At 44.6% G+C, this 121,896-nt stretch overlaps 3 protein-coding genes across 4 annotated transcripts; 1 reads left to right on the top strand and 2 right to left on the bottom strand.

The window, feature by feature from the left end:
* Positions 1 to 308: 308 nt before the first annotated feature.
* Positions 309 to 31,803, bottom strand: UTP4 (UTP4 small subunit processome component). The gene is made up of 17 exons (XM_073605578.1): positions 31,708 to 31,803; positions 29,287 to 29,447; positions 26,630 to 26,821; positions 23,108 to 23,192; positions 22,936 to 23,025; positions 19,752 to 19,963; positions 18,204 to 18,375; positions 18,025 to 18,116; positions 15,699 to 15,795; positions 12,501 to 12,565; positions 11,800 to 11,922; positions 9,770 to 9,926; positions 8,388 to 8,494; positions 8,200 to 8,295; positions 7,180 to 7,365; positions 4,877 to 4,987; positions 309 to 773 (listed from the first exon to the last, which is right to left on the bottom strand). The coding sequence occupies exons 2-17, from the start codon at positions 29,443 to 29,445 to the stop codon at positions 657 to 659; spliced, it is 2,061 nt and encodes a 686-aa protein (XP_073461679.1). The 5' UTR covers positions 29,446 to 29,447; positions 31,708 to 31,803; the 3' UTR covers positions 309 to 656.
* CHTF8 (chromosome transmission fidelity factor 8) lies at positions 31,756 to 37,609 on the top strand. The gene is made up of 3 exons (XM_073605580.1): positions 31,756 to 31,853; positions 32,123 to 32,237; positions 36,796 to 37,609. The coding sequence occupies exons 1-3, from the start codon at positions 31,831 to 31,833 to the stop codon at positions 37,015 to 37,017; spliced, it is 360 nt and encodes a 119-aa protein (XP_073461681.1). The 5' UTR covers positions 31,756 to 31,830; the 3' UTR covers positions 37,018 to 37,609.
* Positions 37,610 to 46,013: 8,404 nt separating this feature from the next.
* Positions 46,014 to 80,020, bottom strand: HAS3 (hyaluronan synthase 3). 2 transcript variants are annotated; one of them, XM_073605577.1, is made up of 4 exons: positions 79,837 to 80,020; positions 69,444 to 70,052; positions 55,453 to 55,554; positions 46,014 to 52,974 (listed from the first exon to the last, which is right to left on the bottom strand). In XM_073605577.1, exons 2-4 carry the CDS (start codon positions 70,050 to 70,052, stop codon positions 52,045 to 52,047), a joined length of 1,641 nt encoding a protein of 546 aa, XP_073461678.1. In that variant the 5' UTR covers positions 79,837 to 80,020; the 3' UTR covers positions 46,014 to 52,044. The 2 variants fall into 2 exon arrangements, with proteins under 2 accessions (XP_073461678.1, XP_073461677.1); XM_073605576.1 differs by lacking the exon at positions 79,837 to 80,020 and having other exon boundaries at positions 69,444 to 70,176.
* Positions 80,021 to 121,896: the final 41,876 nt, after the last annotated feature.

The raw sequence follows: 121,896 nt of genomic DNA, 5'->3' as shown, positions 1-121,896 counted from the left end.
GTCCTAATATAGACTTCCTGTGGTCCTTTGTGTCCAACAAGGCCAGGAGGGAGAGGGTCACAGGCTGAACTAACCAAGTCTCTACAGCTTTGCCTTATGTATTCAATGTAATATGGTGAACATGCTTATAGGAGGGGTCAGGCACAGCGATGGCTTCATGAGCCTACTACTTCTCCTTCACCGTCCAATCAGCAGGTCCTTAGCTGCACTGGAGGTCACGGAATTGGCTATGATGTCTGGATTTGGGTCACATGACTGGCTAAACAGAATTTAAAATCTTTTTGCAGACAAACCAGTTCACACATCTATGTATTTCAACTGTGTATTTAGCCGTATGCCTAAATTCAGCTTTAAAACAATAAGAACACTTGAAAAGTAACAAACAGTCATTTCCTTATAGTTGGATCCACTATAAGTTGGATTTGTCATTTTATATAAAAAATAATAAACAAGCACTGTTCAATTCACTGTCCATCCCATGTCAGCGTTTTCTTCTCTGGACAGGCGAGGTCCACAATCCACATAAAGCCTTTTAAACCACAAAGTGTCATGATAGGAACTATGCACCACAGTCAAAGTCACGCAGTTTAACTGCAGTGATAATAAACCATGAAGACAAAAAAAAAATATAGATTTGTAGAAAAAAATAATAATAATTATGTTCCAAATTTCTTCTGTTTCATGGGAGGTGGCAGCTGTGCCTGAATGTCACTGAGCGTTCTCTCCACCAGAACCAACTCGCCGTTATCCAACAAGTCCATAAACAGCAATGGCTGCGAGGAGTCCAACAATTCACAAGGAGGACGGAGCGTCACCGAGAAAGAAGGAAAAAGGGAAATGATTATATTGGCATTTTCATTTCTGTATTTTAGGAATAGGCAGTAATCACATTTACTAAAAATTATTCAGAATGCAGTGCGCAGTTCTTGTGACCGAAAAAAAATAAGATAAGGTTATAATGGAACGAGTCCTGAGACCGGCAAATATCAGGAGAGAGACTGGAGGAACTTAAAAAGGAACTGCAGTCTGCTCACATAATTTGTAATAAAAACATCTTTGCCATTCTGAAGCTTCCCTCCAATCACTTTGCATATTATTTTATATATACTGTGATTCTGTACTTGCCAAAAATGCTGCAGAAATCTCCCTCCACTGAGTCTGGCTGCATCCATTTTAACTGTGGGCAGCTGAAGCTGCTGCCTGTTCACTTCCTGGATTTACACAGAGGCACACCTCCAGCTCTCATTGGCCCTCTTATGACTCACCCCCCCCCTCCCTTCCTGGCAAACTCTCACAAAAGTGAGAGAGAGAGAGCTGTGCATGGTGTTATAAGCTATCCAAATAACCAGTTACCAAATAACTATCCAAAAAGTTAAAACAACAACAAGGGCAGAAGATTTAATAGATGGAAAGTTGAAAAAATGAATGAAGGTCCACTTTAAACCCTTGATGACACAGTAACACATACTGAACTTGGTGTTGAGTTCTTCACTTTCAGGTCATCATAGGACAAGGGGGCGCTCTTTACGTCTGGAGGAAAGGAGATTAAACCACTTGCCTACCGGGCACTTTCACCCCCTTCCTGCCCAGGCCACTTTTCAGCTTTCAGCGTTGTTGCACTTTGAATGACAATTGCGCGGACATGCAAACGCTGTACCCAAACTACATTTATATCATTATTTTGAGACAGTATGGAGGGGAATGTGGACTGAGGCTACTGTGGACCTTCATGGTACTGCACAAAGCCTTGACATACAAAGGGTAAGTATACATTTTTTATTCCAAAAACATCTTAAAAACATACATATATCATAAAAAAGGCAAAAAGGGAATTTGCCTTTAACATTAGGTTCTATAAAACCACAGATGGGGTGGCACTAGGGAATAATCATTGTCAGTAGATATATACCATCTGCGTAGCATAGAAGATGACAAGCACCGGTGTAGAGAATGTGACACCACAGATTGAAGCAGTATGGCACATGTGGCCACCTCTTCACCCAAAAGCAGTGCATATATCTCCTCTTCCACGACAACTCACAGTGCCACTAAGCAGACACAACAAGTGCTTTAAGAAGAGATCTCCTTTTATTTACAGCTATCCAAGACTTCATTAAAGCGGTTGTAAAGCAATTTTGTGTACTTTATAGATTCCCCTTTGTTCCATGATGTTATGTGCCCCAGTGTATGTTCTATATAAAAAATATGTTGCTGTATAACTTATTGCAGAGCTCCCCTCGGCGCTCACGTGACTGCCCACCGCTCTCCTCTCCCAATCTGAGAAGTACAGTGGGATTGGCTGCAGTGGCGTCTCCAGCTTTCATATTTAGGGGGGGGGGGGCAGAGGCAAAAATAGGGGGGCAATATAAAATGCAAATATATATCTATCTATCCTGGGGCCCTTTACTACGCTCCCACAATGGCCCTTTCACATGTTCTGCAGTGAGCTCCCTTCCTACTGTATTGGGGCCCCTCAGGGTGGCAGAAAACAAGAGATATGTCACCAGCATACCAAGAAAATATAAGGGGCCAAAGCAGTGGGAGAACTATCAGGGTTGCAAAGGTTGTCTTGCCACGGGGCCCTGGTGTTCTGCCACTGTGGGGTTCCCCAGCCTCCTCTTGCTGTCCTGCCCCTGCTATTGACAGCGCTGGTCTGGCATCTCTTAGAATTTACAGGCTGGTCCTCCTGTCCTAAGGATGGGAGAAATCAGTCTGTTTTTTCAGTAACTGAGAGTCCTGGTGGAGTCCTTCCTGTAACTCGCTCTTCCCCCTGCCAATGAGGATGCAGGGGAAGGAGCAGATCGGGCGGCCATGGTTGTGTGAATGCTCGCATTATACAGTGTCAGCGAGCAGAGGGAGGGGGGAGGAATCACCCGTAGGAGCTGACTGGGGATGCTCTCCCTCTCAAGGGACTGTGTTACTCCAGCGGTGGCCCGAGTAAGATGCGGCGCATCCAATATGAATGCAAACAAAAAGACATTGCCTTTTTGTAAAAAAAAAAAAAAAAATTAAATGGGGGGGGGGGGGGGGGGGGGGGAGACGACATTTTTTTTGGGGGGGGGGGGCGGACATGGTGGGGCCCAGCATAATGTTGGGGGGGTCAGGGCCCCCCTCTGCCCCCCCCAGGGACGCCATTGATTGGCTGAGAATCCCTTGCTGACCTCTAAAATAAGGTATACAGCAACATATTTTTTTATATAGAACATACGCTTGGACACAAAACATCATTGAACAGAGGGGAATCTATAAAGTACACAAAGTTAATTTATCAGCAGGAGGGAAGGACACTACTCTGGCTGTGTGTGTGTGTGTGTGGGGGGGGGGGAATGATGTGAATTGGGTTGCCACCTCATCCCTTTAAATCTAAACACATATTATTAATTACACAGCTTCTGTGGCTGATTAGGGTGGTAATTGAACTCACTTGGTGCCTTATCTGCATTAGCCTCAGAAACTGTGTAGTTAATAGGTGCTTGGTATTAAAGGGATGAGGTAGCAACCGTAGATGTGAAGGAGGGCAGTGTTGGGGGGTTCAGTGGATGTCAAGAGGACAGAGCACACCGCTCTCATCTATACACACAAGCTATGGATTCTCCTCATTATACCTTGGTCTGTCCTTCATTTGTCCTCGAGGTCTACGCGGGTTACTTCGCCACAGCCGCAAGGACAGACATTTCCCAGTGTACCCCACACCCACAGAACTGCTAAGTTCCTTTTCCCCCTCATTTTAAGCTGAACTACACATTTTTTGCATCTACCCCTGAGGAAGTGGAGACCAATCCACGAAACGCGTAGAGTTATAGGATGTCAAGATTTTTGTGGATCACTTTGAATTTTACACTTCTGTATTTCCATCTGCTAAAATCATGTATTTGTATAAAAACATCATGTATATGAACACCAACAATGTTTTATGAATTTACGTTTATTATGACAACTTACTATGGATCATCTCATAATATCTTTTCTTGTTGGTATTTTTAAAAATTGATGTGAAAACATATTCTAAATAAATAAAATAGTGGCGCTGTAAACACCATAAAAGATCAAATAATGGTGAATAAAATACTTATTAGTGATGACTATTTTATTATTTTATTCACCAGTATTTTATTCACCATTATTTGATCTTTTATGGTGTTTATAGCGCCACTATTTTATTTATTTAGAATACGTTTTCACATCATCTTTTTTAAGTTGGCAGCTACCGGTATCACAGTTTAATTTATACCATAGCGCAGTGGTGGCTCATCAAGTTTATTCTGCGCAACACTTGATCACCGTTTTTTAAATATTTTTAAAAATTGTCAAGATGAATTCTGATATCGTGCAATAAATTTGTAAACATGTATTCTTATTGAAAGTGACTAGCCTCATTTAAAGTCCCGTGAGGAATGTTCTCGTTTTTATATAGAGCACACAGCTGTGTGTATGATATAAAGGTGGGGAAGGGGTGGGGGGGTATGTAAGGGGAGCAGTGCTAGGGAATTGACTCTTCTGGAGTAGTCACATTTTCTAGCAAATTCAAAGGCCCAATGCAAGTACCTAAAAATATCCTTTACGTAAAGGAAAACTGCTGCAAATAACCATTTTTTTCCCCGTGCAATTTTAACCTGCCGACAGGATGTCTAAGCTGAAGCACAACCAAAAGCTTTTAGCAGCAGTTTACCAACATGAGTTCCATTGCTGGCTAGCAGACTTTTACAAAGTGCTTGCAATGGCCCTCCCTCTTTATTGCTAGTTATTTGCCTTTTAGCTCCATACCCTCATAGATCTGAATGCTAAAGCTCAATGTGTATTAATTCTCACCAGTGTGAGCTGCTGTGCTGAGATACTATGCATGCATGGCATTAGTGTAAATTAAAGGAGGTCCTACCTGATATTTTCTGGTTATTTTAAAAGCATGTGCATGGCTCATCCGCGCATTCACCGAGAGCTGCTTCAGCGTCCTCTGGTTGACCAGAACGGTCTTGTCATCTGGAAGAGGCTGTGAAAAGAACAAAAACCTTGTACATAAACCAGAAGACAATAAATGGTACCACTATAAAGGCTGGACATAAAAATATAACATTCCGGTACATATGTTAAATGTTATGACAAGCGCATAACATTCAACATAATATGTACTGGAATTTATATTTTTAATTCCTTACATAATTATGTTTTTTATATCACTTATAAATAGCAAGTCCTTGCCTATGACCTTAAGGAGAGCCTATACATATGCTCTTCACCTACTTTACATTCTCATCGCGATTCTGCCTTTACTCACTCTCTTATGACACTACTAACCTTAGCAGAGGTCGGTAATTATTGTAATCACTGGCCTGGCTCTTAAACCACTTTTTACTATGCATGTAGCAACAGCAGGTGGTTCGGTGACGCTGCCCCTTGTTTCTCTTATACTATCTATACAACACGTCTATGTGGAGTTCCGCTTAAAAAAAAATTAAAAATCAGCGGCTACAAATACTGCAGCGGCTGACTTTTAATAATCGGACGCTTACCTGTCCCAGGGTCCAGCGATGCGGGGGAGTGAAGCCCCGCTCGTCTCCCCCTCCTCTCTGCGGCGCCGGCATTGTCACTGTGGGTGCCCAGCTGTGGCTTCACAGCCAGGCACCCACTGCGCATGCACGAGCCGCGCTGTGACTGGCCAGGAATGATTGCAGAGAGGGAGGGGGGAGAGGTGAACTGACTTCTGGCTCCGCGGAGACCTGGGAGGAAGTGGAAGCTGGAAACCTCTTTTTAGAGGGTTTACGCCCCCCCCCCCCTCCAAACAAATAACATGCCAAATGTGGCACGTCAGGGGGTCACCTTCCCTTAAAGCGGAATTTCCATTTTTGGGTGGAACTCCGCCTTAAGTTTATTGTGTTCTCTAGGCTTATACTTATTGGTATCAGGCATGTCCCCGCATTCTGCCCACAGCTCATTATGCATGCACCCACCTTGGTCTGCTGGTTCTCAGACACAGTCATGCTATATTGTTCATAAAACATTGAATCCTCATATATGTATACTTTACTCACTTGATGTCTCTTTCTAGAAATTGTATATAATCTCCTAAAGAAGCGGTTTCAACGAAACATGTAGAGCTTGTTCCATTGTTACTTATTACTGTACATCTCCTGCCGTGTCTCATATATCAGGTTTGTCTTGGATCGGTATCTCTGAGACCAACAGGTACCACAGGAGATATCAAGTTTTTCACTGCATAGTGCTACAGTATTGCTTTTATATGTCATTTTAAAACTTATGTATAAATTGTTATAAATTGTTTCATTGTTTTTTTTTATCAGTGGTGCCTATAAAAGTCCATTTTCCACTCTCAACCTATATTGTTCTATGATTAGGATGTGGCACTGTATTACCTTATGCACCCACTGTACCATCCTGTGATGGTGTATGTAGCTCTCTGATTCAGTTTTTTTTACATTACCTGTTTTCCTTGAAGAGGCACTGTCAGTTATGGAAAGTGATGACAGTGTCTGGGCTCTCCGGGGAGTCCCCAATGAGCCAATCAGGAGACGGAGGGGGCGGGGCTGAGTCACGGCTCCGTGTGTGAATGGACACACAGAACTGTGGGGTCGAGAGCGCGCCTGCTTGGGTGCCTCCACAATAAACTGCATGCTGTGGGGGCACCCGGCAGGAGGGAGGGGCCAGGAGCGTCTGCATGGGACCCTAAAAGAGGAGGATTTGGGCTGCTCTGTCCAAAACTATTGCTCAGAGCAGGCAAGTATGACATGTTTGTTATTTTAAGGAAAAAAACAAGACATTAATAGCCCTTTAAGAAGTCATTCAAGACAAAAAGGTACATTTTTGGGGTACTACTTAGCCACAATAAGAGCTTCTCGATGTTCCCTATGACGGCCAGGGCAAGTGGAGTAATTTATCTGCAGTAGCAATAACTTTCATTTTCTAAATTGCTTAAGGCAAATATTAACCAAAGGGGTTAATTTACTAAAATCAGATTGCTAAATCTACTGCAGCTCCGCATTGAAACCAATCAGCTTAATTGAACAAGTTATAAGCTGATTGGCTACCATGCACAGCTGCACCAGATTCTGCACTCTCCAGTTTTGGTAAATTTCCCCCAAGTCTGAACAAGCGACGCCAAACTGTTTTCTTGCTCCATTTCACATAAACAAAGCCTGTTTAAAGACTATTCTGAAATGCACTTACTAGAGACTTGTCAATGACGCAAAACATATAATTATCATGCATAAGGATGTCCTTTGATCTTGAGGGGTTAAATGCGATTCCCATGATAGGTGTGTCCCGTTCCAGCCAGTCGCGATGAAGACCATGTTGGAGGACATTCCTGCCCCAGTCTGTGTACTTATTTTGAGAAATACTGAACTCAAGCACCTTTGAAGAAAAAAAAAAAAGTGACAGGTGAAAACACTATAGCTACAATTCGGGAGATTTACTAAAACTAGAGAGTTCAAAATCTGGTACAGCTATGCATGGTAGCCAATCAGCTTCTAAACTTCAGCTTGTTCAGTTAACCCCTTGGTGCTGGCGCCTCGTGGACCTTTAAGGGGTTTAAAATGCCAGGAGGCAGGGTGGGTGTATGATCATGTGACCGCCGTGATTGGCTGTCACATGATTGGAATGAAGCGATCAGGAGATTTGTTAGCCGGTGGTAGCTGTGTCGGGAGCGCACGCGCTCTCGGCACAGTTTGTGTTTGCAATCTGGTACACAAATAAGTGGGCTCTCGGTGCAGAGAGGCCCCATATTTGCATATAGTCAGTGCCAAGAGGTTAAGCTTTAACAATAAAACCTGAATGTCGATTCGTTTCTCTGCAGAGTTGCACCCGATTTTGCACGCTCCTGTTTTAGTAAATCAATCCCAATACATGTGCTTTTTTAATAAACTGATACAGCCATGATAATAGGCAAGGCATAGACAAACAAATGCCACCTGGTCCAAGTTCACTGCTGTTTGATCAGCAAATGGTGATTTTAGTGTTCAATTCATTGTCCAGTTTTCACACTTTTCAATAAAACATTGTTTTCAACATATATGCCATATTACCAGGTTTTGTTCGAGGATAATAAAATGACTATTTATTAGCCAATTTAGGACAAAATAACAGGTCCACCTAAAAGGATGTTAAAGAACACTAATAATAATTTGGTTTACGTACAATAATTTAAACCTGTAAAAACAGAATATATAGTTTCAGGAAAAAACCTACCTGCTGGTCGGCATAGGCAATCACTAGGTTATTGGTGGATGGGTGGATACTTATTGCAGTTGTGGGAGAGTTGTACTGGGGAACAGAGCACATATACTGCAGAAAAGAAGGAATTTATTAGGAACAACCTTAGTTCTAATACTTACGTAAAATCAAAATACAAAATTTTAACTTCCGTCCACGTTTACCTTTTGGTCTTTCACATCATAGATGTCAACCTGAGAATTAGAAGATGCTACCGCTAGTAGGGACCCATCTGAGCTGGCAGCCAGAAGGTGAACAGGATGTGAAGAAGCTGTGAACACAGCAATTGTCTGATAAATGCATTGCCATCTAAAACTTTTATTTACAATACCATCTTAGTGGCTATTTCTAATATTTTTAATACAAACGTAATACCATGCTCTCCCTTCTACAAAACCATCTCAATATCTAGTTCACCAGCCTGTAGGACCATCTCAACATCTAGTTCTCCCAGCTGTAGAAGAATCTCAACATCTAGTTCTCCCGGCTGTAGAAGAATCTCAACATCTAGTTCTCCCGGCTGTAGAAGAATCTCAACATCTAGTTCTCCCGGCTGTAGAAGAATCTCAACATCTAGTTCTCCCGGCTGTAGAAGAATCTCAACATCTAGTTCTCCCGGCTGTAGAAGAATCTCAACATCTAGTTCTCCCGGCTGTAGAAGAATCTCAACATCTAGTTCTCCCGGCTGTAGAAGAATCTCAACATCTAGTTCTCCCGGCTGTAGAAGAATCTCAACATCTAGTTCTCCCGGCTGTAGAAGAATCTCAACATCTAGTTCTCCTGGCTGTAGAAAAATCTCAACATCTAGTTCTCCTGGCTGTAGAAAAATCTCAACAACTAGTTCTCCTGGCTGTAGAAGAATCTCAACATCTAGTTCTCATGGCTGTAAAAGAATGTCAACATCTAGTTCTCCCGCCTGTAGAAGAATCTCAACATCTAGTTCTCCAGCCTGTAGAAGAATCTCAACATCTAGTTCTCCTGGCTGTAGAAGAATCTCAACATCTAGTTCTCTTGCCTGTAGAACCATCTCAACATCTAGTTCTCCTGCTTGTAGAACCATCTTAACATCAGTGTTAGTTTTGTCGACTAAATTAACACTATTTTTGAATACTAAAACAGAAACAAGATAAAATGGAAGAAGCACGCACCTAGTGCATTACCACAAAACATTTATTCAATAAAGAAAAAAAAAAATCAATAAAAAAAATGGATACCCACAAGATGGCAAAAAAATTGTAGACCAAAAAAAAAAAAAAACCAAAAAAAACACACAATGCTGGACAGTGGGGACACACTGAGACAGGTGCCAGTCCAGGCTTCTGGGCTGATCCCAACCACATGGTCAGGATTTTTCCCGAGCCTTGACCGGCTAAGTGACATCAGCTGACAGCGGGCTTTAGCTGTCGGCTGAAAACGCGTTACAGGAGTGCAGAATGAACTGCACTCCTGTGATCCACAGGAGAAGTATGGTCAAAAAAGCGTTTGCCATACTTCTCCCTTAACCCACAGCGCACCAGAAGATTACAAGATTTCACAGCCACATTACCTGATGGTGGTTGTAGAGTGTGACTGTGCTGGCAGGTGCCTTTGGACAGGTCCATAATATGAACGCATCCTCTTTCTGCTCCCACATACAGCCGTTTGGAGTCAGGAGAAAATTTAAGATGCAGAGCTGCGCTTGGTGGTTGGGCGAACTTTGGAACCTGTATATGGAGATAAAAAAAAAAAAAAAAACTTAATGGCTTGGCAGCTATCCAACTGTATCAAAAGGTGGTAAGATGAACACACCAGTGTGTACAAACATAACATTTTATGCTGGAGATAAAAAAATATATATATACTTTTTTTTTTTATTTATATTTATTTTATGCGGGCTTAAAAAAAAAAAAAAAATTTGAAGTGATGCCGATATCCTTGTCTAATTTTACTCAAAATGAAAAGTAAAAGTTATTACAACACACGAATGGGCCTCCTAAAAGTGTCTAAAATATAACATTTCTGTCTTTAGCAACAAATACATGACAGATGGAATAAGACTCGTCAGCCGAAGCAACACATTTTCATTTCACAGGCCTATAGATAGGTGATGATGTGACTGTTGCAATATTTATGGCTGGATCAGGCCTCCTTAAATGAAATATTACATGGCAGGGACTTATTACTCTCTTCTAAACTTGAAACAACAAAACAAATTTCCCCTTAGAATTGGACTTTTAAAAGGCACTCATAAAACAATTGTAAAATAAAGAAGAAAAATTATTTATTAATGACACATAATTAACTTCTTCAGACACGCGCTATAGCCGAATGACGGCTACAGTGCGGACCTACTTCTCCGGGAGGACGTCAATAGACTTCCTCCTGTGCCCAAGCGGCCTGCGCACCCCCTGCAGGGCGCGCTCTGTGATTAGTGAGTCTATGAGACTCAGCTGATCACAGATCGGAGTAAGGGGTCGATCCTGACCCCTTACCACATGATCAGCTATCAGCCAATGACAACTGATCATGTGATGTAAACAGAGCTGGTAAACGGCTATTTTTTCTCCTCGCTCTGACAGCGTGAGGAGGAAAAAAAAAAAAAGGGTCACCGGCAGCTCTCAGAGGGACATCGGTCCCGATCAAGGAGAGCCCCCGCAAGCTCATCTGTGCCACCTACCAGTGCACAACAGTGCTGCCTACCAGTGCCCACCGCCACCCATCAGTGCCCACAGTGCCACCAATCAGTGCCTCATAAACAGTGCTGTCCATCAGTGTCACCTACCAGTGCTACCTACCAGTGGCGATCAGTGTCACCTACCAGTGCCACCCATCAGTGCCGCCTTATCTGTGCCCATCAGTACCGCCTTATCTGTCCCCATCAGTGCCGCCTTATCTGTCCCCATCAGTGCCGCCTTATCTGTCCCCATCAGTGCCACCTTATCTGTCCCCATCAGTGCCGCCTTATCTGTGCCTATCAGTGCAGCCTTATCTGTGCCTATCAGTGCAGCCTTATCTGTGCCTATCAGTGCAGCCTATCAGTGCCGCCACCTCAGTGCATATCAATGAAGGAGAAAAATTACCTGTTTGCCAAATTATATAACAAACTATGAAACATGATTTTTTTTTTTTTAACATTTTCCATCTTTTTTTGTTTATTTAGCAAAAAATAAAAACCCCAGCTGTGATTAAATACCACCAAATAAAGTTCTATTTGTGTGAAAAAAAATTATAAAAATTTCATTTGGGCACAGCGTTGTATAACCGCGCAATTGTCATTCAAAATTTGTGACAGCACTGAAAGCTGAAAATTGGTCTGGGAAGGAGGGGGGTTTAAGTGCCCGGTAAGCAAGTGGTTAAAATGGTAACATGGAATGTACATAGCAATAAGCAACTGAAAAAGCACCGACTGTAACATGATTGACAGTATAGAAGAGATATCCTTCACCCAGAAGGTGTCATTAATAAAATTATTTTTCTACTTTATTTTACGATTGTTATATGAGTCGAAGTGCCTTATAAGTCCAATTCCCAAAGGGGAAATTTGTTCCCTGATGATATAGTACTATACATCTATTTTACATACATCACACTTCTCACCTTACTGATACTGAAATTATTATTGTCGTAGTGCAGCCGATGGAGGAAGAGGCGAGAGGCGGTGGTGTAGGACAGCCATGACCCACAGCGGGAGATACAGCTACATCGTATACTCTCAGATCCCTAAACAGAGATAGCAAATAATGGGTTAGTCCATCATCTTCACCCAGTTTCAATCATTACATAAAAAAAAACAAAAAAACGGTGAAAGTAAAATATAAGAGGTTCGCCAACAGAGAAACTGTACGCATGAAGGAGCTGTCTGAAGGTTACACCCCTCAAAACTGACCCCTTAAAGCTGACCTCCAGACAAAAAATACACAAAATGAATGCAATTCTGTATTCATTAATATATCAATAAATGTATTTTTTTTTTTAAATGTTAAGCAATGTCTGAATTAAACTTGGTATCAGCCTCTTAAAGTCCCTGACAGAGAGGTAAAAGCAGGACAGATAGCCAATCAGTTGAGCTGCAGTGGTCAAGTGCTAAGAAGTGACATGCTGACAGGAGGAGAAAGCAAAAGTGGCAGAGATGAGCTCACCAGTCTGCTGCTCCTCTTTTCACTATCCAATCATGCATTGTCACCGGGAACAAAAAGGTGATGGAAATGGTTTGCAGTTTTGTGTACTGCTCTGCATGTAACGACTCCATTGTGGTGTGAACAGGACACATAGAACAGTCCCTTAATGAGATCACTTACCTTTCGCTTCAGTTGTAGAAGGAGCTCCTGTTCATGTTTCACAGGAAGGATATCACCGTCTTTACCTAACGGGCACAGAATAGAATGCTTACAATACTAAAAACTATATTAAGAAGTATTCCACTTTTAGAGCACTTTACTTCCCACCCGCCGCATAGACAAATGACGGTGGGTGGGGTCATTTAACGTCGCCCCAGTCTCACCGCGCTGGAGCGGAGCACGGCGATCGCAGGCGCACTGTGTCGCTGGAACACGGCACAATCCTGATCTCGGTAAAGAGCATATGACGCGGCTCTTTACCCATATAATTAGCTGTGTCCAATCACAGCTGATCACATCATGTAAACAAGGAAATTCCGGTTATCGGCTCTCCTCGCCTCACACTGACAGCGTGTGAGAAGAGACGATCAGCGGCATTTCCTCACAGCGGAGACCTGTACAGATGATCACGGCACTGATCATCATTGCAGCCCCAACAGTGCCCCTCAGTGATGCAAGTCAGTGCTGCTTATCAGTGTCCATCAGTGCAGCCTATTCGTACCCATTAGTGCTGCATATTAGTGCCGCCTCACCAGCGAAGGAGAAAAATTACTTATTTTCAGACAGAAACAAAGAAAAACTTTTTTTTTTTTTTTTATTTCCAGTCTTTAGTTTTTTTTTAGCAAAAAAATTAAAAATACAGCGGTTATTAAATATCACCAAAAGAAAGCACTGTTTGTGTGAAAAAAAAAAAGGATAAAAATTTAATTTGGGTACAGTGTTGCATGACCGCGCAATTGTCATTCAAAGTGAGAGAGCGCTGAAAGCTGAAAATTGGCCTGAGCAGCAAGGGGGTAAAAGTGCCTTGTATTGAAGCAGTTAAAATAATGCCTTGACTACAATACTCTATTAACTATTACCTGTCTGGGCCATTTTCACCCCCTTTCTGCCCAGGCCAATTTTCAGCGTTGTCACATTTTAAATAACAATTGCGCGGTCATGCAACACTGTACCTAAATTACCTTTTTTATTTTTTTGAGAGACAGTGGTGGAATTTAATCACCACTTGGCTTTTTTTTTTTTGCAATTTTGACCGAAAATGTAAAAAAAAAAAAAAAAAAAATGTCAGAAAATGTTTCTCCTTCACTGATTTGTGCCGATAAGGCTGCACTAATGGGTACATATGAAACAGCACTGATGAGGAAACACTGATTGGCACTGAACAGATAATCAGGATACTGATCTGTGCGGGTCTACCCCCCTATGAGGAAACGGCGCTGATCAGCTCTCCTCTCCTTACACTCTATCAGGCTGAGGAGAGGAGCGCCGATAACCAGCATTTCCTTGTTTACATGTGATCAGCTCTGATTGGACACAGCTGATTACATGGGTAAAGGCTCTTTACCAAGATTGGGGATGCGCCATGTCCCAGGGATACAGCTTGCCGCCGAACACTGCGCAGCGAGAGTGGGACAACGTCATTGGACGTCGCCCCAGAACAAGAGAGCCACCTCCCTGATGCCGTCATTTGCCTATACGGCAGGCCGGAGGTGGTTAAAGTGAACCTGTTCTTTGCCTATACTAGGAAAAAATAACAGATTACCTGGAGAGGAGGTATGAGGTTTCATTTCATAAAGCTTGAACACAAGGATCATTCAAATCTGTACATTTCAAATCTCACTAATACACCTGAAAACAAGTCACTTTTTTTGAGACTAAGGACACTAAAGGCTGCCATACATTAAACTATTTTCCTTTAGATTTACCAAAATCATATATTATGGAGGTCAAACCTAAACACTTTGAATTTGTATGCAGTCAGGCAGGCCCTTGCTCTACATAGTTGATGGTAAATCTAAACAAAATTGAATAAAAAAAATTGTATAATATACAGTGGATATAAAAAGTCTACACACCCCTGTTAAAATGTCAGGTTTCTGTGATTTTAAAAAAAATGAGACAAATAACTTTTCCCACCTTTAATGTGACCCATAAACTGTACAACTCAGTTGAACAACAAACTGAAATCTTTTAGATGGAGGAAAGTAAAAAAAAAAAACTAAAATAATATGGATTGCATAAGTGTGCGCGCCCTTACACTAATACTTTGTTGAAGCACCTTTTGTTATTTTATTACAGCACTCAGTCTTTTTGGGTATGAGTCTATCAGCATGGCACATCTTGACTTGGCAATATTTGCCCACTCTTCTTTGCAAAAACACTCCAAATCTGTCAGATTGCGAGGGCATCTCCTGTGCACAGCCCCTTTCAGATCACCCCACAGATTTTCAATGGGATTCAGGTCTGGGCCATTCCAAAAACTTTAATCTTCTTCTGGTGAAGCCATTCCTTTGTTGATTTGGATGTATGCTTTGGTTCGTTGTCATGCTGAAAGATGAAGTTCCTCTTCATGTTCAGCTTTCTAGCAGAAGCCTGAAGGTTTTGGGCCAATATTGACTGGTATTTGAAACGGTTCAGAAGTCACTCTACCTTGACTAAGGCCCCTCCCTGTTGCAGCTGAAGAAAAACACCCCCAAAGCATGATGCTGCCACCACCATGCTTCACAGTGGGTATGGTGTTCTTTTGGTGATGTGCAGTGTTTTTTGCGCCAAACATTCAACCTTGGTTTCATCAGACCATAACACATTTTCCCCACATGCTTTTGGGAGACTTCAGATGTGTTTTTGCAAAATTTAGCTGGGGCTTGGATGTTTTTCTTGGTAAGAAAAGGCTTCCATCTTGCCACTCTACCCCATAGCCCAGACATATGAAGAATACAGGAGATTGTTGTCAAATGTACCACACAGTCAGTACTTTCCAGATATTCCTGCAGCTCCTTTAAATGTTGCTGTAGGCCTCTTGGCAGCCTCCCTGACCAGATATCTTCTCATCTTTTCATCAATTTTGGAGGGACGTCCAGTTCTTTGTAATGTCACTGTTGTGCCATACTTTCTCCACTTGATGATGACTGTCTTCACGGTGTTCCATGGTATATCTAATGCCTTGAAAAATTCTTTTGTACCCTTCTCCTGACTGATACCTTTTAACAATAAGATCCCTCTGATGCTTTGGAAGCTCTCTGAGGACCATGGCTTTTGCTTTAGGATGCAACTAAGAAAATGTCAGGAAAGACCTACTAGAACAGCTAAAGTACTGTCACAGTACTTTTTGTGTTATCTCTGCCTTCCAGCTATCACATTATCCAAAATTATCCAAACCTGATTGATCAGTCTGACCCAGACGCCACAACTCCAGATGATCGGGGAACTGGAAGAGCAGCAAGCGGGAAGCCTGAGCGCAAGACACAAGATGGCGCTGTGAAGGGAAAGACATGCTTATTAATATGCACTTTCATAGAGTTTAAACTGTTTTCTTCAAACATAAATTCGTATTTGGTCTAGCTGAAGTCATGTCTGGAAGAATATTCTTCAAGTGTGTTTAAATCGCAGAGCAAAAAATGTAATATTATTCATTTCATGTCCTGTCAGATCCTGATCTACAATTAAATGTAGATAAAATTAAAATGAACCTCATAACGGCACGCTAGCTGTGCAGACCATTAAGTGCAGAGATCTCAGCCATAAAGTCTGCAAGAGATAAGAACCTGTCAAGTGGTTTTACTCCCCATCATCTTCCAAACACAAATATCAGTTTCAAATCAGAACGATGGCCTCCCTTAACATATTTCTGCTGTAGTTCCTTATTATATCTGCAAAGATTTCTCTTTTACAAAACAGAATTGCAGCACTTCCAACAATAGAAAAAATAGTCCATACATAAAAGTCCATAAAAAGTGTGGTGCTCCTTTAAATGTGCAAATAAGCGAAATGACAACTCAACGGAGACAGGTGCTGTATCATTCAAGAGAACAGCCAACACACTTTATGCAGTTCAATGCAGATGTACTTCCCAGCGTTTATCCCTGTCTGGTATCAAATGTTGTCATGTGTAGTGGTATCCAGCCATACAAAAAGAAAAGTGTAGTAATTGATGGGATTCAATGCAATAGTGAGAGCGATCACCCGTGAAAATGACAGACGTTAAATACAACCGTGCTCCACTTCTGCCTTCCCCACATGCAATGCAAACTCACCAAAGGGAGCATACAGCCATACAGTATGCAGCCAGCACGCTCAACAGGGATGGATACAGACAAGACCACCTGTGTCCTCTATTCTGGGTCTCTCATTCAGTTAACCTTAGGGGACATATAGCCGCTCGCAACACCAAAATGATACATCAAAACCGCCGCCACAGCAAGCAGTAGTGTGGCAGCGTGACATCACATGGACAGCTCCGCCCAATGCGTTTCCCAACCAATGTGCCTCCTCAGCAAGCTACCGCTTGCTGTTGTGGCAGTTTTGATGCAACATTTGGTGTTGCATGCGGCTAGATATCCCCTAAGGATATCTGGATGGGAGACCCAGAATAGAGGACACAGGTGGTTTTGTCTGGATCCATCTATCCATCCCTGTTGAGCGTGCTGGCTGCATACTGTATGGCTATATACTCTCTTTGGCGAGTTTGCATTGAGTTTGGTTGTATTAATGTCTGTCATTTTCACGGGTGATCACTCTCACTATTGCATTGAATCCCATCAATTACTACACTTTTCTTTTGAATGGCTGGATACCACTACACATGATTCTGAGGAGGTGACAACAATTGATACCAGACGTGGATAAACACTGGGAAGTACATCTGCATTGAACTGCATAAAGTGTGTTGGCTGTTCTCCGAATGAGACAGCACCTGTCTCCGGGGAGTTGCCAATTCGCTTATTTGCACATTTAAAGGAGCACCACACTTTTTATGGACTATTTTTTCTATTGTTGGAAGTGCTGCAATTTTGTTTTGTATGTTTGATTAAGCATTGTGTATTTTTTCTTTATTGCTAGCAGATAAAATTTTCTCTTTTGTGGTGTAGCGCTGAATTTGCTTTCTTTCTAAAGTTTTCCCTTAGTCCCCATGCATTCCACAAATACCTTTTGATCCTACCAGTGAAGTCCATCGATTCCAGCCATGCTCATTTAGGCTTATGCCTGTTGCACAGCTTGGAATGAGATCATATTGCAGGGTGTGTGGTTATTAGCATTGTCCCTGCCGATTCACAAGCCTATAGCTTCTGCCGTTTTACAGGCTTTTTTTCCTTACATTTCTGAGCGTTTGTACGGGGTGGTTTCGCGTCTAAGGCTTGAGCGTTTTTTGAAAGCTAGTTATTAGATGAAAAAAATGTGCAATATGTGTGTTTTGTGCCCTTTTTAGGCACACATACTGAAGTCTACTGGGGCTGAAAATGCTTGAATTTTAAAAATTAGCTAGTGTTCGTTTTAAAAGGTACAAGCGACAATACACTCAGGCGTGAACAGGCACAGTTGAAAAATCATGGGGATTTTCGCAGTTGAGCATTTTGAAGCTTCATTCAGGTGTAAATGGGACCTAAGTGTACCATATAAGCTGACACAACAACAAAAAAAAAAAAAGCTAAAGTTCCATTTAAAATAGCCCAAAAAAATATCTGCAGACACAATGAATGAGACTCACATGTGGGAAGGTGATTTTTCTCAGTGCAGCCTCATAGGATTTCACTTTTATCCTCTCCAACAACGGTCGTGCGACAATATTGCCATCCAAGCCTGTGAAAAGACAGGAAATGTTTAGATTAGGAACAAAAAGAAAAATACCTATAAAAATACAATACAATAAAAAAAAAAGTTCTGTACCTCCAGAAATCAGAGACGTGCTGCTGTGAGCCACCGCCCGGACGTCACGGCTGTGATGCTGGAATGGTTTGGTGGCAACCCACTGCTTCTCATCCTTCCCAGCCTGCAGTGCCAAGTGCTGGAACTGTAAAACGGATCCCTGTGCAGTGCCCACCACCAGACTGTCTTCTTTCTGAAATGATAGAGAAAAACCACACCAATCAGCCAGAACTTGACCACCCACTGAATTATCAGACCAGGCCACCTTCTTCCGTTGCTCCGTGGTCCAGTTCTAAAGCTTGCATGCCCATCGTAGGCACTTTTGGCTGTGGACACGGATCAGCATGGGCACCCTAAGCAGTCTGCAACTACACAGCCCTATACACAGCAAACTACAATGCCCTTTTTCTTTATTTTTTTAACTTTCAAAAGATCAACGTCAGGGACAACATGTTTACTTGCTGCATTATATATCTAATGACTTTCAGATGCCATTGTAACAAGATAATCAATGTTATTCACTTAAAGAAGAAGTACAGTCAAAGCTCGTTTGGCTGTACTTCTCCTGTGGATCACAGGGGTGCAGTTCCTTCTGCACTCCTGTGACCCATTTTCAGCTGAAGCCCGCTGTCTGCTGAAGTCACAGAACCAGTCCAGGCTCGGATAAGATCGTGACAATGGAGTCGGGATCCACCCACATGCCTGGACTGGCACCCGGCTGAGCAAGCCGCTCCCAACCCCTCCAAATCCCAGCACTCTAGTGAGCGGGGGGGGGGGGGGGGCAGTCACCATCTCTCCGAGAACTGAGCGATCTGGGGTGTTAGATTGTTCAGTTCTCGGCATTCAAGGCGCCAGGGGAACGATGCAGCATCCACCTAGGTAAGTATGATTGAAAAAAAAAAAATAAAAACCATAGCTCACTACCCACTGACACCAACGAAGGGGCATAATTCCCTCCACTGACACCAACGAAGGGGCACAATTCCTTCCAGTAACACCAATAGGGCACAGTTCCTCCCAGCGACACCAACAATGGGGCATGATTCTTCCCACCAAATGACAACAATGAGGCACAATTCTTCTCACTGAGAGATGGGGCATGGTTTACTCCCACTAATGCTTGGACATTTACTACTTCCAATGGCCACAATATGGCACCCCTAAAGTGTAAAGGACAACAAACTGGCTCTTTGTTTAGAAAGTTTGGAGACCCCTGTTCTAGATTATACATGCCCCCCCAATATTTCTAGAAATATCTTTGTGAAGTTCTCCTTCAAATAGATTTCTGTATAAGCAATCTTTTTCATAGTGTTATCTGTACTAGTTACAATATATAGACATTGATGCATATAATTGTTGGTGAGATCTAAAATCTTTCCCGGCCACTGCTAAAAATCTGCCCATACACATTGCAGCATAGCAGGAACAATGTTTAAAAATGCATGTAAGAAGCCTTCTGGATAGAAGTGCAAATTAATACAGCTTCAGGGTATTTGTGTTCACTGAACGATTTTACCATTTGCCTGAAAATTAAAAAAAAAAAAAAGGGAAAAGGAGCAGCGGATGTACCTGAGACACCGCTATGCACAGGATATCACTGGTGGCGGCAGTGTATGAGCGGATAAGTGTCCCCATCTCTAAATTCCAGAACTGGAGCTTCCCAGAAGAATCCACGCTGACAATTTCTCCGCAGGACAGAACAGACACACCCCAGACTATACATTCTCGTTTCCGGCCGACCAGCCCACGGCGGTCCATCTTTAGAACTTGCAGCAGGCGACCTGCGGCAAAATATTGCAAAATATATGTTACACTGATAAGCCAAGCATCGGATATATGAATATGATAACAACAGAAACTTCTACAGCATTGCTTCCCGAAGGGTTTGTATCCCTGGCGGTATGTGTCATCCTGGCAGGTGGGACACTGTGTACACTGGCACGTACTGGAGAGCTTGTTGTCAACACACAGAAAATACGATGGCAACACTACCAAAAATATGTAGCAGAATACATATTGACCTAAATTAATGAAGAAACTTGACTTTTTTACATTCGTTATGGGACGTTTTAGAGTAGAAAGTAAAAAAATATATTTTTTTGTTTTTTAAATAAACTCAGAGGTGATCAAATACCACCAAAAGAAAGCTCTATTTGTGGGGGGGGGGGGGGCATACATTTAATTTTTGGACAGTGTTGCATGACCGTGCAATTGTCAGTTAACCTCTAGCCTACAAGCCGCTGTCGTTATACGGCGGCAGGTTGGCTCTCCTGGGCAAATCGCCGTAGCTGTACAGTGGCCCTTTAAATAGGCTTAGCAGGCGAGCGCCACATGACGAAGGAGCCGATGCGCGTCGCCGGCGATGTCCGCCGGGCACCCGCGATCGCTCCAGAGAGAGACAGAAAGGATGATCTATCAATGTAAACAGACAGATCCTCGTTCTGTCAGGGAAAGGAAAGATTGGCTGTTCTTAGTGATCAGGAACAGAGATGTCTCTCTACTTGTCAGTTCCCTCCCCACACAGTTAGAAACACCTCCCTAGGACACACTTAACCCCTTGATCGCCCCCTAGTGTTAACCCCTTCCCTGCCAGTGACATTTATACAGTAATCAGTGGCTATTTTTAACTCTGATCGCTGTATAAATGTCAGTGGTCCCAAAAAAAAGTGCCAAAATGTCCGATCTGTCCGCCGCAATGTTGCAGTCCCACTGGAAAACAGATTGCCGCCATTAGTAGTAAAAAAAATTAAAATAATAAAATAGAAATGCCATAAAAATATCCCCTATTTTGTAGACGCTATAACTTTTGCGATTTTTTTTTTCACCAAAAATATGTAGACAAATACATATTGGCCTAAACTGATGAAAAAATGTGTTTTGTTTTTTTTTTTGGATACACATTACAGCAAAAAGTAAAAAATATTGTTTTTTTTTTTTTTTTTCAAAATTGTCGGTCTTTTTATGTTTATAGCACAAACAATAAAAACCGCAGGGGTGATCAAATACCACCGAAAGAAAGCTCTATTTGTCGGAAAAAAAAAAAAGGGACATACATTTTTTGTTTGGGTACAATGTCGCACGACCACGCAATTGTCAGTCAAAGCGACACAGTGCCGTATTGCAAAAAATGGCCTGGTCATTAAGGGGGTAAATCCTTCCGGGGCTGAAGTGGTTAAAGTAAAGCAGTGCTGTATCGTAAAAAATGGCCTGGTCATGAAAGGGAGTAAATCTTCTGGTGTTCAAGTGGATATGCTAAATGGATGCTGGTGGTTTAAGTAGACCTGGCAAATATTACATGCATTCTACAAAGGTTGTGATAACTTGACATGACTTAGGCAAGCCATACATGATGTATTTTTTCATTCATCCACATACATGGCTAAAAATAGGCTGGTCTGCAGAACTGGCCTAATTTTGATCCACGTATGGCCGACTTTACCAAATGTCTATGGGATACCAGAGTAGCCTAGAACAGGCTGTTCTTTACCTTTGTATACCATTATCGTACTTCACCAACAATAAGAGCCCATGTAATAAGTCTAAGAGGAGAGAGAAGCCTTCATAAAGTGTCAAAACTTTTCAATTATAGTTTTGGAAAGAGTAGGAAGTGGTAAAACCCCAATCCAGGTTGTTTTTTTTAAGTCTTCGTTCCGCTGGAGAGATTTTCCTTCACTTCCAGTTTGGTAGGCTTTTGTCACCGATGATTTACCATCACCTCTTGTTCTGGTGACAACGCTAAAATTTTGGATTATCCCTCACTTGGTGACCAGGACAAACAGAGGGGTGAATCTCCCCAGCTGGGACTCAAAGACAGCAAAGAAAAAATTACATTATGATTTAACCCTTCCACGTTCAGTCCAAAATTAAAAAAAGATAAAAAACAAATATTATCTTAACCACTTGACCTCTGGAAGATTTACTTCATGACCAGGCCATTTCCTGCAATACGACACTGCGTTACTTTAACGGACAATTGTGCGGTCATGCAATACTGTACCCAAATAACGTAAATATCATTTATTTTTCCCACAAATAGGACTTTCTTTTGGTGGCATTTGATCACCTCTGTGGTTTTTATTTTTTGTTCTATACACAAAAAAAGACTGACAATTTTGAAAAGAAAAAAACATTTTTTTTTTACTTTTCGGTATAAAACCTATCCAATAAAAAATTCTATGTTTTTCATAAATTTAGGACAATATGTATTCTGCTACTTTTTTTTTTAAATATCACAATAAGCATATATTGATTGGTTTACTGGAAATTTGAATTATTTATTTTTATACTAGTAATAGTAGCGATAGTGTCAGGCTTATTTTGTTTATAGAGCAAAAAAAATAAATAAAAAAAATGCATAAGTGATCAAATACCACCAAAAGAAAGCTCTATTTGTGGGAAATAAAGGACATCAATTTTATTTGGGTACAGTGTGGCATGACCGCGCAACTTTCAGCTAAAATAACGCAGTGCCGTAGCGCAAAAAAAATGGCCTGGTCGTGAAGGGGGTAAATCTTCCGTAGGTCAAGTGGTTAAAAGAGTCAACTGCCAGGACATGCAAGGCAGCAGACAGAACAGGTATGCTGAAAGTTTGGAAAAGCCATTATCCGCTGACATGAGTGAAGGAGCCATTATGGACCCCAGGAAGCTCCAAAAGAAGCACTGACCACAGCAAACAATCAGCACTTCCCTAGAATGGTAATAGACCAGATTAGAAAACCAAAAAGCTAATAGAATTGGCTCCTGGGTTCCCCACCTGATGAGACGCTGAACACTTTAATCATGTTGATGGAACCAGCAACAATATGGGAACCTGAAGGATGCCAAGCGAGGCACAGAATACGCTCTGTGGGAAGAAATAAAAGACGTTAGATCACAAGTCAGTCTAAATCCAGCTCCATCATGAAGAACATCCATCTGTCAATCACCTTTCTGTCGATCCAAGCTCTTCTCAAACACAATGTGTTCTGGTGTAATGGTGAACAGCTTCACGGAGCCGTCATCACATCCCACCTGACATAAGAAGAGGAACAGATCATTGATGGCTCTCAGAGGAATGAATTAATGACTTTAAGAGGAATATTGACCCAAAAACATGAAACTATCTAGTCTGGGCTTTAAACTTAGAGATGACCCATCTATAGGGTCATTGTTGCTGTGAACCAGTTGAAGGAAGGTGCAATTATATCCCACTCAAGCCCGATGTTGCAGACGTGGATGTTCCAATCCATTGGTGTGTTTTCACCACAAGCATTGACCACTCATCGGGCGTATGCCCTTTTGAGTCCAATCATTTTGGTAAGCCTTCTCATTGCTGGTGGTGGTTATCTCCCATACTTATTCTCCTCACCTGTCCTAAGGATGCTATTCAACTGCCGGGACTAATTTACCACTTGCCGCCCGCCATATAGCAGAATGACGGCGGCAAAGTGGTTTCAATGTCCTGACTGGGCATCATATGAAATTCCCTGGGGGCGCGCAATGCGACGATTGTTGTTGCGGGGTGTCAGTCTGACACCCCGCAACACCGATCTAGGTAAAGAGTCTCTGACGGAGACTCTTTACCACGTGATCAGCCGTGTCCAATCACAGCTGATCATGATGTCAATAGAAAAAGCCGGTGATGGGCTTTTCCTCACTCGCGTCTGACAGACACGAGTAGAGGAGAGCCGATCGGCTGCTCTCCTGACAGGGGGGGGGTCTGTGCTGATTGTTTATCAGCACAGCCCCCCCTCGGGATCCCGCCCAGGACCACCAGGGAAGCCGCCCAGGACCACCAGGGAAGCCGCCCAGGACCACCAGGGAAGCCATCCACACTTTACCACCAGGTATGCCCCCTAGACCCCCAGGGGAATACTAATCTGTGCCCAGGCAGCTGCCAATCAATGGCTGGGCAGCTGCCAATCAGTGCCCACTCACAATGCCTACCACTGCCAGTGCCACCAGGGATGCTTATCAGTGCCTCATATCAGTGCCGCGTGTCAGTGCCCATCAGTGCCACGTATCAGTGCCCAGCAGTGCCGCCTATCAGTGCCCATCAGTGCTACCCATAAGAACCCATCTTTGCAGCCTTTCAATGCCCATCAGTGTCGTCTATCAGTGTCGTCTATCAGTGCCACCCATGAGTGCCCAGTGCCGCCTATCAATGCCCATCATCAGTGCCCGCTCATTGGTGCCACCTCATCGGTGCCGCCATATCAGTGCCTGTCAATGCCGCCTTATTAGTGCCCATCAGTGAAAGAGAAAACTTACTTATTTACAAAATGTTTTAACAGAAACAAAAGCAAAACTTTTATTTTTTTCAAAATTTTCGGTCTTTTTTTATTTGTTTAGCAAAAAAATAAAAACCGCAGAGGTGATCAAATACCACCAAAAGAAAGCTCTATTTGTGGGAACAAAATGATAAAAATTTAGTTTGGGTACAGTATTGGATGACCGCGCAATTGTCATTCAAACTGCGACAGCACTGAAAGCTGAACATTGGTCTGGGCAGGAAGGTGTATAAGTGCCTGGTATTGAAGTGGTTAAACACCTAGTCTTCACCTGTGGACTTATTTATGTTATAAAAAATGTTATATATATTTTTATATATTTACTCTTTTTACACTTCACTGTATATTCATATTTTCACATGTGTTAATATATGTGTATATAACCTATTTAGTTATCACCTATACGGTCTCTTATTATTTAGTGACTGTTCTTATTAGCGCTGCACATTTAAAGAGGAAGTAAGCCCTGATGGGTTTTACTTCCTCTTTATTTCCCTGGAAAGGTAAAGCATAATGGGCTACTATGCATCGGGGACTGGCCGGAGTCGCGGGAGCCATCAGTCACGGCATGACCCCTATTAGAAACGGCACGATCTGCCCTTTCTAAAGTGCGCATGTGCCGTAGACATCGGCGCACGGCTTTATTGTAAATATCTCCTAAACCGCGGCGGTTTAGGAGATATTTCCAGCACCTACAGGTAAGCCTTAATATAGGCTTACCTGTAGGTAAAAGTGGTTTACAGGGTGTACAACCACTTTAAATCTGTTATCATTTGTTTGCAATCGTCTTTTGCTGTACTGGCTGCTATTTAGTATTCAGAGCCACAGCGAGGTATTTCCCTTTTTCACTTTGGGCTTTAAACTTTAGCAAAGAGATATGCAACGACCATAAATGAACTTTGTGTGCTGCTGATCTACCTCGTCCGCTATCCCTCAGCATGTGGGGGCCAGAACTAAACACTTTAGATATATTCAGTGTTTATTTGTTCATTTTGTTCTCATACGGAAACAATCATCAAGAAGATAAAAAAACAATATGATCCAAATTAGGGATGCGCCGATAGCGAGTATTTTCACGAGTACTCATACTTGTGAAAATGCTCCGATACCCGAAACCAATATTTTGCAGTGAGATTTGAAACCATACAATAGGCTCAAATCGCAATGTAAAGAATCGCATGTGACTTGAACAGGTAGGCGGTGCGATTCCTGTCCGAAATCACATGCAGTTTTCCGCACTGCTCCTGTGTGAATCCAGGCTGAAATCACTAGAACAAAGCCTGGATTCACACATGAGCGGTCGTCGAAACCACATGAAACTCAAGACAGGAATAGCACCGCCTACCTATACAAATCGCATGCGATTCTTTACAGTGCAATTTGAGTCCGTTCATTTTGTATGGGCTCAAATCACACCATAAAGTATCGGTACTTGTACTCACCAATAATAAAAAAAAAAAGGGGGGTATCAGTGCAACCCTAGTCTAAATACTTTAGCTACTTAAATACCGGGCATTTTCACCCCAAGGCCAGTTTCCAGCTTTCAGTGCTGTGGCACTTTGAATGACAATTGCGCAGTCATGCTAAACAAAAGGAAAAAAGACAAAAAACTTTGAAAAAAATAAATAAAATAAAAGTTTTCTTCGTTTCGGTTATGAAATTTTGCAAATAAGTAATACTTCTCCTTCACGGATGTGCGCTGATGAGGCTTCACTGATTTTCAGGATACTGATAATCAGTGCCCTGGTTATCAGTGTAAACGTCCCGTCACGCTTGCCGGTTACTGGCTCTTCAATAACCGGCAAGTTTGTTTACATGTGATCAGCTGTGATTGGACGCAGCTGATCACATGGTAAAGGGCAACTGATCAGCTGTGTCCGAAGGTGGCAAAGATGCCAAACTGCACCCCCCCCTCCCCCGTTAGAGTCAGGTCGCCCCAATCCCTGAAATAAACCATTGCGTCCAGGGCAGCAGCCCCTCCTACCCACCCCTTATCCTGGCTCTGATCACTATTCCCTGAATGAGCAAGGTGACAAAATAAAATTTTTGAAATCTGCTGTATTCTTTTTAAAATATCTTCATTACTCAAGGAGCAGTGCATCGCAGCTTCTAAGGGAACATACGGCTCCTGCAAAGGATTACGGGTATGTACTAAGAAAGGCAAGTCCCGGGACTTACGGCAAGCTGAGATCCACAAGGACTTGGTACGATGCTCCATAAGGGGCCTCCAAATCCATTCACAGAATATTTGACGCACAGTCTCTCCAGATCGTATTCGATGATCTCTCCATTCAGACCCACAGAGAAGAGTCGATCGCCGGACACCCAACATATAGACTCTGTGGATCTCTTCTCATCACCAGGAATGACCTGTATAGCAAGGAAGAAAAAAAAAATGTGACATAAACACCAAGATCACAATAGCACTCGATTAAAGACGAATGGCAGCCTCCATGGTGTATCGGTGAAGGTTTCTTTTAAATCGTGGTTTTTAAAGATGTGTCTGGGGTCTTTCATTAAATAAGACGCCTACAGTTATACCAGCACTATGAAGTTAATCTAGAGCGCTAGCTCCTGTTTACCAACATCCAAGAAATCACTATAAATACTTCACTCTGAACTGGTGATTTATATTTTATTTAGAAATTGCAGAGAACACTTGGTAGGATGACAGCGCTGTCACTCATTGTGGGTCAAGTGGAAGGTTTTCCGCTCCTCTATTCACTAGAGTAATTGGCCAGTGTCAGTACAACACTTTTGCTCCCTATGTTTCTATCACATCAATCCACCATGTAATTGAGATGAACAATAACATGCGTGTTTAAAGTTCAGCCTGTGCAAAAACCATGATTACCTCCACAGATGCAGTGGTTAAATAAGTGTAGCCGCCCCTAGCACAGGAAGTGCATTCTTCAAAGGATCACAAAGTGAAAGAAAAGTGGAAAAATAGCCACCACATCGAAAGATTGGTAAGCTGCAATGCTGCGTTTACATTTACACTTCTACAGACTTTGCCATTTTTGCCTGCATACAGTATACACTTTTTTTTCCTTTCTGTGTTTTTCAAACAATTGTGCACCATGTATGCAAGTTCCTGGGTGGGAGGAGAGCAAAGGAGAACTGCTGTTCAGACACAAAAACATATGCAAAAAAACTCTTGTGTTGCATTTTTAATGGTACTTCCATTGAAGTCTTATACTGAGCCCAATCTCGTTTCAGCGATGTGTACAACATCACTGCTCTCTCTCTCCTCACTGGCTCAGGAGCAGCAGCAAGAGCCATTGGCTCCTGCTGCTGTCAATAACAGTCAGTGGGAAGTGAGCAGGGGCGGGGCAGAGCCACACTGTGTGTCCATGGACACACACAGCGTGGCTTGGGAGTGAGCCTGCATAAGTGCCCCCATAGGAAGTGGCTTACTATGGGGGCACTCAGCAGTAGGGGGGGAACCAGGAGCGCCAGCAAGGGAATCCAAGAAGAGGAGGATTGGGCTGCTCTGTGCAAACCCATTACACAGAGCAGGTATGATATGTTTGTTTTGTTTTGTTTTTTATTTCCCTTTACAGTCCCTTTAATGTATCTTACTGAGATTCACACGACTGAGCGCAGGACTGTGACCAGTCTGTATTGAAAAGAATGGGATTCCCATCACCGAGCATTGTCACGTGTAGGTTTAGGTGCAAAAAGCTCAGGTATGAAGGGAGGCTAATATATTACATTTTCGGTTTTGGATTTAGATACACTTTAACTACTTCCTGCTGGCCGTATGAATATAGTTAGTCTGGTTAAAAATAAAACAATAAAAAGGGAGACAAAAAAAAAAAAAAAATCATACAAATCCCATATACACAATCCTATACCCACAGTTGATCAAGAGGAAGCAAAAAAACCCAGCAAAAAAATAAAACAATTGATGTGCTAAATAAATAATATAATAGTTCATATGGTGATCAAAAAGTGTGAATAGTGAGGAGCCAATAAGAAGAGTCCTTGAAACAGTGTCCAAAGAAAGTGGATGTTTGGATGAAATTCCTCCAAGTACACCTCCACCGTGATAATAAGTAAGGTGTATGTTTACCAGATCCTTAGACTCCACATTATAAGAGTCTAGACAGGCATTAGGTTATAACCCAGAACTCAGATCACATCCATCAGTGGTTGGACCAGAAAAGGTGGTGTCATGGCTGACCAAGCAAATCTCTAATAATCCTCAAAACGTGACCAATAAGGGAGAGAAAGGGATCCACATAGTGTAAAACTCTATTAACCATTATTTTGAAAACAAGCTGCTAAACACTTACATCAATCCAGTTAAAAGTCAGCATTTAAAACAATGGTTCCCAGGATAAAGTCCACTTGTATACAATCTCAGATAGTGTGGTAACTTCAGACTAACTCTGCCCTACATGTTTCGTCAAATATGATGTCATCGAGGGCATGCCCCTCATGCTCCTGCTGCAGTAAATTGAATCATGCTTTGCTGGGTTTTTTTTTCCCTCCTTCCTCTGGATCAACTGTGAGTATAGGATTGCGTATATAAGATTGTATGATTTTTTTTTTCCCTTTTATTGGTTGAACTACATGGACTTTTTTCAACCTAACTATGTAACTACACTACTGTGTTGAGAGTGTGCTTCCAGTACAGTAACCAGTAGGTACCAGATAGCTCATGATGAATACTTATGATGGGGAGCTTTCCGATAATAAGACAGCTGTGACTGCCAATCAGAGCAGTTACATGATCAGAATGTCCACCTCCACCTCCTGGCATTTAAAACCTCTTAAAGATTCGGAAAGAGGCGGCAGGAAGGAATTAAATATAATTAGTAAATCCATACCTTTTCCTGGTAGTAGTTGGCAGGAAAGTTGTACACTTCCACAGACCCGTCATTGCGAGCCACAGCGAGCCGACCTGTCTGTTCAGAGTATGAAATGCATCGCACACCGGATGGAACATAGTCGAAGAACCGCACGCGGTGAACCGTAAACTCCCCCATTCCTAAATAGCAAACAAATATCAAGATTAGTAATCTGTGCAGATTTGGCTCTCTGTATAAGGCGTAGTGGGAATGTAGCATGTAGGTTGTTGTACAGAGCAACCTGTCAGAAGGTTCACTTTCAGATATTCTCTTGATAGGGCACCCCATCACCTCCTCTGCCCTCCGTCCCCCTCCTCTGTACCCCATCACCTCCTCTGTACTCCGTCCCCCTCCTCTGTACCCCATCACCTCCTCTGCCCTCCGTCCCCCTCCTCTGTACCCAATCACCTCCTCTGCCCTCTGTCCCCCTCCTCTGCCCTCCATCCCCCTCCTCTGTACCCAATCACCTCCTCTGCCCTCCGTCCCCCTCCTCTGTACCCCATCACCTCCTCTGCCCTCCGTCCCCCTCCTCTGTACCCCATCACCTCCTCTGTACTCCGTCCCCCTCCTCTGTACCCCATCACCTCCTCTGCCCTCCGTCCCCCTCCTCTGTACCCCATCACCTCCTCCTTTTTTATATTTATATAAAGACCTGGAAACACAATGAGTGAAATCTGCCTGATAAAAGTATAATTTCCATCTTTCTCAATATCAAAAATGTCATGGCTGAAAGTGATGTCCACAACATCCAATCAGCATCATGTTTCAGCACAGAGAGAGACAGTGATTGACTGCAAACAGTAACATAAACAGGCACTTGTGGTCATAATGCTTCACAAATCAGGTCCAGAAATCTACTTTGTTTTACCTAAACCCACACCAAGTACCTCTGCATCTGTCTGCAGCCTGATCTCAGTGCTGGACATGTATGACACCAATGCAGCCTGATCTCAGTGCTGGACATGTATGACACCAATGCAGCCTGATCTCAGTGCTGGACATGTATGACACCAATGCAGCCTGATCTCAGTGCTGGACATGCCTGACACCAATGCAGCCTGATCTCAGTGCTGGACATGCCTGACACCAATGCAGCCTGATCTCAGTGCTGGATATGTATGACACCAATGCAGCCTGATCTCAGTGCTGGATATGTATGACACCAATGCAGCCTGATCTCAGTGCTGGACATGCCTGACACCAATGCAGCCTGATCTCAGTGCTGGACATGCCTGACACCAATGCAGCCTGATCTCAGTGCTGGATATGTATGACACCAATGCAGCCTGATCTCAGTGCTGGACATGTATGACACCAATGCAGCCTGATCTCAGTGCTGGACATGTATGACACCAATGCAGCCTGATCTCAGTGCTGGACATGCCTGACACCAATGCAGCCTGATCTCAGTGCTGGATATGTATGACACCAATGCAGCCTGATCTCAGTGCTGGATATGTATGACACCAATGCAGCCTGATCTCAGTGCTGGATATGTATGACACCAATGCAGCCTGATCTCAGTGCTGGATATGTATGACACCAATGCAGCCCGATCTCAGTGCTGGATATGTATGACACCAATGCAGCCTGATCTCAGTGCTGGATATGTATGACACCAATGCAGCCTGATCTCAGTGCTGGACATGCCTGACACCAATGCAGCCTGATCTCAGTGCTGGACATGCCTGACACCAATGCAGCCTGATCTCAGTGCTGGATATGTATGACACCAATGCAGCCTGATCTCAGTGCTGGACATGTATGACACCAATGCAGCCTGATCTCAGTGCTGGACATGCCTGACACCAATGCAGCCTGATCTCAGTGCTGGATGTGTATGACAACAATGCAGCCTGATCTCAGTGCTGGACATGCCTGACACCAATGCAGCCTGATCTCAGTGCTGGACATGTATGACACCAATGCAGGCTGATCTCAGTGCTGGATATGTATGACACCAATGCAGGCTGATCTCAGTGCTGGATATGTATGACACCAATGCAGCCTGATCTCAGTGCTGGACATGCCTGACACCAATGCAGCCTGATCTCAGTACTGGACATGCCTGACACCAATGCAGCCTCTCAGTACTGGACATGCCTGACACCAATGCAGCCTGATCTCAGTACTGGACATGCCTGACACCAATGCAGCCTCTCAGTACTGGACATGCCTGACACCAATGCAGACTGATCTCAGTGCTGGACATGCCTGACACCAATGGAGGCTGATCTCAGTGCTGGACATGTATGACACCAATGCAGACTGATCTCAGTGCTGGACATGTATGACACCAATGGAGGCTGATCTCAGTGCTGGATATGTCTGGTTGCTGTCGGTGATCGGTAACACACAGTCCAGTCCCCCCCCCCCGGTCCCTCTCTTTTGTACACTAACCGGTTCTCACGTTGCTCCTCTTCTTTCACGTGGAGGCTCCCTGAACCCGGAAGCGGAAAGACGTCATGAGAAGCCCCGCCCCCGGAGCGGAGAAGCGGCGGATTCGGATCCGGAGGTGGCGGGATGGTGCAGATTGTGGTGTCCAGGTGAGAAGAAGAGCTGAACATGGATACAGCCCGGGATTCTCTCCGGTCACAGCACTCAAGGGGGAGGGGAGGGGGTTCTGTGACATTTCCTCCTATAACACAACATAGAGCACACTGATAGAGGAATTGGGGTCTGACCGGAGGGGGGCGCTGTGTGTGAGAGCAGAACAGGGACAGAATGGTCCCCAATGAGGTGCTGAGACTGGAGGAGAGTCCAGAGGAGGTCATTGTAGATGGGACGGTGTGTGATCTGTGTCCTTCTCCTCCAGAGACGGCGGAGATCCGGGGGAGTGGATGCTGATGGAGCTCCAGGGGGAGATCGAGTCCCGGAGAGAAGATGGACTGACCGGGAAACTGATGGGGGACCTTCACTTCACCAAGGAGGTGAGCGACCTGAACCCTGACCTCTGCGACCTGAACCCTGACCTCTGAGACCTGAACCCTGACCTCTGACCTTCCAACCACCGCACCCTGACCCCCCGACCACCGCACCCTGACCACTGCCCCCCACCCCCTGACCTCTGCTCTCCCGAGCACCGCCTCCTGACCTCCTGAACCCCGACCACTGCCCCCTGACCACTGCACTCCGAACCCCGACTTCTGCATCCCGGCCACCGTACCCTGACCTCTGAACCCCGACCACCGAACCCTGACCTCTGCACCCCGACCTCCGCACCACCTGCAGGGCCGGACTGGGAATAACATCCAGCCCTGGAAAAAATTTCATACCAGCCCCACAGCATTATTATACCACCGCAACAGCATAACGTCATTGATTTCTTGTTCATGAAAGGGAAAACCATAAAATGCACATTTGAAGAGTGTATTATATATAGATAAGACAGATATGAAATCACATAGGGCTTTATATATATATATATATATATATATATATATATAAATAAAAGCAAATTCCAGTTAAAAGTGGTAAGTGATCAATCATCAAGGGGGACCCCAGGAACTCAGAACGTGGGGGGGAGCCACCTTTCCACAGAAAGAATACACTAAGGTAAGGGGGGGTGGGTTACTGATATAAGGCTGTGCTTTATATCGGTGCCCCTTACATTATCATATTCACTCCCCCCTTACATCAGTGACCCCCCCCTTCAGACTGGCCTAGCGGTGCTGTCACTGACCTCCTCTCAGGTGCACCGTCCCGGCGGTGCTCCCACTCTTGAGTCCTCTGCAGACTCCCTCAGAGACTGCAGACATGATACAGGAGATGGTCAGAGACTGCAGACATGATACAGGAGATGGTCAGAGACTGCAGACATGATACAGGAGCTCAATGCAGCCTCACCAGTGCCCATCAAATGCAGCCTCACCAGAGCCCATCAAATGCAGCCTCATCAGTACCAATCAAATGCAGCCTCACTGTGCCCATCAATGCAGCCTCACTGTGCCCATCAATGCAGCCTCACTGTGCCCATCAATGCAGCCTCACTGTGCCCATCAATGCAGCCTCACTGTGCCCATCAATGCAGCCTCACTGTGCCCATCAATGCAGCCTCACTGTGCCCATCAAATGCAGTCTCACTGTGCCAGTGAATGCAGTCTCACTGTGCCCAGGAATGCAGCTTCACTGTGCCCATCATTGCAGCCCCTCCTGTGCCCCATGGCCCAGTCAGCAGTCCCTGTCTGTGGGAAGGTGTGTTGTTGATGCTCGGTACGGTAACTTGCATGCCAGCAGGATATCCATGATGGCCAACAGCAGGCAGGGTCTGTTCTCGTTTTGGATGGGGACAGTCCTCCTTCCAGAGGATCTGTTTGCTGTGAGATGGAGTGGTCCCTGGCCACCTGCACCTTTAGCCATCCTCATTTTCCGGCCCCAGTCAGCCTGTCCCCTGGTCCTGGGGAAGTGGAGAGCACTGGGTGGGAGCTGGAAAGAAGGGGGAGCAGAGAGTACTGGCGGGGTTGGAGAGCACATGGGTGGGGGCAAAGAGCAGGGGGGAGTGGAGATCACAGGGATGGGGAGCGGAGGGCGCTGGGGGGGAGACACTTGAGAGCACTGGGGGTCCAAAAAGAACAGAGGTGGAGAGCACTGTGGGGGCTAAGAGTGTGGGGTGGCGAAGAGCACTGGGGGAGGGGCAGAAAAACAGGGGTGGAGAGCACTGGGGGATACAAAGAGCAGGGGGGAGTGGAGAGCAATGGGGGGAGCTTGAAAGCACCAGTGGGGGAGGGGCAGGAAAACAGGGGTGGAGAGCACTGGGGGGTACAAAGAGCAGGGGGGAGTGGATAGCAATGGGGGGGAGCTTGAAAGCACCAGTGGGGTCCAGAAAGAACAGGGGTGGAAAGCACGGGGGACTGGAGAGCACTGGCGGGGGTTGGAGAGCACATGGGTGGGGGCAAAATGCAGGGGGGAGTGGAGAGTACAGGGGTGGGGAGAGGAGAGTGCTGGGGGGGAAGCTTGAGAGCACTGGAGGGGGAGCCAAAAAAAACAGGGGTGGAGAGCACGGGGGGCAAAGAGCACGGGGGGGGGGGCTGGAGAGCGATGGGTGGAGCTTGAGAGCACCAGGGGGGACCGAAAACAGGGGTGCGGAGAATGGGTGGCTGGAGAGCACTGGGGTGGGGGCTGGAGAGTGATGGGGAGAGCTGAAGAGCACTGGGGGGGGAAGAAAGAACATGGGTGGAGAGCACTGGGGGAGTGAAGAGCACTGAGATAGTGGCTAGAGTAGGATGGGGAGAGCTGGAGAGCAGGGGGGGCAGAAAAAACACGGGTGGAGAGAACTGTGAGGGGGGGGCTGGAGAGTGTGGTGAGGGGAGGAGAGCATGGGGGGGAGCCAGGGAGCACAAAGAGAACTGGGGGGGTCAGTAAAAGAAGTTGGATAGGAGGATCGGCGGGGGGGCGCATATAGAGGAAATGAGCTTTCTATATTCCTCCATGCAGCCGCTGAATACTTGATTCTCCTCCTCTCCCTCCTGCAAGTATTCAGCGGCTGCATGGAGGAATATAGAAAGCTCATTTCCTCTATATGCGCCCCCCCGCCGATCCTCCTATACAGGCACACAGGGCGGACTGTACGGGCGGGCATCTACTGGATCCCTCTCTCCTGCTCCTGTGTGTCACGGAGCTGGCTGGATCTGTGTTCGGCGGCCGCGCTGTAACATGGTCCCGCCCCCCTAGACCGGCTCGTGTGATAGGCGGAACACTGATTCTATCCACTATCACACAAGCCGGTCTAGGGGGGCGGGACCGTGTTACAGCGCGGCCGCCGAACACAGATCCAGCCAGCTCCGTGACACACAGGAGCAGGAGGGGAGCACTGCAGCCGCAACTCAGGCAGCCTACCGGGAAATCTCCCGGTATCCCGGTAGGCCAGTCCGGCCCTGTCTGGTTTTATGGGAAAAATATAAAAAATACATTTGTATGTGCAAAATGACTTTTCCTGCCAGTTCTTGTTTCTTTCAGTGTTCACAATGTAAAATAGCTTTGCTTTGATTTCCTCCCTTTTGTTGAGCCTACAATTTTATAATAGAGTCTTACCTCTACCTCGCAACACATGCATTAATAATCTGTGAACTCTAATGCCCCGTACACACGAGCGGACTTTTCGACCGGATTGGTCCAACGGACTTTCAGCGGACTTCCAAAGGACTTTCCCAACGAACGGACTTGCCTACACACGATCACACCAAAGTCAGACGGATTTGTACGTGATGATATACACCGGACTAAAACAAAGAAGTTCATAGCCAGTAACCAATAGCTGCCCTAGCGTCGGTTTTCGTTGGTCGGACTAGCATACAGACAAGCGGATTTTTTGATAGGAACTGGGTCCGGCGGAGTTCCGACACAAAGATTTGAAACATGTTCCAAATCTAAAGTCCGTCAGATTTTCAACCGAAAAAGTCCGCTGCAGGTCCGATGAAACCCACGACGAAGCCGGTGGAAAAGTCAGCTTGTGTGTACGCGGCATGAAGCTGCCTCAATGGAATATGATCTGTCAGTGTCATGTAAAATTGAATGCAATATGGCAACCTGAAAACCTTCTGTGCACAGTTGGGGGATGTAACGCCCCCCCCCCCCAGAAATGTCATTTCTTGCTTGTGTGATTGGCTCACTGATTTTCCCAGAAGTCTACACTAAGATACAATTCAGATTTTGGGCATCCCCTGCAACGAAAATGTCATTTTTGGTGAGATACTCCCAAAGGTAAAACATGTCTAAAGGGATGCAGACCCTGCAACATTCCTCGCTAGAACCCTGCAAGTGCAGCAGCTGATTCATAATTCTAAAACCACTCCTCACATGGACATAGAGAAACAAAGAGCTATTTATTCAGAATAACAAAAGGTAGGAATCTGCAACAAAGTTTGTTAAAATTACTGCAATGTACATAGATCTCCCGGGGGGGTGAATGTTTTTTTTCCTCAACAAATGTGGAGTTACTCTTTAATGTTTGCGTCTGTTATACAGATGCAAAATTTCGGTGGCCGAAACATATCAGCCTAAAATGCGCACGATTTTGTCTCAATTTTACTGTGCTTATGGTGTGTTTTTCATCGGTTATGTGACTCAAAAACCGCATCAAAAAGGTAACACGGGTGCGTTATCAATGCGTTTTTTTGCTGCATTTTCAATGCATTTCAACAGGGAGGTGCATTTTTGATGCACAAAAAATGCAGCAAGCAAGGTTTTTAACACCACAACAGAAGCACAACGGACCAGTGTGAAGACATACATAGAATCTAAAGGGATGCATTTTTCTTGTGCTAAAGGTGCTAATAATGGCCGACAATAAATTCACATTATTAATTAAAAAGTCGAATATAATACAATTATATATAAAAATATATATTAAAAAAAAAAACTCCAGTTTTGGTTTCGGCACCACATTTTCCATTCGGTGCATCTCTAGATTGCTATTATTGGTTGATTTAAATCACTGATTGGGTTGCATATCTTGGGGAATAATTGTGGCTTTGTGTGCTTTGTCACCAGGGTGTCCCCCTTCTCATTATTGGACATCACATCCTCTATGGGAAGATCGCACGTTTAGAGAAGCCCTTTGCTGTTCTAGTGAAGAGTAACAACGTCTCAGAGGAGGAAGCTGAACATGCTGCTGTGGAGACCAAATACACCGTGACCGCACTTATTAAGAAAAAGATTATTTTTAAGACGAGGCCAAAGCCTATCATCACTAATGTTCCCAAGAAGGTGTGAGAAAAAAAAATGGTCTCTACAGAAGCAGCCAAACCTTATCAGATCACCCAGTCTGATGTCACCTATCCAGAATCTGCAGCTTATCTGCAGAGTCCCGTTGTGTTCCAATGAAACCTTTAGCCTATGTTCCTATAGGTAACTTTATGGAAGAATATCTGGTGTCTGTCTGCTCATCCAGTGTTAGATGTGCAAACTACACCCAGTGAAGTTAGGTCATCGATGGTTTGGGACGGCATTGTCTGGCGTAATGTTTCTCAACTCCAGTCCTCAAGGTACCCCAACGGGTCATGTTTTCAGGCTTCCCATTATTTTGCACGGGTGATTTGATCAGTTTCACTGCCTTAGTAATTCCCACAGCCGTTTCATCTGAGGGAAATCCTGAAAACATGACCTGTTTGGGGGTACTTGAGGACTGCAGTTGAGAAACATTGGTCTGGAGCATTTCATCATCAAGCCCAGTTTGGAGGACACTTGGCGAGAGTTGGAAAAGTTCAGCAAGCCACCCGTTTGGACAATTTCTCTATTATATTTTTTTTTTTTTTTTTGTATCTTAAAATTGTTTTTTTTTTTTTTTTTCTCTCTATGTCTGTAAGATGTCATTTTTTTTTTTTTATTTATATAAAGAACATTATTACATTCAGTTGTCATTTACACCTTTCCCTGTATTCCATGAAGTTGGGGGTTGGAAATCACACTGGACTGACTCGATCGTTCATTGGTTGTTGGGTGTTATCGTGAGCAGGTTAGAAGAATTCCCTTCCCATTAAAGGAAGTGGCTGTGAGCCCTTTATGGGGGGGTCTGGGCTGCTGCCTCTAGGAACAGCCTTAAGGTTATTTCTGCATGTGAACTTGGAAAGGTAGGTAGAAAGGCGGCTCGGTATCCAGTAAATGCAAGTTGGCAGGTGAGTTTGAAATCAAGCCAATGCATTTCGGGTGGGAACAGACTCTCCCTTTTGTTTTGTTTTTGCAATTCCTTTATTTAACCATAAGTTGCATTATGCAGACCAAGACAATAGTAATGCAAGATACAATTATGTAGGAATGCTGGTAACACAATATCAGAGCACATAGAAGACAACAGGTTCTAATTTGGGCAAGTATAGACATAACAGAGAGCGCAGGGAAGACATCTCCAAGACTGCCAATATAAAAAGAAAAGCCCCCAACTTAGTAATGCAACCTTGTGGGATATAGAGTGTAAGGCTAGGTTTCCACTATTGCATTGCACAGTCGCATAACAGCTTGCAGTAGTGGAAACAGAGCCTAAAAGTACCAGGGTTGGGGGGGATTGCCTGGTGGCCAGTAGACTCCCCCTTCTTCAGGGCTGTTGCTGCATGCTAGTAAATTGGGAAGGGCCCCAAACGGGTGTGTCTGTAATCAAAGATCAGAACGATCTCCGGCTGTAAAAATAAACAAAAAAGGGTTAATGGCGCTACCTGTGTGCCAAAGAGTGATCTAACAAGTCACTCTTTAGTGGCTAAACCAAATCCAGGAGTGGTTAAATCACGGTGATGTAATAAACCACCTTTACCCTACCTGTAGGGGTAAGCGAATATAAAGATCCACCTATATGCAGACACAGCTCTCACCCCAACCTTGAGAGGTTATGCCCGCACGGGGGTCTAATTCCCACCAGCAAGGTGAGTAATTTATATTAAACCAGTGATTGCAAAATATACCAGTGATAATGTGAAATACAACTAAATAATAAATCCAAACATGATTATATAAATCCAGAATTAATCATAAATGAACCTCTATGTGTACACAGTATATAAAGTCCAGGCACCAGAAGCTAATTAAGCATATACGTTTTCCAAGAGCAATGGTGTACCAAAATCGTTAAATTGAGCGTACCAGAAAAATTTACCCCAAAAAAATCGCACCAAAAAACAGCAAAAAAAATCGTATCAGTTGCAAAAAATGCATAAATGCATCTAAATAATTGTTCGTGCTTTAATAGATTGTTGCTGGTGACTTTTAGTGCTCACAATTCTTGACAGGTGACTTGCGTGCTCCCCCTCATAGGTCCCCACTCACCAGCTCCTATAACCCCTGCAGGGGTAATACGCATGTAATTCTTCAGTATAGACCGGTGTTCACAGGTTCCAGCATCTGCAGTCACTCAGGCAACCTTTGGATTTCCAGACAGTGGCAGGTATAGATAATTATGTTCCTCATGGAAAAGAGAGATTGGCTCCCATAGTGTAGTATCCAAAAAAATCCATTTATTAAAAGTTTAAAAATTAATAAAAAAAAAAAAAATATATAATATAGTAAAAAACAGACAGAAGACAGAGTCCATACAGCATAGGTGCTTTTTCACACAAAGACAACTATCTGATGGCTAGTGCGAGGAGCCCGAGCTATGGGTAAGCAGCATGAGCTCCAGCTGCGTTCCACCTCTAGCTCTAGTTCCCGAAAGTCACGTTTGCGTAGCGATGCCGTACGCGTTTCGTCATAGACGTCTTCAGCGGCGATGTTTTTGCAGAGGCAGCGTAGAGTAAGGCAATTGGCGCCACAGAAATTTCATAAAAGCAGACATGACTACTTTTAGCGTCTTTCAAGAATTGACCTTCTGTGTACAGTTTTATTTCTGCATAACCGTTGTCTAAGGCTGGGTACATGTGGTAAGTCCTTTTTTCGTCAACCCGAAAAAAAAACTTGCAGCTTATCGTACTAACACATCTGTTGTTAGTGCGGTGATCTCCCCCGCTGAGCTGTTGCTATTACAGATTGCTGTACAAACACATCTGTGTGTTGTGCCATTGACTGATTGGTTGCTTTGTTTTCAAGCATGCTCGTTCGACTGGATGAGGAGCTGTACACATGGGCCCAAAAGTCGGCTGGTTCTTGGCGAACCGACCATTTTCGGCCCATGTGTACCCAGCTTATGGTTTTGTGGCATTGTTTGTCAGTGTCTTACTTATAATTAATTATAAAGACAAAATTAAAGGATTTGGCCTAGACTGCAAAACGAGTTTGTTGTATGATCAGTGTCCATTGGCCGAGATCACAAATTAGCAGCCATCCTTAATCCACTTTGGAAAGTGCTACATGCACCACTTCCTGGAATAGATTGTTCTATCTGAACAATAATGTAATGTACAATTTATCAGCTTAGGCAGCCCATACACGGTGAAAATTTCTTTCCTGCAACCACGGGTTGCAGGAAAGAAATTTGCATGATTTCCCCCATCAACACAGAAAGTGCTGACAGGGAAATCCCTCCGGCTGGGCCATTGTCTTCTCCCGGCGGGGGTGGGCGGGTCAAGCTGTTCCCGCCAGGAGAAGACCGTGATTATAATTACAAGAGGATCTGGCAGGCTGGTTGTACCCAAGTTGATTGGTACATTCAGCCTGCCCATTAACGGTTCGAATCTCGGCCGGTTCAGATTTGAACCGTGTATGGCTGGCCTTAGTATAGAGAAATGCATTTAGCAAGTACAGAATCAGTCTCCATAATGAGATAATTAATGAGCGCTATGTGTATAAGAAATGAGGTCTACCTTTTTAGATCTAAGACTTCAGCTCTTTCCTCAGAGATTGAAACTTGTTCCGGAGTAGAGGCGGTTGATCCAGACGCCATGAAACTAGGGATTAGATTCCTGTAGATGAGACTAAGCTTCCTAAAGCTATTCACACCTCAGAACAGATTGAGGCTCATCAGCCATCTTTTCCTGTCCATCAATTACTTAAAGTGGTGGTAAACCCTTACATATACCCAGTGAAGGTACTGGCATCAGGTGATATCCAGAGATTAAACAAATCCTCCTATATAAATTGTACCTGTCTATCTAAAGTCTTCTCTTCTCTACAGCCATTCATAGTCCAGAGTTTATACAGTTTATCTGAGCTTTCAGAAAGCAGAGGGTAGGGAGCTGATTAAAGGGAAGGGACACACCCCCTTCGAACAGCACACTGGAACAGAGCTAAGACTGTCAATCACAGGCTGTGTGCTAGAGCTCCCTCCTCTGTCACCTTATTGTTGTCAGGAAAACACATCAGAAGTGACTCCTAAAGATAACAGGAGAAAGAGGCAGGAGACAATAATGACACTTAGTGCTCTGGATTGAGACAAGTAAAGCACTATAGAGGGATATGCTTTGTTCATATTTCACGTCAGAGGTTTCCAACCACTTTAAAGATTTCATTCTTAAATCATGGAATTAAAGCTTTTTATGTCAAGGATTTGGAAACCATGTTCTCTCTTTAATTTTGAGGAAAAACGACTGTATAAATGTCCTTAGTTGGATGCCTGTTCTGGGGACAACCCAAAATTTGGGATTTTCTTTTACTTTCAATGAAAATAGTAAACGGTGAATCTCCCTAAAGGGAACAACACAGACAGCAATAAAATCTGACAGGTGTTCTTAGCCTTCCCCACTTTATCCAAAACTAAAATTTAAAAAAAATTGCCTTTAGTTACACTGTAAATTTACTGCTGGAGCTTCATCCCTTTTTTATTTGGCTAATAGGTTGTTATGGATTAAGACATGAGATGGCGATATAATCTCCAAAATGAAGCTTTTTGGAATCCCTTTGATAGGAAACTCACTTTTTGTTACAGGCCTGGAGCCTGTTCTAACCCATTCTTCTGAAAAGGGTAAGAAGTTTCCACCTAGACTTAAGAGGTTTTGTGGAAAGAAGCCTTTTCGTGCGCAACAGAACATCTCAGGCCGGTATCAATAATGGCCAAGGAACAAAGATGAGAGGGTCCTTTGAAATAAATAAAGGAAAGGAAGGCATTTTGTTCAATACTCCTGAACCCCTTATGAAAATAAAGTGACGCCAGGGGTGGGAGGAAGGCTCTCTTTTTTTCACAGTCAGTGAGAAAAGATTTCCAGCAGCCCATTTGTACTGCAGAATACAAGAGAAGGCTAGAATTTGTAGGTCCTCCATCCCATCATTTAGAAAGACATTTCTGTTCAGCTAAAAGAAAGTTCCAAGGGACCAGGACATTGAGGTTTTACTCCCATGCCTCTCTAGTCAGGAAACCTTCAGGGAAGTTTAGAATGATTACAAAAGTGCTAAAGATTATTTCCTCTGTGAAAGAGATCAGTCAGCTCTTACGAGTCTTTCTCAGGCAACTCATGAGAACATTGGGCCTGATGACAGCTTCCATCCCAGGCATGCTATGGGCCCAGCTGCATCCTCGTACAGTATAGTATTTTTTGTTAGAATGGAGGAACTGGAGTCAGCACTCCCTACCAGACAGGGGTTCCTCAGGATCTCATCTAGTGGGAGAATCCTTTAAACCTGATGAGGGGGCTTGTCTGGGCTCAGACTTCTTTATGCAGGATAATCTCGGATGACAAAACCTGGGGATGGGGGGCCCATAGAGATGGTTTGCAGTCTCAGGGAACTTGAGGTCCAGAATTTGTAGACCAATCCTCCAATTTCAAAGAGCATTTAGCAGTAGGAAAGGCATTGCCTTCAAAGGAAAAGATGCGCAAGTGCTGTCAGACAATGCAATTACAGGCTCTTATATCCACAAGTCAAGAGGGTAACAAGGTCCCACTCCTCCTTAACACTAGCTAAGGAGCTTCTCTCAAGGGGGAAATTGCATGTGAATTCTCTATTGGCGGTACACATCACAGGCTCTCTCATTGTTCTAGCAGACTGTCTCAGCCAAGCTTAGACTGAAAATGAAGTAATATAGGAAATAGTAGACAGATGGGGAGCCCCGGGTGTGGATGTTTTTGTTTTCACCAAGAACAAAAAAGTTGACAGATGCTTTTCTGTAGAAAGGGAACCCACAGCTCTTGAAACAGATGCCCTGATGCAGAGGTGGGACTTCAAACTAGTTTATGCTTTTCCCCCATTCTCAATCATCCCACTGGTGGAGGAGTTCATTTTCAACTCTCATGTCTCTCTGTCTGTCCTTGGATTCTGCCAGACCATCTGGCTCTATTAGATAGTTTAGAGCAGAGGTGTCAAACTCATATTCAGCAGAGGCCAAATCAGCAGTATGGTTGCTCTCAAAGGTCTGGTTGTGTGCAGGGTTCAGAAGTGCATTATCTACAGAATGCGGGGTTCAGGGGTGCGCAATGTGCAGAGTTCAAGAGTGCGCTGGATGGAATGGAGCACACCAACGACCGGAGCTGTCATGTACCGCTACATGCACTCCGCTACACAGAAAGGCCGCGCCAAGACAATATGTTCTGTGACAGGGGAAACAGAGGATGAAAGCAGGACAAGGCGGCCGGAAGCTGCTGCGAGGGTCATATGACAAGGCCTGGCGGGCCCGATTCGGGTTGCCACATGTGATTTATAGGCTCAAAGGTGTATTCTTAGAAACGTAGGGTGTTCTAATAAAGTGCTTGAAACTATCCTCGGTAGCCATAAATTCACCACAAGGAACATTTATTCTAGTTTGGATGATTTTTTTTTACCTGATGAAAGAAATGTAACGGGCTCAACTGTTCTATTCCTGATGTGTGATTTCCCCCAGGAACCAGTTGATAAACGTTTATCTCTTAGCACCCAAAGTGCAGGTGGCAGCCTTGTCAATGTATGTTGAATTCAAGTTGGCAGAGGATCTTTTAAAAGGTTCCAGATGGCTAGAGAACGTTATATCCCAAGAATCACTAAAACGATTGCACCATGGGACTACATGCTGGTTCTGAATGCTCTCACTGAGAGACTTTTTTAACCCCATTGCTTGCTTGATTCCTTGCTTGCTTATCTATTTTCAACATACTTTCCTGCTGGCTATCACTTCAGCTCTATTTTGTAAGGAGCCCTTTTTTTGTTGATACTATATATATCTAAAATGACTTCAACTTTTCATAGTCCTCAGAGGGTGATACTTCCAACCTTCTGTAATTCTCCAGGAAAGAAATAAGCGATTAGTTCAATTGTCTAGCTGTCAGAAGGTGATGTGTGAGCTATTTAGAATTAACTAAGTACTTTAGAATATCTGGTCATCTACTTGTTCTGTTCAGCATCCCAAATAGTGGAATAAAGCTCCTAAAAGTTCCATTCCCAGATGGATTAGAGGGGCAATACTTTTGACTTACGTATACACAGGGCAGAAAACACCTTTTAAGACCACCGCACATTCTACAAGGTCAGTGGCTACTTCTTGGGCATAAAGGGCAGGAGCCACTTGGGAAGAGATCTGCAGAGCAATGGTGTGATCCACAAACCATGCTTTCATGAAGCATTACTGGGTGCAGTTTTTGTCCAGCCAAGATTTTACTTTGGCCAGAAAGGTTCTACACACCGTTGTCCCTCCCTATGGTATAATAACTTCTTTTTTAGCCTCTCAGATAGCTGTCCTGAAAGACAACCAGGTATAACTACAGCTAGACTAGCCAATAACAGTAGGTCCTGGAGTCTTACATCACTCTGTCTACATTTTCACCCATCTTTGTTTTGGATTGATTGGAGTGGGATTTTTTTCATGGTTTCTCCTCGTGCATATTTGTGCCACTTCTTACTTTAATAACATTGAGGACAAGGGAGCTGGGAGGGGCTTTTAACCATATGTTTTTGGCTTGTGTTTCCTATTAAATGTGAAGTCAATTATCTCTTCCGGAGATGTCCTGGAGGACTCCTGGAAATACTGTTATTGATAAGTTTAACTAGTTTAAAAAAAAATCCTATCTACAGGAAAATTCCATAGCCGCTATTGGAATTTTCCCACTGTTGTTAACTTCAGTCAGAATAGAGGTGGACCCGATTGGGAACTAGTCTGATCATTCTCCACCCACCCCACAACAAAACTCCTTGGTTGATGCACCTGTCTGTTTGTTCAGGCGCATTGGCTAAGGGAACTCAATAACACTGATCCTGTAGGCCTCATCCTGAGACAAATTCATGTAATTGTTCCTGACAGGTGTTGTAAGCACTGAAAAGTTTGGTGGATGCAGAAGCGCGATGGAATACTAAAGAGTGTCTACAATGTTAATATATATATATAGTATTTAATGTCGATACTATATGTACAGAATATCTTACAAAAATCTGCCTACATACAACACTTTTTATGAATTCCACTGTTTGAACCTACAAGCATTTTCAAAAAGAAACCACTGCAAGGACAGTCTGCGTATTCCTTCTGTACAGGCAGAGGGCTCATTTTTTGTTTTACTTTTGTATTTCAAAGACTTCAGGTTGGATCATGTAGTGTTACAAGATTTTCTTCTTTGGGTTGGGTAGTCCTCAATGCAAAGAGTGGGAATGAAGTTATGGTGTCAGTGCCCCTCTCTGCACCATTACATGGAGAAAGCAGGGTTCTGTAATGATGCTCCCTGAGGAGATGGGCCCATAACACCCTGAACTCACAGCTAAAGTTTAATGCCAGGCAACATTTCGTTGCTTCCCCCTTGCAGAGGAAGGTTTTAACAGCTATTTTTTTTTAGAAGGTCAGTAATTGGGAGAAATACCTAACTTATTCCTTGCTTCTACAAGCTTCCCACCCCCCATGTGACTGGTCCCAGAAGTTGCTCCTCCTCCCCACTTGTCAGGTCACAGCCTCCCTGATGTCATCTAGCACAATGCAGGACCAGCATTGTACGTGAGTATGTGAAGGACCCATTCATAGAGGAGAGCATAGGAGCCGGACTCCTGGGGGGAACGATGAACAAGGTAAGTATTCTTATTCCATACCCCACAGACTAAACAAGCAGGTAACTCTGAGTAAGGGGGCAACAAATGAATAGCAGAGTTTTAACACTAAATGGAGATCAGATTTAAGTCCTTTGGGTTGATTGAAGACATCTTGTGAGAAGAGGTACTGTGTGGGACAGCTCTGGACTGAAGGCAAGCATTACAGCCAGGGCTATTTTTTATTTTTAAGCACGCTGAGGAACATTTATAAAAAAAAATATATATATATATATATATAGATGGGGTTGGGCTTTAAGACTGGACGTTTGAAAAAAATTTAAATAAAATACCCCGTAGCACAGATGTATATTATTCTAAATAACCAAACAAATCTTTCAGGTTTCATGCAATGTAATGATGCAAGCAAAACGCCAGACAGGTTAGATTTGTATCAGCCTCTTTATTTTAAGAACATTTGAAAAAAAAAAAAATCCTAAAAGGCATATCACAAAATAAATAAACATTTGTAAATTGTAAAAACTGTACAAAACAAATTCAGCATTAAGAACATTCAGGCCAGGGACTGGCTCATATCATGCTCCGTGCAGAGGCCATGCTAACACCCTGCATTGTCGCATATAGCAGTGCCAAGTATCGCTCGCTGTGCCCTGGAGGTTTGTGATATGGAGGACGATCAAACCTGAGCGAAAGAAGAGGAGAGTGTTGGTCACAGCCACCAATCAAGTGCCTTGTTTTGTTAAAGCTGAACTCCAGGTATGATGATAACTGCATACTTTGCATTGGTCCAGCTTGGAGCGCCGATCACTGTAGTAGTGCGGCTACTACATTAATTGGCAGCTTTACCAGCAGCCGCTCAGGTATAATATATGCATACCTACATTGGTCCACGCTGGACCAATGAAAGTATGCAATTAAGATAAAATCTGAAGTTCAGCTTTATAAATTCCTTTCAGGTGTAAATTTTCTTAGGGGTAGACATAGGAATATACAGTGCCTTGAAAAAGTTATCACACCATTGGAAAGTTTCCACATTTTGTCATGTTACAACCAAAAACGTAAATGTATTTTATTGGGATTTTATGTGATAGACCAACACAAAGTGGCACATAATTGTGAAATGGAAGGAAAATGATAAATGGTTTTCACTTTTTTTTTTTCAAATAAATATGTGAAAAGTGTGGCATGCATTTGTATTTGTAGAACCACCTTTCGCTGCAATTATAGCTGCAAGTCTTTTTGGGGATGTCTCTACCAGCTTTGCACATCTAGAGAGTGACATTTGTGCCCATTCTTCTTTGCAAAATAGCTCAAGCTCTGTCAGATTGGATGGAGAGCATCTGGAAACAGCAATTTTGCCGTTTGCTCACTAAGGTTCTCTAACAAACCTCTGAGGGCGTCACAGAACAGCTGTATTTTTATTGAGATTACATTACACACAGGTGGACTCTATTTACTAATCAGGTGACTTCTGAAGGCAATTGGTTCCACTAGATTTTAGTTAGGGGTATCAGAGTAAAGGGGGCTGAATAAATGCACAAATGAACAAATGCAAGCCAGACTTTTCAGCTATGTATTTGGAAAAAAAATTGAAAACTATTTATGATTGTCCTTCCACTTCACAATTATGTGCCACTTTGTGTTGGTCTATCCCATAAAATACATTTATGTTTTTGGTTGTAACATGACAAAATGTGGAAAATGTCAAGGGGTATGAATACTTTTTCAAGGCACTGTAGATGTCTTTCTATGAGCCACAGACAGACAACTGCCCGCCAGAGTGCCTGGACCCACAGCAATCTTCTCTGTGACTTCAGTAATAATACAATGTAGCTAAAGCAAAGGAAGAGGCTGAAGATCTCTGTGTGATGAAAAGGATATCCTTTAGAATTTTTGCAACCTCTAGGTTTAAACCCCTAATGCCTCGTACACACGAGCGGACTTTTCGACAGACTTTGCAGCGTAGGTCTGCTGGACTTTCAAATGAACGGACTTGGACACACACGATCACACCAAAGTCCGACGGATTCATACGTGATGACGTACGACCGGACTAAAATAAGGAAGTTGATAGCCAGTAGCCAATAGCTGCCCTAGCGTCGGTTTTAGTCCGTCGGACTAGCATACAGACGAGCGGATTTTTCGACCGGACTCGAGTCCGTCGGAAAGATTTGAAATATGTTTTATTTCTAGGTCCGTCGGACTTTTGGAAAAAAAAAAAAAGTCAGCTGGAGCCCACACACGATCAAATTGTCCGACAGAGTCCGGTCCGCCGGACCAAGTCTGCCGGAAAGTCCGCTTGTGTGTACACGGCATAAGGTTTAGAGTCCCTTGATCATCACTATTGCATTGGAATCTGTTGCGTTGCTTGCAACTTTTGCATCACATATGGTTACTTTAATACCCTTATGCCCCGTACACACGATCGGATTTTCCAACAACAAATGTTGGATGTGAGCTTGTTGGCGGAAAGTCCGACCGGACTTTCCGCCAACAAATGTTGGCTAGCAGGTTCTCAAATTTGCCGCCAACAAATGTTTGTTGTCTTACTTTCCGATCATCTGTACACAAGTCCGTCGGACAAAATTCCGCGCATGCTCGGAATCAAGTACGAGCCGGAAGCGCTCAGTCTTGTAAAATTAGCGTTCGTAATGGAGATTTCACGTGCGTCTTGTACGTCACTACGTTCGTAATTGTTGGCCAACATTTGTGTTAACCATGTGTATGCAAGACAAGTTGAAGCCAACATCCTTCGAACAAAAATCCACGGTTTTGTTGTCGGAAAGTCCGATTGTACGGGGCATTAGTGACTGGCACAGGTACAGACTGCCACCAATCTTTCAAAGCCAATAAAGACCTGTATGAGTGAAGAAAAGCAAAGAATGATCATACATTTGTATAAGGAGAGTGTTGGTGAACTGTGCCATTGTTGTATGACATCTTCTATTGTTCCCTGCACAATATGGACAACTATGTTCAAGAGAGTATTTATCCATGGAAGATTTGTCCATCCACGCTGTCTAGCAGGGATGGGGGGATTGAATGATTACTCATGTCAACAAGAGAAATCTTATTATATATGGCCAGCATAACTAAAGGCAAAACATTTCTTGTAGTTTTGGATAGAATGTAGAGTGATTAGACTGCTTGTCAGTTATTATTGTTTTCTATGCACCTATTAAGGAGATTCACCCTCTCTATTTGTCCTGTTTTTCATTATCAATGAAAGTGAAAGTAAAAGAAAATCCCAAATTTTGGGTTGTCCCCAGAAAAGTAATAGAGGGGAAATCTTCCAATGGGGACACTAGTTCTGGTGACCTGGGGGTCCCCAAGGAATTCCCTTAAATAACAGGGATTTCCCCTCACTTCCTGTTTGACTATGGGACAGGAAGTGAAGGGAAATCTCTTCAATGGGACACAAATAGCAAAAACAAATCTGACAGGGGTTATAGGCATCCCTTACTGTATCCAAAATGAAAAAAAAAAGTTTTGCCTATAGTTCTACTTTAACCACTTGCCGACCGCCGCACACACATATACGTCGGCAGAATGGCTCGTACAGGCAAATGGGCGTACCTGTATGTCCCTTCGAATCTGCCGCTTCGCGGGTCCCGCAAACTCGATGTTCACTGGCGGCCCGCAATCATGAGACGGAGAGCAGGAACGGGCATTTCCCTGTTCTGCCTAGTGACATGACAGGGATCTACTGCTCCAGCTGACTCCAGCCTCGGGAGCAGTGATCGCTGTCATGTCAGTGGTAGCCCCTCCCCCCACCACAGTTAGAATCACTCCCTAGGGTACACTTAACCCCTTGCTCGCCCCCTAGTGTTTAACCCCTTCCCTGCCTGTGTCATTTATACAGTAATCAGTGGCTATTTATAGCCCTGATCGCTGTATAAATGACAATGGTCCCAAAATAGTGTCCGATGTGTCCACCATAATGTCGCAGTCCCGATAAAAATCGCAGATCGCCGCCATTACTAGTAAAAAAAAAAAAAAATGGATAATAAAAATGCCATAAATCTATCCCCTATTTTGTAGACGCTATAAATTTTGCACAAACCAATCAATATACGCTTATTACGATTTTTTTCCCCAAAAATATGTAGAAGAATACATACTGGCCTAAACTGAGGAAAAAATTTGTTTTTTTATATATTTTTTGGGGATATTTATTATAGCAAAATGTAAAAAAATATTGCCTTTTTTTCAAAATTGATGCTCTTTTTTTGTTTATAGCGCAAAAAATAAAGACCGCAGAGGTGATCAAATACCACCAAAAGAAAGCTCTATTTGTGGGAAAAAAAAAGTACATCAATTTTGTTTCGGTACAACGTCGCACAACCGCGCAATTGTCAGCTAAAGCGACGCAGTGCCGAATCGCAAAAAATGCTCTGGTCAGGAAGGGGGTAAATCCTCCGGGGGGCTGAAGTGGTTAAGTTCAATTGCAGAATTTCGATCTCTTCCACAAATGAATGATTGTAGGGTGCCATAGATAGTTGCACAAACCTGTTCATCAATCACTTTGATTTCTGACATTGTTGATTTGCAGCATTGTGCAATCCATCACAGATAATTGGGTTGATCAGAAATCCCAACACAATGCAATGGGGTGGACACTTGTGAAATCCTATTAAATCCTCCCACGTGTTTTTAAGCTTCATAGAACGCATTCCCAAACGCAGCCAGAGCAAAGCAGGGATAAGATGTGAGGATGAGATGGATATGTCGCAACCCTGAACATTGTTCTCCTGTATTGATAAATTCTGCGGGAACTTTTTAATTCATTACATGCAATTTATTCCACTGAATCATACAACAAGGCGTTTTGCTGTTCACACCTCTCACAAGCACTTCATATTGCACAGTGCAGTTTCTTTTAACACTTTGGAGCAGTGTGGGAGTCAGGAATGGTATATAGGGAGAGATGGAGCTAAGTGACCTTTTTTGCTTTGTCCTGCATGAAATAAGGAAAGGGTCACTAATGCCTCGTTTCCACTAAGCGGATTGGTTCGGTTCGGTACGGTACGCTATTTTGGGTGTTTCCATTATGAAAGCGGCCCATACAACCAAACCGAAACGTTCCATTCAGGGTCCTGCTTCAGATGTGGGGCCATAGAAAATGGAACGGTTCGGTTAGGGCGGAGCTACGATACATTACACTGATTGGTGGACGTGTGACGCCATGACGGCATTTTTTCTAAACCCACACATGGCCCCTGTCGGTCCGACTTGCAGTGGAAACGCTCACCTGAATAGGCCGGACCATTCTAGGCCTTCCAAACCAATCCGACCCTGAACCGATCTGCTCGGTGGAAACGAGGCATTTGTGTCAAGCTGGTTCACACCAAGATGCACTGCGCCCAGAACGCACGCATTTACGTGGCTTGAGAAACATTACATTAGGCAGCCCATTCAAAATGAATTAGCTGTAACGTAAACCAGTGCATGAAAATTTTGTGCATGCAGCATTTATTTATTTTTTATTTTTTTGTAGCACAATGGAGAAGTGCCCGAGACAAGTTCCATCTTAAATGGTGCCATTGCCCATAACATAAAGTAGTGCAATGGACTTTGACAGAATGACGGTCCAGGCTTCCATGTCCATTGTAAGAAAGTTTGATTATACTTTTTAGCCCTCCCCGTTTAGCTCATTACTTATCATATTTATGCTGACATGTTGGCACCTTGAAAAACGTATCAAATACTTACCGTGATTTTCCTTTCCTGATGTCAATCCATGGTAGCATCCCCTTTTTTTGATCTTGTTATTTTTACGGAGAATGGGAGAGGTTGCTCTAGCTTTCCTTTTATAGATTCAAACAGGTCATGTAGGTGGAGATAGGGGCGGAGCTATATCACATGTATGCTGCCATGGATTGGCATCCAGAAAGGAAAATTACGGTAAGTATTTGATACAATTTTCCGTTTTTTGTCTGTGAACCTGTTGGAGAGATTTCCATCATTTCCTGTCTTGGGAAATCTCCCAAGCAGGGACACAGTGATAAATACCTCCTAGAGGTCCTAACCCTTCCTACTCTGCCCAAAACAGAAACGTACACACAAACTCAAACTTTGTTGCTTGAGTTGACCTTCAAGAGAAGATTGGTTTAAGAACCCCATTTCTGTCGATGTCGTTGTGCAATGCCCTTCAGAGCTTGCTCACAGTGATTGCTTTTTCGGTGGCACCAAACCGATAATATGGAGTATGTTAAGGCTGTGCCAGGTATGGCTCATATTGCTTTGGCAACTTGCTCTTCTTCTGATCTGCCTGAGGTATATGTATGCATAGTGTAGTCTTGTCTCTGTTAGACTTTGCTGGTGATAAAATTGTCCCTGGTGACTTCAATCTTCCACTGTCTTTGACCCTGGTAGGTCGTGCAAGGTAAACTTTTGGCTGGTCCTGTCGTTGTAACACTCTTGCGGTGTCACCTGAAACAAGACCTCATCCGTTCACACTTCTGCTAATGCCAGGTTATAAAGCTCCTGTTTCTTGCCACAGCGCCGGGCAACAATCGCCACGTACAAGCTTAGAAGCGCTAGCCAATAACAGCCGTACAGTATTGCTCCCGTTATCAGGAACAGCAGTTCCGTGTCAGTGAAGGGGTCCTGACTTTGGCAGTAGGCTGTGTACACTAGACCACCCAAAAGGACACAGAACCAGACGGATACTGGTACTACCCCCATGAAGTTAACTACAAGCTTTTTGCGTCCTGAGGTACCCCAGCCAGACTTGTTGATGGTGATCACGGCAAACATTTTGGCAGGTAGCAGGCTTGTCATATAGAGAAGAGAATACAAAGACATGAAGATCATTTCAACATTGCCACGGAGGAAGCACGCATAGGTGGCCTTCACAATGCCGACAAGCTGAACGGTTAGGAGGAAAAGCATGATGTTCCAAATGCGGCCACGGTAAAAAAGTTGCACCACCGTGGCCACCAGAAAGAACGGGAAGAAACCGGTCACCACCGATTCGTAGGTCATCCAGAGGTGATGCTTGTGGAACCACAGAGCGTTGTACAACCACTCCCGAAAATAAGATTTGCTCCACCGTGTCTGCTGGTTAAGCCAACGCAGGTACTTGGTAGGGGTCTCTGTCAGGCACTTGGAACGCGCTGTGTACTTAGTCCGAAAACCCATGCTAAGCACGCGATTGGTGAGATGTCGGTCATCTCCAAAGCTGCATTTCTGTCCCAAGAAGGTCTGGTGGTACCAATCCTCCAGGAAATATTGCAAAAGGCTGTTCCGATACATCCCCAGCGGGCCGCTAATGCACTGCACACAGCCAAAGTAGGACTGGCAAGCTCGCTCCACATTAAATGCCATCCAATAACGCACACTGCTCAAGAAGGAGATCCATGAATCATATTTGTTTAAGATCTGGAAGGAAATCAAATGAGACGTCAATGGCAGTTAGAGTTGAGTCAATGAAACAAAATAATCCTAAAGTTCCTGGGTTAGCCAATCACATTCCTGTGATTCAGGTTGCTATGAAAATACTTAATTTTCTTCAATTTTCATACATGTGATGTGCTATAGTCTTCAAAGTTAGAGCACATATATAATAATGGATATATTGAGAGCAGGTATGCCTGGAGGGAGCCCACCCCTCCTTAAAAGTATAGGGGCGCACAGGACACCCAGCAATAGCACAACGGCAGCGAAGGTATCCAGTGCGTCCCCTCACCAATTCTCCAACAGTACAAACAAACGACAACCGCCCCAACCTATAAAACACGAACAAAAGAGGGCGCACCAGCCTAGCGCATAATCCGACATTTATTGAAAAGCAATCGTTTAACGTTATACTTGTATATAGAATTTTAAACGCTTGCCTTTCAATGTATGTGAGATAATGCACTAGGCTGGTGTGCCCTCTTTTGTTCATGTTTTGTAGTGGTTTCAGGACATCCCCAGTCCGAGAAGGCAGCAAGGCTTGTCCCTAGTGTACCTTTAGGCCCCTTTCACACTGGGGCGGTTTGCAGGCGGTATTGCGCTAAAAATACCGCCTGCAAACCGCCCCTGAACAGCCTCCGCTGTTTGTTCAGTGTGAAAGCCCGAGGGCTTTCACACTGAAGCAGTGCGCTGGCAGGACAGTAAAAAAAGTCCTGCCAACCGCTTCTTAGGAGCGGTGTATTCACTGCTCCTAAACCGCTCCTGCCCATTGAAATCAATGGGACAGCGCGGCTATACCGCGGTAATACCGCAGCTATAGCCCCGCTGTACGAGCGGATTTAACCATTTTTCGGCCGCCAGCGGGGGTTAAAACCGCACCGCTAGCAGCCGAATACAGCCGCAAAAACAACGGTAAAACAGCGCTAAAAATAGCGCTGTTTTACCGCCGACGCCCCCACCGCCCCAGTGTGAAAGGGGCCTTAATGAAGGGGTGGTCTCCCTCCAAGCATACCTGCCCTTAATCTATCCATCATGATATATGTGCCCCAACTTTGGAGACTCTCAAAATGTATGGAGTTAGGACTGCAGTATACCAGGATGCCATGAAGTGGCCATGCAGCTTACGCATATATTTGCAAATGTGTGAAAACCAAACCCCTGGTTTTAAAGTGAACTGTTAGACAGAACAATTCAGTTTGCTGCAGACTGGCTGGTAAGTGTGCTGGGTGGGAATTTTTCTTTGTTATTTTTTGACTGCTATATTCTTCAATGTAGATACCAGTCTTATTAAATCTAGTTATAATGGAACCTCAATGTATTTTGTAAGGTCAGCCCACCCAAAATGTTATGTTTTGAATAAATGCTGGTGGGTCAGAGCATCCTGTTGTGTCTCACATCTCTCCAGGACACCAGAGATTACATCTTCTTCTCAGGGTTTTCCTCTGCCAACCCCTTTGGCATAAGTCTTACTCCTTTAGTTGAAATTCTTTAAAATAAATTCAAGTGTTTGTTACCCCAACATTTCATATTCCTAATACGTGCCTAATGTACCATGTACTTGTATGAGAAAGTATCCTGTTTTCTTTGTATTGCGTCCTTCCTGTGAAATCCCTGGTCTATTTCCTATTAAAAACTGACCACACTAAGCAGGAGAGCACACCATGGTCAGTTCTCTAGCTGTGCTGGGAACTCTGCCTGCTCTCCTCCAATGATCAGACTTGTCCTAAGACACCCCTCCTGCACAGCCTTTCACTGGGAAGCTCAGTGTGCTGCTGCTGCTTCCCCACCTCTTATGCTCTTATGCCGCTGAGAACAGAGGGAGCAGAGGGAAGGTGATCACTTATTAAAAAGGGATAAAAAAGGTATTTATATATATATTTTTTCAATATATACACAATTGTTTTGCCTTTCATTTCTATTTCAAACTAAGTGGGTCGTTTTACAAGGTGATCGTTTACAACCACTTTAAGCTTGGAGATCCCATTATGTTGGTCTCAGCAAGTGAGCTGACTTGGGAAGTCAGATACATATACCTTACAATTGGAATGCCACTAAAATTGAATGTACACTTTACCTGCACTCAGGGCTTTTTTTTCTCAAACAATAGGTGCTGGAACTCAACCACGACCCCCCAAAACCCCTCCTCCCACACACACACCCTCCAAATCACATCAAATAGTGGGTGTGGTCATATTTCACAAACAGTAGGAGGGTCTTAAAGGGGCATTAAATATCAGGATTGCATCACATACAGAGTGCAGAGTTCATGGGGGTTACACACAGAGTGCAGAGCTGTCACTTGTAAACACAGAAACCAGACTTCTGTGTTTACAAGTGATTGTGGTGAGCAGGCACCAAAGGGTCTGAGCCAGAGGTGGTGGAACTGAGTTCCACCAAGTTCCCCCTGAAAAAAAGCCTTGCCTCCACTAGCCATTCAATCGAAAAAAAGGTTGTGACATTTACCTGTACATCTCCTCCAACTCCACCCACTTTTGGGTCTTCCTCCAAAATCCGCAGCATTTCTGCAGTGCATGCTGGGTCCAACACAGTGTCAGAATCACAGACCTACAAAGAAGTTAAAATGGTAAAATAAATCACGTAGAGCTGTTCTGTTTTTACGTATTCTGAAATCAAATGCATACAGTATCAAACATGCAGGAAAAAAAATACTACATTGATTTGCAGATGTACCTCATATACCATGTACAGTGGAGATCTGTCAGGTACTCCTAACCTGTCCACATTCTTTGCTTTAATCCACCAGTTCAGCCTTCCCAAAGTCCTGTGCAAGATTCAACCTTCTGAAAGGTGATTCCCTGCCCCCCCCCCCTTTATTACAGCATTTAGGCCTGGTGATTGGCTCCTCGGGTACCACGTGAGCCACTGTTTGGTGGCAGAGTGGAGGATCACATGTTCCTTCTTCTCTGGACCCATGGGGATTTCCATGGTGGATGAAAAAAATTGATCAGAATGGCAAACAAGGTGGGAGCCGGCATCTTATGGTTCTCCAACTTCTGCTGTTGGAAGAAACATGATGCATATACGGTACTTTAGGTTTGATAACAGAAAATAAACCCTCCCGCGCACGAGTGGACTACTAGACAGTCTGTATATCGTGATGGTGCATGTCACTGGCCTTGCTGCCCTCAGGGATAGGGGTATCCTAACGATAAACGAGAAAAAGAAAGAGAGGGCGCACCAGCCTAATGCATTATCCTTTGGATAGATTTTATTAGAAATGAATATAAAAAAAAAACTACTCACAAACGTAGCTGAATGGCTCACAATGTAAATGGTTTCCACAAGTAGCAGCAATAAGTCACAACCAGATACACTCCAAATGGTCACAGAGGAAATGAGGAAGGCAATTGCCGGCTGACGTGTTTCGAAGGATCACCTTCTTCCTCAGAGCCCCAATGAGTGGACTACTTAATCAAAAGCAGTCAAACACGCTTGAAAATCCTCCACTCAGATTTCACCATACACGCTGGGAGATAGATTGCATGAAAACCAATAGGATCCTCCTTAGACAGACTCTCATCACATCTTAACGGAGTCTCTCCGGTGCCTCACCGGCAGAGTACACAAAGGCAGCTCAGGCCTCCGTACAGGATGACGAGAGCGACCCCGTCATCCTGTACGGAGGCCGTACAGATGTGAAAGGGGGTACAGTGGTGGGGCAGATGTGCAGGGGGGGGTACAGTGGTGGGGCAGATGTGCAGGGGGGGGTACAGTGGTGGGGCAGATGTGCAGGGGGGGGTACAGTGGTGGGGCAGATGTGCAGGGGGGGGTACAGTGGTGGGGCAGATTTTCAGGGGGAACAGTGATCTGAGGTGCAATTGGGGCTGATCTGAGGCCTGAGAGTGCAGGATGTTAATTTTTCACTACTGCTCAAATAGTTTACAGCATTTACTTTATAAAAAATCCTTTTCGTGATTGAGTGTGAAGTTGACCTTTTTTTGTTATAAAATCGGCACGCTCAATTTCTTTGAAAACATTTTTCGACACACTGTGCTCAAAAGATTGCCTGCCCCTGGTCTAAAGTATGGATTACAGCACACCACACCTACCTGGCCTTTCCCCGTTCCCAATCATCCCTACTTTATCATCTCTAGTTAGCATCACTCCTCCATAAATTAGATCCTTAACACCATCCCCGGCCTAATATGTTCGATATTGGACACTCAATGACATATCCCTCATTCTACTTGGCAACTGGCCACCTAGGGGGTCCAAGCGATGCAACATGGAGAGAAGGTAGGTCACACGTTTCCCCATACCTGGAAGTACCAGGGTTGGAGATCAGGGGTATAGGTAAATATTGCCAATGGGGTCTACTTTGTAAAAATTTGAATGGTGGGTTTGAAGCTTTGAAGCAGAACTCCAAACAGGTCAAAAGACAAATTAATGCAGCTCCGTATTGTTAACACATCATTACAATAAGATTTTTTTGGCCTAATGTAAAATCTTTTTCTTGAAGCCTTTTGAGTGACACAAGGATATAGTAATTATAGATATGTGGGTTATGCTGCTGCCTTCAGGAGGTTGGAAACTGACAAAAAAAAAAAAACACCTTAAAGAGAGGCATCAGCCTGCGAATAAAAATGTAAACTTCAAATACTGTAACTGCTGATTTAAAAAACACACACTTACCTTTCCCAGAATCCAGCGATGTTCTCACCTGACCTGGATTTTTTCCAGTGTTCGGGTGCAGGTGCCGGCATCTTAACTGTGGGCAGCCGACTGTGACTCTATGCAGCTTCATAGCCAGCTGCCCACTGTGCATGCGCAAGCCACGCTACACCCCATGATTGGTCCTCCCAGCCTCCTGGGACCTGTGATGTGTCCCAAGAGGCTGCGGGGGAAAGAGGGAAGGAACAATCTTCTGCTCAGATCGGACCTGAGGATCGGACTGCTGCGATCTGATCTGAAGTGGGAGCAGGTACCTGTCAAAATCACATACCTGCCCCCCCCCCAAAAAAAAAACATTCCAAATGTGGTGGTGGGGAGGAAAAGCTGAACTTCCCCTTGTGAGTGAATTTCGGCTTGAAGCCAGCCTAACCCGGCCTACAACCGTCATGCCTTAGTTTTGTAAGCCATCCACTCTTAAAGTGGTTGTAAATCCTTAAATATACCCAGGGAAGTGACTGGCGTCAGGTGATACACAGAGATTAAACAAATCCCCCTACATAAGTTGTACCAGTTTATCTGCAGTCTTCTCTCCATCCCTTCAAAGTCTTTTTTTTAAAGCTTGTGTGAAACTTCAGAAAAAAGGAGGTAGAGAGTTGAAGTTACACTCTGCAAAACTCAGTAAGGAGAGCTCCGAGAGCTGAATGGAGGGAAATCACACACCCCACCCTTCACACAGCACACAGGAACAGAGCTGAGGCTGTCAATCTTCTGCAGTTCCCTCCCATGTCACTTTTTTTCTCTTGGTGTCAGGAAAACTTGTCAGAAGTGACTCATGCTGATAGCAGAGGAACCAAGCTTCAGACATAAATGTCACCCAAGTGCACTTAAATCCTGTTTCAAATTGATGCGATTTGGCATGCGATTTGACTTGTCAAATCGCATGCCAAATCGGCAGCTATTGCCCGCAATGGAACCGTCCGAATTGGTGCAGCGCCGACTTTGCGTCGCTGTACCGATTCCCAAAAGTAGTTTCTGTACTGCTTTTGCCGATTTCAGGTGCGATTTCAATAGACATCTGTGCAGGAAACCGCACAGATGTCTCTGAAATCGTCGGACTGACATGCGGAATTAAATTGCGCAAGTTCAGCTGAACTCGCACGATTTCAATCCTGCATCAATGTGAACCAGGGCTAATTGAGACAAGTACACACCAGTGGCGGCTGGTGCCTAATATTTTTTGGGGGCGGCACAACCAACACAACTACCACAGACAAAGACACAGACACGGCCAGCAGCGATCACCCCACAGCACCCCCCATGTGCGGGAGACACAGACACGGCCAGCGGCGATCATCCTGCACCCGCAGCATTCCTTCCCCAGACATGACACATCCAGCAGCGTTCACCCCGCAGCATCTCCCCCCCTCCAGCGGGAGACACAGCCAGCACCAATCACCTTACCTAGTGGAGGCATGGAGGAGACACGGGAGACATGGAGGCAGGGAGAAGGAGGAGCTGGGCCGCTCCAGCAAGGACACAGGCATTCTCCTTTCCGGCCGACTGGAACCCAGAAGTGTGTCCTGAGACACAATTGGCCAGGAAGTCATAAGACTCCCTGCCCATTAGGTGCTTCCTGATTGGCTGGGAGGAGAATGTGGCAAAATAGCGAATACTCATTTGCTAGTGTCACATAACTGGGTGGGATCAGGGCGCACTCTCTGAGCCCAGAGCCCACCATATTTTGAAACCTATTAGAGCCTCTGGTTCTAATCAGGTGCTTCAAAATACACCCCCTCCCACCCCTGCCTATCCCTGCAATTGTAATTTGTGTGTCCGGCGTCCTGAAAGAGGCCGGGCACATGAATAGGGAGGGCGGTGGCGGTGGTAGGAGGGGCGACCCACAATGCACGGGCCGCCAATGGTACACACTATAGAGGGATATGCTTTGTTCATATTTCATGTCTGAGCTTTACAACCACTTTAAGGCCAATAACAGAGTATGTCCCAACAATGGACGTTATGAAAAATATTTTACAGTAAGTACAAAAATCCTATTTTCCTTATGTTCTATTAAGGGACACAGGCATATAATAAATTACTGACCTGTAAGACATTTAATATAAAAAAAAAAAAAAACATTGTAAAGAGGGGTGGGCAAAAGCCACTGAGAGATCCAATAAATATGGAAATCTTTTGAGAAAAGTATCCAAAGGAAGAACTGGCAAAAGGACTCGTAAAAAAATGGGACAGTATGGAAATTGTTACTGTAAAAAAGGCACCAAAAATGAATCAGAACAGGACAAGTAGCACCACTAGGGGGAGACTGCTATCTGAAAGGTTACTAGATCTCAGCAATGGAGTGGAGGAGAACCCAGCAACCACCATAAGGAGATAACAGGTAGGAGAAAACCTACAACTCCAAAAGTGGTCAACAAAAAATAAGATTATTTGTAAAGTAAGGCAGGAGCCAAGGGTACAAAATCCTTGACCTTAGTGAAGGAATGACAGATAAGTTATGTCTCAACCAAGGATCAAACAGCTGGGGGTTGAAGCAGAATACTCTTAATACTTGGATTCAAAATAAAATAGCCCTTTAAACCCGGCCATACATGGATCGAAATTCAGCCGGATCAGCATGTATGGGCTAGCATGACCGGTATTTGGACATAAGTAAGGAATGTTTCTCTTTATGGAAAACTCATTCTGAATATCCGATTTTTTTTACCCCCTGCATCTACCTGCTGGTTCATGATTTTAATAATAATAATAATCATTTTTGCCAACACACATTATTTTTAACTGTGAATGAATAAAATATATATTTTAGGGCTTAGTGGGTTCTGTATGGAGGGAGATCGACGCACATTTCTTATGTTGATGATTTATCAGTCACAAAAAATCATTCCAGCACACGTTCCATTCCAGCGTCTCCCCTCTATCTCTTTAAATGGGACCTTATATATATATATATATATATATATATATATATATATATATATATAGTGCTGCAAAGCAGTACTTTAGCATTTCTTTTCCAGGCGAAAACAACGTCCGGGAGCCCCCCCTCCCCCCTCAGATTTTGCACTTACACAGATGTGCTGCAGGGCTTCAGATCCTGAAAGCTCTGTGGCACATCTGGGCATGTACCGGTTTCCCCTCGTGCATGCGCAGACAGGTAGCACAGAGATCTGAAAGAGCCCCCATCCTCGCGCATGGGCGGAAAATATTCTGCACGTGCACAAAAGTTCCGAAGAGCTCTCCCATGACCTGACGGCCAGGCAGAACCCTTTAGGACGTCTGTGTATTCTCCATAATGGCAGCACCTGAGAGGGGCACAGAGCAAACAGACAGAGGGCTAAAGTCCCTCTTTAACAGCTAGCCAGCAAAGAAAACAAATGACACTGTTTAACAAGTTGCGTTAAAAAAAAAACGAAGGATTTAGTTGCACTACATTTGCAAATATGTGGAAGCCACCCTGCCTCAAGGCCTCTCTGTGTAGTGTGGTTCCTAACACTACTAATCTATGAGGACCTCCATGTTTGAGCACATGTATGAAAAACAAAAAACAGCACAAAAAATACTAACATGAAAACAGCAGCTGAACACTGAGGGTCAAAATATCCCAAAATGCCAATATAATAAAAGGCAGTGCAGAGCATAAACAAACAAAAGACGTAATGAATCTAAAATAATGATAGCAAAGTCCATAAGATTGGTATTCAGGGAAAAACACCATCAAGTGTCCAAAACGGTGATCCTATGGATGACAGACAAGGTGATCGTGTAATAGCTTCCACCAACAGTGAGTCCTAGCAGCTCACCTCAGGGTGTGGACCCCGGAGTATATCAGTCAGGTCACACAGGCAGTCCCTTCACAAGGGTATATATGCTGATCTACTGGATGAGAAGGATCGCTGGAGATGGGTGCATGCTAGTATTATGAGATCCCTGGTATCCTGACCATATGCTCCGATACGTTCATACGTGGAATGACAGCAATACAATATAGTGCTCTCCGTATGATATGTAAAAAAGCATTTAATATAAAAAAGGGCAATTACACTTACAAGTGTGGCACTGTACCTCAGTGCTAAGGTAATCAGGCGAACAACAGTTTACCACGAGGATCATCGCGAGACGCGGTTGACGTCACGCTAGTCACGTGGTTCCGTACGCGTTACGTCCCAGGGGGCAGGACTTCATCAGCGGTGACGGAATGACATGTGGCACCCGCTATATATACCATGGCCTGACACCTCCGGCCCTTAAAGGTATTGCACATGGGAATATTACTAACAGCTCACACTAACACCTCAGGTCGTCAAAGGTATTACGCACGGTCGATAACCTAATATACAACCAGGCAAAACCCGGAAGTAATGGAACTCCCGGAGACAGACTGAGAATACTGAGCTTATAGAATGTGTATCACCAAGTGTATCCGTATAGCAAAAACTAACCACCCCAAATAGTTCTAAGAACCAAGTGAAGGATAGTACTATAATTTTGTCATAAGACGGACATAAAAATGCATTAATAGACATAATCTATTATGCAATAAATAACCATTTTAAAATGAATCATATAAAACTAATAATAATAATGATTAACCCGCATCTCCATTGATCCTCATACATAACGTATATACAAACAGAGACATAAACATAATTCGCATAAACTTAACAATTAGAAATGAAACAATTTACGTCAAACTCAACGTTAAGGCCTGCTGGTACTAAGACCTTGGTCTCATGTATCCAGTGAGATTCCCTACGGCTGTCGGAAAGTCCGATCGTGTGTACACAAGTCCGTCGCACAAAAGTTCGCGCATGCTCTGAATCAAGCAGAAGGAGCTGCACTGGCTATTGAACTTCCTTTTTCTCGGCTCGTCGTACATCTTGTACGTCACCGCGTTCCCACATTCGGAATTGTTGGCCAACATTTGTGTGACCGTGTGTATGCAAGACAAGTTTGAGCCAACAGCCTTCGAACAAAAAATCCACGGTTTTGTTGTCGGAGAGTCCGATCGTGTGTACGCGGCATTAGAATGCCTCTAAAAGAACGGTCAAGGAAATTCAATTGAACTGCGAAGTGAGTCAATGTAAAGACTGACTTCCATATTCAGATAGAAAATGGTTCAAAATTAAGGAAAGGGAAGGAGAGAATTATCATTCCATCAAGAAACCAGAATAAGAAAATAGGTTTCCTTAGCAAAGCTAAGGAGCAATCATCCAACCTCATAGGACACTAGCAAAAAACAGAGACATGACCGTTGGAGGCGAGGTTATAAGCAGCCTGGCTTAACCTTTTTTTTGTTTTGCCATTGTCCAGATCTCATAAAGGAATCAGCATAACCCACACATCTATGATTTACTTTATCCCTGTGTCAGTCAATGGATGATAAAGAAATTTATTTTTTAAATACAAGCAATGTAAGTACCTGAATTTGATTTGGTATTAGCCCCTGTTTAGCAGAGCTTAGAATATAAACTGAAAAGCAGCACAAGAAGCCAATAAGCTGTGCTGCATTGCAAGAAGGATGTTGAAAGAAGGAGACAGCAGAGTGACTGCGATATACGCTCACCTATCTGCTGCTTCTCCTTTCACTGTCCAGTCATAGGTTGGGGGCTAGGAGCTGACCTGTTATTGTTACTGAACTGCAGCAGAGACAAATCAGGTCTTCTGACATCTCAGAACCAGATGGAGAGGAATAATTCCTATTATTCAATTAATTGTTTGCCTGGGGTTCAGCTTTAAAGGAGCTAAAGTGTCTTGGATGAGCGCTTACTCTTTGAAGCGTTTGTTAACCTAAAAAACAAAAACATATTGATCCTGTTCCCTTAAAGCATGTTATACAGGACAGTGCTTGTGCTGTGTAATTTGGCCCTCTGTAATACCTAAAATATCTGGCTGATCCTGCCTGTTTCTGCCCTCACCTCTGTAAACTGACCATGGTTAATCATGGCTGCTGAGCCCTGACACCATGGCCAGTTTACATGCCTCCGTCATCTACAGGTCTCCTGTCCTCCTCTGTCCTCCCCCCCCCCCCCCCCCGCCTGTCTGCTCCTGTGTCAGTGCCGCCCCCCTCCCCTCTTGCTGTGGAAGTTTTACTTAAACTTTATACCATTCTGTCTAACAGTCCTATGTGCACCTGTGTCTGTGTTTTATAAAAATAAACCGTTGTACCATTTTTCAGAGCGCTGGTTGCCGCTCATGTGACCCATCGCCTCTCTCCTCCTTCTCCCCTCCCGTTAATGAATCCTCGGCCCGGCCCACTGTCGCTGTCAGACGGGAAGAGGAGAGAGCTGGCGGGTCACGTGAGTGCCAATCGGCGCTCTGAAAACTGGTAAAGAACGGCTCACTTTTATAAAACACAAACCCAGGGGCACATAGGATTATTAAACAGACAGTATGGTATAGAGTGCATTAAGTGGCTTAACAACCACTTTAAGGCAGAACTGGTTTATTATTTGCTGCATCTCATAAAATTAGAATATCATCAAAAAGTTTATTTCAGTAATTCAATCCAAAAAGTGAAACTCATATATTTTATATAGACACACACAGTGATATAAGAAAAAAGGGGGAGTTGAATCGCGCTAAAACAAATTGGTGATCATACACATCATCACCAAACCAAATATTTAGAACTAAGTGAAGAGTTCCCCTTTAGTGTATACATAATATACAAAACACATGTCAAATGAATACTCCATCCAAAAAAATATTCAAAGTGGTAATAAAAAGTCCATATATAAAAAATAAATCACCCAAGTGATATGAAAGTATCTTAAAAAAGTCCCAAAAAACATAAATTCTTGCTGTGAGAAGAAAAAAGCGTGCTTGCTCCACCACCGTGAAATCAGACTAGCCGCTTACCAGAAACTCATGATCCCCCGTTACAAAGGATCAGAGAAATCTGTTTGTTAATACTGCTTTGAACCACGACCAATGGATCAGACACCTTATACCGAGATGGGACATCAAAGACTGGAGGGTCAGGCTAAAGATGTTCACACTGACAGGTACTCAGACATCAGCCCACAGCATTGCAGATGTGGTCATAAAAGGAAAAAAGGCTCCATATAGTGTAAAATCATTGACTTTATTGGATAAATAAAAGGTTAAACTCACATGTTAGTAGACAATAGTAGGCATGTAGTGTAGTCTGGAGCGCTGGCCGGAAGCTCACAGACAGCCCCTCCTACTGAAAACAACAGCAGCGATGGGAGGTGACGAGAACACGTCGCTCTGCCCTACGCGGCGTTTCGTGATAGAGTCACATCATCCAGGGGCCCCTGGATGATGTGACTCTATCACGAAACGCCGCGTAGGGCTACACTACATGCCTACTATTGTCTACTAACATGTGAGTTTAACCTTTTATTTATCCGATAAAGTCAATAACGGGGGATCATGAGTTTCTGGTAAGCGGCTAGTCTGATTTCACAGTGGTGGGGCAAGCACGCTTTTTTCTTCTCACAGCAAGAATTTATGTTTTTTGAGACTTTTTTAAGATATTTTCATATCACTTGGTTGATTTATTTCTTATATATGGACTTTTTATTACCACTTTGAATATTTTTTTGGATGGATTATTCATTTGACATGTGTTTTGTATATTATGTATACACTAAAGGGGAACTCTTCACTTAGTTCTAAATATTTGGTTTGGTGATGATGTGTATGATCACTAGGGATGAGCCGAACACCCCCCTGTTCGGTTCGCACCAGAACATGCGAACAGGAAAAAAGTTCGTTCGAACATGCGAACACCGTTAAAGTCTATGGGACACGAACATGAATAATCAAAAGTGCTAATTTTAAAGGCTTATATGCAAGTTATTGTCATAAAAAGTGTTTGGGGACCTGGGTCCTGCCCCAGGGGACATGGATCAATGCAAAAAAAAAGTTTTAAAAACGGCCGTTTTTTCAGGAGCAGTGATTTTAATAATGCTTAAAGTCAAACAATAAAAGTGTAATATCCCTTTAAATTTCGTACCTGGGGGGTGTCTATAGTATGCCTGTAAAGGGGCGCATGTTTCCTGTGTTTAGAACAGTCTGACAGCAAAATGACATTTTGAAGGAAAAAACTCATTTAAAACTACTCGCGGCTATTGCATTGCCGACAATACACATAGAAGTTCATTGATAAAAACGGCATGGGAATTCCCCAAAGGGGGACCCCGAACCAAAATTAAAAAAAAAAAATGACGTGGGAGTCCTCCTAAATTCCATACCAGGCCCTTCAGGTCTGGTATGGATTTTAAGGGGAACCCCGCGCCAAAAAAAAAAAAAAAAAACGGCGTGGGGTCCCCCCAAAAATCCATACCAGACCCTTATCCGAGCACGCAACCTGGCAGGCCGCAGGAAAAGAGGGGGGACGAGAGTGCGGCCCCCCCTCCCTCCTGAACCGTACCAGGCCACATGCCCTCAACATTGGGAGGGTGCTTTGGGGTAGCCCCCCAAAACACCTTGTCCCCATGTTGATGAGGACAAGGGCCTCATCCCCACAACCCTGGCCGGTGGTTGTGGGGGTCTGCGGGCGGGGGGCTTATCGGAATCTGGAAGCCCCTTTTAACAAGGTGACCCCCAGATCCCGGCCCCCCCCCTGTGTGAAATGGTAAGGGGGTACATAAGTACCCCTACCATTTCACGAAAAAAGTGTCAAAAATGTTAAAAATGACAAGAGACAGTTTTTGACAATTCCTTTATTTAAATGCTTCTTCTTTCTTCTATCTTCCTTCATCTTCTGGTTCTTCTGGCTCTTCTGGTTCTTCTGGTTCTTCCTCCGGCGTTCTCGTCCAGCATCTCCTCCGCGGCGTCTTCTGTCTTCTTCTCCTCGGGCCGCTCCGCACCCATAGCATGGGGGGGAGGCTCCCGCTCTTCTCTTCTTCTTTTCTTCTCTTCTTCTCTTCTTCTCTTCTTCATTTTCTTCTCCGGGCCGCTCCGCAATCCATGCTGGCATGGAGGGAGGCTCCCGCTGTGTGACGGCGCTCCTCGTCTGACAGTTCTTAAATAACGGGGGGCGGGGCCACCCGGTGACCCCGCCCCCCTCTGACGCACGGTGACTTGACGGGACTTCCCTGTGGCATTCCCCGTGACGTCACAGGGAAGTCCCGTCAAGTCACCGTGCGTCAGAGGGGGGCGGGGTCACCGGGGGGCCCCGCCCCCCCCGTTATTTAAGAACTGTCAGACGAGGAGCGCCGTCACACAGCGGGAGCCTCCCTCCATGCCAGCATGGATTGCGGAGCGGCCCGGAGAAGAAAATGAAGAAGAGAAGAAGAGAAGAAAAGAAGAAGAGAAGAAGAGAAGAGCGGGAGCCTCCCCCCCATGCCATGGGTGCGGAGCGGCCCGAGGAGAAGAAGATAGAAGACGCCGCGGAGGAGATGCTGGACGAGAACGCCGGAGGAAGAACCAGAAGAGCCAGAAGAGCCAGAAGAGCCAGAAGAACCAGAAGATGAAGGAAGATAGAAGAAGCATTTAAATAAAGGAATTGTCAAAAACTGTCTCTTGTCATTTTTAACATTTTTGACACTTTTTTCGTGAAATGGTAGGGGTACTTATGTACCCCCTTACAATTTCACACAGGGGGGGGGGCGGGATCTGGGGGTCACCTTGTTAAAGGGGGCTTCCAGATTCCGATAAGCCCCCCGCCCGCAGACCCCCACAACCACCGGCCAGGGTTGTGGGGATGAGGCCCTTGTCCTCATCAACATGGGGACAAGGTGTTTTGGGGGGCTACCCCAAAGCACCCTCCCCATGTTGAGGGCATGTGGCCTGGTATGGTTCAGGAGGGAGGGGGGGCCGCACTTTTCCCCCTCTTTTCCCCCTCTTTTCCTGCGGCCTGCCAGGTTGCGTGCTCAGATAAGGGTCTGGTATGGATTTTTGGGGGGACCCCCACGCCGTTTTTTTTTTTTTTTTTTGGCGCGGGGTTCCCCTTAAAATCCATACCAGACCTGAAGGGTCTGGTATGGAATTTAAGGGGGAACCCAACGTCATTTTTTTTTTTTAATTTTGGCCGGGGTTCCCCTTAATATCCATACCAGACCTGAAGGGCCTGGTATGGAATTTAGGGGGACCCCCACGTCATTTTTTTTTTTTAATTTTGGTTCGGGGTTCCCCTTTGGGGAATTCCCATGCCGTTTTTATCAATGAACTTCTATGTGTATTGTCGGCAATGCAATAGCCGCGGGTAGTTTTAAATGAGTTTTTTCCTTCAAAATGTCATTTTGCTGTCAGACTGTTCTAAACACAGGAAACATGCGCCCCTTTACAGGCACACTATAGACACCCCCCAGGTACGAAATTTAAAGGGATATTACACTTTTATTGATTGACTTTAAGCATTATTAAAATCACTGCTCCTGAAAAAACGGACGTTTTTAAAACTTTTTTTTGCATTGATCCATGTCCCCTGGGGCAGGACCCAGGTCCCCAAACACTTTTTATGACAATAACTTGCATATTAGCCTTTAAAATTAGCACTTTTGATTTCTCCCATAGACTTTTAAAGGGTGTTCCGCGGCATTCGAATTTGCCGCGAACACCCCAAATTGTTCGCTGTTCGGTGAACTTGCGAACAGCCAATGTTCGAGTCGAACATGAGTTCGACTCGAACTCGAAGCTCATCCCTAATGATCACCAATTTGTTTTAGTGCGATTCAACCCCCCCCTTTTTTCTTATTTAATTTCACTGTGTTTGTGTTACATAGAGGAATCGCAGCTATAATTGTTATTGTTTATGTATTTCACCGTAGCGCAGTTATTCCCCTCATTTTTCTTACACACAGTGATATATTTCAAGCATTTCTTTCTTTTAATTTTGATGATTATGGCTTACAGCTAGTGAAAACCCAAGATTCAGTATCTCAGAATATTATACAAAACAAATAAAAAAAAGGATTAATACAGAAATGTTGGCCTACTGAAAAGTATGTCCATGTACAGTATAGTATGCACTCAATACTAGGCCGGGGCTCGTTTTGCATGAATTCCTGCATCAATGCAGCGTGGCATGAAGGTGATCAGCCTGTGGCACTGCTGAGGTGTTATGGAAGCCTCTATCAAATAAACCTGGGCTTCCATAACACCTCAGCAGTGCCACAGGATAATCGCCTCCATGCCACGCCCCATTGATGCAGTAATTTACTGCAAAAGGAGCCCTGACCAAGTATTGAGTGCATACTATACTGTACATGGACATATTTTTCAGTAAGCCAACATTTCTGTAAAAAAAATCCTTTTTTTTTATTGGTCTTATGTAACATTCTAATTTTCTGAGACACTGAATTTTGGGTTTTCACTAGCTGTAAGCCATAACCATCAAAATTAAAAGAAAGAAATGCTTGAAATATACCACTCTGTGTGTAACGCCTCTATATAAAATATATGAGTTTCACTTTTTGAATTGAATTACTGAAATAAAATTTTTGATGAAATTCTCATTTTTGATTTTTTCATGCCACCATGGAACCCCACTCTAACTTACACAAATGCCATGTGCCACAGCCCAGGCTGGGTGGCCCATGATTCCCACGCTAGCCCCAATGAACACAAAGGGGGTTATTTACTAAAACTGGAGAGTGCAAAATCTGGTGCAGCTCTGCAAAGGAACCAATCAGCTTCGATGTTTTATTGTCAAAGCGTAATTGAACAAGCTGAAGCTAGAAGCTGATTGGCTACCATGAACAGCTGCACCAGATTCTGAGTGCACCAGGTTTAGTAAATCCCCCCCAAAGCCCTATATCCTTGACATTTTACAACTGAAATACATACATTTAATTACCAACCATATAGCAATGCCACATCATAGCCCTTACCTGCACGTAGTCCACACTGTCCCCAAGGGCTCGGAAGGCTGTGTACATCACTTCTCTCTTTCCTCCCCATTTCTGCATTATACAGGTATATGGAAACTTCTGTACCAGTTCCTCTACGCCCCTTTCACCTTCCTGACCCCCTTCTTCTGTGACATGGTAGTTATTGTCCCACATGTAGCAGCAAGTGCCCTCCGATCCCATCACCTCCCTGAAGATGTCCATCATGTATCTGTCCTCTTCTGTATTTCCATCTACCACCATCACCACCCGCAGGTGAGGGTAGGAGAGCCGCCGTACCGACTGCAGGCACTTTCTAAGGTACTCCGGGTCTTCTTGATAGGCTGCAATGCATAGCGCCACTCTAGAGTTTCCCGTCGGGAACTTCTGCCTTCCTTTCCGCATCCGTCTGTGCTCCAGGTAAGCAAAAAGGCTCTGGGTGAGCAGATGCAGTCCCAGGATGGCCCCGTACAGTCCAAAGGAGAGGTGGTGCCGGTCAGTGTGTATGAACTGGTATCCGGTGACATAGGCAGCAAGAATGCCCCCCAGCACCAGCAGGGCAAAGAGACTTGTGCCCAGGACCTTCAGAGCCGTCAGCAGCCGACCTGGCATCTGCCCCAAGACAAAAACAGACAAGGTAGAATTAAGCACAGTGAAGCACGCACCCATAGATACATCCAAGTCACCACATGTATAGCTGACAGTTTACATGCCGTGTCTGCCAGTTGTGTCAGCTAAGTACGTCCTTCCACGTGATAACTGTCATAATTATACAGTTAGTTATGAAAAGTTCTGACTATGAAAAGTTTACTTAAAGGGGAAGAGAAAAGAGAAAAAGTTCCTAAATCACTACTCACCTACTCCATGCTCCAGCACTGACTTTCAAGTCCACCGCCATTGTCCAGCATTGCCCCTCTTCTGGGTTAAAAGATGCCCAGCGTCATTTAACCCATTTCACGTGAGCCCCTGGGGGCGCGTCATTACATGACCTGGGCTCATAATAGAAAAAAAATGGCCCTCACAGGGGATAACTTTAGTGCTGGCCTGTACAGAAGACTACCCACCGCCCCCAAAAGACTGACCCTGGCATCATCTCATGACCATATTGAAGATTCCTGGATTTTAGGTATGTATCCTGGGACTTTTTTTCTTTCAGTCGTTTTTGTTTAAGATTTTAAAAAGGTACAGAACATAATCCCATGTAGATATATACGCAAGATCAATATATCAGCGAATTAAAAAAACAATATCCATCACACATCAAATGAAAGAGAAGTACCTGAAAGACAGAACAATAAGTATACTGAAGTACATGCGAAAATATGGATTGGGCGCCAACAACAAAGTAAGGGACCCTCATGAGTTTGATGAGGATGTTAAGTCCGCCATGTACAAAGCAAAAAAAAAAAAAAATATATATATATATATATATATATATATATATATATATATATAGACATTAATCTCCACAGCAGGAGAGCCAGGAGAGCCAGGGAGAATAAGAGGAGAAAAAGTGTAGAAGGAGGAGAAGAAGAAAAGGAGGGAAGGACATCGGAGACTCCCTAGCTGAAAGTATCCTGGGACTTTTTTTTTTTTTCTTGTTCAAATATTTTATTGAGTATATTTCAATGTAAAAAAAAAGCAATACACATGACAAGACGGTCAGATCAGAAAAGATCGGATAACAAGTTATTATATCCTTGGACTTTTTCAAAAATGGGTACAATAGGGGGAGCACTGGCGATATGCCTTAAAGTGATTGTAAACCTCAGTGATGAAAATGAAATATGAACAAAGCATATCCCTCTATAGTGTGTACTTGTCTCAGTCCAGAGCACTAAGTGTAATTTAATGTCTGTTGCTTCGTTCCTCTGCTATCAGAATGAGTCACTTCTGACAAATTTTCCTGACACAAAATTAAAAAGTGACAGGGGAGGATCTCCAGCTGATTGACAGCCTCAATTCATTGACAGGTGCATTTGCTCTACAGTTGACCTCCTTCTGACCTGCATTTGGCCTGCTTTTCAGGTGCTTCGAGCATGTTCTTCATTCCCATTGACTGGTATAGGAATACAAAACCCAACTGAAGCAAACAAAAGCCCATTACACAGGCATACCAGCAAGTCCTGCAGGAAGCAACATGGTTGGCTCAGTAGAATGCCACTACTTCGCCCACAAGGAGTGCTGGCTGCATTGCAGAATGGAACAGCATGGATTTTCAGATCAGCAGAGGTAGTCCTTACATTTGAAGGTTTACTTCAAAATACAGGGCAATGGAAGGAAGTGGAAACATAACAGATCTAATGGCAGGATCAAATATGTTATGGGAATGTCACCTAAATGCAGAAAAACAGGACAGACCTTTACAGTTAATAGCAAGAAAACCCTTTTCCTGGAGGACACTGCACTTTAATCTTTGAATTATCAAAAGGGGAACTAGATAAACCATCAAGTAGACTGGAAACCCTCTTTTCAATGTCCTTTTGGCAAGATATTAAATGCCTCTTCTGCCCATAAACAGCATTGCTGGGAAGAAAACGCCAGTCGCTTGCTTGGCTCATAATTAGGGCTTTCAGAGCTGCATGTGAAGAAAAAAAAGTCCCAAAGGCTGATATAAAGGTTGTATATAAAGCCGGCTTCTCAAATGACTGAGCTGAGCACAATTGCAGCTTGAAACCCTAACATTATCCATCAGGCTGGGGCCTGTCATCCTGCAGCCATCCCTTCAATTTTGTGTTATTATCAGGCGATTTAGGTCAAATTAACTTTTGGAAGTGTTCATTTTCAGAAAACGCTGATCCGACCGAGACGCAATCTACGGCTCTTGTAATGCCGGGCACTGTCAGAACAACATTGAGGCCTCTGCAAAGAGGGACTATAACCCCCAAGAGTTAGTTGGAACCGTCACTACGCCAAACTAAAAGAAGTTCAGACAACAAGAGGCTTCAATGTGGAATAAAACACAAAACACATCTAGATGTATTTATTCAATTACCCTTTCTCTCACCCCAATTCCCCCTACTCCTCCATGCTCTACCCATTCCGTTCTAGGGTGAATTTAATGGTCACACTGCTAGCCATCTAGGTATGCTATAGCAACTTTTTGCCCTTGCTGGCATTTCATATACCAGTGGTCTCCAAACTGCAGCCCAGGGGCCAGATCTGGCCCTTTGCTTGCTTTTATCTGGCCATTTGGGGCACTATTTCTTTCACTGACACCAAGGAAGGACACAATTCCTCTCAATGACACCAACATTGGGGCACAGGTCTTCCCAATGACACCAATGATAGGGAACAATTCCTCCCAATGACACCAATGATGAGGGACACTTCCTCCCAATGACACCAATGATAGGGAACAATTCCTCCCAATGACACCAATGATGGGGGACACTTCCTCCCAATGACACCAATGATGGGGCACAATTCCTCCCAATGACAACAATGATGGGGCACAATTCCTCCAAATCACACCAATGGTGGGGCACAATTCCTCCCAATGACACCAATGATGGGGAACAATTCCTCCCAATGACACCAATGATGGGTAACAATTCCTCCCAATGACACTAATGACAGGCACAGTTCCTCCCAATGACACCAATGATGGGGAACAATTCCTCCCAATCACACCAATGATGGGGGATTGTTTAATCCCACTAATGTTGGGACATTTTGTACTCCCGATGGACACAGTCCAGACCCCCTAAAGTCTGAAGGACAGTAAACTGGCCCTTTGTTTAGAAATTTTGGAGACCCCTAACCCATACTAACCATCACTTCGCTGAACTCTTACTGCCATTTAGCACTGGATGTGTGTATGTTTATTTGGTGTCATTGGGTAAAATAATCAATATAATTCAAACTGCCACTTTTCTGCTGCCCAAACCCCAGTGAGCAGATCCCCCATTCTCTGGTGAAATACTATATTAGAGGAGACAATGACTATTCCCTGAGAACCACTATGAACTATCTATAAGGATATATGGAGAACTCATTCCAGTGAGAACACTAGCTGAACTATGAAGAGGACCTTTATAGGAGGATCATTTCAAAGTAAGAGTGATGCTGTATAGAAAGTACCATAAAGTCACCGCAATAAAAACCTCATTGCACGAAGAGAGATGACTTCTGCCTTTGCTCAACCAGGCACCTTCTTCCCCTATCCTCCCATTTTTTTTGCACCTATTCCCCCTTTTTTCTTTTCTGACTCAATCATTTTCTTCTTACACTGGAACAGAGCAGGGAAAGCTCCTCTCCCTCAGAGAAGCAATAGCCCTCTTCTCATGATGGGACCAGATGGTCGTCTCTGTCCTCTTCTTCTCTTAGAGAACTTGTTGGTATATCAACAAGCTGTACAGTGCCACCATGCAGGGACATAACACGATTGAGCCGACCCTTCGTCTGACTCTTACATCTACATACAATTGAGATGACCACTATACCACCGCTTACTTGTTTTGCACCCAGTGTGGAGAGGCGACCCTGTGTCACCCTGTGGATTGGCAATATACTCCTGATTATGTCAGAAGTAGGCATGCTAATTACACACCTGTGGGCTGGGTTCATATGCATCCCAGGGATAGAGCTCAGGGCTCCCACTTGGAGACAGCTCCACCTAGGCAGACAGGAAGTCTGGCCGAGGAGTCAGGAGGACTCCGCCCTACAGACACGACATCTGTGTATGAGTGTCAGGAGGACACCCATGTTCTTCAGGAGAGAGACTGCAGGTGGCAGTTTGAACCCCGGGAAAGCTAGGAGAGAGCTTGACCCAAGCATACAGGTCTGAGGAACAGACCTAAGGCCTAGGCATGAGGTCTGAAATTTTTCGATTGAGTAGGAAAGACCCTCTCATGTTTTTACTGCCATCTGTTTCCCCTATTGGTTCTTATGACCATTTGTCCCTAGGAAACAAATTTAGGTAAAATCCAAAATTTTCACCAGAATGGGAATAAAGGGTATAGAAGGGAAACCTTCCAGCTTGACAATGGATCTACACCAGGGGGGGACATTGTTTTTTATTTTTGTCAAAAACTTGTGTAGTGTCTTTAATCACGTTTTACACTTTTTTGGTGAATGGGTAGGGGTACTATATACCCCATACTCATGCACATGGGGCAGGATCTGGGGGACCCTTTGTTAAGGGGGACTTTCAGACTCCGATAAGCCCCCCCCACCCACAGACCCCCACAACCACTGCCAGGGCGGGGAAGCCGTCCCCCTGTCAGAACACAATAGCACAGCAGGGGAGATCGCTGTACTAACATCGGACTGTTAGTTGAACCTGCTGGGTTGAATGAAAAAAAACTAGTAGTGTGTAATAGGCTTAAGACACAGTTAAAATAGCATGAAAAACACATGCATACTAGCGCATTATGACATTGGCTTGCAGGGGACTGGATTTTTGTTTACTATCACTACCAAACAATGAAGCCAGAAAGCTGACCTAATTGGGTGATGAACCTAACAATAAAGTTTATGGACATGCCAGAAAGTGATATATTACTGCAGGAAAGTGAAATGAACCACGACCATCTCTCAATGGGGCAAATGTGTCTGCCCAATAAGTATAGAATTTACAAAAAGTGTAGTTATTCCAATCTTTAACTAAGAGTGGTGCAAATCAGTAGTGAGTCTTATGCCCTGTACACACGGTCAGATTGGAAAAAGTGCGATCACATTGTGTTGTCGGAAATTCCGATCGTGTGTGTGGGCTCCATCGGACTTTTTCCGTCGGAATTTCTGGCACACAAAGTTTGAGAGCAGGATATAAAATTTTCCGACAACAAAATCCGATCGTTTAAATCCCGATCGTGTGTACACAAATCCGACGCACAAAGTGCCATGCATGCTCAGAATAAATTAAGAGACGAAAGCTATTGGCTACTGCCCCGTTTATGGTCCCGACGTACGTGTTTTACGTCACCGCGTTCAGAACGATCGGATTTTCCGACAACTTTGTGCGACCGTGTGTATGCAAGACAAGTTTGTCCCAAAATCCGTCGGAAAAAATCCGATGGATTTTGTTGTCGGAATGTCCGATCAATGTCCGATCGTGTGTACAGGGCATTACAGTAACAAATGATTGTATACCTTTACAATGTCCCATGCGCTCTGCTTATTTCATAAACAGGAATAATTAATTGTTCCTGAGCCCCGGGGAGGAAATCGGAAAAGACACCTGTATATCGGATACGGTGACTGAACATCCTGGGAACCGAAGGAACATCAAAGGGACAGAATGATGAGGAGGGGGACAAGGAGCACTTCTAATGATAGGTTACATCTCACAGAGACTAAAGCTCCTCTTTTAACTTCTAAATGTAGGATGAGCAACTACAAAGCTTAAATAAACTGAAACGAATGCCCCAGCTGTTCCACAAAGGCTACAGCAGACTGAGGGTACGGCCCTATACTTGCTGCAAATCCAGACAAGTGAAACCGCTACCGATAAAATTAGTGCAATCAGAAAGCACACACGCAGTATACCTTAATCAATGTCATGCGTAATTCACTGCAGCAGGATTTCACAGAGCACCTCACAGGGTCACAGGGAGTATACTTCCTGAGCTCTGTAACTTCCTTCCTCTCAGTGATCACATTTCCAAGTCAGGCTTGATTCTGGATTTTAATTCCTTACATGGCTCTCTGTCAGCAGGTTTCTCTAATTGTATTGTTAAACATAAAAGGTCGTCCCAGCAATCAGAGCGTGTTTACTGAGGCTGCTATCACATACACTGTGCATAACTTGGAGTTAAAGTGGGAGTAAACTCCCATACATGAATATTACCTATAGGTAAGCAGTGCAGGTTCCAGTACAGGAAACTGTGCTGTGGTTACAAGTTTGTGTGAGTGCTATTTGGATTAATGTTACCCCCATTCATCTCCTAAGCAGCAGCCCCTTTTTCTCTGCGGTAGGCTCGCAATCACACACCTTCCCGCGCCTGAACAGATATGAACCTTCCCTAATACTGCTTTGAGGAATGTATTTAAGTGAAAGTTTTTATACTCAAGAGTTCAGCCTTAGACTCCTTCCACACTGGGGCCGCTGCCGCGCTAAGGTGCCGCTCGTCTTATCGCTGTTTAAGCAGTGCTTTTCGGCCGCTAGCGGGGCCCTTTTATTCCCAAAGAAGCAGTTAAAAGTGGTTGTAAACCCTTACAGTCCACTTTTACCTACAGGTAAGCCTAGATTAAGGCTTACCTGTAGGTGTAAGAAATGTCTCCTAAACCTACATGGTTTAGGAGATATTTGCAAAAGAGAGGCACCGATGTCTACGGCGCGTGCGCTGGAGTGACGTCACTGCGGCTCCGACCAATCACAGCGCTGGAGCTGCAAAACCTGGAAGGAAGATGGACACCTCGTGAAAGGAGGGACAGCGGTGACATTGCAGGTTCCTGCGTCAGGTAAGTGACACATAATGGGCTACTATGGGATGCATAGTAGCCCATTATGCTTTACCTTTGCAGTGAAACAAAGAGGAAGTAAAACCCATCAGGGTTTACTTCCTCTTTAGAAGCGCCCGTGTTTCAGCGCTTCGAATCACTGCCCATTCATTTCAATGGGCAGGGCATTTTGGGATCTCTAAATACATTGCTACCTAACCGCCCCAAAAATGCTGCTTGCAGGACTCTTCCTAACATCCCGCAAGCGCACCGCCCCAGTGTGAAAAGTCACACTGAAATGAATGGGAGGTGGTTTTTGGGCGCTTTACAGGCGATATTTCTAGTACTAAACTGGCTGAAAACCGCCTCAGTGTGAAAGGAGTCTTAAAGTGGTTGTACCCTCTTACATATGCCCAGTGAAGTGACTGGCCTCAGGTGATACACAGAGGTGAATCAAAACCTCCTAAATATGTTGTACATGTTTATCTGCCGTCCTCTCTTCTCTACATCCTTTCAAAGTCCAGAATTTATACAGCCTATTGGAGCTGTTAAAAAAAAGGGGGCGGAGAGCTAAAGTTACACTCTGCAGGGCTCAGAGAGGAGATCTCTGAGAGCTGATTGGAGGGAAGGGACACACCCCTCTCCACACAGCACACAGGAACAGATCTGAGGCTGTCAATCAGGAGGAGCTCCTCCTCTGTCACCATTTTTCTCCTGGTGTCAGGAAAAATTAACGCTGATAGCAGAGGAACGAAACAGCAGACACAGAAATGAAACTGAGTGCTCTGGAGTGAGAAAAGTACACACTATAGAGGGATATGCTTTGTTCATATTTCATGTCTGAGGTTTACAATCACTTTAAAGAAGAAGGGAAGAACCCAGAGCTGTGCAACCACGTGACTATTAGAAAAACGATTAAAAAAACGGTATTTACAATGCTGTTTATTACAAACGGTTTGCAGAATTACTAAAGGCAATGGGCAGGCAACATATAAAGCTTAGTTAGCAGAAAACCATAAATCAATAAAGGATCGGGATGTTTTAACATGGTCCTAGTACAGTCTATTTGAACCTAGAGGATGCTGCTCCATGTGATGGTTGTCAATGGACAGACCTAACAGGAAAGATGACTTGTAGAGGCAGGCGGCTTACATAAAAGGTAGGGGCGAGGTGAATGTTCCCAACTCCCAGCTGGAATTTGCCTTTCTTGCAGTAGCAGGAAAATTAAAAGGGCTTTTGATGTGTCACCAGGAAAATTGCGATTCACCTCCAAGTTCTTTGTCAGCCTGAGAGCTTCTGAAAAGCCTCGGAAGCAAGTGAAAGGCGATGATACGAGGACGGCAACTCCCACTCGCTGGCACAAGTCGCAGAACAAAAGGAAAGCTCACAGCCAAAGTGGAAAAGCCCTTAAACTTGAACTTTCTATCTTTATTAAACAGATAGGAGCTTATCCCCCATACGTTCCCATCGTCTTCCCAGGGCTTGCCCTTTCTCGATGTTTTCCTGCAGTACAGATCTATTGCATTTTCAATGAATTCTCCTTTGCTAAGAACGTCTCTGGCTGTGCTGCAGTGCAGGTGACACCACATAACCCTTCACTGGTGTCACAAAGAGACCACAGGCTGACCCAACAGTCTACTGGACATCTACAATATATCAGCTCACCCATGCTGCTGTTGTGCCACACCACATAGGCAGGGCGCACTCCAGTTTTTTGGGCAGAAAGAACAAATGAATACACAATCCTGGCATATGTACTTCCTTTTTTCTTTTTTTTTTTTAACTGTCAATATTCAGCAGTCGGAAGATGCAGGAATGGAATCATGTGACACAATATACAAAATACGGTTTCTTACAGTACAAGGTTATAATATGGGCAGAAGTGAGATTCTTCAGCTTTTTTTATAAACAATTTTGTCTGCAAACAGTCATAAGCCACTGGCTGCCAAAAATAGCAACTTTTTCTAGGCATTATGTTTATAGCTGGGGTGCAAAAATTATTCAGGTGCTCCTTAGTCCAATCTGCAAGCCACAAGGCAATCAAACGACATCTGTCATAGGATAACATGTAGGTTGCCATTGGTGAGATCTCTTACCAGGGCTGGGACAAGGGGTGGGCAGGAGGGACAGCTGCCCTGGGCACAGCAGAGCAAGAGGACAAAGAATGGACACAGGGCAGCATGCATTAACAGTGGGGGAGGGGTGCAGTTCCGTATCCTTGCCCTGGGCACTAGACAAACCTGCTTCGGTACTGTCTCTTACTGAAAATGCTAGTTACCTGGCTGTCACGCTGATCCTCTGAAATTAATATTCTAAGCCGCTGACCCTGAATAAATATACCAATAAGGGCTTTCTGTGATTTGCATGCTTGTTCCAGTTTTGTGGCTTGGAAAATTATTAGGACAGTGGGTCAGAACAGCCAGAGGGACGTTTTACAAAGGACAATGAGAACACATTTCCCATAACAATCAAGGAGCAGGCTATGACTATATTGGCTGCTTGCACTTTCCAAAAATAAGGTAGCCTTAACCAAGGTCAAAATAACAGCTGATCGCTTATTTAAAGCAGCATGTCCCTTTAAATGTGGCTGCAGCCTACAAAAACCCCTCCAAAGTTTCTAAACTTCTGTGATCTGCACAGTCCAAAAACTTTTTTTCTAGGCAGGTGATGTATACAGCTCTCCAGCAAGTGTAGGACTACAGGAACCAGCAGAGAAGCTGTCATCCCACCATATTATCACCCACCTCCTCTGTAGGGGGTGTCAAGAAAGGATAACTGCAATAGAGGAGGAAGGAGGGGACATGAGAAAGCCTTGCTACTATGATGACAAGGACAGGAGGGTGACACTAATGATTTACTATGGGATTGCAGAATAAAATGACCACAATAGCAGACATCTATGGTATGGTTCTATGGTAGGGGGGTGGGTCAGTGCATGGTATTCCCTTGGATCTGTAGAGTGATCCTCAGATCTGCATGCAGCACAGCCCACAGTGTACAGCCCAGGACTCACCGTGTCAGATCACTGCACCATCAGATCATTGGCAGCTCCTTCTCCAGGGATCATCTCTCCTTCCAGTGCCCGGATTCCATTCACTCAGCATTGCATCTCCCTTCCTGCAGCATCTCAGTCCACACTGCACTCACCTCTCCCTGCCTCACTCCCCCCTCCATCAGCAGGTTGCTTTAACTTCTCCCCTCCCACCCTTTCCACCAGCCCACCACCTACAGAGAACTCACAGACCTCCTTCTCTGGGTCCCCCCTCTTCTCCTGTCACCCCCCCCCCACCTATGGCACCTCCTCTCCTGACCTGCCAGGGAGCTCCCCCCTATGTGCCCTGACTGCTCCATACACACCCCACCATGTGCTGCCTGCAGGGAGAGCAATCATACACTGAACACCCATACTTCTGCCTGCTTCTCTCTTCTAATGCCCTGCCAGGGTGCCACCTCCTATGCCATGATTGCCCCTTACACACCCCACCATGCGCTGCCTGCAGGGAGAGCAATCATACACTGAACATGAACACCCATACTTCTGCCTGCTGCTTCTCTCTTCTAATGCCCTGCCAGGGTGCCCCCTCCTGTGCCATGATTGCCCCTTACATATCCCACCATGTGCTGCCTGCAAGTAGAGCAATCATACACTGAACACCCATACTTCTGCCTGCTTCTCTCTTCTAATGCCCTGCCAGGGAGCCCACTCCTGTGCCATGCCCCTTACATACCTCACCATGTGCTGCCAGCAGGGAGGGCTAGGCATAGAGGACTGGCTAATATAATGTGGCCCTGTAATGTAACACCCATACTTCTGCCTGCTGCTTCTCTCTTCTATTGCCCTGCCAGGGAGCCCCTCCGGTGCCACGATTGCCCCTTACATCCCTCACCGTGTGCTGCCTGCTGGGAGAGTAATCACACACTGAATACCCATACTTCTGCCTGCTGCTGATATAATGACCTGCTTCTCTCTTCTAATGTCCTGCCAGGGAGCCCCCCCTCCCTGTGTGCCATGACTGCCTCTTACACTCCCCACCATGTACTGCCTGCAGGGAGAGCAATCAGACACTGAACACCCATACTTCTGCCTGCTTCTCTCTTCTAATGCCCTGCCATTGAGCCCCCTCATGTGCTATGATTGCCCCTTACACACCTCACCATGTGCTGCCTGCAAGGAGGGCTAGGCATAGAGGACTTGCTAATATAATGTGTTCCTATATTGCCCCCCGTCTACTTTTACACCTACCTTTAGCACTGCTATAGGTCCTGACTGCCTGCACACACACCTCTACACGTGCTGCCTGCAGGGAGGGCAGAGCATGAGATTTTGCATGCACACAGTGCTCCTGCTGATACAGTGACCTTCCTTCTCCTTGCCCCCTACCTATGGTACCTTCTGTCCTGCCCCTCCATGTGTCCTGACTGCTCCATGCACACCCCACCATGTGCTGCTTGCAGGGAGGGCTAGGCATGAGGGACTGGCACACACAGCCCTGAGCTAAAATAAAGTTCTCTTGCATTGTGCCTAAGGTGGCCACCTCATCCCTTTAAAACCAAACACATATTAATTAAACGGGTTCTGTGGCTGATTAAGGTGGTAATTAAACTCACTTGGCGCCTTATCTGCATTAAATTAGTCTCAGAACCTGTATAATTTCATACGTGTTCGGGTTTAAAGGGATGAGGAGGCACTCTAATTGTGCCCCCCCCCCCCCTTAATTCTGTCGCCCCTATCTCAGCTCTCCTGTCCAGGCAGGAAAACCCTCCCGCTGCCACCACCATCAATTTTCTCTGACTGCCCCTTACACACCCCACCATGTATTGCCAGTGGGGAAGGGCAAGACATGGATGTGACACTGCTCACACACACACTCCTGCTGCTGATATAATGACCCTCATTTCTGAGGATATCCTCTTCTCTGTCACCCCCACCCATGGGTAACACCTGCCCTGGCCTTACAGCCCCCCCCCCCCCCCATGTGCCTTGACTGCTCCACAAACACACCTCACCATGTGCTGCCTGCAGGGAGGGCAGAGCATGAGGGACTGGCAAACACAGTCCTGAGCTAATATAATGTGCCCTCCTGCACTGAGTCCCCCCTCTTCCACTGTCACCCATACTTAGCACTGCTTTCTTATAGGTATCAAGCCCCCACTATGTGCTATGATTGCTCTTAAATACCTCACATGGTGCTGGCATGAGGGCTTGGCACACACAGTCCTGAGCTAATATAAAGTTCTCCCACATTGTGTTCCCCCCTTCCCAACATTTTGAGATTTGAATGAGGGACACCTACTAGCAAACGTATGTAGGAATAGGACACGCCCCCTGCCACACCCCCTAAAGGAGAATTAAATGGAGTCACTTGCCACCATTTGCAGATTGTCACCTGCCACCATTTGCAGATTGTCACTTGCCACATCATTTGCCACCATTTGCAGATTGTCACTTGCCACCATTTGCAGATTGTCACTTGCCACATCATTTGCCACCATTTGCAGATTGTCACTTGCCACCATTTGCAGATTGTCACTTGCCATGCCAGCCACTGCCACCAAATGTGCATTGTCACTGCATTAGTGGCAGGCTGGCAGCACTGGTCCATTTAGTGAGGGCAGGAGAGCGGAGATGCAGGGCAGGCAGTGAGAGATGATGTCATCTCTCTGCTCCCCGTCGCACCTCCGACATTTAAAAGGCCCGCGCCGTGAGGGTGGAAGAGCGCTGATGTGTGGCAGGCAGTGAGAGATGATGTCATCTCTCTGCTCCCGCTGCACATCACTCCCACGTTAAAGTGGCCCGGTTGTGAGGGTTGAAGAGTGGTGAAGGGCGGGCGGAGAGAGATGATGTCATCTCTGCTCCTCCACCTCCAATGCCGCCCGCCGCAGCCGCGACCCGCTGAGACTCGGGGCTATGGGCTCAACATTCAGGGCTCCAGCCTCGATAGCCACACCCTGGCGACGTCTATGGATCAGACCAAAATGAGGGACAAATCAGGAGGAAAGAGGGACAGAGGGACATTGTTCCAAATCAGGGACAGTCCCTCGAAATCAGGGACATTTGGGAACTATGCCCTTCTGTCACCCCTATGCTTCATGCACACTGAATCTTTTTAACAATGTTGTTAGGGGCATTTAGTGTTTTGTTTTTTTCTGCTTCTAAACACTCCTGCATGTTGGCCTATGTGTCCATGCACACGTAAGCATTTAGAGGTATAAAACATCTAGAAGCAGCAGGATTTTGCTGAAAAACCGCCTGACATATGTAAGCGTCCATCAACGCTAGGCACAGCAAGCGTTTGAGCGTTAATTCAATTCAATGGCCATAATAAATTATTATTCTGACCAATTAAATTAATTACCGCCCAAACGCTTGACGGACCTAAACGTGTCTACATGTGTTTACACATATTTACAAGCATCTGGCGTTTTTTTCTACCAAAACACTGCTACCAGGAGGTAAGGCGTCTAGGAGAGATGGGCAAACATCCTGTGTGCATGAGGCCTTACCAATAGCACTGCTCTTCTGTCCTGGCAGGGAGTTCTCCCATTTGCTCTAAGGCTGCTTTCACACTGGGGCGGTAGGGGGCGTCGGCGGTAAAACAGCGCTATTTTTACGATGTTTTACCGCGGTATTCAGCCGCTAGTGGTGCGGTTTTAACCCCCCGCTGGCGGCCGAAAAAGGGTTAAAACCACTTGTATAGCGCGGCTATAGCCGCGGTATTGCCGCGCTGTCCCATTGATTTCAATGGGCAGTAGCGGTTTAGGAGCGGTGAATACACCGCTCCTTCACCGCTCCAAAGATGCGGCTGGCAGGAGTTTTTTTCTTCTCCTGCCAGCGCAGCGCTTCAGTGTGAAAGCCCTCAGGCTTTCACACTGAACAAACAGCGGAGATTGTTTTGGGGCGGTTTGCAGGCGGTATTTTTAGCGCAATAATGCCTGCAAACCGCCCCAGTGTGAAAGGGGTCTAACTGCTCCTTACACACCTCACCATGTGCTGCAAGCAGGGAGAGCCAGGCATGAGACACTGCACACACAGTCCTATGGCTGATACAATGACCTTCCTTCTCCTTGCTCCCCACCTATTGTACTGAAATAGGGACCCCTGTTATGCCCCCTGACTGCTCCATGCTCACCTCACCCTCACTCTCACTTGTAGGGTTGTACAGGTCATGGAGGACAAGGCATGAAACCCTGGCACAGGCACAGTTCTGCTGCTGATATAATGACATTCCAGGGGAGGAAAAAGTGGCATAAAGTGTATATTTAGAGGCAGGGACAGCTGGCAGGGTACGGGGTTAAGGTCTGCTAGCATTCTGGAATTATCATTGAACAACTGCTCGCTACACCGAGGGCTGACTTAGGCTACCAGTGTAAGGATCAGGCATTTGCTTTACATTAATAAAGTTTTCCAAATGCTGCGCAAGGCAAATGCCTGACCTGTACATAAATATAGCAAATGTTCTAGTACACACAGTGCCTTGCGTCACTGCAATGCCAAGTGCGTCCATTTTGATCTTGCCTGCAACATATAGCCATACTTCCCAACTGTCCCTGATTTGGAGAGACTGTCCCTGATTTGGAGCAATGTCCCACTGTCCCTCTGTCCTCCTCATTTGTCCCTCATTTTGGTCTGATCTATGTATTTGTATGTAAAATTGACATTTTATCTATCAAAAAGTGTTTTCCAGCGCTAAACCTTTCTAAACTGATTTTTAAATTGCTGCATTTTTAAATTCCAAAAGCCAATGTAAAGGAATAGTAGTGGTAAAAAAAAGCACTTGTGGGTTTACCCAATCTTGTTTTTTTGTACAATTCTCCTTTAAGGGGGTGTGGCAAGGGGTGTGTCCTATGCCTGCATACTTTTGCTGATAGGTGTCCCTCATTCCCATCTCAAAAAGTTGGGAGGTATGTATAGCAGGTATTACAACTTGCAATGCAAGTCAATGGAAGCACGCTGTAAACATGTTCTGAACACTCGTAGGGCATAGATATGCATTTGCAGCAAGGTCCATTTCCTTGTGTTCTCCTCGCCTCCTCAAAAAGAAGCTTCATAAATAGCTTTCACCTCCAAAATGCGTCTGAAACGCAAATTAACATGATAGACATTTTTGAGAGGTTTTAGCCTTACGCCCATGTGAAGATTTTGAGGTATTTCTGGGTTCATCCTTGGCTCTGAGAAGCGAAAGCTGAAACTATGGCCTTGTTCACCCGGCATACTTAAGCATAGGCCAGAGGTGGGATGCACAGGTGTTTGCAGGCAGTCCTATTCATGTCAATTGGGATGCAGCGGCTGCACAGACACAGCCACTACTCCCAATTTGACATCCGTGCAAGTCCCTTAGAGCACGCTATCTATGTTTGGGGACCTGCACCCACAACCACATCCAGCCACTGTGTCCCAATTGACATGAATGGGACTTCCTGCACAGGGATGCCCTGAATACCTGTGCATTCCTGTGCAGGTAAACACAGCCCTCGCACAGGCGTACGCTTAAGTACACCCAATCAAATGAGGCTTAATGCCCTGTACACACGAGTGGAATTTCCGTCGGAAAAACCTTGGATGGTTTTTCCGCCGGAATTCTGCTCAAGCTTGGCTTGCATACACACGGTCACACAAAAGTTCTCTGGACTTTCAACCGTCAAGAACGCGGTGACGTACAACACTACGACCAGCCGAGAAAATGAAGTACAATGCTTCCGAGCATGCGTCAAATTGTTTCCGAGCATGCTTTTTTTTGCGCATCGGAATTGCATACAGACAAACGCATTTTCAGATAGGAACTTTTTCCAAACAAAAAATAGAGAATATGCTCTCAATCCTTTGCTGGCTGGAATTCCGCCAGCAAAACTCAGATGAAGCGTACACACGGTCGCATTTTCCGACCAAAAGCTCTCATCAGAGTTTTGCTGGCGGCATTTCCGATCGTGTGTACAGGGCATAAGAGTTAAAAATGACCTGACATGCAATTTAAACATATCTAAGTCTAATGGTTTACTTTTGAACAGAGATGGGAATGGTTAGAACTATCTGTTTATTGATTTTTGTTGCTGTCTGTATCTTGTTGCGGAGATTTACTTTCACTTCCTGCCCCAGAGACACAATAGGAAGTGAAAGCAAAGTCTTTCAAGCTGAGGGGAAATCTCCTTCTGGACCCTGTTCACACTTGAGCATGAGTGGTGATTTGGCGACTTAAAAAACGTTTTTTTTGGATGTTTTCAGACTTGAGTGCTTTTGTTTTAGCCAATGAAACTAAGTATTAGGAAGAGAAGAGGCAATAAATTGCATGAAAGATGCAAGAACTTTCGGAGCCCCGGTGCAAGAAACCATGAACCCCCAGCCGGTGCCCTTCCCACTGATCCTGGGGCCCTTTACTCCCATCCATTGCGGGACCCATTATTATGGTCCCACAGCAGGACCCTTTCACATGTTCTGCCTCCCGCAGTGGCAGAACGACCAGGGCTCCGTCGCAAGTTCGATCTTTGGGACCCTGGTAGTTCTGCCACTGGTGCCAGTAGTTTTTATTTTATTTTATCATTATTTTTTTTTTACCATTTTATGTTTTTTCTTTTTTTTGTACAATCTTTTTTTTTTGTTATTTTTTTTAGAGCCCCGTTGGGGGACTTTGGTGAAATATCAGGGGTCTAAACAGACCTCTGATGTTTCACCTTTGAGACAGAGAAAGGAGATTAAGAACATATACCTCAATCTCCATCTCTGCAGCCTCAGCTGTACAGAATGAATAGACAGGATTAGCTCTGTACAGATCTTCCTGTTCATTCATAAACTGAAGCATACTAAACACAGTTTACTATGTCTCAGTTTTGAATGGACAGAGTCAGTGATCGGAAACGGATCCCTGACTCTGTCTATTCAGAAACTGAAGGGGCCGGTAAATTACATATTTCCTGGCCCCTTCCTCTCTCTCCATCCTGACACATTCCACAGCAGCCAGAGATGGTAGGGTTCTGTGCTGCAGAGGGGGGGGGGCGAGGGGTGTCGGGAGAACACACAGGGAGGTTAGAGAGCACACAGGGGCCTGAGCACAGCAGGACCTGGATAGGAGGGGTGGCATATAGAACCAATCCCTTCCATTTTCCTCCTGCAGCCGCTGAATTCCTGCGGGAGGTAGAGGAGCTGAAGTGGGCTTTCAGAGGCTGCAGGGGGAACATGGAGGGGATCGGTTCTTCTATATGCCACGGCCCTTGTTGCCACTCCTATATAGTGTACAGGGGGGCAGCAGAGGCCCCTTGAGCATGTGGTCGGGTTGCAATTGCGACCTCTGTAGGTACGCCCATTAGGAGCATTTTCAGGTATTTTTCAGGTGCTCCCAAGTCTATAGTGGCCAGAAACGTGTAACTCTGCCGCAAAGAAGTGCATTTGCTTTTTTGAACTTCACTTAAATATGAATGGGCACCACTGGCACTGAATATAATGGGAATCTTGATGTTGAGCGTTAAAGCATCTCGGGGAACGCTGTCAAATTGCACAGGTGTGAATGGGGTCTCTGAGGGACAGGTGTTTCCCTTGGAAGATTTCCTCTCACTTCTTCTTTTATTAACAACGTCATTTCCCATCATTTCTGTTCCAGTGACATATGTTGCAGGAGGAAAGAGGGGGTGGGGTCAAGAGTTTATGCAGTAAAAGTCAATATTTGCATATAACTTCACCTTCATGTATCTCAGGATCTAGAGATCATTTTAGGTCACCAAAGTATATGACAGGTTCAGTTTGGGGCACTGTCACACCAGCAAGTGCACTGAAGGCAACACTGCTGGTGTGTGCTGGGAGGAATGATGCCTATGTGCGGATTTTGGCATGTCACATTGTATAATTTTATTTTTTTTTGGTAATTTTTTTGATAAGTGATTTCATAAGGTTGGGCTTTATGCGATGCGGTGGATTGTGTTGCACCACGTCGTGTCTACATGCTGTAAGTTTTTTCAATACACATCACCGTAGTGCAGTGGTGTGAACTGGCCCAATAAGGAACAAGGCTCTTTGTCTTGTCTTGCATTCAAACTGTGCTGGGCAAGGCTGTCCGGCGCAGTCCCAATTCACCTGCTGTTGGCCTTCCTTACAAAATGGCTATTATCTAAGGGCGGTTTCATACTGCTGCGCTGTGGTTTGGCTGCAGTGTGGGGGCAGCCTAGTTTTCCCGCAATTTTTGTTCGGGTTACCAGTGGTTTCCCGTAGACTTCTATTAGATTGAATGTTTTTGGTGTGTTTTCTAAAAGTGCACCAATAGTCCTGCATGCTGCATCTTTGGTACTCTTTTAGAAAATGCACCAAAACGCGTGGGCTAATAGAAGTCTATCGGAAACCACACGAAAACCACAGGTACATTGCCCTGCACCCACACTGTGGCCAAATTGCAGTGCAGCAGTTTGAAACTACCCTAAGTCCTCGTTCACATTGGGTCGATTTGGCATGCGGTTTGACATGTCAAACCGGAGCCTATTCCTGGCAATGGCACAGTCCGAATCGGTGCGACGCCGACTTTTCAGCGCCACACCGTTTCCAAAAAGTGGTTTCTGCACTACTTTTGGTGACTTCGGGGGCGATTTCAATAGACATCTGTGCAGGAACCCACACAGCCTAGTTCAGCTGAACTTGCACAATTTCAAACCCGCCCTCAGTGTGAACCTAGGCTTAATGTAATCCTGATCTCCTGGCTTCCATACATTCTAAGTCATTGCACTGACACGTCCAGTGAAATCTCTGTATTTGTTCCATATTAGTGAATCAGAGACTCTTAAAACTCAACTCCAGGCACAATAAACGTACCAGACTTCAAGCATTTATACATTCCGTTGCCTGAAAAGCAGCCTCCACATTCTACTGTCTTCTCCTTTTACATTGGTTAAATCCTCTGGTGAACATGCCTAGGGATGTACAGCTCATGATGTGGATGTAGGATGTAGGCCACTGTGGATGTAAGTGCTGCAGGTCTCATGGACCCCAACACTACGGTCATGTCTCCTCCTCCCTCTCCTCCAGGCCATTCACAGAACACACAGCCCCAGGATTCATTTTGTGAATGGCCAGGAGAAGATGGAGGCAAAGATATATTTGTATGCACAGCAGCCCAGAAGTACAGCAGAAGCTCTACTAATCCTGTTATGTAAACCAGCAAATTTGATCCAACATGGCTGTCGGGTTGCTTTTCAGAAATGTATACCTGCTTAAAGCCTGGTAAGTTTATAATGCCTGGAGTAGGGCTCAACGTCACAGCCAGGGAACTAATATTTTCAGAAGGACATTAGCCATACCTCCCAACTTTCTGAGATGGGAATGAGGGCCACCCATCAGCAAAAGTATGCAGGCATAGGACACACCTTTTGCCACGCCCCCTTAAAGGAGAATTGTACAAAAAAATAAGATTGGTTAAACCCACAAGTGCTTATTTTACCACTACTATTCCTTTATATTGGCTTTTGGAATTTACAAATGCAGCAATTTAGAAATCAGATAAAAGGTTTAGTGCTAGGAGACACTTTTTGATAGATAAAAAGTGCATTTTATATACATCTATATAGTTAAGACCAAAATGAGGGATAAATGAGGAGGAAAGAGGGACAGAGGGACATTGCTCCAAATCAGGGACAGTCCCTCAAAATCAGGGACAGTTGGGAGGTATGACATTAGCAATGGTAACTTCCAAAAAAGGTTTTGGGGCTGATGATTAAGACGTAGGACCAGCCGATGCCCCAAGAGCCGTGGGTGAGCCGGATACAACCTCAGTATGCTCTGACACACGTATCACCATCCGCCCTTCACTATGCAAAGCAAGGTTGCCGTTTTGTAAAGGAACCGCGCCCTCCTGTATCCATGCACTATGGGGACACCACCTCCCCGCCTGGGGGAACAGTGAGGAAACCGATCCACAAATCATTATTTTTAACCCTTTCCACTGTAAAATATTTGCAAACATCATTACAACTGGCTCATAAAAGTACAGTATATCCTTAACAGAGCTGGCCTAATTTCACTTTAATATTATAAGCAGTGATGAACAAACAGGCCTGAGTTTGGATCGTGGGAGGATTTGTGAACCCAACCTGAAGCCCATAAATGCGGAAAATAGTGGCCGAACCCCACTGAGTTTGACGGGATCAAATCATGTAATTGTTCTCTGGCCTATTTCAGTGACAATTTGCAAGATTTTGCTAAAAAAAAGGCATGAGTAGCTGGGCATTGCAATAGGGGGACATGTACCAATGTGAAAACAAATACCATACTTGGGGGATGCCTTAAACCTGGGGGTAATGTTATGCTCCTGAAAGATGTACTTTTAGAAAAAGTGACATAAAAAATGATTGCTGCTAAATGACAGTTCCTTTCCTAAGGTCATCTGTTTGTAAACAAAGTGGCCATGGGATTTGGAGTGACATAATTGAACACATATATTTGTTACATTTATGGTCAGTGATGTCAGCCAGCATGCCTGGCCAGATTGAGGACATTCAGCAGCCAGCTGAGGAGCTCTCATTTGTGGTGGGAGTGCACAATGTTGTGTCTGCTGGGTATTGGGGCATCACTTATTGTGACCGACAGTGGATTTACAGTACATCAGGAAAATAAGTGTGTTGTATAGTTTTTTTTGGGGGGGGGGGGGTGCCATTTTTTGGTTTTATCAAATCAAAAATCCATACAGGACCACTATTAAGGATAAAAGTTTGATATGGATTTGGGGGGGGGGGGGGGGGGTATTGGGCTGCCATCTATTTTTTCATGTGGGCCCCTCTCAAAACTCACACCAGAATCTTATCCAGGCATGCAACCTGAGTGGTCAGGAAAGGAGGAAGCCGTGATTTTGTGCTTCCTCCTGAATTATACTAGACCATATGTCCTAAAAAAAAAGATGGCATGCCTGCCAAAAAAGTCTATACCAGACCCCTATCCTACAAGGGGTTTGTATGGATTTTAGGGGGACCTTGTGCCATAAAAATAGTATGGGATCCCCCAAACTCATACCAGACCCATGATGATGGAAATAAGGGCCTCATCCCCACATCCCTGGCCTTGTGGATGTGAGGGTCTACAGGAAGACTTTTCAGTATCTGGAAACCCTGCTTTAGTAAAAGCTATCCAGTCTCCCTCCACCATGTGAATGAGTAGGTGGTACCTAAAACACCCCTCATTCACATGTTGCTCATTCACAAAAAAAAAAAAAAATACAAAGTAAAAAATACACACACACTGTGACAGTCTATTATTAAAAATAAACATTTCCCCCTATGTACAGTAAATACAATGTCAAGCACTTGTCCAGTATCGTAGAACAAATATTAGTCGCAATGAATTAATTGCTCCCTGATGATCCACCGACACAGTGGGCCATGCCACAACCATCCTCTTCTGATGCACTCCCCTTGTCAGATGACAGCTGCTCTGTCGGCTGCTGAATGTCAACAAATCAGCTGGCTGCTGTATTTGACCAAATTTGGTCTAGATCGGGGGTCTCCAAACTTTTAAAACAAAGGGCCAATTTTCTGTCCTATAGACTTTAGCGTGGCTGGACTGTGGCCAGTGGGAGTAAAAAATGCCCCAGCTTCAGTGGGAGTAAACAATGACCCATCATTGGGTTTAGTGGGAGTAATAGCGCCTCAATTTTGGTATCAGTGGAAGGAATAGTGCCCTATTGTTGGTATCAGTTGGAATAATACTGCCTCATTGTTGATATTAGTGGGAGAAATAGTGCCCCACCACTGGTGTCAGTTGTGGATGGAATAGTGCCCCAAGGGCCAGATAGAAGCAAGCAAAGGACAACATCCTGCCCCAGGGCCATAGTTTGGAGACCACTGGTCTACATCATAATTGGTCAGTTACATCACCTAGGATGCCCGGCAGCTTCTGGCCCACAACCAGAAGCTGTCACTTAAGCATGCCATAGATTATGTAATTTTCATTTAAAACAAATTGTAGTTAGGTGACTTCTTGCAATGTTGCTAATTGGAAAAATGGATATTTAAGAGATAGCGTAACATAGGTGACTAGCCTAAGAGGAATAGAAAATAGTGCAAGTTATGCATTACTCAGTTTGCTTACAAGGCAAAACCCTACATTTTCCAACCAATAAAGAAACAAGAACATATTAGCACAATAGAAAATTCCCAAGGTGTACATTTTCGTTAAAAGCTAGTTTAGGTTGTATAAATAGATGAGCCCAGTTATGTTTTTTTTAAAGGACCCAAAGAGCCTGAAAGGTTATATTGTGTAGGGATATGCTGCCCTCTAATATTAGCTGATAATATCACAGTGTTATGTATAATTATGCATCAGCACTTCCTGTCTCTGGGAGGCTGGCTTTGAAACCCCAGAAGGAAGTAGAGAGAGAAGAGAGAAATTCTCAACCACATATCCTGTCCATGCTGCTGAATCCAGCAAGGAATTAATAGGCAAGTGCTCCTATAGTATACTATTGCTGTTATTTTAGTTAACTCTGTGCCTTCTGGTCTGGAATTATATAGCTAGTTTTAGCTTGAGGGCTCAATAACTAACATAGGCTAGAGCCAGGTTAGGCATCTGAGGGTCACTTCCAGTAGTTAGAGGTCCAGTTGCATGTCAGATTAGAAGCTACTATAGACTAAGAGGCAGTAGAGTAGAGTAGATAGGCGACTCTGAGTTCCAGTACCACACCACAGTTTTCTGCCAGTGAGAATCTGCTTTCCAGGCTGGTTGGACAACATTTGGAGGTTCTCCCCATCACCACTGATCTGGTCTTCAGGTCTTTGACACTAAGATAAACACTGCATCATGATCATCCTCAGAGGTCATTCATCTGGATGTGTCTTTATTCATAACTTTATATACCTGGGCAAAGGTTTTGGTTCTCTATATATCTAGAGACTTACAGCAATATCCTGTTGAGAGGGCCATTTGTCATACCCCCCCCCCCAAAAGAGGGCAACAATTAAAAAGTTACATTATAGTTTAGATTTCATATATTGTAAATGATATAACAATAAGGTGTTTTTTTATGTCTTTGTTAAATTCAGCATCTAGTTTCTCATGATATAAAAGGTGAGTTAGATCTCAAGTTACAGTAAGCACGGAGGGTGGTGTTTGTGAAAGCCAGTTTTTCATATTGTACCTCCTTGGCTGTTAATAGACAGATATGGGTCCATTGTGCAACAGTGGTTTGATGTGTATCAGGTGGAGGTGAGTCATGGTTTCCAAATAACAGTAAAATGATCGTAGTGCATAGATACATGTGTTATACTGTGCATATAGTTTATAAATTGATTTAAAAAAAGTGAAAACGAGAGGACACACCCAATGGCAATGAGCCAGAGTAGCATAAGGGTCACCACATTTAGGGCTACCATACAAGGCCTGAATTTTGACTGAATCTTGTTGAATCAGCCGAAATTTGAGCCATGGGCACCCCAGTCAGCTCCACAAGGCTCAAAAGGAACCAGGTGGAAAAATAGGGGGTAGAAAGTGTGTCTATAGCTGCAGGATTTCTTCCAATGACATCATTTGACCTGTTTTGAGAAAGAATGAGGAGTCATGAAAAAAGGATCAGAAAAGGATGTTAGTGTTTTACTATTATATCAAGCTACCATGTGCCATTGCTGTGCTGGAGATCCGAATTGCTGTTCTCACACAAATTGGAGATCCAGTCTACTGCTCTCACACAGATTGGAGATCCAGTCTACTGCTCTCACACAGATTGGAGATCCAGTCTACTGCTCTCACACAGATTGGAGATCCAGTCTACTGCTCTCACACAGATTGGAGATCCAGTCTACTGCTCTCACACAGATTGGAGATCCAGTCTACTGCTCTCACACAGATTGGATATCCAGTCTACTGCTCGCACACAGATTGGAGATCCAGTCTACTGCTCTCAAACAGATTGGAGATCCAGTCTTCTCACACCAGCCTAGCACATGACCTTTATATACCATTCATTGATTAAATAAAAGCAAATATTATACTCACAAATAAATGTATTCCCAATCCACCAATATATTCCAAAACCAGAAACGCTGGATCTACTGCACATACTTTTCATCATGGGAAGATGCCACCCAGGTCTACTAAGGCTGGCACGTTTCAAGGGGCTCTGAGGAGGAGGTGACTCCCCTTGACTTGCATCAGCTTTAGTAGACCTGGGTGGCCTCTTCCCACAATGAAAGTTATGTGCAGTAGATCTGACATTTCTCGTTTTGGAATAAATTGATGGGCTTGTGAACACATTTGTTTGTGAGTATAATATTTGCTTTTATTTCATCAATAAATGGTATATAAAAGGTAATGCACTAGGCTGGTGCGCCCTATTTTTTGTTCTTTCAGTTGCCGTGTTTATCGGGGCTTCCCCAGTCCTAAGAGGGCAGCAAAGCCCGGTGGCCTTTCATACTTCTAAAGTGGAACAGCGAAAGTCAACTGATTTCTGAGCACCACACTTGAGCGCAGAAGGTTGTTCTAATTGCCAGTGTGACCATTGATTGCCGCACTGTGCAGGGTTGTGTTGGATCAATAGAGATCCAGACCCAGCTCAAGCCGAAACGGTTTAATTTATTATGGGTAGTGTGTGAAGGGAGTTAGAACGTTTGCTGAGTTTTTATTACTCTTAAAGCGAGAAATAGAGAGAAGTCTCTTGAACGCAGACATAGAAACAAAAACACATTTAGTAGGATGAGAAAGAGTTAAAACTTCCTACAAAGTTTTTATGGCTGTCAAATTGCTTTCTGCCCTGGTGACAACCGCTCCCCTAATTGTACCCACCATAGGGACAGAAAGTAATAGCTCTCTCAGCTGGCCAGAGACTTTAGAAGGTGATTGGACATGCAGGCATGCCAGGCAAGGTGCAGATACCCTCAGACAACACTGTGCCCCAGAAACTTGACTTTTCATTTTAGACAAGCCAAACGTATGTCAATGGAGAAGAGGGAGGGACCACTGGAAACTATAGAAAATCTTTTTTTTAAGGCATACCATTGTATATCTTCTGATGCTTTATTGTCCTCTATCTTCTTCATCTACATCTAATTACAGGGCACCTGTCAGTACCCGCTACCCCGTGTCACCTGATCATTATCACCCGCCTGCTTTTAATCAGATTTATAGGAGAAGTCACTGCTAGTTTGCCATCGGCACTGTTGGCAAAGTCAGGGAGTAGAACAAAAGGTCATATTAACAAACATAGTGAAATCTGTAATTATAATGAAATCCACCATTAATAATTATAATGAAATCCACCATTAATCACAATAGGTAAAAACAAGACTGGGGCACTTTGTCATCTAGAAAGATTTTGTCCCAGTAATGTCACCATCTAAGGCTGTGTGATCTGTAGGTGGGACAAGCTTGCAGCAGGTTAAGAACTGGAACTGGACTTGTGTAAAGGGGACCTGTCATTAAAAGCATACATTATGTGAATCAATAGGACTGATGCTATTATCAGCTTACTACATTGAGTGAAAAAGTATCTCTTTCTTGCCATGAATTTAAAAAAAAAAAAAATCACACTGCTTGTGAGCAATCTAGCTTAGGATAAAATCACATATCCTAATGTGTAAAATATGACCTCATATCAGCCTCTTCTAAACTCCTCTACAGCAGGATACAGATTAAAAGAGAGAGTCAATCAAGTGTGCTGAGAAGGCAAGGAACATTCTGACAGGAGGAGAGAGCAGAGAGAAACAAGAATGACTCATTGCTGTGCTGCTTCACTCTTTCGCTATCCAATAAAAGGCTGGGGGGTGAGGTGACCAAGCTGTACTGATAAACCACAGCAGTAAAATGTCAAGTCACCACCCAGGCTCTGCTCTGCAGCATTCACAATACTCTAAATCAGGGATATGCAATTAGCGGACCTCTAGCTGTTGCAGAACTACAAGTCCCACGAGGCATAGCAAGACTCTGACAGCCACAAGCATGACACCCAGAGGCAGAGGCATGATGGGACTTGTAGTTTTGCAACAGCTGGAGGTCTGCTAATTTCATATCCCTGCTCCCAATACTATTTTTATCATTCTCATTTAAAAGCGGGTGCTATGTATTATTGTCAAAATGAGATTTTACAAAGGGACCTTTTGTCCTCTTTTGTCCAGTTCCTCTACTAGGAGAAATACTGTATGTGGGCCACCATTGCTGCACTTCAGAAAATGCTAGTTGCCTGCTGGACTATGGCTGCTGTACTTCTGTGAGTCACTGACCCACAAACAAGCATGCAGCTAGTGAAGAAAGAAGAAATTTATGATTTGCATACTCGTTCCAGGTCAGTAACTCAGAATATATGGAAATCTTTTCTCCGCATAACAGCCACACAACCAGCATTTTCAAATTAAGAATTAAAAAACAGCTGTCAATTAAGGTTTCTATAAGAAAGCCAGGAGAGCTTGAAGCTGACTGACAAAAATGAGTGTTTATTGGTGGATTATAGTGACCTGATTACCTCTTTGGATGTATCAAGCCATTTAGTTGACTAGTTTCCTTGCTTCCCTTGAGACATATTGATTGTACATACATTAGTGATCAGCACTGTTTGTAACCTTATATTTTATTTACAAAGTCACTAACCAAGGTGTCTGATGAAAGTGACCTAAAAAAGCATCCTGGTCCCATCAAACACTGGAGGAGGCGGGATGGGGCTTTGTCGAATGTTGTCTTTATATTCAAAGCTAAGATTGTACTGTGCAGGCCAGCAATCAAGAACTTGACAAAAAAGAGGAAACAGCCTTATGCTATACAGACTGCAGAGTCTTATGACTCTACACCAAAGCTTTTTCATCTACAGGTATGGAAAAAATTAAAAAGAAATAGATTACCCGTGTTACCATTTGCGCTAAGCTTATCATGCCTGGACCATACCAGATTGGGGCAAAATAACATTTTATGTAAGCTGCACCATCATTCCATTTGACTTAGTTACAGGGGTGGGCACAGACACAACATCTTCAATACCACCATCCCCTGCACTGCATACCAGCCACTCTCCCATTACAGACAAATTAGGCAATATGGTAACTTGTTTAAAGCTGATGATCTGGCACAACATTTGATATTACAATGGACCCCATCATCCTTAACAAATGAAGACCCATCTCCTTGCTCCCATTTACCTCTAAACTTTTAGAACGCGTATGCCGTGTACACACGGGCGGACTTTTTGACCGAACTGGTCCGACGGACCGGATCCGGCGGACAATTCGACCATGTGTGGGCTCCATCGGACCTGCAGTGGACTTTTTCAGTCAAAAATCTGACGGACTTTAGATTTGAAACATGTTTCAAATCTTTCCGACGGACTCGAGTCTGGTCGAACAATCCGCTCGTCTGTATGCTAGTCCGATGGACGAAAACCCACCCTAGGGCAGCTATTGGCTACCGGCTATCAACTTCCCCAATTTTAGTCCGGTCGTACGTCATCACGTAGGAATCCATCGGACCTTGGTGTGATCGTATGTAGGCACGTCCGTTCGTTCAAAAGTCCATCGGAAGTCCTTCATAAGTCCGTCGAAAGTCCGTCGGACCAGTCCGGTCGAAAAGTCCGCCCGTGTGTACGTGCCATTAGTCTACAACCGTCTGAGCCCCTACCTCACCGACAACAACCTTTTTGACCCCTTACAGTCCGGCTTGTGCTTACTACACTCCACTGAAACTGCCCTACTAAAATTAACTAATGATTTACTAACTGCTAAAACCAATGGCTACTACTCCATACTCAAACTACTAGACCTCTCTACGGCCTTTGATACTTTTGAACATCCCCCCCTCCTCAAAAAACTCCACTCTCTTGGCCTTCAGGACTCTGCTCTCTCCTGGTTCTCCTCCTACCTATCACAGCGCTCCTTTAGGGTTACCTATAACTCTGTCTCCTCCTCTCCACTTCGTCTTTCTGTAGAGGTCCCCCAAAGTTCTGTCCTTGGACCCCTCCTCTTCTCCATCTACACCTCCTCCCTTGGCTTCCAGTACCATCTCTATGCTGATGACACACAAATGATCTCTCTACTCCTCACCTCACTTCTTCAGTCTCCTCTTGAATTGCTGACATATCAGCATGGATGTCACACCACTTCCTCAAACTCAATCTTTCAAAAACTGAGCTCATAATATTCTCCCTTGCCCGTGCCCTCCCTCCTGACTTCTCCATAATGATCAATAATACAAACATTAGTCCGTCCCCTCAAGCCAGGATGCTAGGTGTAATCCTGGACTCTGATCTGTCCTTTCAGCCCCAAATCCAATCAACGTCCAAATCTTGTAGACTTCACCTCTGTACATCTCCAACCGCTAAGCAACTTATTTTCTCCCTTTCTCCATAGGCTATCCCCTCTTTAGTCTATCATGAATGCTGCTGCCAGACTCATCCACCTTACCAGCCGTTCAGTGTCTGCCACCCCTCCCTGCCAATCCCTCCACTGGCTTCCCTCTGCCCAATGAAAAAAAATCAAAACACTAACAATAACATACAAAGCCATTTACAACTCTTCCCCAAGCTACATCACCAATCTTATCTCCAAATATCGCCCTAACCGTCCTCTCCGCTCCTCCCAAGACCTGCTTACTAGCTCCCATGCTCTCCTCCTCCCATGCTCGTCTCCAGAGCCTCTCCCATCACCTGGAACTCGCTACCCCAATCTGTCCGGCTATCTCCTACTCTGTCTACTTTTAGGCGATCATAGCCTGTGCAGGGAACAGAGTTGTGGGAGTGACAAAGCTGGCTCCACCCACTTCAGGTTGCCTGCAGAAAACTACAGGAGGGGGCTGAGACAAAACCAGTCACCCTGCAGAAATAGAGGGAACATCAGTGACCGGTCTTTATTACAGGAGGCTCTTGTAAGGTTTACGTTGGATTAGTGCACAGATCTGGAAGAAATACACAGAGCACCCCAAGATTATAGTAAGAATACACAGGACTCTAAAGTATTTGCTTATTCTAGAGTTCACCTTTAATTTGGTGAATTCAGCAGACCCTCATAAAAACATTATCCTGCTACTTCATTGTTCTTGGAAGAGAAAGTTTCCTTCTGGAAAACAGAGAGAAAACTTAAAAGGGAGTGCTGGGACATTTTTGCATAAGGGACTTTCACTATTCTGGAGAAACACTTAATTATGCAGTGTAAATATCCCTGGTCTTTCCTCATTCTGGAAGTGTCCAAACATGATCTGATATCTCCAGATCAAGGTAAGCAAGCCAACGTAAAGCAAGCCAGCTCAATTCCAGGAAGAGCTTGGCCCCACCTCTTATCATCTTGAGAGCCCGAGTGTCCACCTTGATGGTGGACATTATATTAAAAGACCTATAGAAGGGTTCTGAGCCTAATTCAGATTTTTACCAGAATAGTGGAGAAATAAAACATTTTTAGCTTTAGATATACCTTAATGTTTTTGTTTTGCAAGTTACAGTGACTAAGAAAGTTTTTGCAAGATATTTGACATTGTATTTTAAGTTGCTAAATATAAGATCCAAGAATTATACCAGCACTTTGCAGAATTTAGACTACCCCCAGGGGATTGAATAATTCTTATAAGCTTAAAAACGTCACCCAAAACGGGGAAGTTTGCTTTTCCGCCTCCTCGCCCCCCATCTTCTACATTTATTTTTTGGGGGGAGTGGGAACCTGGGTTTGACAGGTACCTGCTCCCACTTCTGCTCCCCCCCCCCCTTTCAGCTTTCTGGGACATGTCACAGGTCCCAGAAGACTATGGAACCATTCACAAAGCACAGCCCGACTCGCACATGTGCAGTGGGAAGCCAGTTGTAAAGCCACAAGGAGTTACAGCCGACTTCCCTTAGTGAAGACGCCTGCAGGAGGGACCCGAAGACTGGTGAAGAGCCAGCCCAGGCGAGGATTGCACTGGATCCTTGGAGAGGTAAGTGTCCTTTCATTAAACATCAGCAGCTACAGTATAACAGTATATACATTTTTTTTTTATACAGTTTGAAGATCCTCTTTAAATTAAACGCACATTAAAGTCAACCTGTCACAATCCCAGGCAATCCAATTTGGATGACGCTGGGCATCATTCAATTTGGAAAAAAGCTGGATCACAGGTTCTTGAGTCTGAAGTGAACAGTGTCAGGGAGGAGCCTCGGTCTCCTGCCATGGTTTTTATCCCCCAATTCCTATGTTACTACAGGACTCAGCAACAGGGCCGTATATAAGGGGGTACCACTGGTCCTCCTGTAAGGGGCCCAGGCCAGCAGGGGGGCCAGGCCAGTGTTAATTTTGGCAGCAAATTTCGATTTAGTTTTAGTCTTAGGACTAAAATGGCATTTTAGTCCCATTTTAGTCTTTTGCAAGTATTTTAATTTTAGTCATAGTCTTTGACTAAAATGCCATTTTAGTTTTAGTCCCATTTTAGTCATCGTATTTTAGTCAACTAAAATGTCCAGTACATTTTAGTAGAAAAAAATAATTTTAGTCAACTAAAATCAAATGTGTTTAGTTAAATTGTAATGCATTTCTCTAAAATTCCCAAACTCATTAAATACTCCTGGAGTAAAAAATGTAATATCATGTTATTATTTATGGTAGTAAGGTTTCAACAAACTGACAGATACAGATTTAGCCGCTCTGGACGGTCTGAGGAGGCCAGTAATGCGGCACAGTGCTCTGGATGGTGGTCTGAGGAGGCCTCTAATGCTGCAGAGTGCTCTGGATGGTGGTCTGAGGAGGCCTGTAATGCTGCAGAGTGCTGGATAGTGGTCTCAGGTCTAAGGGATGGCCTGTAATGCAGAGTGCCATGGATGCCGCCATGCCGGTGGTCACTGGTCAGAGGAGGCCTGTGATGCCGCACAGTGCTGGATGGTGATCTCAGGTCTGAGGGATGGCCTGTAATGCACAGTGCCCTGGATGCCACTGCCAGTGGTCAGAGGAGGCCTGTAATAATGCACACACGGTGCTCTGGACAGACGGTGGTCGGAGGGGAGGCTTCAGGCCTGCTGTACTTGTAATGTACACTAGTATTACACACTCTCAGTCTGCTCCCTGCTCTGGACGTGGACGCCTGGCGGTCATCTCGTGAGTCGGGACTCAGGAGTAGGACTCACGTTGGGACTCGGGAGGCCTGCCTGTAATGCACAGTTCTGCTCTGGTCTCTGGCAGTTGTCACGGACAATGCACACAGTTGATTCAACTCGCTTGCTTGCTGGGAGTTGAAGCAGGCAGGGCTCTATGAAAACCAGAAGTTAGTTCATGAGGGTAAACGTCCCTGCCTCACATTTTCGTCCCGTTTTCTTTCAAGAATGGATCTTCATCGTAGTTTTTGTCAATGGATGAAAAATGTGTTGTACTTTTCGTTTCATTTTCGTCACTGTAAAAATGCAGCTGTCGAAAACTTTGACAAAAACATTTTCGTTGACGAAATTAACACTGGCCCAGGCAGCAGGGCGAATCATATGTGTGCAGGGAGGGTGATCGACAGCTGAAAACCAGTGGGAGCGAGAGGAGAAGAAGCCAGCTTTTAGCTGCTGATAACTCTCCCTGTCCACATATGATTCACCCTGCTGCCTGAGCCCCACTACTGCAGAGAGAGCCACACAAAGGATCGGTTCCAGTAATTTCCCCCCCGCCGCACCAATCACCCTTACTCTGCACCATATGTTTCCCCCTGATGTCCAGACCCCCCTGTGTGGTCCCTAATCCTTCAGTGCTGCCAGCTTCCCTCCTCTCCCTCCTGCCGGCAGCTGCAAGCACACAATGGGATCCTTTAGGATAAACAGTGGGGAAAGGGTAAAGTAAATATGTAATTTACCAGACACTTCCTTTCCTGAATTACAGTATTGAATGATCAGTACCAATCACTCACTGTATTCATAACTGAAGCAGTGTTTATTGAGGGGGCTGTCGGGTTGGCTGTATGGGGCCCCGTGGTTTCTAACAGCAGCCCTGTCAAATGCCATAGAGACGGATGGAGGTTGCAGTACTGGAACAGAGTGGAGGTAGAAGACATGGACTGCCAGATAGGAAAAAGCTCTTCTCTTGCAAATAACTTTATTTGGATTTTTTTTTACCCTGATAGGGTTTCTTTAACAACTGTTGAAAAGATAATAACTACATAAGGAGTGCATTGGTTTTAATGAGGCTGCTTGTTCATGACTTGCTTTGTGAGAAGGAGCAGTAAAGCACAATCATTGTGTAGCACTGCAAAGCAATAAGCCAAGCCTGAGTATTTTATAAGTATGGTCGCCCCCTTCCCATGTACACATATAACAAAAAAATATACAGATAGTTATGTTAAAACATTGACAAACTCTGATCATATAAATTACATAATTATGGCTTTTACATGCATAAATAAAATGAAAACATTACCATCTCCTTAGATTTTCTGCCTACGTAACAGTAACCAACAGCCAAAAGCTCTAAAACAAAACTGAAATGAGTGTACATAATCACATTACACACAGAGATCAACTGTTTCTCCTTTGCACTTGCCTTGGCAGCCCCAAGTGAGACGTGGCATCTAATGCCCACAGCCTGGTTTATATACCACGCAACACACAAATAAATCTCTGCTTGGCCAAACATAAGATCCTAAGCGAAGGTCTTCTTAGTTGTACACAGATTTTGCAGAGGGCACTGGCCCAGGAATATTTTAGGCCAGCACAAGTCTGGTAAGCGCAGGGCACAGCGAAACAAAAAGACAACTTTTCCAGGAGCCCCATGGTAACAGGCCAACAATAGCCACAAATCCGGGGTTTCAACACAAGACATGTCCTGCATGCAAAAGGTACAGGAGCTGGCACAAAAGCCACAGCCAATAATGGCACGGTCGTGTGACTGATAAGAAACTGCATAACCCCACATACTGTAACCTCATGAGATTCGAGACAGTGAAAAAAAAGTACAAAAAAAAAAAAGAACCAATGGATTAATATATCAATATTTTGTAGGACACATTGTGGTTTTCCAATAAAATAACTTCCAGGATATCAATGAAGGCAACCTAAAGGTAAGGAGCTGAGCACTACAAGTGTCAGGGGGGCTATGCAAGAACCTAAAACAAACATTTACTTTGCTTATGCAAGGCAAAGCAGCAGATTTGCTTTATTCCTCCCCTATCTCCAACAACACACACAGAAATTACCTTTTGTGTCCTCCCTGCTGTTTCATTTGGCCAATGAAAGGACAGAAAATACTTCTGGGTATGGAGGATCATTACTCATTCCATATGACAGCGCTGGGCAACGACCAAGCACCTGGGAGACTCCAAAAGCCTTGTATTAGCCATGACTTGAGTGACCAGGAGCTTATGCAGCAGTGGGGAACCAAAGGAAAGTTAAGTATGGGTTGCTGGGGACGGAAGGATTAATGTGAACCTGTTTTGTTGACCTGCATGACAAAACCGTAAGTTCACTTTAGACTGCATGACCTGGCCACTAAAAGATTGGGCAACCTTGCATGTGTGTGCCTATGGAGTAGTGCAGGAGGAGGTAGTGCAGTCAGCACTGGCCTGACTTTACAGGTGGTGAGCCTACAGTGATTGGCTAGGAAACTCCATTTGAACAATCATCTTTCCCCAGGTAAGCTTGCCCAGGAAGCATTGGCCAGGGTCATGGAGGTGACCACAAGCATAAGACCCAAACTTTAAAACCCAACTGAACCTTCATTATCACTGTAATCTAGTCAGACTTAATATACAGTAATAAATATTCAATTTTTTAAGTTTCTTTAGTTGCTAAGGGCTGAAGCAAGTGCCAGCAGCACATATGGGTGTCTTACTGCTGCTCTCACACACAATGCAGTGGCCAGGCTCTCCAGCAAACGTCCCCCCCCCCGTACACTGCTCTTATCAACAGCACTCTCGCTTCTTGAGAAGCACTGTTGCTTGAAGCAGTGTTCAATTGGGCATGTTTGACCAGTGGAGAGTCAAACCACTGTATTGTGTGTGAGAACAGCAGTAAGACTCCCCTATGTGCTGCCAGCACAGGGTATTTTAGTATTTTAAGTTAAGAGGCTGCATATTTAATAGTGTTTATAATACTGTACTTTGTTGCCATCTGTGTCCCCACTGGATGGATTTACCATCACTTAATGTCCCTACAAGAAATGAATATCACCTAAATATATATTAAAACAGTCTACACATCGTTTTGCGATTCCTGATAAAGAATCCCATAATTCTCAATGGGCCTGCTCACATCTGAACATTGTTTTGCTTGTCATGTGAAGCTTGAAAAAGTACATGTGGAGGCTGGTTGAAATGTATAGTTATTAGTCAGATAGCGGCTAGCCCAGGCTGGGGTAAGGGTTAAGTGTTTCAGGTTTAGTTCCCGGGCTTTTGGTCCTAGCTAGCCCACCTATGCTATAAAAAGTGGGAAGGCTGAGGTCCAGCGTGTTGGGTTCTTTTTCCTGTACTGGTCAGTTCTGTTTGAGCAAGACACCGGGACTTGCAGGCACATCCAAGTCATGGACAATGCCATGATGGACTCTCCCCTCACAGAGGTATGCCTGCGCAGCCACACTACTATAGTTAGGATTAGGGGACGGGGAAGGTTAAGGACGTTGTTCATATTGAACTGTTATGCAACACTTCTTCAGTAAAGCATGTTAAAGGGGTTGTAATCATGCATCCTATGCATTAAGGTGAAAAAACACCTGGCAGTGACCGGCCCCCAGCCCCCCCGTTTTACTTACCTGAGCCCCATATTTCTGTTGGCGGAGACGTGCTCTCCCTCTCTCCACGGGGTCCTGGCTCTTGATTGGATAGATTGATAGCAGCGCAGCCATTGGCTCCTGCTGCTGTCAATAAAATCCAATGATGCGAACGCTTGGGGGGGGTGGGGGGGGGGTTGGCCGAGTCCGGCATTCTTGTCTATGGATGCAAATGCTGGATTCGGGAGTGTGCCTGCAAGGTAACCCCCCGGGAGAGCGCTTCTCCTAGGGGGTTATCTGATGTGGGGAGGAGCCGCCGGGGACCCCAGAAGACGAGGTTCGGGCCACTCTGTGCAAAACGAGCTGCACAGTGGAGGTAAGTATGATATGTTTGTTATTTAAAAAAAACAAAAAAAAACCCCTTACAATCACTTTAACCATTATGATCCTGGTCTGCATTTATTCAAAGGGGTGCATCTTGGTTCTGGCATATCGGGGTATGAAGTAAAACCCCTATAAAAGGTTAACTTTTAAGTTGTTAAGAGTAATCAAGTACAACCTCAAGACACAAAACAACTAGTTGTTAAGCGTGGTACCTGGTAAGGTGACAGGTCCACCGGTAGCGCGGGGGGGGGGGGGGGGGGGGTCGTTGTCTGGCTCCCTCCCCAGTGATCGGTATCCAATAGCAACTAGATCCGAACCCGTGTTACGGAGATCTATGGCCTTGTCAAGAGGTACGGAAAGGACAGAATTAAAGAGCATACATGAGGTCCGCATTAGGTGCTCAAGGGGACCCCATTCTGTTTCTGGGAGTGAGGTAACAGAGGTACTCTGACTGGTGGAGTGGGTTCAGGTTTAGCATCATGTCCGTTCTAATGCAACATCTACCAAGTTACAGTGTGAGGTAACACGGGACAGCACTTTTCAGAGGAAACCTCTTAGTCAGGGAACTGCCTTAAAGGAGAAGTCCAACCAAAGCTCGTTTGGCTGTACTCTCTTATGGATCACAGCCAGGAGTGCAATTAGTTTTGCACTCCTGTGACCCGTTTTCAGCAGAGATCAGGCTGAAGTCTACTCTCTGCTGATGTCACCGATTTCAGTCCAGGCACTGCGTCATCCCGACCACGGAGTCAGAATCTACCAGGTGCCTGGACTGACACCTGGCTCAGCCTCTCAGCGAGCTGCTGAGAGCCTGAGATGGCCACTTAGCCCCCTCCACATCTTAGCACTCCAATGAAGGAGGAGGGAGGAGAGCAGAGAGCTGTGAGGGACACTCTGCAGCTCTCCGCTCCCAGAGCTCTGAAAACCAAGTGATCGGCGGTGTTCGATCACTCAGTTCTCAGTGCTGAGGCTCCAGGGGACAGATGCAGCATTGGACTGATGCTGCATCCACCTAGGTAAGTATGATTGGGGGGGGGGGGGATCCTTTACTTCTCTTTTAATAATAGATTATTCACATGACCGCAGTCTCCACCTGGTCCTGGGTATTGATGAGCGTTCTCTGCACGAAAGGTAACCCCACATGCGGTGCAAGTAGGCCCTGCCCACTCATGGGGCAGAATCACGCATTTTCGACCCCACAGACTATAACAAGAGCACCCTAAAAACACTTTAACAATGTGTTTAGGTGTGATTTTCAGACGCTCACACATAAAGGTCTATGTGGGATAAAAAAAACGCAAGATTTTGCTTCTATACCACAAGTCATACGTAAAAAAATCATGAAAAATGCAGCTCTAAATCGCTTGGATATGTTCACACTAAGTGTGAATGGGGCTTACTGTCTCTCTTCTCAATTTTGATTTCAGGATTTTAATTTTGTTCTTTCTAATTCAAACTTAGAGGATTGTACAGTAAGACTGAAACACTGGCCATCTTACGGTGGCCATGCACACTTCAGTTTCTTCTTTTTTATTTAATTGATGAGTAATTTGATCAATATGATAGAATCCGCAAACAATCAAATAGCCCCAGCTTCCCTTCTGATTAACTTAGACCTGATTCAATCAAACTGATTGATCGCTCTCCATTGATTGGCAGCACTGAGATATTTTGTTCATGAATACGATTATATTTAGACCAATTCGATTATGAGAGTGCATGGGGAAAACAGCTCTGATCGTATCTTACAATCATATCTTAACTACTGATTAAAATACCCTTCCCTAGTATGGGCTATTGATTGTCAACTATAGATTGATTGTTCCTATCGAAAGAGATCAATCAACGAAACTGAACTCTTATTGAGGCATGTATAGCCAACATTAAGAAGTCAGCGTTTGGTTCATCTTGTCAGTAATCATGACAAACCTAAAATGTTCAGAAATCGTCTTTAAACCTATTTGTTTGCATTGAATGGAGAAAAAAAAAAAACTTTGTAAGTTGTACTCACCACCTCTCAGGCCCTCCAGCACGTACAAATAAATCTCACAATTTTCTCCTTGTCAGCGTCACCTCCATCTTCCGCAAATCTCGACTGCACTCAGAAGGAACCTATTAATCCACAATAAAAAGAAGGGAAATGTCTTCTGCTATGTCTTACCTTTCACATGGAGCGGCCTGTCTTACGGCTCCCTCCACCTACTTTCCTATTGAGATATAAATAAAATTCTGACTTTTTTTTTCCTTTAACACAAAAATCTCCTTGTTTAGGGCCTGAAACTGGATCCAGGAGAGGAGAGAGGAACAGGCCATTCATTCTCTCATCCTCCTCAACCTGGAGGGGGAAAAAACTCCCTCATCCATAAACACCATCAACACACATACACCTACAAGGAGACGACTGTAGTGACTGTCAGCATCGGTTATCATGTGTTTGCAGGCAGTCGTTGCCCTTAGCAACCAGATGTTTTCTTTCCCCATTCTCCCATACTACTCTATGGTTAAGGCAGAATATGAAAGTTTGCCTTAAGCAACGTCACTCTACAGTCTCAGATAAATTAGGCCCTGTATGGCTAATCTGCAAACGGACCACGGGGAACACTGGAGCCCCTTTATTAACAACTTGACTTCTGGAAGGTTTTACTCCCTTAATGACCAAAGCATTTTTTTTTGCAATTCAGCACTGGGCTACTTTAACTGGCAATGACTCGGTCATGCTAAATTGTACCCAAATGAAATTTGGTGGCATTTGATCGCCACTGGGTTTTTTATTATTTGTAATATAAATGAAAAAAGACATAAAGTAAAAAAAAAAAAATCTTCTACAATCTTCTACCTTCTGTTATAAAACATAACCCAATAAAAAATATCAAAAAGTCAAATTTCTTCATACATTTAGGCCAAAATATATTCTGCTACATGCCCTTGGTAAAAAAAAAAATCCCAATAAGTATATATATTACCAAAAGTATTGGGACGTCTGCCTTTACACCCGCATGAACTTTAATGGCATCCCAGTCTGAAGCCTCATACACACGCTTAGATTTTCGGACGACCGAACGTCCGTTTTTTTTTCGTGGCATGCTAGTCTCATGTCGAAAGTGAAGAGGTTACTCACAATACGAAAATTTTCGTACAACAGAATACAACGTCAGAAGTGACGTAATGTGTTGAATAGTTTTGTATGTATCCTTTCGTTTCTGAGCATGCATAGTCTTGCTCTTACGATTTTTTTCGTACGAAAACCGTACTGATGAAATGAAAATCGGATGTTGAGTAAACAGCCGACAAAAATTTTTATAGCCTGCACATCCAGCTTTTATCTGACGAATAAAGCGAAATCGGCTGTCGAAAGCACCGTACTAACGATCCGAAAATTGCCAGACAACTCGTCGTACAAATTTTTCCATCCGATTTTTGTACCATGTGTATGGGCCTTTAGTCCGCAGGGTTCAATATTGAGTTGGCCCACCCTTGGCAGATATAACAGCTTCAACTCTTCTGGGAAGGCTGTCCACAAGGTTTAGGAATTTGTCTATGGGGAATGTTTGACCATTCTTCCAGAAGTGCAGAGGAGGGGGCTGAGAGACAGAGGGGGGCTGAGAGACAGAGAAGGGGGCTGAGAGACAGAGGAGGGGGGCTAAGAGACAGAGGGGGGCTGAGAGCCAGAGGAGGGTGTTGAGAGACAGAGGAGGGGGCTGAGTGACAGGGGTGGCCGAGAGACAAAGGGGGTGCTGAGAGACAGAGGGAGGGGGGCTAAGAGACAGAGGGAGGGGGGCTAAGAGCCAGAGGAGGGGGCTGAGAGACAGGGGTGGCTGAGAGACAGAGGGGATGCTGAGAGACAGAGGAGGGGGGCTGAGACAGAAGTGGGTGCCGAGAGACGGAGAGAGGCTGAGAGACAGAGGGAGGGTGGCTGAGAGACAAGGGTGGCTGAGAAACAGGGGTGGCTGAGAGCCAGAGGAGGGTGCTGAGAGCCAGAGGAGGGTGCTGAGAGACAGGGGTGGCTGAGAGACAGAGGAGGGTGCTGAGAGACAGAGGTGGCTGAGAGACAGAGGGGGTGCTGAGAGACAGAGGAGGGGGGCTGAGACAGAAGAGGGTGCCGAGAGAGAGCGGGAGGCTGAGAGACAGAGGGAGGGGGGCTGAGAGACAGAGGGGGGCTGAGAGACAGAGGAGGGGGCTGAGAGACAGAGGAAGGCGGCTGAGAGACAGAGGAAGGCGGCTGAGAGATAGAGGGGGGCTAAGAGATAGAGGAGGGGCTGAGAAACAGGAGTGGCTGACGGAGGGGGGGCTGAGAGACAGGGGGGGTCTGAGGGGCTGAGAGACAGAGGAGGGGGGCTGAGAGACAGGGGGGGCTGAGAGACAGAGGGGGGAGGGCTGTAAGACGGGGGGACTGAGAGACAGAGGGGAACTGAGACCACATAGCACTGTACCTATCCGCAGTCGCTCCTCTGCTCCCCCCCCAGACTCTGTGTGTGGGCAGGTATGTATAGGATGCCGGGTACCTGATGGCCAGCAGCGGCAGTGCCGAGTCTACCTCTTTATCCGGGGGTGCTCTTACTGCTCTCCTCCTTCCAGCGGCTCCTTGGCAGCCTCTGCCTCCCGCCTGTCCTCTTCCTCTGGGTCCCCAGTCAGCCTGTCTTCTGGCCCGGACTGTTCTTGGAGCAGAGAGGAGGTGGAGGAATTGGGGTTCTAGGAGTGCCGGGATGGCTGCGCCCGCTCCCGTTCGCCTCTTTGGTGGTCAGGGAGGGGGTGGAGCTCTTCTCCCTCCCAGGCTCTCATATCTAATGGCCCTCCTCACTGGCCACCTTCCCCGAACCCTGCCGCTGTTTTCTGCCACCAAACTCTGGAAAAAAAAAGGCCCACTGAGCCATCGGCCCACCGGGAAACTCCCGGTAGTCTCGATGGCCAGTACATGCCTGGGCACTGATGTTGGATGAGTAGACCTGGCTCGCAGTTTCCACTCTAATTCATCCCAAAGATCGGGTTAAGATCAGGACTCTGTGCAGGCCACTCAAGTTCCTCCACCTCAAATGCGCTCATCCATGTCTTTATGGACGTTGCTTTGTGCACTGGTCCAAATAATTTGGTGGAGGGGGGATTATAGTGTGGGGTTGTTTTTCAGGGGTTGGGCTTGGCCCCTTAGTTCCAGTGAAAGGAACTCTTAAGGTGTCAGCATACCAAGACATTTTGGACAATTTCATGCTCCCAACTTTGTGGGAACAGTTTGGGGATGGCCCCTACCTGTTCCAAATATGACTGCCCACCAGTGCACAAAGCAAGGTCCATAAAGACATGGATGAGTGAGTTTGGGGTGGAGGAACTTGACTGGCCTGCACAGAGTCCTGATCTCAACCCGATAGAACATCTTTGGGATGAATTAGAGCGGAGATTGCGAGCCAGGCCTTTCTCGTCCAACATCAGTGCCTGACCTCACAAATGTGCTTCTGGAAGAAGAGTTAAACATTCCTATAGACACACTCCTAAACCTTGTGGACAGCCTTCCCAGAAGAGTTGAAGCTGTTATAGCTGCAAAGGGTGGGCCAATTCAATATTGAGCCCTATGTTTAAATACTGTACTGTACATTTACATCAGTCCCTGCCCTTGAGGAGCTTACAATCTAAGGTCCGTAACTCACATTCATACATACACATACTAGGGCCAATTTAGACAGGAGCCAATTAAAACTACCAGCATGTCTTTGGAGTGTGCGGAGAAACCCACGCAGGCACAGAGAGAACATGCAAACTCCATGCAGGTAGTGTCATTGTTGGGATTCAAACAGACGACCCTAGAGCTGCTAAGGGGAAATGCTAACCACTTAGCCACTGTGCTGCCCAATTATTTATTGATTGTGTAAAAATGACTATCATATTAATTATACAGTACAATAGAAAGACAATGCATGAGGAATTTTGTTCAATTTTACCTGTAAATGTTTAACAACCCAATTACAAAACTATATTTTTCTGTTTACAATATGTATATAGTATATTTATCCACATGGTAAATTTTCACAAAACACATTTGACTTCAACAGCGCTGTTAAAAATGTTCTCTATTCAGGGAGGACTTGTAGCAGATACATCTTAAATTAAACCTGGGGAACACAAACTGAGCATATGATGAAAAGTGGGGAAGCAGAGGTTAACATCAGTAAAAAAAAAAAAAAAAAACAAGAAAAAAACATTTTCAAAGCCATTTTTTTTGTTTTTATTTTTCTCTAGGAAAATTTGAAAAAACAAGTGTGGAAAATGTTCAATGTATAATAAGAAATAATATACAGTGTCTCACAAAAGTGAGTACACCCCTCATGTTTTTGTAAATATTTTATTATATCTTTTCATGTGACAACACTGAAGAAATTACACTTTGTTACAATGTATAGTAGTGAGTGAGTGTACAGCTTGTATAACAGTGTAAATTTGCTGTCCCCTCAAAATAACTCAACACACAGCCATTAATGTCTAAACCGCTGGCAACAAAAGTGAGTACAACCCTAAGTGAAAATGTCCAAATTGGGCCCAATTAGCCATTTTCCCTCCCCGGTGTCATGTGGCTCGTTGGTGTTACAAGGTCTCAGGTGTGAATGGGGAGCAGGTGTGTTAAATTTGGTGTTTTCGCTCACTTTCTTATACTGGTCACTGGAAGTTCAACATGTCACCTCATGGTAAAGAACTCTCTGAGGATCTGAAAAAAAAAAAAAAAAAGTATTTCTCTAGATAAAGACGGCCTAGGCTATAAGAAGTTTGCCAAGACCCTGAAACTGAGCTGCAGCATGGTGGCCAAGACCATACAGCGGTTTACCAGGACAGGTTCCACTCAGAACAGATCTCACTATGGTCGACCAAAGAAGTTGAGTTCACGTGCTCAGCGGCATATCCAGAGGTTGTCTTTGGGAAATAGACGAATGAGTGCTGCCAGCATTGCTGTAGAGGTTGAAGGGGTGGGGGGTCAGCCTGTCAGTGCTCAGACCATACGCCGCACACTGCATAAAATTGGTCTGCATGGCTGTCATCCCAGAAGGAAGCCTCTTCTAAAGATAATGCACAAGAAAGCCAGCAAACAGTTTGCTGAAGACAAGCAGACTAAGGACATGGATTACTGGAACCATGTGCTGTGGTCTGATGAGACCAAGATAAACTTATTTGGTTCTGATGGTGTCAAGTGTGTGTGGTGGCAACCAGGTGAGGAGTACAAAGACAAGTGTGTCTTGCCTACAGTCAAGCATGGTGGTGGGAGTGTCATGGTCTGGGGCTGCATGAGTGCTGCCAGCACTGGGGAGCTACAGTTCATTGAGGGAACCATGAATGCCAACATGTTGTCAAGTCTGTAGTGTGAGGCCGGGTTGCTGAGAGGTACAGGAACAAGCCGGGTCATACACAGAGGGCAGAAGATCGGAGAGTAGTCAGCCAAGCCGGGGTCAGAGCGAGGAGATAAACAGGAACACAGGTCAAGCCGGGCAGAGGTCAAGCAGGGGTCTTCAGAGTATACAAGGCACAGGAACACAGGAGCTGTTTGATAATCCAGCAAACTGCAAGTGTCAGTGTCAGGTTTAAAGGCCAGAGGGGTGTGCCTACAAGATCAGGGTGTGCTCACTAGACTCGCCTGCCACCATGACGGTTACTGGCGGAATTGCCCACAACACGCCCATTTCCCTGACATTGCACCCCCCAAGGGGCAACCTCTGGATGCCCAACCGGGCCCATCTTTCGGGGTAACGAACTTGGAATCTCTGCAAAAGTCTAGGAGCATGTATATTGGCTGCAGGTTCCCAAGAACTTTCTTCTGCTGGGTAACCCTTCCACTTTATAAGAAATTGAATGATCCTACCTCTCCGGCGGCAGTCCAGGATGGCCTCAAATTCATACTCTGTTTCATCTCCCACAGAAACTGGAGGTGGAGGATCTTTTTTCCTTCCTGAAAAAGGACTAGAGATAACAGCTTTAAGTAAGGAGACATGAAACACAGGGTGCACTTTATAAGAACTCGGGAGTGACAGTTCAAAGGCTACTGGATTGATCTCCCGTCTAATCTTGAATGGGCCAATAAATCTTGGTCCCAATTTCCGGGAGGGACAAGGAAGTTTAAGATTTGCCGAGGAGAGCCAAACCTCATCTCCAACCTTAAAGCTAGGGCTCTCCCCCCTCTTTTTGTCATATTGTTCCTTGTAGTCCTCTTGGGCCTTTTGCATGGTTAACCGGAGAGTTTGAAAGTTAGTCTGAATGGATTTTATCCTGTCTTGAACTGCTGGAACTGAGGTCTCTGGAATGACATTAGGTAGAAATGAAGGATGGAACCCATAGTTTGGCCCAAAACGGTGATTGATCGGTGGTTGAGTGTACTGAGTTATTGTATGCGAACTCCGCACAGGGGAGTATCAAGTACCAGTCATCCTGGGAAGTGGAGCAAAAACAGCGTAAATATTGTTCTAAGGTCTGATTAGTCCTTTCAGTCTGACCGTTGCTCTGGGGATGATAGGCAGAGGATAGGCAAACTTCAATAGACAAAACTTTGCAGAGCTCTTTCCAAAATCGGGAAGTAAATTGGACCCCTCTATCAGACACAATGCTGTCAGGAAGGCCGTGAAGTCTGACTATCTCTCTTATGAAGGCCTTTGCTGTGTCTGCAGCGGAAGGAGTACCTATCATAGGCACGAAGTGTGACATCTTGGACAGACGGTCTACAACAACTAGAATCGTTGTGAATCTTTCAGAGGGTGGCAGCTCTACTATGAAGTCCATAGATATATTCCTCCATGGTTGTTCTGGTACCGGCAAAGGACGTAGCAGACCCCAAGACTTAATGTTGGACCCCTTGTTTCGCTGGCAGGTAGTGCAGAAGCTTACATACTTTTTGCAATCAGTTTTCAAGGTAGGCCACCAAAAGGATCGCTGAATAAGATCTATAGTTTTCCGTACACCGAAGTGGCCAGAAAGTTGATGATCATGTAAAGTTTGTAAGACCTGGATTCTGGCTTTTTGTGGGACAAAGATCTTGTCCTGATACCAGAGATACCCCCCCTGGCTTCTTAAAGAAGAAGTCTCTGGTTCCTGGCATTGGCGGGAGGCCTGTTCAAGAGAAGACCTTAGATCAGGTTGAATCAAAAGAAAGTTCTGTGGAGACAAGATTGTACTGGATGTTGTTTCTTCTGGGGTATCAGGAAACATTCGGGATAAAGCATCGGCCTTGCCGTTCTTGGAGCCAGGGCGGTAGGTGATGTGAAAGTTGAATCGTGAAAAGAACAGAGCCCAGCGAGCTTGACGGGGTCTCAGGCGTTTGGCAGTGCGGAGGTACTCGAGGTTTCTGTGATCGGTGAATATCATTATTGGGTGCGTGGCTCCCTCAAGAAGGTATCTCCACTCTTCTAAGGCTGTCTTAATGGCCAGAAGCTCACGATCACCTATGTCGTAATTCCTCTCGAGCTGGCTCATTTTCCGGGAGGAGAAGGCCACAGGGTCCCAGGCGCTGTGAAAGTACTGCTCCTGTAGCTACCTCTTAGGCATCGACCTCTAAAATATAGGGCAGGGCAGGATCGGGGTGTCGAAGAATTGGTGCAGAAGTAAACAAAGACTTCAGTTTCTCAAAGGCAGATTGGGCTTCGGAGGACCACAGGAAGCGAACATGTAGGCGGGTTACTTGGGTTATGGGCGAGATGATGGAAGAAAAGTTCCTTATAAACCTTCTATAGAAGTTTGCAAACCCTACAAACCTTTGTACACCCTTCTTGTCTGACGGAGTTGGCCAGTCTAGGATTGCCCGCACTTTCTGTGGATCCATAGCTACACCACCGGTAGAGATGATGAGCCCTAGGAATTGTATGGATTTCTTTTCAAAGTCACACTTTTCTGCTTTCGCGTAAAGTCCGTGTTTTCTTAGTGTGAGTAATACTGTCTTTACGTGAGTCCGATGGAGCTCCAAGGTGGTTGAGAAGATAAGGATGTCATCCAGATAGATGATGACGAAGTAGTCAAGATATTCCCGGAAGATGTTGTTTATGAAGTGCTGGAAAGTAGCCGGAGCATTACAGAGCCCAAACGGCATCACCAAATACTCAAAGTGCCCAAACCTCATTCTGAATGCCGTCTTCCACTCATCGCCCTCACGGATGCGAACGAGGTTGTAGGCACCCCGGAGGTCGAGTTTGGTGAACACTTGGGCTGAACGAAGTCTCTGGAAGAGTTCGGGGACCAGTGGGAGTGGATATCGGTTCTTTATGGTGATTTTATTTAATTCCCTATAGTCCACACATGGTCTTATCTTTTTTTTCGACAAAGAAAATGCCGGCACCGGCAGGAGAAGAAGAAGGACGAATGAAGCCCTTTGCCCAATTTTCATCTATGTACTGTCGTAGTGTCCCCAATTCCACTTCAGAGAGGGGGAATATACGTCCAAATGGAACTTCGGCCCCTGGAAGCAGCTCGATAGGACAATCAAATGGCCGATGTGGTGGTAGAACCTCTGCCTTTTTCTTATCAAAAACGTCCAGGAATTCATGGTACGCCTGGGGTACATCCTGGTTGGTGGAGGATACCGACTGGACTGTCAGACAACTGGTGGTATCTCTGGATTCAGGGATGAGGCAATGTTGTTGGCAATAGGGGGAAGTGAACAGGACTTCCTTCTTGATCCAATCGATCTGGGGGTTATGGGCTTGGAGCCAAGGGATACCCAAGATAATTGGAGACATAGGTGAACTCAAAACGTCAAAACGTATGAATTCCCGATGGCCATCGGGAGAGGTAATAAGGAGAGGAGAAGTCTCTTGAGTAACAAGGCCGGAGTTAGGTAGGGTGCCATCTGCTAAACGGACTTCCAGACCCCGTTTCTTGTGGAGGAGGGGCAACCTAAGGTTCCTTGCCAGGTTCAAGTCCATGAAGCAACTGCATGCTCCAGAGTCGATTATAGCCTGGAGCCGGATCTCTTCTTCTCCCAACTGCAGTGAAATGGGAAGAACGAGTTGTGAGGGAGAAGTCCCAGAAACCTGGAAATATGCTGGAGAGTAGGTAGGTGGCTTCTTGAACTTCCTGGGACAGTCGCATAGAAAATGTCCATTTCCTCCACAATAGAGGCAAAGATTGGCTAGGATACGACGACGTCTTTCATCAGGAGTTAGTGCGGAACGTAACAGGCCAATCTGCTTGGGAACTGATCCAAAGGTGGGTGTACTGGCGGGTCTGCAGGTTCGTGATCGTTCGGACTGTCTCTCCCGCAAACGTCGATCCAGTTGGATGGATAATTGGATGAGACCCTCGAGTGTAGTGGGAATCTCGATCCTGGCCAACTCATCCTTGAGGGATTCGGAGAGTCCTAGACGGAACTGGTGTAGTAAAGCTGCCTCATTCCAGGCTGTGTCTGCGGACCACCGCCGGAAGTCCAGGGTATAGTCCTCTACTGGTCGCCTACCCTGCTGCAGAGAGTGCAGAGCGGCTTCAGCGGTGGCAGTACGCTGGGGATCCTCGTAAAGCTGTGCCATAGCTGCCAGGAATGCATCCACCGTGCAAATGACTGGACTCTTTTGTTCCCATAAGTTATGGGCCCAGGCCTGAGGTTCATCGGACAGCAAAGAGATGAGGAACCCGACTTTAACAGTCTCTAAAGCAAAAGTCCGGGGTTGCAGGGCTAGGTACAATAGACAGGCAGTCTTGAATGATCTGAACTTTTTCCGGTCTCCGAAGAATCGCTCCGGAACGGGAACTCGAGGTTCTGGAGGCGGGAACATCATCAAGGGAGCCGCAGAGGTTTGTTCGTGAGCAGGTGACTCTGACAGGTGTTGCAACTTATCCGTTAGTTGCAGATAACCTTCCTGTAATTTCTGAACTGCTTGGGTCAGAGTGATGGCTTGTTGGCACAAAGTCTCTAATGGGGACGCACCTCCGCCGGGCTCAGTCATGGCTGGATTATACTGTCAAGTCTGTAGTGTGAGGCCGGGTTGCTGAGAGGTACAGGAACAAGCCGGGTCATACACAGAGGGCAGAAGATCGGAGAGTAGTCAGCCAAGCCGGGGTCAGAGCGAGGAGATAAACAGGAACACAGGTCAAGCCGGGCAGAGGTCAAGCATGGGTCTTCAGAGTATAAAAGGCACAGGAACACAGGAGCTGTTTGATAATCCAGCAAACTGCAAGTGTCAGTGGCAGGTTTAAATAGGCCAGAGGGGTGTGCCTACAAGATCAGGGCGTGCTCACTAGACTCGCCTGCCACCATGACGGTTACTGGCGGAATTGCCCACAACACGGCCATTTCCCTGACACATGTACTGTGACATACTGAAGCAGAGCATGATCCCCTCCCTTTGGAGACTGGGCTGCAGGGCAGTATTCCAACATGATAATGACCCCATACACATCTCCAAGACGACCACTGCCTTGCTAAAGAATCTGAGGGTAAACTGATGGACTGGCCAAGCAAATCTCCAGACCTAAACCCTATTGAGTATCTGTGAGGCATCCTCAAACAGAAGGTGGAGGAGCGCAAGGTCTCTAACATCCACCAGCTCCGTGATCTCCTCATAGAGGAGTGGAAGAGGACTCCAGTGGCAACCTGTGAAGCTCTGGTGAACTCCATGCCCAAGAGGGTTATGGAAAATAATGCTGGAAAAATAACGGTGCTGGAAAATAATGGTGGCCACACAAAATATTGACACTTTGGGCCCAGTTTTGACATTTTCACTTAGGGGTGTACTCACTTTTGTTGCCGGCCGTTTAGACATTAATGACTGTGTGTTGAATTATTTTGAGGGGACAGTAAATTTATACTGTTATACAAGCTGTACACTCACCACTTTACAATGTCACAAAGTGTAATTTCTTCATTGTTGTCACATGAAAAGATAGAATAAAATATTTACAAACATGTGAGGGGTGTACTCACTTTTGTGAGATACTGTATCTATGACATGGTATTCAAACTACATAACATGAAGACCTTAACGAAAGATTTCTAAGACTTTATGTAAAGTCTTAAAGGATTGCAATCTGTAATTCTCAATGCGGTTCTCAAACAAGAGAATGTGCATTTCTGCTACTAGGGGTCACTGCATGGGGAAAAGGCTCCGGTTTAGCTTGTTTGTGGGCTCCATCTTGTACCTCCAAGTTGGGTGATTGTTGCGATACAGTAGATGATAGTTTATGTCCTCTCAGGCCCTCATTGACTGGTAAGGGGGTAAATTTGTTTGACAAATCAGTTTATTGTTTAAATTTTTCCTATTAATGTTCTCCAGCATAATGTTTACCTATAGTCTGGTCAGTAAATTGGGTTTTCTTTTCCTACTCTCAGTAAAATGGTGAGACCAACATCTAGAGTTTGAAAACATTTCCACGGTGCAATTCCTGCTGAGAGCAAAGCTGCAATTTGTAAATATTGTGAGAATGTTCTTTTCCAAATGCTACAAGCATGACAAAACACATCCCAGCATGCCAGAGGTCCCCTAAAGGCATTAAAACATCCTTTATGGAATTATGTTGGGAGGACCATAATAAAAGTTCAAGGAGCTTTTCCCTCCAGAGTGCTCATTCCAGAAACACTCTTTCTGCTGCTTCTGGATCATCACAAAGTGTTGCTTCACGAGCAGCATCTTCAAGTAATGTGTTACAAGCCATGACCTCCAAAAAATACACAATTTCTTAATTTAAAGATGAAATGACACCTGAAAATCAGGAGAAAATTGATCAAGTTCTTGCAAGAGCAATATATGCTTCTGGATCAGCATTGTCAATAACTCAGAATGTACACTGGCATGAATTATCCCCTGAGGAAGCCATCACTGGCAAAACATGTTGGGATTCAATATCCACCTGTGACCATCCTTTTCTTTTTCCCTGTGGGTCACCAGCAACCCAATATATATATTCTGTATATGCTCTATCATTGATTTTAATCATTCCTATATTCCCCTGGTTATTTTTGTCTTTATCCTTTTGTATTTAATAAAGAAATTATATTTTTATCTAATTTGTTATGAACTCATTGTTGGCAGCACCGCTATAATCCCACTCCTCTACATTCATAATTTCGCTAAACGGGATGAGGTTCATGACATTATAGAGCCACACAGATTATATTCTATAATATACTGGCATGAAGTTTTTATACTATGAGGGAATGGGGGGTGGTTACCTGTTATCAGGAATAGTTGAAATGTTCTTAACATACACAGTCCTTGTTATTACATTTGTAATAAAAAATACAATTTTAACCACTTCAGCCCCAGAAGATTTTACCCCCTTCCTGACCAGAGCACTTTTTGCGATTCGGCACTGCGTCGCTTTAACTGACAATTCCGCGGTCGTGCGACGTTGTACCCAAACAAAATTGATGTCCTTTTTTTCCCACAAATAGAGCTTTCTTTTGGTGGTATTTGATCAAAAATATATAAAAAACACATTTTTTTTCCTCAGCTTAGGCCGTTATGTATTCTTCTACATATTTTTGGTAAAAAAAAAATGCAATAAGCGTATATTGATTGGTTTGCGCAAAAGTTATAGCGTCTACAAAATAGGGGATAGTTTTATGGCATTTTTATTATTAATTTTTTTTATTAGTAATGGCAGCGATCTGCGATTTTTATCATGACTGCGACATTATGGCGGACACATCAGACAATTTTGACACTATTTTGAGACCATTGTCATTTATACAGTGATCAGTGCTATAAAAATGCACTGATTACTGTATAAATGACACTGGCAGGGAAGGGGTTAAACACTAGGGGGCGATCAAGGGGTTAAGTGTGTCCTAGGGAGTGATTCTAACTGTGGGGGAGATGGGCTACCTAGGACATGACAGTGATCACTGCTTCCGATGACAGGGAGCAGTAGATCTCTGTCATGTCACAAGGCAGAATGGGGAAATGCCTTGTTTACATAGGCATCTCCCTGTTCTACCTCTCCACACTGCAATCGCAGGCCGCCGGCAAACATCGAGTTCCCGGGACCCGCGGGCAAGCTCCAGCGGCATGCGCGCCCGAAGGGAGGCAAATTTAAAGGGAAGTACCTGTACGCCCATTTGCCTTCCTGTGCCACTCTGCCGACGTATATGTGTGTGTGGCGGTCGGCAATTCCCAGTGTAACAAAAGGACTTTCAATAGGTAAAATTACTCCACACTGAATTTTTTTCAATTTTTCTGAAAATGTTGATTTTTTTCCCATGGCTTCAAAATTTCCGGAAATTTTACTCTAATCTCTAGCCCCCCCCCAGACTTCCAGCTTTCTGAGACACCCTACTGATCAGTGAGGCTGTCCATCATAATAAAAATAAAAAAGAACTACCAGGAAGGCTCAGGAAGCTAAACAAGTGGGACTGAGAGCAACTTTAGGAGAAATAAAAAAAAAACAAGATTTGCAAATGACTTCAGTTGCCAATATATGAAACTGCTAATTATATACACAGTTATAATTAAATGTTATGTTTGCCAATGGGACACAAAGTGAAGGGAAACCTAAAATTTTAAAGCCATCACTGAAATAGGGTTGAGAGGGAGTCTTCCAGCAGGGGACCTGTTTTTTTCCTGGAGTGTCTGGTAAATGCTGGCCTACGGAGGTAGAAACCCTGATTCACGTCGTAAAGGAGAACTATGGCCAAAGCTTTTTTTTGGCTATACTTCTCCTGTGGGTCACAGGAGTGTAGTTAGTTCTGCACTCCTGTGATCCATTTTCATCCAACAGCGGGATTAATCTCATACTGGTGTGAAGCCCATTGTCCTTCATCCGTTACAACCCTCCCTCTGGATTTTACTCCGGCCCAATATTTGCTACACCATACTAGCTTACCAAATGCTAATACTTTAAAGCATTGGCAATGCACATGGTTATCACAGCCAGACTAAGGGGGTCATTAACTAAATCTGGAGAGTGCAAACTCTGGTGCAGCTCTGGATTGAAACTAATCAGCTTCTAGGTTTTATTGTCAAAGCTTAACCGAACAAGCTGAAATTAGAAGCGGATTGGCTATTATGCACAGCTGCACCAGATTCTGAGTGCTCCAGCTTTAGTAAATCTCCCCCTTATGTGTCCTTGTCCACTGGAGAATGTCAAAGTATCCCACTAACTCGGAATGGTTTTCCCACATTAATAAAATAGTGGCTATTGAAAACTGATGTGTATTACACAAGATAGAATCTCACATTATCATAAGATTTGGGCTTGCTGGAATCACTATAGATCCACGGCTAAATACATAGTGATGTGCTTCAGGGTTGTGGTGAGAATGTAATTATGGGAAGAGATCTGAAGCCCCAAAACTCTAACTTTTGGGGGAGCGTTTTGATGCAATTTTGCTCAGTGCCCAGGGTCTCTCCCCCCACTCTGCTCATGTCATCTCCCTACTCCCCCTCGTGTAATCTCTCTGAACCTCAGTAGCACAGCTGTGCACGCTCCCCCCCATCCGTTCCCCCAATCCCTCCATTTTTTGTTCCCTTTTCTTTCTTTCTTTCTTTCACCCCCTCATTCTGATTTCTTCTTTCCATCTTCATTATTTAACCAGACAGGTTTTTAAAGGGCGTCCTGCTTTTAATAGATTTGCTGAGATTATTATTATTATTATTATACAGGATTTATGTAGCGCCGGCAGTTTACGCAGCGCTTTACAACATTAGGGCAGACAGTACGATTACAATACAATTCAATACAGGGGGAATCAGAGGCCCTGCTCGTTAGAGCTTACAATCTAGGAGGGAGGGTCAAGTTATACAAAAGGGTAATTAATAGCTGTGGGGGATGAGCTAATGGAGAAAATAGTGCAGTTGTTAGATGGAGGCAGGATAGGCTTCTCTGAAGAGGAAAGTTTTCAGGGATCGCCTAAAAGTGGATTAATTTGGAGATAGTCTGACAGATTGGGGTAGGGAATTCCAGAGGATGGGCGAGGCTCGGGAGAAGTCCTGGAGGCAGATATGGGAGGAGGTGATGAGGGAGATAGAGAGCAGGAGGTCTTGGGAGGAACGGAGATGGTGATTAGGTTGGTATTTTGAGACTAGGCTAGTGATGTAGCTGGGGGCAGAGTTGTGGATGGCTTTGTAACTTTTTGTTAGTATTTTGAATTGAATTTGTTGGGCAAGTGGCAGCCAATGGAGGGATTGGCAGAGAGGGGTAGCAGACACTGAGCGGTTTGTAAGGTGGATGAGTCTGGCAGCAGCATTCATGATGG

This window comes from Aquarana catesbeiana, linkage group LG11, assembly GCF_042186555.1.
Source record: "Aquarana catesbeiana isolate 2022-GZ linkage group LG11, ASM4218655v1, whole genome shotgun sequence".
In the NCBI taxonomy this organism is placed as follows: domain Eukaryota; kingdom Metazoa; phylum Chordata; class Amphibia; order Anura; family Ranidae; genus Aquarana; species Aquarana catesbeiana.
This window is presented reverse-complemented; position numbering and strand designations above follow the sequence as displayed.

Excerpts from the sequence above, each read along its gene's own strand:
- HAS3 (XM_073605576.1), bottom strand. The coding sequence starts at position 70,109 with ATGGGTGCGTGCTTCACTGTGCTTAATTCTACCTTGTCTGTTTTTGTC. Across the intron at positions 55,555-69,443 it reads ACAGTGTGGACTACGTGCAG|GTCTGTGATTCTGACACTGT; the intron begins GTAAGGGCTATG and ends ACTTCTTTGTAG. Across the intron at positions 52,975-55,452 it reads GAGTTGGAGGAGATGTACAG|ATCTTAAACAAATATGATTC; the intron begins GTAAATGTCACA and ends ATTTCCTTCCAG.
- CHTF8 (XM_073605580.1), top strand. The coding sequence starts at position 31,831 with ATGGTGCAGATTGTGGTGTCCAG. Across the intron at positions 31,854-32,122 it reads GTGCAGATTGTGGTGTCCAG|AGACGGCGGAGATCCGGGGG; the intron begins GTGAGAAGAAGA and ends CTTCTCCTCCAG. Across the intron at positions 32,238-36,795 it reads ACCTTCACTTCACCAAGGAG|GGTGTCCCCCTTCTCATTAT; the intron begins GTGAGCGACCTG and ends CTTTGTCACCAG.
- UTP4 (XM_073605578.1), bottom strand. The coding sequence starts at position 29,445 with ATGGGGGAGTTTACGGTTCACCGCGTGCGGTTCTTCGACTATGTTCCA. Across the intron at positions 15,796-18,024 it reads GAAAAATCACCTTCCCACAT|CGCCATCTTGTGTCTTGCGC; the intron begins GTGAGTCTCATT and ends TTCCCTTCACAG. Across the intron at positions 4,988-7,179 it reads GCGTCATTGACAAGTCTCTA|CCTCTTCCAGATGACAAGAC; the intron begins GTAAGTGCATTT and ends TTCTTTTCACAG.